This window comes from Rosa rugosa, chromosome 1 (genome assembly GCF_958449725.1).
Source record: "Rosa rugosa chromosome 1, drRosRugo1.1, whole genome shotgun sequence".
NCBI classification, from domain to species: domain Eukaryota; kingdom Viridiplantae; phylum Streptophyta; class Magnoliopsida; order Rosales; family Rosaceae; genus Rosa; species Rosa rugosa.
Window position 1 is genome coordinate 35,185,087 of NC_084820.1, and position 144,179 is coordinate 35,329,265.

The following is a 144,179-nucleotide window of genomic DNA, read 5'->3' on the forward strand; positions in this document are numbered from 1 at the left end:
GTGAGTTGATTCAAGGGTTAGATAATACTACTACTTAAGAGAACTACGCTGAGTGTTTTCGAAAATTAGTAGTATTAGGCTTGGTAAGGACTTTTCCGATCCAAGCCTACATTAGAACGAATCAGATAAATGGATTGATCCGCTGAGGCTTTTCATTTGGGCTCTTATCTATGCATTCAAGATGGGCACAGTTTTGTAGCATGTTGAAATGAATTTCTGAGTGGTATTGGTCTAGGTTAGGGAAGTCGATCATTGTATATAGTTTTATTTGTTTTGTTTTTATTTTCAGTAGATTAGGAACCAAATCTCAAAACCCCCATTTTATTCTTTTATTTGTTAATTGACCTTTTTGTGTAGGTGTACCCTACAATCCCCGGACTGAACGATCCCTGCTTATCCTATACTGACAACTACATTTTGCAGGGTTAAATTGTGAGGCTATTTTAGCCGCATCAGATCCTTCAGAGGAATCCACATCACCTACACCAACTCCATCTCCACCACTTTCACCATCACCTTTGATTTCGCCTAACTTACCATCACCACAAATTACTTCCCCTCTTTCACCTTCACCACCACTTACACCACCACCTGAAGAAGTTCAAGAAGAGAGAATGGCATCCATTAGGGAACTATCCACAGCAACAGTCGAGGGAGGACCCCCTACAGGCATTGTGTACCCTGCCCCTGCAGCAGGAAGACAAGCAGAGTTTGAACTGAAGAGTGGACTATTGCACCAACTCCCTATTTTCCATGGACTTCCTATGGAGGACGCCCACAAGCACCTTAGGGCATTCCAGGTTGTGTGTTCTAACATGAAACCACAAGGAGCAGATGAGAACATTCTGAGGATGAAGGCATTTCCATTTTCCTTAGCTGACAGAGCCAAAGATTGGCTATATGAGATTCCTGCTGGATGTATCACCTCTTGGGAAACAATGAGGAAGGCCTTCTTGGAAAAATACTTCCCAGCTTCAAAGGTCATCACACTTAGGAAGAAGCTTAGTGGAATTGAACAAGCTCCAGATGAATCCTATTCTGCCTATTATGAGAGGTTCAACTCCTTACTTGCTCAATGTCCTCAACATCAGATGAAGGATGAGACCCTACTGACTTGCTTCTATGAGGGACTCTTACCCTTAGAGAGGCAAATGCTTGATGCTGCAGCTGGAGGAGCTTTTGTGGACAAGTCACCTGCTGCTGGGAAAGAACTTATTGAAAATCGTGCCCTCAACACTCAACAGTATGAGGGTGTGAGACAGACCACTCGTAGGGTCAATGAGGTGAGCACCAGTCCTGCCATTGCGGATCAATTGAGCAAACTCACCCTTCTTGTGAACAAGGTAGCGACTACTCAAGGCCATGGAGGATCTTCTGCTTGTGGGGTATGCTTTACCCAAGGACATCCTACGGATCAATGTCCTCAACTAAGTGACAATGGTGGTTGGGAGTCTGTGAATGCCATAGGAGGCTATCAAGGGAACCAAGGGGGTCCCCAACGTCCAAGGTATGATCCATATTCGAATACCTATAACCCTGGATGGAGGGATCACCCCAACTTCAAGTGGACCAACAATGAGAATGTTCAGAATCCTCTTGGTGTGAGTTTCCAACGTCCTCAAGGACCTTCATTTCAAGGACCTTCTTTTCAAAGGCCTTACATGCCTCCTCAACACAACTCAGGGAATTCAAATTCCCACTATGATAAGACAATTGAGGCATTGACTAATTCCACTCAGGCATTGACTAGTGCCACACAGACTTTGATGCAAGGACAACAGACCCACACCAAGGACATTGCTGAACTCAAAAAGCAGATGGGACAAGTGGTGGACTTCATGACCAAGTTTCATGAAACTGGTAGGCTTCCGAGCAACACAATTCCAAACCCAAAAGGAGGCTCTGAAGGCCCACCCAACTGAGGACGAGAGGAAACCAAGTCTAGGCTGAAAGACTATAAACATTAAGCGCTGCTTGGGAGGCAACCCAATTCAGAAGTAGCTGTGGAGGAGCCTTCAACGCAGATTTTCGTCTTCTTCCCTACTTCTTTATTTTTGTAGCTTTTTGTTTGTCTTTGAACTTTATTTTCGTAAATTTCATCCCTATATGCTTAAATGTTTCATTGCATGCTTATGATTAATTACATTGAGGACAATGCAATATTTAAGTGTGGGGGAAGGGATTTATATTTTGTCTTTTATTATTTTGAGTCATATATATTGAAAAATACAAAAAAATCGAAAAATGTCAGAAAATAAAAAATTTCGTTGCTTTTGTTTTTGTTTTGAGTCTTAGGATGCCCTTTCAACTGTCTAGGATGATTCTATATCTCTGAAATCATGACTAAAAGAGGATCACGAAATTGAGATGACTTAAAATGGTATTCTTTGGTTAATTGAGATATATGAAAAATATATGCCTTGTAGTGGATATGGATCTCGTAACTTGGTACAGAATATAAGCATGTTAAGATGAGTTTTGATTCATATAAACCCATGTGAGATAATTGAACCATGTTCCTTTTTCTTGGAGTGAAATGAAAAATATATTCTTAATTTCTTGGCGATGTTTTGATGATCTCATTATTCTTTCATCTTGATTGACTACTTGCCATAGATTAAGTTTAATGGACTAGAGAATGCTAGAATTCGCTCTTGTGCTTGTTGAGACGTTATATCAATACATGGCCCTGATTCTGGAAAGGATAGAGGCACCCTAGGAATTACCACCATTGCCAAATGAGCTTGTGTCCCCATTTGTGCCCGTCGTGGGACTCCCTTAGATAAGCCCCTTTGAGCCTACATTAAGCCTTTTCATTCATCACCCTTAAAATCCTTAACCTAAGCCTTAGTATAGCTATAACCCTACCCTTTGTCCTAAGGACTTAGTGGAGCTAAATTGAGACTTTACTTGAAGATTTTTGGCGTCAATATTGAAGGATAAGAAGAGGTGAAAGTTCAAGTGTGGGGGTAAACTTGTCAATGAATGAAAAATGTATGAAAAAGCCGTGAAAAATGAAAAGAAAGAAAAAATATATACGGCTAAAAAGAAATAAAAAGAAAAGAGAATATGTTTATGGACTTTAGTCCCCCATACTTAGTGATCTTGGAGTTTGCTTTGAATTGAAGGCCCACTACAGAAAAATTTGGCCTTTGTCCATTTCACTAGAGTTCAAGGGAAGTTTACAATGAAGATTGGGCCCAACATGAAGACATTTGGCCCTTTTATGTGACCTATATGGGGAAGTGACGTTTATGAAGACTTTACTTGGTGGATTTTTCGAGATCTCTACATTCATATGAGCTCTACTAGGTTTTTAGGACACTTTGTTAAATTCCTTACCCTTCGTTTCTTTAAACCTTGAGCCATGGCCCCATTACAACCTTTGAGAAGACCTTCTTGATCCTTAAGATGGGACAGCCCTTGATGTGGAGATGAGTTGCAAGAGTTGAACCTATGGCAGTCCATTCGTGCAAGTAGTTGATATCCTTCATGAGATCTTTAAAGAAAATTATACTTGTGCTTTCGTTTCTTGCATTATGTGATATACTTGCTATCTTTCACATATACTTGAGTGTATAAGCTTTTAAGCATTGCCATGATCTGAGAGAAGAAAGAGTGAATATACCTTGTGAGGAATTGAATCAAACTTGTTTGAAGCATGCTTAACAGAAACCATCACCATTGTTCCAACCAAGTCCTACTTGTGTATATGTGAATTATGTGTTTTAATTAACTCTCGAATGCCTAAACATTTATTCTTGGTAAAGTGCTAATCTTGGTGTTGTGAAAGTAAGAGATTGCTGAGACAAATAGTTGAAGGGCAATAGAGTCTTTGTTTGTTTGAGTCTTTAATTTTCGTTGAGTCTTAGTGTGTGTCTTTGTTTGATTTTGCTAAGGGACTAGCAAAAGCTAAGTGTGGGGGAATTTGATAGGAGCATTTTAATGCGACGTTTTAACTGCATTTCCTTACATTTCTTGCGCCATTTCCTTAGTAAAACTCTGTTTAGGAAAGTTTCCATTCTTTGATTGGGAAAGTTCCTATTTGTAGAAAGTTTCCATTTTTCTTAGTTTCTATTTTCCATTTTTAGAAAGTTTCTATTCTTATAGTTTTCATTTCTCATTTCTGGCAAGTTTCTATTTTTCATTTTTAGTAACTTTCTATTTTTCATTTTTGGTAAGTTGCTATTTTTCAAATTAGGAAAGTTTCTATTTCTCATACTAGTTTCTATTTTCAGGACCTCCGAGCTAGAAAGTGGAAATGAACTCACAAATGGAAAGAGGAGCCTGCGAACATCAAGATAAACAAATATGAGAGAAAACGGTCCACACATTTGAGCAGAAATGAAGAAACAAGCTTTCCTAGTGCAACCAGGAAACCCTGCGAAATGGAGGAGAGCTTACCAATGAAGTTTCCAACGCAACTATGAAAAGAAATGAAGAACATAAAGTGTTGTGACGTTGGAAGATGACATGGCATAGAAGTGACGCATGGAGGCCCAAAAACTCTCAAGACTTGTTGGATTTTTGGCTAATTGGATAAAAGCCCACCAAAGCCCATGGAACTAGGGTTTGTGACGCAAACCCTAGCCCTAAAGATGTTTTGCCGTGAATTTGCAAGAGAGAAACAAGGAAGAGGCGTCCAAAAATCAGAAATTAAAAAGAGATTTTCTAGGGAGATTATCTAGGGCTATTTTTATGGAAAGAAAATACTTGGAGATAAACCCTAGATGCTTTGCCGTGAAAAAGGAAGAGATAAACAAGGGAGAACGTGAAATTCCTAGGGTTTTGGACGGCAAAGATATTCCCTAGAGAGTTTTAAGGAAAGAGAAAAAGGTGGAGACCAAGAAAAGCTCAAATGAAGACTAGATACATTCCTACATTCCCTAAAGAGTTTTGGCCGAATTTAAAGACAGAAAATCAGAAATTATCTCAAGAATTTCGGCAAGAAAATCAAGGGAAATATTCTAGGAAATTATGTGATTGGTTGAGACACCTCATAGGGCTTATGTGGCAAGAAGTCATTGGAGGAAATTATGTGGAAGTGCAAGCAATTGCCGTGAGCTTTTCTAGGGTTTTGGACGGCATGGAGACCTAGGGGCCGTCCCCTATATATTCCTCTCTTCTCTCAACGTCAAGGGTTCCCATTTTTGCGTTTTACAACTTTAGAAAAAATCAGAAAACTCTCTCTAGCTTAGCCGTGTTCTTCTCCATCCTCTAGGGCAACCACGAAGTTCAAGCAAGGCCAAGGAAGAAGAGGACAAGCCGTGCACATCATCCATCACCATCCTTGAAGATTGCTTTCGAAATTCAAGAGACCATTCATCCCATCTCCATCTCTTGGTGTAATCCGATTCTCCTTGTAACCTTTGCTTTGTAATTTTCGTTGGTTATGCCCTAGTTGACACATGTGTTTGAACAAGTTTAGAATTCTGAAATTCTATGATTAATTGTTAATTTTCAGATTCATGTTTTGCGATTTATGGTTGCTTATGTGTGAGTGTTTGATTAAATTTGCATGATAGATAACTTTTGTATTTTAATCTTATGTGGTTGCAAACACCTAGGGTTTTTATATAATTGGTGCTACGAATTTAAGAACATGAATCAACTTTTTGGTTTTGTGTTCTTGAATCAATAAGTAGTAAAGGTTTTGTACAAAAACCGAATTTAATCAAAGAAGATTGCAATTAGGTGGACTTTTTCATACTAAGTTGCACATTTGAATTGATAGCCTTTCTAGATGCTTAATGCGTTAGACATGTATGATTGACTAGCTTTCTAGGGCTTGAATGCATGTTTGATAGGATTAGTCTATGTGCTTTCACTTAGATTAATTAGCGTTGAAAGTAAAACATGGGAAATTGTTTGCTTTGAACGTTTCACATGATCAATTCCTCTTGCATGACTATGATGAACAATGATGAACTTGAATTAATTTTAATCATATGTTTCGATTTTGATCTTTGTTCTTGCATTCCATTTATAATTTTATGTTTTTGCATTTTAATTGTTTTATTAACTTAGTTTTATTTTCAGAAAAACCAAAATCAAAAACCCCCTTTTAATTCGTAAATAATGTGCATATGTGTGAATATTATACTTTGTTTTAATTTTAATTGTTTAATTGTTTGACAATGACAGGTGTACCCTCAATCCCCGGAATAGAACGATCCCTACTTACTTATACTACTAATGACATTTCAGGGTTAAATTATGCGCTTGCTTTGAGCGCATCAGTCCTTTGGAACTTATAACTTGGTTCATGAGCAAGGTGAGCTTATTCAGTTGATCCTCAATGGCATTATTCCTGCCCACTTCATGTACCTTTCGAATGGAGTGCCCTATACCCTCGTATTGTTGACTGTTGAGGGCACGATTCTCAATAAGTTCCTTTCCCTCTGCAGGCGACTTGTCCACAAAAGCTCCTCCAGCTGCAGCATCAAGCATTTGCCTCTCTAAGGGTAAGAGTCCCTCATAGAAGCATGTCAGTAGGGTCTCATCCTTCATCTGATGTTGAGGACATTGAGCAAGTAAGGAGTTGAACCTCTCATAATAGGCAGAATAGGATTCATCTGGAGCTTGTTCAATTCCACTAAGCTTCTTCCTGAGTGTGATGACCTTGGAAGCTGGGAAGTATCTTTCCAAGAAGGCCTTCCTCATAGTGTCCCAAGAGGTGATACGTCCAGCAGGAATCTCATATAGCCAATCTTTGGCTCTGTCAGCTAAGGAAAATGGAAATGCCTTCATCCTTAGAATGTTCTCATCTGCTCCTTGTGGTTGCATATTAGAACACACAACCTGAAATGCCCTAAGGTGCTTGTTGGCGTCCTCCATAGGAAGCCCATGAAACTTAGGGAGTTGGTGCAATAATCCACTCTTCAGCTCAAACTCTGCATTTCTTCCTGCAGCAGGGGCAGGGTACACAATACCTATAGGGGGTCCTCCCTCAACTGTTGCTGTAGACAGTTCCCTAATGGATGCCATTCTCTCTTCTTGAACTTCTTCAGGTGGTGGTGTAAGTGGTGGTGAAGGTGAAATCAAAGGTGATGGTGAAAGTGGTGGAGATGGAGTTGGTGTAGGTGATGTGGATTCCTCTGAAGGATCTAAGATTCTTTTCCCTTGCTCGTTAAATGTATATGGTTTGAATTGCAAGGGAGAAGGTCTTCTGTGCTCAAGTTGTGGAGGATTCTTCAAACGAGCAAGTCTTTCTTCAATCTCTCGTATGGTAGGGAGTTTAGAGGATTCGGACATTCATGGAATTCCTGAACAACATTAAGATGTACAAAAGTGAGTAACTTACGAAAACAAACAAAATACAAGTTAATATTTCCATACAAAAACGTCACTATTCACAATGCAACAAAAGAGACTTGCATTTTGTACAAGTAAGAGAAGTAAAAACAAAACACTTTACATGTGAAGGATATGTACAAGTATTTTATTACTATTTTTTTTTTTTTTTTTAAACTTATAAACATCGTTAATAACTCAATTGATTCCAAGTTGTAAGTCGAGCCCAATAGAAACCACTACTATTGGTGAGCTACGATATAGGGATAGTCGCCTAGACATAAGTCTCTTTCCGTGGTTTCAGAGGGCCAGATAGCCAGATTAAGAGGTAAGTGAGAGGGAGGACTCATTTTGGTGATACTACGGAGGCTACTCCCTCATTGAGGTTTACGCACAGTCTATAGTATCTCTGAGATCCAATTTGAACCCATCACCTAGGGTCTCAACCTAAGACACCATCTGTAATGCCCCTTACTCAGTTTGGAAAGTACTCATGTGTTAGACTGTTCTCCTAATGCTAATAAAGGCCGCCCTCAACCTCATAAGACCTTAGAAAGGTACCAATGAAGGGTTAAGGCCAATATTAACAAAAGGGCCCTTGTCTACTCATACGATTTTACACACTTATAACAATCAAATAATTAACAACATTTATAAATCAATTTTTTACTTTTTCTTTCTTTCCCTTTACAAGTATATTAGACAAATTACACACAAAACTTTCACACAAAACACATGTACAAAACGTCACTATTCACAAGTATTTTTTATTTTTTTCATTTTTTTTTTTTTTTTCATTTTTTTTTTTTTTTTTTCTTTCTTTTATTTACAATTATTTTCAACACTTAGGTACGGGAACAGGGAATCTCGTTGTGCAATGGGGCTGAAACAGCTACCCTTCCAAGATTATGTTTAATCCAATATACCTTAAGTGCCACAACAATTTCTTACATTTTCTTTTTGCTATAAATACTATTGATATCGAATTTAATTCCAAGCGGTAAATCAAGTGGACGTGCGGCCCAAGTATAATCGTCTAGACACAAAGTCCCTCCTACATCCGTTGGGCAACCTTACTGAAATGGCCAGGTAGGGGAGGGCGAACACAAGAGGTAGGATCCATTTTGGCATAGGCTACTCCCTCATTGAGGTTTACGCCCATTTGTAGCACTTCTGAATCCAGAACCCGTCATGAACGTTGTCCCCAGCCTAGACACCATCTCACATAGGATATTCTTACTAGGATGTAAAAGGTCCTAAGTGTGTTAGACAGTTCAATGAATGTTAATAAAGGCCGCCCTCAACCTTAAGGGACCTGAACTAGGTACCAATAAGGGGTTTAGGCCAATATTAATAAACACGACTTCACCTATTCCTTCTTTAATTTACAACTAACAATTAAACTCGTGTTCAACAATAAAAATAACAACCTAAGTAATTAATTAACTAATTTTCGACAATTAAAATAATTAACAAGTAATAAATATTTTTTTTTTTTTTTTTTCGGTCACAATATAAACAAAACATTTAACAATATAACAAATGATTTTTCAATCCCTGGCAACGGCGACAAAAATTGATGCGCTAAAAGCAAGCGCATAATTTAACCCTGAAATGTCATTAGTAGTATAGAATAAATAGGGATCGTTCTATTCCGGGGATTGAGGGTACACCTGTCATTGTCAAACAATTAAACAATTAAAATCAAAATAAAGTATAATATTCACACATATGCACATTATTTACGAATTAAAAGGGGGTTTTTGATTTTTGGTTTTTCTGAAATTAAAACTAAGTTAATAAAACAATTAAAATGCAAAAACATAAAATTATAAATGGAATGCAAGAACAAAGATCAAAGTCGAAACATATGATTAAAGTTGATTCAAGTTCATCATTGTTCATCATAGTCATGCAAGAGGAATTGATCATGTGAAACGTTCAAAGCAAACAATTTCCCATATTTTACTTTCAACGCTAATTAATCTAAGTGAAAGCACATAGACTAATCCTATCAAACATGCATTCAAGCCCTAGAAAGCTAGTCAATCATACATGTCTAATGCATTAAGCATCTAGAAAGGCTATCAATTCAAATGTGCAACTTAGTATGAAAAAGTCCACCTAATTGCAATCTTCTTTGATTAAATTCGGTTTTTGTACAAAACCTTTACTACTTATTGATTCAAGAACACAAAACCAAAAAGTTGATTCATGTTCTTAAATTCGTAGCACCAATTATATAAAAACCCTACGTGTTTGCAACCACATAAGATTAACATACAAAAGATTTCTATCATGCAAATTTAATCAAACACTCACACATAAGCAACCATAAATCGCAAGACATGAATCTGAAAATTAGTAATTAACCATAAAATTTCAGAATTCGAAAATTGTTCAAACACATGTGTCAACTAGGGCATAACCAACGAAAATTACAAAGCAAAGGTTACAAGGAGAATCGGATTACACCAAGAGATGGAGATGGGATGAATGGTCTCTTGAATTTCGAAAGCAATCTTCAAGGATGGTGATGGATGATGTGCACGGCTTGTCCTCTTCTTCCTTGGCCTTGCTTGAACTTCGTGGTTGCCCTAGAGGATGGAGAAGAACACGGCTAAGCTAGAGAGAGTTTTCTGATTTTTTCTAAAGTTGTAAAACACAATGGAAGGGAACCCTTGACGTTGAGAAGAGGGGAGACTGTATAGGGAACGGCAACTTGGTCTCCAAGGCCGTGCAAAACCCTAGAGAAATGATAGGAGCATAAAATGCGACGTTAATAATGTTTAAACCCTATATTTTGCTAAGTTATTTCCTTTATCTTGATCAATTTACTTAGTTAGTGTTTTTACAGGTAAAATGGAGTCTCAAAGTCCAAAAATGGCTAAGGAAGGCACAAGTGGCGCAGAAATGGAAAGAAATGAAGAAATGGAAGTTTTCCCAGTTTGACTAGGAAAAGGAATCCCAGTTGAAGTAGGAGTCTGAAGCTGACTTGGACTAGGAGTTCTACTTGGACAAGGAAACCCAATTCTACTCAGATAAGGAAATCTAGTATGATAAGGAGTCCCTGCTGGATAAGGATTACTCAAGAAGGTTCCGGAAGAGTGTAGAAGTATCTCGGAAAAGAAAGCAGTATTCAACTAGGAAACCTACTTGCATATGGAGTTCTACTCATACTAGGAGAGCCTTGGAACGTTCATGAAGTATCTAGAAGTCTCAAGAAGATCATATGCCGTGCACATGGAAGAGAAAGCAACAAGGAATTCGGATTTCAAAGCAATATGGAGTTTGGATTTCTAGTTGAGTATGGATTGGAATTGCCGTGAGATTCTTGAAGGTTCTAGGGAGTTCTTGACGTTTCATTCTCCAAAAAGGCGTGGAAGACATGTGAAAGGCATGTGATGTGAAGGGAAATCGAATTAGACTTAAGTTGTGCTTTAAAAGTCAAATCCATTACAGATTCGGATTACTGCCTGTGCAGATCAGTCAACTTCAACGGAGCATAGAAAATCTCTCAGAGCTCAGAAAATTATGCTCTTTATATGTTTGGAAAGCTACAGATGTCTAGTTTCCAGAAAATTTTACAGCTCGTCGATATCTATGTTCTAGAGGAAGTTATGGCCGTTTTAGTGGACTGAGGTCAATCCTGCCGGAAATCTGCTTTGTGCCAAACAAGTCCTAGATCAACACAAACTTGGAGAAGTCAAGTAGAAACGAATTGGGAGTGCCTTGGGACGTTCTACTATATATACCTTGTGTATTAGACGTTCATGGGTAACAATATTCTCCACAATTTCGTATTCTCACTTGTTCTCTTTAGTTTTTCAGGTTTTGCAATCTTCAAGGAGAAAGGCCGTGACCATCCACCTTCCTAGCCGTGATCTTCACTTGTGCATCATCTTGGATCTGCTTTGGACCTTGGGACGTGATCAAGGGTTGTCCACACCATAATCTCATCATGAATTTTCACGGTTTTTGCTTTCTTGTAGTTAGAGTTTCTGCTTTGGAAAATCTGTTGTGTAAGCCGAAACTATGATGTGACAAAACTGTTTTCGAAGTATAATTTTGATGTTCTTTTCATGATTGATGTGTTTGTGTGTCCTTTGTCTTGATTAATTGCCGAATATATGGATTGTTGATCTGGTTTTATGCTTCAGTACATGTTAACGATTCTCTAAGTCTGACAAACAATTAGGAAGAATTGCATGTAACTTGCTAGTAATTAGGTTATGCTTTGTAACTCTAATTCGAATAAGTAGTAAAGGCTTGCTTTGAGTCGAAATCAGATTATGCATGTGATGATGAGTTTTGACTTGCTTTGAGTGCTTGGATTTGCATGTCTATTGATTCTTTCTTGTACTTAATGATTTGAAAACGGGATTTTTCATTATTGATATCGAACTTTTCAAAATAAAATTGATTTGGTGCTTTGCTATTTCGATTTGACTTAAGAAAGAAAGTTAAAAGGGGACAATGGTTGCTTTGATCTTTGTGTTTTTGGTTGATAGCTTTCCATGGTAACTAATAAAGATTAAGGGATGCATGAATATGTTGTTCTTGATTGGTTCTTGATAAGTTGTTCTTCGAAAATTCTTCTTTTCCCACCTTTGTATAGAAACGATTTTTACTTTTTATTTGCTTTCGAAAATTTATGTTTTTCAATCTTTAAAAACCCCCCCATCTTTATGTTATGTGTTTTTGTATATTTGTAAATAATTAAAATTAACTTAGAGTTTTTAGGTAGCATGTTCATATAAATAATAAATAAAATAAAAAATGTTTTTAAATTCGTGAATAGTGTCTCCGTGAATAGTAAATATGTGTTAGTGTTTTCTAGGAATTAATTTAGTGGTTTTTAGGAAATTGTCTTGTGTTTTTTTAGGGAATTGCTAAAAAATAGGGATTTCTTTGGTGTTTTTTAGGAATTGTGTTTCTTAGGGATTTTTGGTGGTGTTCTTTAGGGATAATTTGTTTCCTTGTTGTATATGGATTCCCTATGTGATATAGATTTGTAAATTGTGTATAAATAGGAGTGGGATTCCAAAACCTTTTCTAACTTAGTTTTCTCTCTTAATTTCGTCCTTGCCTATATAAACTTGTATATTTTGATTGTTTCTCTCATTCCTTTGCTCTCTAATTTCGTGAATGTATGTATGCTTTCTCTCTAACTCTTGTTGTTCTAATTCTAAGCATGCTTGTAACTTGTAAATTCTAATTTTTGTAAAACTTGTAAAGTGTTCTTTTAATTTCGTGACTTGTATATTCTTTTCTTTAATTTGTTCTCACATGTTAGCACCCTCAATCCCCGGTTTTGAACGATACCCTATTTGCTCTATACTAACGATGATATTTTTCAGGGTTTAAATTGGCGATGCTTTTGCACGTATCAATTTTTGGCGCCGTTGCCGGGGATTGAAAAGTCTTCATGTGATGAAAACGCCACTAAGGTATGATTTTGGTAAGGGATTATGAACTATTATGGAATAGGTGAAGTCTCTTTTGTTAACATTAGCCTTAACCCCTTATTAGTACCTGATTCAGGTCTCTTAAGGTTGAGGGCGGCTTTTGTTGCCACTTGAAAAATGTCTTGCACTTAGGTTTTCTCTTATCTAAGTAAGTATAGCCTATGTGAGATGGTGACTAGGAAGGGGACAACGTTCATGACGGGTTTTGAAATCAGAAAGGCAATCAAACGAGCGTAAACCACTATGTGGGAGTAGCTTGTGCCAAAATGGTTTCTACCTCTCGTGCTCGTCCTCCCCCGCACTGGCCATTTCAGTAAGGTTGCCCAAAGGATTTGAGAAGAAATATGTGTGGAGGCAAGGACTTGGGCCGCACGTCCAAAACAATAGTTCATGATGTCTTGTTGAATTCATATACTTAGACAATTTTCGAAATAGTTGGGTTTGGTAAGAAGTTGTGAGTCATAATGGACTAGGTGAAATATTCTCTTGTTAATACTTGTCAAAGTTTTCTTTATCAAGTAGGCGCGCCTTATTAGCATAGGGTGTCTAGGTTGATTGGATACGAGAAGTGCTAGCAAAGGGTCTCGTCCCCTGCTAATCAAGTGAGCTGAGCTCCGCCAAAATCGTTCCTCTACTACCTGGCTCTGTGTGAAAAGAGTTCCCAAAAGATAAAGGGAAGGGAGACTTGTATTAAAACTAGAATCTTTGGGCCGTGTGTCTAAACCTTGATTCACGACTCCTTATTGAAGTTAACTACTTAAAGATTGTAAAAATTGTAAAAGTTGTAAAATGTACATAAAATTTCGTTGGTTTTGTATATATTCATACTTGTGTTGTTTTGTTGTGTCTATACATTGGAATAAATGGAGGTACAAGTCTAGGCTGAAAGACTTTAAACATTAAGCGCTGCATGGGAGGCAACCCATTTCATCCGTAGCTGTGGAGGAGCCATCAACGCAGATTTGCTTTCTTGAACTCTTCCCTTCTCTTTTATTTTTGTCAACTTTGCTTTTCTTTTAGGATTTGTTGCGTTAACTATTCTTCTATGCTTGATTGATGCTTTGCATGCTTTATAATTGTTTATACATTGAGGACAATGCATGATTTAAGTGTGGGGGAAGGGTTTAACGTTTCACTTTATTTTTAGATAGCTAGTTTTTGTGGTCTAAAAAAAAATATACAAAAATAAAAAAAATTTAGAAAAATAAATAATAAAGAAATATTTTCGTCACTTTAATAATAATATAAAAATACGTCACTGTTCACAAAAAAAAAAAAAAAAAACTAAATTGTTTCTTTTTGTTTTTGTTTTGTGATTGAGTCTTAGGATGCCCTTTTTAATTGTCTAGGATGTGCTTATATCTCTGAAATTAAGGCTAAAAGAGGATCACAAGATTGAGATAATGTTTGATGATATTCTTTGGTTAATTATGATTTATGAAAAAGCATATGAATGTGTAGTAGATATGGTGCATGCGTAACTTTGGTACAGAATATGAACATGTGGAAGATAAGTTATGATTCAAAATAACCCTAAGTGAGAATTTGAGCCATGTGCCCTTTCTTTGTGAGTGATTAACGAAAAAATGAATTATACTCTTATTTTCTTGGCGATGATTTGTTGATCTCATTATTCTTTCATCTTGATTGACTACATGCCATAGATTAAGTTTAATGGACTAGAGAATGCTAGAATTCACTGTTATGCTTGTTGAGACGTTTATGATCAATATATGGCCCTGATTCTGGAAAGGATAAAGGTACTTACTTAGGATTTTCACCACCATTGCCAAATATAGCCTGTGTCCCTATTTGTGCCCGTCGTGGGACCCCCCTAATTTAACCATTTTGAGCCTACATTAAGCCTTTTCTTTCATCACCCTCAAAATTCCTTAACCCTTAACCTTAGTATAGTTATATCCATACCCTTTGTTCTAAAGACTTAGTGGAGCATATTTTCGAGACTTTGCTTGGAGTTTTGGCGTCAAGGATGAATTTTGAAGGCATGAAGAAGTTCAAGTGTGGGGGTAGACTTGTCCATAAGAAAAATTGTATGTAATTGCCGAAAGAAAGAAAAAAAAGAAAAAAAAATAAAAAAATCGAAAGAAAAAGAATATGTTTCGGCAATTAAATGAAAAAAAAATGTGTATTATTGTTTAAGTTCTATGGATTTTAGTCCCCTATACTTAGTGGATTTGGAGTTTGCTTTGAATTGAAGGCCCATTGTTGAAGAATTTGGTCTTTGTCCAATTCACACTTGTTCAAAAGAAGGTTAGAATGAAGTTTGGGCCCAATATGATGACACTTGGCCCTTTTATAAGCCTTGGAGGATACATGACGTTTTGCTATACATGGTGGATTTCGAAGAAGATAGTCTCTCTACATCAGCAAGTGCTCTGCTAGGTTTTTAGGACACTTTGTGATTTTCCTATCCCTTCGTTTCTTTTAAACCTTAAGCCTTGGCCCCATTACAACCTTAATTGTAAGACCTCTTTGATCCTTAAGATGGGACAGCCTTTGATGTGGAGATGAGTTATAACAGTTGAACTTATGGCTTGGGTTCATTCGTGCATGTAGTTGATATCTTTCATGAGATCTTTAAAAGAAATATATATATGCTTTCGTTTCTTATGTATGTGATCTACTTCGTAATCTTTCACATACCATTGAGTGATAAGCTTTTAAGCATGAGCCTTGAATCTGAGAGAAGAAAGAGTGATATATCCATGTGAGTTTTGAGTCATGACTTGTTCGAAATGTGTTGAGCTAAACCATCACCACTGTTTACTCCCAAGTCTTACATGCTTATATGTGGATTATGTTTTGTAATTAGCTCTTGAATATCTTGAAGATGTGATGCTTGGTTAAGTGCTAATCTTGGTGACTTGAAAGTATGAGATTGCTGAGACAATATGTTAAAGGGTTTAGAAGTCATTTTGTGAGTCAACGTTGGAGTCATTGTGTTTGTGACGTTTTTGTTTTTGGTCTTTGTTTTTCGTTTTTGAGTCTTGAGTCTTTGTTTTCCATACTTAGTTTATTTTCGTTAGTTTCTTTGTTTTGTTTCTTAGTCTTTTGGTTTGTTATGTTGATTTTGCTAAGGGACTAGCAAAAGCTAAGTGTGGGGGAATTTGATAGGAGCATAAAATGCGACGTTAATAATGTTTAAACCCTATATTTTGCTAAGTTATTTCCTTTATCTTGATCAATTTACTTAGTTAGTGTTTTTACAGGTAAAATGGAGTCTCAAAGTCCAAAAATGGCTAAGGAAGGCACAAGTGGCGCAGAAATGGAAAGAAATGAAGAAATGGAAGTTTTCCCAGTTTGACTAGGAAAAGGAATCCCAGTTGAAGTAGGAGTCTGAAGCTGACTTGGACTAGGAGTTCTACTTGGACAAGGAAACCCAATTCTACTCAGATAAGGAAATCTAGTATGATAAGGAGTCCCTGCTGGATAAGGATTACTCAAGAAGGTTCCGGAAGAGTGTAGAAGTATCTCGGAAAAGAAAGCAGTATTCAACTAGGAAACCTACTTGCATATGGAGTTCTACTCATACTAGGAGAGCCTTGGAACGTTCATGAAGTATCTAGAAGTCTCAAGAAGATCATATGCCGTGCACATGGAAGAGAAAGCAACAAGGAATTCGGATTTCAAAGCAATATGGAGTTTGGATTTCTAGTTGAGTATGGATTGGAATTGCCGTGAGATTCTTGAAGGTTCTAGGGAGTTCTTGACGTTTCATTCTCCAAAAAGGCGTGGAAGACATGTGAAAGGCATGTGATGTGAAGGGAAATCGAATTAGACTTAAGTTGTGCTTTAAAAGTCAAATCCATTACAGATTCGGATTACTGCCTGTGCAGATCAGTCAACTTCAACGGAGCATAGAAAATCTCTCAGAGCTCAGAAAATTATGCTCTTTATATGTTTGGAAAGCTACAGATGTCTAGTTTCCAGAAAATTTTACAGCTCGTCGATATCTATGTTCTAGAGGAAGTTATGGCCGTTTTAGTGGACTGAGGTCAATCCTGCCGGAAATCTGCTTTGTGCCAAACAAGTCCTAGATCAACACAAACTTGGAGAAGTCAAGTAGAAACGAATTGGGAGTGCCTTGGGACGTTCTACTATATATACCTTGTGTATTAGACGTTCATGGGTAACAATATTCTCCACAATTTCGTATTCTCACTTGTTCTCTTTAGTTTTTCAGGTTTTGCAATCTTCAAGGAGAAAGGCCGTGACCATCCACCTTCCTAGCCGTGATCTTCACTTGTGCATCATCTTGGATCTGCTTTGGACCTTGGGACGTGATCAAGGGTTGTCCACACCATAATCTCATCATGAATTTTCACGGTTTTTGCTTTCTTGTAGTTAGAGTTTCTGCTTTGGAAAATCTGTTGTGTAAGCCGAAACTATGATGTGACAAAACTGTTTTCGAAGTATAATTTTGATGTTCTTTTCATGATTGATGTGTTTGTGTGTCCTTTGTCTTGATTAATTGCCGAATATATGGATTGTTGATCTGGTTTTATGCTTCAGTACATGTTAACGATTCTCTAAGTCTGACAAACAATTAGGAAGAATTGCATGTAACTTGCTAGTAATTAGGTTATGCTTTGTAACTCTAATTCGAATAAGTAGTAAAGGCTTGCTTTGAGTCGAAATCAGATTATGCATGTGATGATGAGTTTTGACTTGCTTTGAGTGCTTGGATTTGCATGTCTATTGATTCTTTCTTGTACTTAATGATTTGAAAACGGGATTTTTCATTATTGATATCGAACTTTTCAAAATAAAATTGATTTGGTGCTTTGCTATTTCGATTTGACTTAAGAAAGAAAGTTAAAAGGGGACAATGGTTGCTTTGATCTTTGTGTTTTTGGTTGATAGCTTTCCATGGTAACTAATAAAGATTAAGGGATGCATGAATATGTTGTTCTTGATTGGTTCTTGATAAGTTGTTCTTCGAAAATTCTTCTTTTCCCACCTTTGTATAGAAACGATTTTTACTTTTTATTTGCTTTCGAAAATTTATGTTTTTCAATCTTTAAAAACCCCCCCATCTTTATGTTATGTGTTTTTGTATATTTGTAAATAATTAAAATTAACTTAGAGTTTTTAGGTAGCATGTTCATATAAATAATAAATAAAATAAAAAATGTTTTTAAATTCGTGAATAGTGTCTCCGTGAATAGTAAATATGTGTTAGTGTTTTCTAGGAATTAATTTAGTGGTTTTTAGGAAATTGTCTTGTGTTTTTTTAGGGAATTGCTAAAAAATAGGGATTTCTTTGGTGTTTTTTAGGAATTGTGTTTCTTAGGGATTTTTGGTGGTGTTCTTTAGGGATAATTTGTTTCCTTGTTGTATATGGATTCCCTATGTGATATAGATTTGTAAATTGTGTATAAATAGGAGTGGGATTCCAAAACCTTTTCTAACTTAGTTTTCTCTCTTAATTTCGTCCTTGCCTATATAAACTTGTATATTTTGATTGTTTCTCTCATTCCTTTGCTCTCTAATTTCGTGAATGTATGTATGCTTTCTCTCTAACTCTTGTTGTTCTAATTCTAAGCATGCTTGTAACTTGTAAATTCTAATTTTTGTAAAACTTGTAAAGTGTTCTTTTAATTTCGTGACTTGTATATTCTTTTCTTTAATTTGTTCTCACATGTTAGCACCCTCAATCCCCGGTTTTGAACGATACCCTATTTGCTCTATACTAACGATGATATTTTTCAGGGTTTAAATTGGCGATGCTTTTGCACGTATCAAGAAACTCACGGCAACAATGTCTAACTCCACATAATTTCCTCCAATAGAATCTTGCCAAGTAGGCCCTATGACATGTATCAACCAATCACATAATTTTCTAGAATATTTCCCTTGATTTTCTTGCCGAAATACCATGATAATATTCTGATTTTATCTCTTGAAATTCGGCAACAACTCCTTTAGAGAATATAGGAATGTATCTAGACTTCCTTTGAGAGCTCTTTGTGTTCAACACATATTCTCTTCCCTTAAAAGTCTCCCAATAAAATCTCCACGAAATCTTCTTATTATTTTCTGATTTTCACGGCAAGACTCCTTCTTTCTCTCTTGCTTTGGACGGCAAACCTTTCTAGGGTTTCTTCCATGCGTCACAAACCCTAATTGCTTGGGCCTTGATGGGCCTTGATCCATTTTGCCGAAAATTCAAAGTATTCTTGGGCTTCGTTGCTTCATCTTCAAGCCTTCTTATTTTCCAACGCAAAACACTTCATTTCTTTCATTTCTTTTCATAGTTGCGTTGGAAACTTCATTGGTAAGCTCTCCTCCAGTTCGCAGGATTTCCTGGTTGCACTAGGAAAGCTTGTTTCTTCATTTCTGCTCAAATGTGTGGTTCAATGTTCTTCATTTTTGTTCCCCTTGACGTTCGCAAGCTCCTCTTTCCACTCGTGTGCTCATTTCCACTTTTTAGCTCGGAGGTCCTGAAAATAGAAACTAGTATGAGAAATAGAAACTTTCCTAATTTGAAAAATAGAAACTTACTAAAAAATGAAAAATAGAAAGTTACTAAAAATGAAAAATAGAAACTTGCCAGAAATGAGAAATGAAAACTACAAGAATAGAAACTTTCTAAAAATGGAAAATAGAAACTAAGAAATATGGAAACTTTCTACAAATAGGAACTTTCCCAATCAAAGAATGGAAACTTTCCTAAACAGAGTTTTACTAAGGAAATGACGCAAGAAATGTAAGGAAATGCAGTTAAAACGTCGCATTAAAATGCTCCTATCACTAGTTAATGCCTGAGTGGAATTAGTCAATGCCTCTATCGTCTTATCATAGTGAGAATTTGAATTCCCTTGGTTCTGTTGAGGAGGCATGTAAGGCCTTTGAAAAGAAGGTCCTTGAAATTAAGATCCTTGAGGACGTTGGAAACTCCCACCAAGAGGGTTCTGAACATTCTCATTGTTGGTCCACTTGAAGTTGGGGTGGTCCCTCCATCCAGGGTTATAGGTATTCGAATATGGATCATACCTTGGACGTGGGGGACCCCCTTGGTTCCCTTGATATCCTCCTATGGCATTCACAGACTCCCAACCACCATTCTCACTTAGTTGAGGACATTGATCCGTAGGATGTCCTTGGGTAAAGCATACCCCACAAGTAGAAGATCCTCCTTGGACTTGAGTAGTCGCCACTTTGTTCACAAGAAGGGTGAGTTTGTTCAATTGATCCGCAATGGCAGGACTAGTGCTCACCTCATTGACCCTACGAGTGGTCTGTCTTACACCCTCATATTGTTGATTGTTTAGGGCACGATTCTCAATAAGTTCCCTTCCAGCTGCAGGTGACTTGTCCACAAAAGCTCCTCCAGCTGCAGCATCAAGCATTTGCCTTTCTAAGGGTAAGAGTCCTTCGTAAAAGCAAGTAAGTAGGGTCTCATCCTTCATCTGATGTTGAGGGCATTGTGCAAGTAAGGAATTGAACCTCTCATAGTAGGCTCCATAGGACTCATCATGGGTTTGCTCAATTCCACTGAGCTTCTTCCTGAGTGTGATGACCTTTGAAGCTGGGAAGTATTTTTCCAAGAAGGCCATCTTCATTGTGTCCCACGAAGTAATACGTCCAGCAGGGATCTCATATAGCCAATCTTTGGCTCTGTCAGCTAAGGAGAACGAAAATGCCTTCATTTTAAAAATGTTCTCATCTGCTCCCTGTGGTTGCATGTTTGCACACACAGCCTGGAATGCTCTGAGATGCTTGTTGGCGTCCTCCATATTAAGGCCATGGAAACGAGGGAGCTGGTGCAAGAATCCACTCTTCAGCTCAAACTCTGCATGTTTTCCTGCAGCAGGGGTGATGCGCTCAAAGCAAGCGCATAATTTAACCCTGAAATGTCATTAGTAGCATAGAATAAATAGGGATCGTTCTATTCCGGGGATTGAGGGTACACCTGTCATTGTCAAACAATTAAACAATTAAAATTAAAACAAAGTATAATATTTACACACATGCACATTATTTACGAATAAAAAGGGGGTTTTTGATTTTGGTTTTTTTTCTGAAAATTAAACTAAGTTAACAAAATAATTAAAATGCTAAAACATAAAAAATATAAATGGAATGCAAGAACAAAGATCAAATCGAAACCCATGATTAAAGTTGATTCAAGTTCATCATTGTTCATCATAGTCATGCAAGAGGAATTGATCATGCAAATTTAATCAAACACTCACACATAAGCAACCATAATTCGCAAAGTATGAATCTGAAAATTAACTATTAATCATAAAATTTCAGAAAACAATACTTGTTCAAACATATGTGTCAACTAAGGCATAACCAACGAAAGTACAAACAAAGTTACAAGGAAGAATCGAATTACACCAAGAGATGGAGATGGTGATGAACGAAAAGGTGATGTGATCTCTTGAATTTCGAAAGCAATCTTCAAGGTGGAGGATGGATGGTGTTCACGGCTTGTCTTCTTCTTCCTTGGCCTTGCTTGCACTTCGTGGTTGCCTTAGAGGATGGAGAAGAGCACGGCTAGGCTAGAGAGCTTTTCTGAATTTTTTCTAAAGTTGTAAAACACAAAGGAAGGGAACTTTTTACGTTGAGAAGAGGGGAGACTATATAGGGGACGGCTTCTTGGTCTCCAAGGCCGTGTAAAACCCTAAGAAACCTCACGGCATGTGATGCTTGCTCCACATAATTTCCTCCAATGCTTGCTTGCCACATAAGCCCTATGAGGTGGTTCAACCAATCACAAAATTCCAATATTAATTCCCTAAATAATCTTGGTCAAAATCCTTGAGATAATTTCTGATTTTTCTTTCTTTTATTTCGGCCAAAACTCCCTTAGAGATTCTAGGAATGTATCTAGACGCCATGTAGCCCTTTTCTTGGTCTCCACACATATTTTCTTTCCTTAAAACTCTCTAGAGAATAACATCTTGCCGAAATCTCTAGGGTTTCTTCTTTAATTCACGGCTCATTCCTTCTTTTCCTCTTGGCTTGGACGGCAAAAGATATTCTAGGGTTTATCTCTTGATGTATTTCCATAAAAATAGCCCTAGAAAATCTCCCTAGAAAATCTCCTTTTAATTTCTGATTTTTTGGACGCCACTTCCTTGTTTCTCTCTTCATTTTGGACGGCAAAACTCCTCTAGGGTTTCTCACATGCGTCACAAACCCTAATCCCTTGGACCTTGATGGGCCATGATCCATTTTGCCGAAAATCCACTTCATTTTTGAGAGTTCTTGGGCCACGTTGCTTCATCTTCAAGTCTTCATATGTTCCAACGCAAAACACTTCATTTCTTTCATTTCTTTTCATAGTTGCGTTGGAAACTTCATTGGTAAGCTCTCCTCCAGTTCGCAGGGTTTCCTGGTTGCACTAGGAAAGCTTGTTTCTTCATTTCTGCTCAAATGTGTGGTCCAATGTTCTTCATTTTTGTTCCCCTTGACGTTCGCAAGCTCCTCTTTCCATTCGTGTGTTCATTTCCACTTTTTAGCTCGGAGGTCCTGAAAATAGAAACTAGTAAGAAAAATAGAAACTTTCCTAATTTGAAAAATAGAAACTTACTAAAAATGAAAAATAGAAAGTTACTAAAAATGAAAAATAGAAACTTTCCTAAACTGAAAATGGAAACTTGCCAGAAATGAGAAATGAAAACTACGAAAATAGAAACTTTACACAAATAGGAACTTTCCCAATCAAAGAATGGAAACTTTCCTAAACAAGGATTTTTCAAGGAAATGGCGCAGAAAATGTAGGGAAAAACAAGTAAAACGTCGCATTAAAATGCTCCTATCAAATTCCCCCACACTTAGCTTTTGCTAGTCCCTTAGCAAAATCACAACACAGACACACACTAAGACTCAACGAAAATTAAAGACTCAAACAAACAAAGACTCTATTGCCCTTCAACTTTTTGTCTCAGCAATCTCTTACTTTCACAACACCAAGATTAGCACTCAACCAAGAATCAATGTGAAGCATTCGAGAGTTAATTAAAACATGTAATCCACACATACACAAGTAGGACTTGGTTGTAACAATGGTGATGGTTTCTGTTAAGCATGCTTCAAACAAGTTTGATTCAAATCTCACAAGTATATCCCTCTTTCTTCTCTCAGATCATGGCAATGCTTAAAAGCTTATACACTCAAGTATATGTGAAAGATAGCAAGTATATCACATAATGCAAGAAACGAAAGCACAAGTATAATTTTTCTTTTAAAGATCTCATGAAGGATATCAACTACTTGCACGAATGGACTGCCATAGGTTCAACTCTTGTAACTCATCTCCACATCAAGGGCTGTCCCATCTTAAGGATCAAGAAGGTCCTCTCTCTCAAGGGTTGTAATGGGGCTCAGGCTCAAGGTTTAAAGAACCGAAAGGTAAGGATTTATCAAAGTGTCCTAAAAACCTAGTAGAGCTCATATAAATGTAGAGATCTCGAAAATTCCACCAAGGCATTTCAAAAAACGTCACTTCCCCATATAGGTCACATAAAAGGGCCAAATGTCTTCATGTTGGGCCCAATCTTCAATGTAAACTTCCCTTGACTCTAGTGAAATGGACAAAGGCCAAATTTTTCTGTAGTGGGCCTTCAATTTAAAGCGAAACTCCAAAATCACTAAGTATAGGGGACTTAATCCATAAACACTTCTTTCTTTTTATTTCTTTTTAGCCGTACACATTTTTCTTTTCTTTTTCGGCTTTCACATATTTTTTTCTTTATGGACAAGTCTACCCCCACACTTGAACTTTCACCTCTTCTCAATCTTCATCCTTAGCACCAAACCCATGTAATATGTCTCAAAAGATAGCTCTACTAAGTTCTTAGAACAAAGGGTAGAGTTGTAACTATACTAAGCTTCATGGTTAAGGATTTAAAGGTGATGAATGAAAAGGCTTAATGTAGGCTCAAAGGGGCTTATCTAGGGGGGTCCCACGACGGGCACAAATGGGGACACAAGTTTATATGGCAATGGTGGTAATTCCTAGAGAACCTCTATCCCTTCCAGAATCAGGGCCATGTATTGATATTACGTTTCAACAAGCACAAGAGCGAATTCTAGCATTCTCTAGTCCATTAAACTTAATCTATGGCAAGCAGTCAATCAAGATGAAAGAATAATGAGATCATCAAAACATCGCCAAGAAATTAAGAATATATTTTCATTTCACTCCAAGAAAAAGGAACATGGCTCAATTATCTCACATGGGTTTTATGAATCAAAACTCATCTTAACATGCTCATATTCTGTACCAAAGTCACGAGATCCATATCCACTACAAGGCACATCTTTTTCATATATCTCAATTAACCAAAGAATACCATTTTAAGTCATCTCAATTTCGTGATCCTCTTTTAGTCATGATTTCAGAGATATAGAATCATCCTAGACAGTTGAAAGGGCATCCTAAGACTCAAAACAAAAACAAAAGCAACGAAATTTTTATTTTTATGACATTTTTCGATTTTTTTTTTGTATTTTCCAATATATATGACTCAAAATAAAAGACAAAAATGTAAATCCCTTCCCCCACACTTAAATATTGCATTGTCCTCAATGTAAGCAATTATAAGCATGCAATGAAACACTTGAGCATATAGAGATGGATGATACGAAAATAAAGTTCAAAGACAAACAAAAAGCATAAAATAAAGAAGTAGGGAGGAAAAAGAGCAAATCTGCGTTGAAGGCTCCTCCACAGCTACTTCTGAATTGGGTTGCCTCCCAAGCAGCGCTTAATGTTTATAGTCTTTCAGCCTAGACTTGTACCTCCATTTAATCCTCAAGAGGTGGAACGTTTTGGAGGGGTACTTCCTCCACTTCGTGTTCCACAAAGGCCTCATAGTAAGGCTTCAAGCGATGGCCATTCACTTTGAACTCGTTACCTGTTTGTTCACTCTTTATCTGCACAGCTCCATGAGAAAACACATTAGTGATAACAAAAGGTCCAATCCAACGAGAACGAAGTTTACCTGGGAAGAGTTTTAGACGAGAATGGAAGAGAAGAACTTTTTGACCCACAACAAAAGTCTTTCTTCGAATCATTTTATCATGGAATGCCTTAGTCTTTTCTTTATAGATGTTGGCACTTTCGAAAGCATCATTCCTAATCTCCTCTAACTCTTGCAATTGCAGCTTCCTATGAAGCCCAGCTTCATCAATATCCATGTTAAACTGCTTCACAGCCCACCAAGCTTTGTGCTCTAACTCCACAGGTAAATGGCAAGGTTTGCCATAGACAATGCGATATGGGGACATACCTATGGGAGTCTTGTAGGCAGTTCTGTAGGCCCACAAAGCATCCTCCAAGCGTAGGGACCAATCCTTCCTATTGGGGTTCACAGTCTTTTCCAAGATCCCCTTGATCTGACGATTTGAGACCTCAGCCTGCCCACTAGTTTGGGGGTGATAAGGTGTAGAAACCTTATGTGTAACATCATATTTCTTCAACAAGGCCTCAATCGTCCGATTGCAAAAATGGGATCCACCATCACTAATGAGAACTCTAGGCATTCCAAACCTGCTAAAGATGTTAGACTTGATAAAATCTGCAACAACCTTAGAGTCATTAGTTCTAGTGGCCTTTGCTTCCACCCATTTGGAAACATAGTCCACTGCAAGTAAGATATATAGAAACCCAAAAGATGAAGGGAAAGGTCCCATGAAATCTATGCCCCAGACATCAAATATTTCAACAGTTATGATATTGGACAATGGCATTTGATCTCTAGAACTTAGATTTCCGGTTCGTTGGCATCTATCACAAGTTAAACAATATGCATGTGCATCCTTAAATAACGTTGGCCAAAAGAACCCAGACTCTAACACCTTAAAAGCAGTCTTTTTAGACCCAAAGTGACCCCCACATGCTTTAGAATGGCAAAACGAAAGTATGGCATTATGTTCATGTTCAGGCACACATCTCCTAATCAGTTGATCAGAGCAATATTTCCACAAATAAGGTTCATCCCAAACATATTGCTTAACAGTTTTCTTAAGCCTATCTCTATGAGCACGTGACATGGTATCAGGAATCTTCCTAGAAACAATATAGTTCACAATATCAGCATACCATGGTTCACTTACCTGAAGTCCAAAAAGCTGCTCATCTGGAAACGTCTCCACCAGAGGGAGAGGGTCTTCTGCATGTACCAAACGACTCAAGTGGTCAGCTACCACGTTTTCACTACCCTTCTTGTCCTTGATGTCAACGTCAAACTCTTGCAAGAGTAGGACCCATCTGATAAGCCTTGGTTTCGCCTCCTTCTTGGTCATCAAGTACTTCAAAGCTGCATGGTCAGTATAAATAATTACCTTGGTACCAAGTAAGTAGGAACGAAACTTTTCAAGGGCAAAAACAACTGCAAGGAGCTCTTTCTCTGTGGTGGAATAATTCATTTGTGCATCATTCAGAGTCCTTGAGGCGTAGTAGATGGCATAGGGTCGTTTGTCCTTCCTTTGCCCCAAAACAGCTCCAACTGCATAGTCAGAGGCATCACACATCAACTCAAAGGGCAAGGACCAATCTGGAGGTAACATGATGGGGGCTGACGTCAACAACTCCTTAAGCTTGTCAAAAGCAGCTTGACATTCCTTGTCAAAGTGAAAGGGCACATCCTTCTGGAGCAGTTGACATAGAGGTCTCGAAATCTTGGAGAAGTCCTTGATAAACCTCCTATAAAAACCTGCATGGCCAAGGAAAGAACGAATCTCTCTCACAGAAGTGGGAGAGGGTAAGTAACGCACAATATCAACCTTGGCCTTATCGACCTCTATTCCCCTAGCAGAGACAATATGTCCTAAAACTATGCCTTGTTTAACCATAAAATGGCATTTCTCCCAATTAAGTACAAGGTTAGTTTCCATGCAACGTTTTAGAATTATTTCCAGATTATTAAGACAATCATCAAAATTCTTTCCAAAAACTGAAAAGTCATCCATGAATACCTCTATGATTTTCTCAATATAATCTGAAAAAATACTTACCATACACCTCTGAAAGGTACCTGGAGCGTTGCAAAGGCCAAAGGGCATGCGTCTATAGGCAAACGTCCCAAAGGGGCAAGTGAAGGTTGTCTTCTCTTGATCTTCATTGGCTATGGCAATCTGATTGTAGCCTGAGTAGCCATCCAAGAAGCAGTAGTAGTCATGTCCAGCTAGGCGCTCAAGCATCTGATCAATGAATGGAAGAGGAAAGTGATCTTTCCTTGTTGTTGCGTTGAGCTTCCTATAATCAATGCACACTCGGTGACCTGTGACTGTCCTTTGGGGCACCAGTTCGTTCTCAGCATTCTTCACCACAGTTACCCCAGATTTCTTGGGCACAACCTGAACTGGAGAGACCCACTTGGAGTCTGAAATGGGGTAGATCACCCCACAATCTAGGAGTTTGATAACCTCCTTCTTCACAACTTCCATCATTGGAGGGTTGAGACGACGTTGAGCCTCTCTAGTGGGTTTAGACCCCTCCTCTAGAAGTATCCTATGGACGCAAGTTGTAGGGCTAATTCCCTTGATGTCCGCCAATGTCCATCCTATGGCGGTCTTGTGTTGCTTCAGCATCTCCACCAACTTCTCTTCTTGTGGAGTCGTAAGCGCAGAGGACACTATCACTGGTAAGGTCTCCTTGTCTCCTAAGTAGACATACTTCAAATGGTCTGGAAGAGGTTTAAGCTCAAGTTCTGGGGCCTGGACCACTGAAGGTAAAGTCTTGTTAGTAGATAACTGAATGGACAAAGGAGAATTAGACTTACCTATATAAGGGGATGCTTCAAGGAAGGAGACGTTTTCAATTATCTTTCCTTCACAAGTGTCCTTCAATTCTTCCTTTGAGATAATGGCACCACCTTTTGTGTACCCTACTCCTTGTTCGAGGGTTGTGGCTAGGGTATCCTCATTCATGGCCTCAAACATTTTCTGGGCAAGGTCATCCAAAATATCAATAGAATAACAGTCATTTATATCAAGAGGATACCTCATGGCTTCAAAAATGTTGAAGCCAATAACGTCACCATCAAACTCCATGGTGAGAGAACCTGCATACACATCTATCTTTGTCCTAGCTGTCCTTAAGAAAGGACGTCCCAAAAGCAAAGGAGTGGAACTCACAGGGGAATCCTCCATTTCTAACACATAAAAATCAGCTGGGAAGATAAGATGGTTAACCTGCACAAGCACATCCTCCAACAAACCTCTAGGGTATGCATTGGATCTGTCAGCTAACTGAATGATAACATTATCAGATTTAAGTTCCCCTAGACCTAGGGTTTCATAAACAGAGTAGGGCATAACATTAACAGATGCACCTAGATCTAGCATGGCATTCTTAAATCTGGAGTTACCAATAGTACATGGAATAGTAAAGCTTCCAGGATCCTTACACTTTGGAGGAATCTTCCTCTGAATCAAGGCAGAAACGTTCTCACTTACCTTTACCACCTCCTTTTCACGGTTCACTCTCCTAGTAGTGCAAAGCTCTTTAAGGAACTTGGCATACTTAGGGACTTGCTTGATGGCCTCTAGGAGGGGTAAGTTTACTTGTACCTTCTTGAAAGTTTCCAAGATAGCTTGGTCACTTTCATCCTTCTTGGATTTAGCAAATCTGCGTGGAAAGGGCATGCAAGAAGAAGAAGGGTTAGTGATAACCGAATTGGATAAGTTAGAATTAATACCTTGAATATCCGGGTTGGCCTTTTGTGGTGAGGACGCCTTGAGTTCTTCCTTGGACGTTGCAGGGTCCTTTTCAATACCCAACTTTGTGGGTTCATGGCCTTCCTCAATCTCTATGCTTACTTGGGCCTTTTTGGGTTGCTTGGGTTGATCCAGAAATGGCCTTCCACTCCTTGTAGTCACAACTGATGCATTCTCCACATTACCCTTAGGATTAGGTATTGTGACACTAGGGAGCTTCCCATTCTCATGAATCTTGCTCATGAAATCCACAACTTGGCCCATCTGCTTCTTGAGTTCTGCAATGTCCTTAGTATGGGTCTGTTGTCCTTGGATCAAAGCCTGAGTAGAGTTTGTCAAGGCTTGTGTAGAAGCAGTCAAGGCTTCCAACGTCTTATCATAATGGGAATTCCCAGAGTTCTGTTGAGGAGGAGGCATGTAAGGAGCTTGAGGACGTTGAAAGGTAGGCCCTTGAGGACGTTGAAAGTTACCACCAAGAGGATTCTGAACATTGTCATTGTTGGTCCACTTGAAGTTGGGATGGTCCCTCCATCCTGGGTTATAAGTATTGGAATAAGGGTCATGTCTAGGACGTTGAGGTCCTCCCTGATATCCTCCTTGATATCCTCCAATAGCATTAGCAGATTCCCATCCTCCATGTTCATTGAGTTGAGGGCATTGATCAGTAACATGCCCTTGCATAGAGCATACCCCACAAGCTATGGATGCACTAGGTCCCTTGGAACTTATGACTTGGTTCATGAGCAAGGTGAGCTTATTCAGTTGATCCTCAATGGCATTGTTCCTACCCACTTCATGTACCTTTCGAATGGAGTGCCCTACACCCTCGTATTGTTGACTGTTGAGGGCACGATTCTCAATAAGTTCCTTTCCCTCTGCAGGTGACTTGTCCACAAAAGCTCCTCCAGCTGCAGCATCAAGCATTTGCCTCTCTAAGGGTAAGAGTCCCTCATAGAAGCATGTCAGTAGGGTCTCATCCTTCATCTGATGTTGAGGACATTGAGCAAGTAAGGAATTGAACCTCTCATAATAGGCAGAATAGGACTCATCTGGAGCTTGTTCAATTCCACTAAGCTTCTTCCTGAGTGTGATGACCTTGGAAGCTGGGAAGTATCGTTCCAAGAAGGCCTTCCTCATAGTGTCCCAAGAGGTAATACGTCCAGCAGGAATCTCATATAGCCAATCTTTGGCTCTGTCGGCTAAGGAAAATGGAAATGCTTTCATCCTTAGAATGTTCTCATCTGCTCCTTGTGGTTGCATGTTAGAACACACAACCTGAAATGCTCTAAGATGCTTGTTGGCGTCCTCCATAGGGAGCCCATGAAACTTAGGGAGTTGGTGCAATAATCCACTCTTCAGCTCAAACTCTGCATTTCTTCCTGCAGCAGGGGCAGGGTACACAATACCTATAGGGGGTCCTCCCTCAACTGTTGCTGTGGATAGTTCCCTAATGGATGCCATTCTCTCTTCTTGAACTTCTTCAGGTGGTGGTGAAGGTGGTGGTGTAGAGTTAGACGAAATCACAGGTGAAGGTGAACGTGAAGGAGGAGATGGGGTAGGTGTAGGTGATGTAGATTCCTCAGAAGGATAGATTCTCTTCCCTTGCTCGTTAAACTTGTACTCTTTGAATTGGAAGGAAGAAGGTCTTCTGTACTCAAGTGTAGGAGGATTTTTCAAACGAGCGAGCCTTTCTTCAATCTCTCGTATGGTAGGGATTTTAGAAGACTCGGACATTCATGGAATTCCTGAACAACATTAAGATGTACAAAAGTGAGTAACTTACGAAAATAAACAAAAAACAAGTTGATATTTTTATATAAAAACGTCACTATTCACAATGCAACAAAAGAGACTTACAAATTTTGTACAAGTAAGAAAAGTAAGAAAACAGACCAATGTACAATTGAAAGTTATGTACAAGTATTTTATTTTTTAGAACTTATAAACATAGTTAATAACTCAATTGATTCCAAGTTGTAAGTCGAGCCCAATAGAAACCACTACTATTGGTGAGCTACGATATAGGGATAGTCGCCTAGACATAGTCTCTTTCCGTGGTTTCAGAAGGCCAGATAGCCAGATTAAGAGGTAAGTGAGAGGGAGGACTCATTTTGGTGATACTACGGAGGCTACTCCCTCATTGAGGTTTACGCACAGTCTATAGTATCTCTGAGATCCAATTTGAACCCATCACCCAGGGTCTCAACCTAAGACACCATCTGTAATGCCCCTTACTCAGTTTGGAAAGTACTCATGTGTTAGACTGTTCTCCTAATGCTAATAAAGGCCGCCCTCAACCTCATAAGACCTTAGAAAGGTACCAATGAAGGGTTAAGGCCAATATTAACAAAAGGGCCCTTGTCTACTCATACGATTTTACACACTCACAACAATTAAATAATTAACAATATTCATAATTCAATTTTCATTACTTTTCACTTCTTTTTCTTTACAAGTAAAATTAGACAAAACTTTCACACCAAACACAAACAAAACGTCACTATTCACATCTAAAATAACTTCCATTTTTTTTTTTTTTTTTTTTTTTTTTTTTTTAATTTACAATTATTTTCAACACTTAGGTACGGGAACAGGGAATCTCGTTGTGCAATGGGGCTGAAACAGCTACCCTTCCAAGATTATGTTTAATCCAATATACCTTAAGTGTCACAACATTTTCTTTTGTTTTCTTTTTTATAAATATTATTGATATCAAATTTAATTCCAAGCGGTAAATCAAGTGGACGTGCGGCCCAAGTATAATCGTCTAGACACAAAGTCCCTCCTACATCCGTTGGGCAACCTTACTGAAATGGCCAGGTAGGGGAGGGCGAACACAAGAGGTAGGATCCATTTTGGCATAGGCTACTCCCTCATTGAGGTTTACGCCCATTTGTAGCACTTCTGAATCCAGAACCCGTTATGAACGTTGTCCCCTTCCTAGACACCATCTCACATAGGATATTCTTACTAGGATGTAAAAGGTCCTAAGTGTGTTAGACAGTTCAATGAATGTTTATAAAGGCCGCCCTCAACCTTAAGGGACCTGAACTAGGTACCAATAAGGGGTTTAGGCCATTATTAATAAACACGACTTCACCTATTCCTTCTTTAATTTACAACTCACAATTAAACTAGTATTCAACAATATAAATAACAACCTAAATAATTAATTAACTAAGTAATTAACTAACTAAATTTCGTACAAATATAAACAAGTGCTTTTTCCGAAATTTTTTTTTTTTTTTTTTTCTTTTTTTTTTTACGATAACAATATAAACAAAACAATATATTCACAATATGACAAATGATTTTTCAATCCCCGGCAACGGCGCCAAAAATTGATGCGCTCAAAGCAAGCGCATAATTTAACCCTGAAATGTCATTAGTAGCATAGAATAAATAGGGATCGTTCTATTCCGGGGATTGAGGGTACACCTGTCATTGTCAAACAATTAAACAATTAAAATTAAAACAAAGTATAATATTTACACACATGCACATTATTTACGAATAAAAAGGGGGTTTTTGATTTTGGTTTTTTTTCTGAAAATTAAACTAAGTTAACAAAATAATTAAAATGCTAAAACATAAAAAATATAAATGGAATGCAAGAACAAAGATCAAATCGAAACCCATGATTAAAGTTGATTCAAGTTCATCATTGTTCATCATAGTCATGCAAGAGGAATTGATCATGTGAAACGTTCAAAGCAAACAATTTCCCATATTTTACTTTCAACGCTAATTAATCTAAGTGAAAGCACATAGACTAATCCTATCAAACATGCATTCAAGCCCTAGAAAGCTAGTCAATCATACATGTTTATCGCATTAAGCATCTAGAAAGGCTATCAATTCAAATGTGCAACTTAGTATGAAAAAGTCCACCTAATTGCAATCTTCTTTGATTAAATTCGGTTTTTGTACAAAACCTTTACTACTTATTGATTCAAGAACACAAAACCAAAAAGTTGATTCATGTTCTTAAATTCGTAGCACCAATTATATAAAAACCCTAAAAGTTTCGAACCCTTTAAGATTAACATACAAAAGATTTCTATCATGCAAATTTAATCAAACACTCACACATAAGCAACCATAATTCGCAAAGTATGAATCTGAAAATTAACTATTAATCATAAAATTTCAGAAAACAATACTTGTTCAAACATATGTGTCAACTAAGGCATAACCAACGAAAGTACAAACAAAGTTACAAGGAAGAATCGAATTACACCAAGAGATGGAGATGGTGATGAACGAAAAGGTGATGTGATCTCTTGAATTTCGAAAGCAATCTTCAAGGTGGAGGATGGATGGTGTTCACGGCTTGTCTTCTTCTTCCTTGGCCTTGCTTGCACTTCGTGGTTGCCTTAGAGGATGGAGAAGAGCACGGCTAGGCTAGAGAGCTTTTCTGAATTTTTTCTAAAGTTGTAAAACACAAAGGAAGGGAACTTTTTACGTTGAGAAGAGGGGAGACTATATAGGGGACGGCTTCTTGGTCTCCAAGGCCGTGTAAAACCCTAAGAAACCTCACGGCATGTGATGCTTGCTCCACATAATTTCCTCCAATGCTTGCTTGCCACATAAGCCCTATGAGGTGGTTCAACCAATCACAAAATTCCAATATTAATTCCCTAAATAATCTTGGTCAAAATCCTTGAGATAATTTCTGATTTTTCTTTCTTTTATTTCGGCCAAAACTCCCTTAGAGATTCTAGGAATGTATCTAGACGCCATGTAGCCCTTTTCTTGGTCTCCACACATATTTTCTTTCCTTAAAACTCTCTAGAGAATAACATCTTGCCGAAATCTCTAGGGTTTCTTCTTTAATTCACGGCTCATTCCTTCTTTTCCTCTTGGCTTGGACGGCAAAAGATATTCTAGGGTTTATCTCTTGATGTATTTCCATAAAAATAGCCCTAGAAAATCTCCCTAGAAAATCTCCTTTTAATTTCTGATTTTTTGGACGCCACTTCCTTGTTTCTCTCTTCATTTTGGACGGCAAAACTCCTCTAGGGTTTCTCACATGCGTCACAAACCCTAATCCCTTGGACCTTGATGGGCCATGATCCATTTTGCCGAAAATCCACTTCATTTTTGAGAGTTCTTGGGCCACGTTGCTTCATCTTCAAGTCTTCATATGTTCCAACGCAAAACACTTCATTTCTTTCATTTCTTTTCATAGTTGCGTTGGAAACTTCATTGGTAAGCTCTCCTCCAGTTCGCAGGGTTTCCTGGTTGCACTAGGAAAGCTTGTTTCTTCATTTCTGCTCAAATGTGTGGTCCAATGTTCTTCATTTTTGTTCCCCTTGACGTTCGCAAGCTCCTCTTTCCATTCGTGTGTTCATTTCCACTTTTTAGCTCGGAGGTCCTGAAAATAGAAACTAGTAAGAAAAATAGAAACTTTCCTAATTTGAAAAATAGAAACTTACTAAAAATGAAAAATAGAAAGTTACTAAAAATGAAAAATAGAAACTTTCCTAAACTGAAAATGGAAACTTGCCAGAAATGAGAAATGAAAACTACGAAAATAGAAACTTTACACAAATAGGAACTTTCCCAATCAAAGAATGGAAACTTTCCTAAACAAGGATTTTTCAAGGAAATGGCGCAGAAAATGTAGGGAAAAACAAGTAAAACGTCGCATTAAAATGCTCCTATCAAGGGGCAGGGTATACAATTCCCGTAGGGGGTCCTCCTTGGACAGTTGCTGTGGAGAGTTCCCTAATGGATGCCATTCTCTCTTCCTTGACTTCTTCAGGTGGTGGTGAAAGTGGTGGTGAAGGATTGGACGAAACCACAGGTGAAGGTGAACGTGAAGGAGGAGATGGAGTAGGAGTAGGTGGAGTAGATTCCTCAGAAGAATAGACCCTCTTCCCTTGCTCGTTAATTGTGTACTCTTTGAATGTCAAGGAAGATGGTCTTCTGTACTCAAGTGTAGGAGGATTTTTCAAACGAGCGAGCCTTTCTTCAATCTCTTTCTTGCTAGGAAGTTTAGAAGGCTCGGACATACATGGAGATTCTGAACAACATTAAGATGTACAAAAGTTAGTAACTTACAAAAGACAAGAAATACAAGTTAATCTTTGTACAAAAACGTCACTATTCACAAGCAACAAAAGAAACTTACAAATTTTGTACAAGTAAGAGAAGTAAGAAAACAAACCAATTTACATGTGAAGGGTATGTACAAGTATTTTATTTTTACATGGAAACAAAGTTAATAACTCAATTGATTCCGAATTGTAAGTCGAGCCCAATAGAAACCACTACTATTAGTGAGCTACGATATAGGGATAGTCGCTTAGACATAAGTCACTTTCCTTTGTTTCAGAAAACCAGATAGCCAGATTAAGAGGTAAGTGAGAGGGAGGACTCATTTTGGTGATACTACGGAGGCTACTTCCTCATTGAGGTTTACGCCCCTATTGGCTACTTCCACATTGTGGTTTACGCACAGTCTATAGTATCTCTGAGATCCAATTGAACCCATCACCCAGGGTCTCAACCTAAGACACCATCTGTAATGCCCCTTACTCAGCTTGGAAATTACTCATGTGTTAAACTGTTCTCCAAGTGCTAATAAAGGCCGCCCTCAACCTCATAAGATCTTAGAAAGGTACGAATGAAGGGTTAAGGCCAATATTAACAAAAGGGCCCTTGTCTACTCAGACGATTTTACACACTCGCAACAATTAAGTATTTAACAAAATTCATAACTCCAATTTTTATTTTCTTTAATTCTAATTCTTTACAAGTATAATTAGACACAAAACTTTCACACAAAACACATATACAAAACGTCACTATTCACAAATTTTTTTTCCTTTTCCGATTTATTCATTTATTTATTTTTATTTTTATTTATTTATTTTTTTTTTTTACTTTTACAATTCTTTTATTTACAATTACTTTCAACACTTAGGTACGGGAACAGGGAATCTTGTTGTGCAATGGGACTGAAACAGCTACCCTTCCAAGATTATGTTTAATCCAATATACCTTAAGTGTCACAACATTTTCTTTACATTTTCTTTTGTTATAAATACTATTGATATCAAATTTAATTCCAAGCGGTAAATCAAGTGGACATGCGGCCCAAGTATAATCGTCTAGACACAAAGTCCCTCCTACATCCGTTGGGCAACCTTACTGAAATGGCCAGGTAGGGGAGGGCGAACACAAGAGGTAGGGTCCATTTTTTCATAGGCTACTCCCTCATTGAGGTTTACGCCCATTTGTAAGCACTTCTGAATCCAGAACCCGTCATGAACGTTGTCCCCTTCCTAGACACCATCTCACATAGGATATTCTTACTAGGATGTAAAAGGTCCTAAGTGTGTTAGACAGTTCAATGAATGTTAATAGAGGCCGCCCTCAACCTTAAGGGACCTGAACTAGGTACCAATAAGGGGTTTAGGCCAATATTAATAAACACGACTTCACCTATTCCTTCTTTAATTTACAACCCACAATTAAACTCGTGTTCAATAATACAAATAACAACCTAAGTAATTAAACTAAGTAAATTTCGATAATTACAAAATAATTAACAAGTAAATTTTTTTTTTTTTTTTTTTTTTTTTTTCGAACACAATATAAAAAAAACATATTATTCACAAAGTGACAAATGATTTTTCAATCCCCGGCAACGGCGCCAAAAATTGACACGCTAAAAGCAAGCGCATAATTTAACCCTGAAATGTCATTAGTAGTATAAAGTAAATAGGGATCGTTCTATTCCGGGGATTGAGGGTACACCTGTCATTGTCAAACAATTAAACAATTAAAATTAAAACAAAGTATAATATTCACACATATACACATTATTTACGAATTCAAAAGGGGGGTTTTTAGTTTTGGTTTTCGAAAAATAAACTAAGTTAAGAAAACAAATAAAACTAAGTTAACTAAATAATTAAAATGCAAAAACATAAAAACATCAATGGGATGTGAGAACAAGGATTAAAGTCGAAACTCATGATTAAAATTAATTCAAGTTCATCATTGTTCATCATAGTCATGCAAGAGGAGTTGATCATGTGAAACGTTAAAAGCAAACAATTCCCCATATTTTACTTTCAATGCTAATTAACCTAAGTGAAAGCACATAGACTAATCCTATCAAACATGCATTCAAGCCCTAGAAAGCTAGTCAATCATACATGTTTAACGCAATAAGCACCTAGAAAGGCTATCAACTCAAATGTGCAACTTAGTATGAAAAAGTCCACCTAATTGCAATCTTCTTTGATTAAATTCGGTTTTTATACAAAACCTTTACTACTTATTGATTCAAGAACACAAAACCAAAAAGTTGATCCATGTTCTTAAATTCGTAGCAACATTCACATAAAAACCCTAAATGTTTCGAACCATTCAAGATTATCATACAAAAGATTTCTATCATGCAAATTTAATCAAACACTCACAAAAGCAACCATAAATCGCAATATATGAATCTGAAAATTAACAATTAATCATAAAATTTCAGAAACCAACACTTGTTCAAACATGTGTGTCAACTAAGGCAAAACCAACGAAAATACAAAGCAAAGTTACAAGGAGAATCGGATTACACCGTGATGAAGGTGAGATGAATGGAGTGATGATGTGGTCTCTTGAATTTCGAAAGCAATCTTCAAGGTGGAGGATGGATGGTGTTCACGGCTTGTCTTCTTCTTCCTTGGCCTTGCTTGCACTTCGTGGTTGCCCTAGAGGATGGAGAGGAGCACGGCTAGGCTAGAGAGTTTTCTGATTTTTTTTTAAAGTTGTGAATTGTATGGAGAGAGGAACCCTTGACGTTGAGAGGAAGAGAGACTATATAGGGGACGGCAACTTGGTCTCCAAGCCGTGTAAGTCTCTAGGGTTTCTCACGGCAAAGTCTTGATAACTCCACATAATTTCTTCCAATGAAATCTTGCCAAGTAAGCCCTGTGATGTGTCTCAACCAATCACATAATTTTCTAGAATATCTTCCTAAATAAACTTGCCGAAATTCCTTAAGATATTTTCTGATTTTGCACTTCCAATTCGGCCAAACTTCCTTTAGGGTTTCAAGGAATGTATCTAGACTTCTTTTGAGAGATTTTCGAGTTCAACATATATTCTCCTTCCTTTTATTTCTCCCTCAAAAATCTCTACCGAATTTCTCTTTAATATTCTGATTTTCTACGGCAATTCCTTGTTTCTCTCAATGCTTTGGACGGCAAACCCTTCTAGGGTTTCTTCCATGTGTCACAAACCCTAGTTGCTTGGGCCTTGATGGGCCTTGATCCATTTTGCCGAAAATTCAAAGTGTTCTTGGGCTTCGTTGCTTCATCTTCAAGCCTTCTTATTTTCCAACGCAAAACACTTCATTTCTTTCATTTTTTTCATAGTTGCGTTGGAAACTTCATTGGTAAGCTCTCCTCCATTTCGCAGGGTTTCCTGGTTGCACTAGGAAAGCTTGTTTCTTCATTTCTGCTCAAATGTGTGGGCCGTTTTCTCTCATATTTGTTCGTCTTGATGTTCGCAAGCTCCTCTTTCCATTCGTGCGTTCATTTCCACTTTTTAGCTCGGACGTCCTGAAAATAGAAACTAGTATGAAAAATAGAAACTTACCTAATTTGAAAAATAGAAACTTACTAAAAATGAAAAATAGAAAGTTACTAAAAATGAAAAATAGAAACTTGCCAGAAATGAGAAATGAAAACTACAAAAATAGAAACTTCCTAAAAATGGAAAATAGAAACTAAGAAAAATGGAAACTTTCTACAAATAGGAACTTTCCCAATCAAAGAATGGAAACTTTCCTAAACAGAGTTTTACTAAGGAAATGACGCAAGAAATGTAAGGAAATGCAGTTAAAACGTTGCATTAAAATGCTCCTATCAGCGTGGAAAATCAGAATATTAAAGAGAAATTCGGTAGAGATTTTTGAGGGAGAAATAAAAGGAAGGAGAATATATGTTGAACTCGAAAATCTCTCAAAAGAAGTCTAGATACATTCCTTGAAACCCTAAAGGAAGTTTGGCCGAATTGGAAGTGCAAAATCAGAAAATATCTCAAGGAATTTCGGCAAGTTTATTTAGGGAGATATTCTAGAAAATTATGTGATTGGTTGAACCATGTCATAGGGCTTATGTGGCAAGCTTACATTGGAGGAAGATATGTAGATTAAACAAGTCATTGCCGTGAGAAACCCTAGACAATTGCACGGCTTGGAGACCAAGTTTGCCGTCCCCTATATAGTCTCTCTTCTTCTCAACGTCAAGGTTCCTCTTCTTTTACATTAGACACTTGAGAAAAAAATCAGAAAACTCTCTAGCCTAGCCGTGCTCTTCTCCAACCTCTAGGGCAACCACGAAGTGCAAGCAAGGCCAAGGAAGAAGAAGACAAGCCGTGAACACCATCCATCCTCCACCTTGAAGATTGCTTTCAAAATTCAAGAGACCACATCATCACTTCATTCATCTCACCTTCATCACGGTGTAATCCGATTCTCCTTGTAACTTTGTTTTGTATTTTCGTTGGTTTTGCCCTAGTTGACACATATGTTTGAACAAGTGTTGATTTCTGAAATTCTATGATTAATTGTTAATTTTCAGATTCATATATTGCGATTTATGGTTGCTTTTGTGTGAGTGTTTGATTAAATTTGTATGATAGAAATCTTTTGTATGATAATCTTGAATGGTTCGAAACATTTAGGGTTTTTATGTGAATGTTGCTACGAGTTTAAGAACATGAATCAACTTTTTGGTTTTGTGTTCTTGAATCAATAAGTAGTAAAGGTTTTGTACAAAAACCGAATTTAATCAAAGAAAATTGCAATTAGGTGGACTTTTTTCATACTAAATTGCACATTTGAGTTGATAGCCTTTCTAGGTGCTTATTGCGTTAAACATGTATGATTGACTAGCTTTCTAGGGCTTGAATGCATGTTTGATAGGATTAGTCTATGTGCTTTCACTTAGATTAATTAGCATTGAAAGTAAAATATGGGGAATTGTTTGCTTTTAACGTTTCACATGATCAACTCCTCTTGCATGACTATGATGAACAATGATGAACTTGAATTAATTTTAATCATGAGTTTCGACTTTGATCCTTGTCCTCACATCCCATTGATGTTTTTATGTTTTTGCATTTTAATTATTTAGTAACTTAGTATTTATTTTCGGAAAAAGAAAACCAAAAACAAAATCCCCCCATGTTTTTGTAAATAGTGTTTATAGTTGTAAATAATTCTTGTGAATTTTATACTTTGTTTTAATTTTAATTGTTTAATTGTTTGATAATGACAGGTGTACCCTCAATCCCCGGAATAGAACGATCCCTATTTACTTTATACTACTAATGACATTTCAGGGTTAAATTATGCGCTTGCTTTGAGCGCATCATGGTCCCTCTGATGCGCTCAAAGCAAGCGCATAATTTAACCCTGAAATGTCATTAGTAGTATAAGTAAGTAGGGATCGTTCTATTCCGGGGATTGAGGGTACACCTGTCATTGTCAAACAATTAAACAATTAAAATTAAAACAAAGTATAATATTCACACATATACATTATTTACGAAAAAGGGGGTGTTTTTGATTTTGGTTTTCTTCGAAAATAAAACTAAGTTAACAAAACAATTAAAATGCAAAAACATAAAAATACAAATGGAATGCAAGAACAAAGATCAAAGTCGAAACTCATGATTAAAATTAATTCAAGTTCATTATTGTTCATCATAGTCATGCAAGAGGAGTTGATCATGTGAAACGTTAAAAGCAAACAATTCCCCATATTTTACTTTCAAGCTAATTAATCTAAGTGAAAGCACATAAACTAATCCTATCAAACATGCATTCAAGCCCTAGAAAGCTAGTCAATCATACATGTTTAACGCAATAAGCACCTAGAAAGGCTATCAACTCAAGTGTGCAACTTAGTATGAAAAAGTCCACCTAATTGCAATCTTCATTAAACTCGGTTTTTGTACAAAACCTTTACTACTTATTGATTCAAGAACACAAAACCAAAAAGTTGATTCATGTTCTCAAATTCGTAGCAACATTCACATAAAAACCCTCAATGTTTCGAACCATTCAAGATTATCATACAAAAGATTTCTATCATGCAAATTTAATCAAACACTTACACAAAAGCAACCATAAATCGCAATATATGAATCTGAAAATTAACAATTAATCATAAAATTTCAGAAACCAAAACTTGTTCAAACATATGTGTCAACTAAGGCAAAACCAACGAAAATACAAACAAAGTTACAAGGAGAATCGGATTACACCGTGATGAAGGTGAGATGAATGAAGTGATGATGTGGTCTCTTGAATTTCGAAAGCAATCTTCAAGGTGGAGGATGGATGGTGTTCACGGCTTGTCTTCTTCTTCCTTGGCCTTGCTTGCACTTCGTGGTTGCCCTAGAGGATGGAGAGGAGCACGGCTAGGCTAGAGAGTTTTCTGATTTTTTCTAAGTTGTAACTTGTATGGAGAGAGGACCCCTTTGCGTTGAGAAGAGGGGAGAATATATAGGGAACGGCCCCTAGGTCTCCAAGCCGTGCAAACCCTAAGAATCCTCACGGCAACAATGTGGTAACTTCACATAATTTCCTCCAATAGAATCTTGCCAAGTAAGCCCTATGAGGTGATCCAACCAATCACAAAATTCTCCTTTAATTCTCTAAATAATCTTGGCCGAAATCCTTGAGATAATTTCTGATTTTCTGCTTTTAAATTCGGCCAAAACTCTTTAGGGAATGTAGGAATGTATCTAGACTTCTTTTGAGCTTTTCTTGGTCTCCACACATACTTTCTTTCCTTAAAACTCTCTAGAGGATGACATCTTGCCGAAATCTCTAGGGTTTCTTCTTTAATTCACGGCTCATTCCTTCTTTTCCTCTGTGCTTGGACGGCAAAAGATATTCTAGGGTTTATCTCTTGATGTATTTACATAAAAATAGCCCTAGAAAATCTCCCTAGAAAATCTCCTTTTAATTTCTGATTTTTGGACGCCACTTCCTTGTTTCTCTCTTCATTTTGGACGGCAAAACTCCCCTAGGGTTTATTCATGCGTCATAAACCCTAATTCCATGGGCCTTGATGGGCCTTCATCCATTTTGCCGAAATTCAAATCAATCCATAGAGTTCTTGGGCTTTGTTGCTTCATCTTCAAGCCTTCTTATTTTCCAACGCAAAACACTTCATTTCTTTCATTTCTTTTCATAGTTGCGTTGGAAACTTCATTGGTAAGCTCTCCTCCATTTCGCAGGGTTTCCTGGTTGCACTAGGAAATCTTGTTTCTTCATTTCTGCTCAAATGTGTGGACCGTTTTCTCTCATATTTGTTCGTCTTGATGTACACAGGCTCCTCTTTCTATTCGTGCGTTCATTTCCACTTTTTAGCTCGGAAGTCCTGAAAATAGAAACTAGTATGAAAAATAGAAACTTACCTAATTTAAAAAATAGAAACTTACTAAAAATGAAAAATAGAAAGTTACTAAAAATGAAAAATAGAAACTTGCCAGAAATGAGAAATGAGAACTACAAAAATAGAAACTTCCTAAAAATGGAAAATAGAAACTAAGAAAAATGGAAACTTTCTACAAATAGGAACTTTCCCAATCAAAGAATGGAAACTTTCCTAAACAGAGTTTTACTAAGGAAATGACGCAAGAAATGTAAGGAAATGCAGTTAAAACGTCGCATTAAAATGCTCCTATCAAATTCCCCCACACTTAGCTTTTGCTAGTCCCTTAGCAAAATCAAACAAAGACACACACTAAGACTCAACGAAAATTAAAGACTCAAACAAACAAAGACTCTATTGCCCTTCAACTATTCGTCTCAGCAATCTCTTACTTTCACAACACCAAGATTAGCACTTCACCAAGAATCAATGTTTAGGCATTCGAGAGTTAATTAAAACACATAATTCACGTATACACAAGTAGGACTTGGTTGGAACAATGGTGATGGTTTCTGTTAAGCATGCTTCAACAAGTTTGATTCAATTCCTCACAAGGTATATCCACTCTTTCTTCTCTCAGATCATGGCAATGCTTAAAAGCTTATACACTCAAGTATATGTGAAAGATAGCAAGTATATCACATAATGCAAGAAACGAAAGCACAAGTATAATTTTCTTTAAAGATCTCATGAAGGATATCAACTACTTGCACGAATGGACTGCCATAGGTTCAACTCTTGTAACTCATCTCCACATCAAGGGCTGTTCCATCTTAAGGATCCAGAAGGTCTTCTCAAGGGTTATAATGGGGCCAAGGCTCAAGGTTTAAAGAAACGAAAGGTAAGGATTTAGCAAAGTGTCCTAAAAACCTAGTAGAGCTCATGTTGGTGTAGAGAGACTTCTAGAAATCCACCAAGTATGCAAAAACGTCACAATCCCCTGGGGGTGTTATAAAGGGGCCTAATGTCTTCATGTTGGGCCCAATCTTCAATGTAAACTTCCCTTGAACTCTAGTGAAATGGACAAAGGCCAAATTTTTTTGTAGTGGGCCTTTAATTCAAAGCAAACTCCAAGATCACTAAGTATTGGGTACTAAAGTCCACAAACATATTCTCTTTTCTTTTTCTTAGCGGTTTACATATTTTCATTTTTTTTTTCTTTTTCTCGGCTTTTTCATACATTTTTCATTCATGGACAAGTTTACCCCCACACTTGAACCTTCACCTCTTCTTATTCTTCAATATTGACGCCAAAAATCTTCAAGTAAAGTCTCAATTTAGCTCCACTAAGTCCTTAGGACAAATGGTAGGGTTTTAGCTATACTAAGGCTTAGGTTAAAGATTTTAAGGGTGATGAAAGAAAAGGCTTAACGTAGGCTCAAAGAGGTCTATCTAGGGGAGTCCCACGACGGGCACAATTAGGGGCACAGGTTCATTTGGCAATGGTGGTAGTTCCTAGGGTGCCTCTATCCTTTCCAGAATCAGGGCCATGTATTGATATAACGTCTCAACAAGCACAAGAGCGAATTCTAGCATTCTCTAGTCCATTAAACTTAATCTATGGCAAGCAGTCAATCAAGATGAAAGAATAATGAGATCATCAAAACATCGCAAAGAAATTAAGAATATATTTTTCATTCACTCCAAGAAAAGGGACATGGGCACAAGTATCTCACATGGGCTTATTAAATCAAAACTCATCTTAACATGCTCATATTCTGTACCAAGGTCATGCAATCCATATCCACTACAAGGCATATATTTTTCATATATCTCAATTAACCAAAGAATACCATTTTAAGTCATCTCAATTTCGTGATCCTCTTTTAGTCATGACTTCAGAGATATAGAATCATCCTAGACAGTTGAAAGGGCATCCTAAGACTCAAAACAAAAACAAAAGCAACGAAATTTTTTATTTTTATGACATTTTTCGATTTTTTTGTATTTTTCAATATATGACTCAAAAATAAAAGACTCAAAATATAAATCCCTTCCCCCACACTTAAATATTGCATTGTCCTCAATGTAATCAATTATAAGCATGCAATGAAACACTTAAGCATATAGGGATGAAATTTACGAAAATAAAGTTCAAAGAAAAACAAAAGATACAAAATAAAGAAGTAGGGAAGAAATAGAAAATCTGCGTTGAAGACTCCTCCGCAGCTACTTCTGAATTGGGTTGCCTCCCAAGCAGCGCTTAATGTTTATAGTCTATCAGCCTAGACTTGGTTTCCTCTCGTCCTCAGCTGGTTGGGCCTTCAAAGCCTCCTTTTGGGTTTGGAATTGTGTTGCTCGGAAGCCTACCAGTTTCATGAAACTTGGTCATGAAGTCCACCACTTGTCCCATCTGCTTCTTAAGGTCAGCAATGTCCTTGGTGTGGTTCTGTCGTCCTTGTAGCAAAGTCTGTGTGGCACTAGTTAATGCCTGAGTGGAATTAGTCAATGCCTCTATCGTCTTATCATAGTGAGAATTTGAATTCCCTTGGTTCTGTTGAGGAGGCATGTAAGGCCTTTGAAAAGAAGGTCCTTGAAATGAAGATCCTTGAGGACGTTGGAAACTCCTACCAAGAGGGTTCTGAACATTCTCATTGTTGGTCCACTTGAAGTTGGGGTGGTTCCTCCATCCAGGGTTATAGGTATTCGAATATGGATCATACCTTGGACGTGGGGGACCCCCTTGGTTCCCTTGATATCCTCCTATGGCATTCACAGACTCCCAACCACCATTCTCACTTAGTTGAGGACATTGATCCGTAGGATGTCCTTGGGTAAAGCATACCCCACAAGTAGAAGATCCTCCTTGGACTTGAGTAGTCGCCACTTTGTTCACAAGAAGGGTGAGTTTGTTCAATTGATCCGCAATAGCAGGACTAGTGCTCACCTCATTGACCCTACGAGTGGTCTGTCTCACACCCTCATATTGTTGATTGTTTAGGGCACGATTCTCAATAAGTTCCCTTCCAGCAGCAGGTGACTTGTCCACAAAAGCTCCTCCAGCTGCAGCATCAAGCATTTGCCTTTCTAAGGGTAAGAGTCCTTCGTAAAAGCAAGTAAGTAGGGTCTCATCCTTCATCTGATGTTGAGGGCATTGTGCATGTAAGGAATTGAACCTCTCATTGTAGGCTCCATAGGACTCATCATGGGCTTGCTCAATTCCACTGAGCTTCTTCCTGAGTGTGATGACCTTTGAAGCTGGGAAGTATTTTTCCAAGAAGGCCATCTTCATTGTGTCCCACGAAGTAATACGTCCAGCAGGGATCTCATATAGCCAATCTTTGGCTCTGTCAGCTAAGGAGAACGAAAATGCCTTCATTTTAAAAATGTTCTCATCTGCTCCCTGTGGTTGCATGTTTGCACACACAGCCTGGAATGCTCTGAGATGCTTGTTGGCGTCCTCCATATTAAGGCCATGGAAACGAGGGAGCTGGTGCAAGAATCCACTCTTCAGCTCAAACTCTGCATGTTTTCCTGCAGCAGGGGCAGGGTATACAATTCCCGTAGGGGGTCCTCCTTGGACAGTTGCTGTGGAGAGTTCCCTAATGGATGCCATTCTCTCTTCCTTGACTTCTTCAGGTGGTGGTGAAAGTGGTGGTGAAGGATTGGACGAAACCACAGGTGAAGGTGAATGATAGGAGCATTTTAATGCGACGTTTTAACTATTATTTCCCTATATTTTCTGCGTTATTTCCTTAATAAAACTCTGTTTAGGAAAGTTTCCATTCTTCGAGTGGGAAAGTTCCTTATTGTAGAAAGGTTCCATTTTTGTAGTTTCTATTTTCCATTTCTAGCAAGTTTCCATTTTAGTGAGGAAAGTTTCCATTTCTTGTTTTCAGAAAGTTTCTACTTGTATTAATAGTTCCTATTTTCAGGTTCTTGAAAATAAATGAGCTGAAATAAGCTCATAAATGGAAAGAAGGAGATGGCGTGAAAAATTAAAGAGGAAATCAAGCAGGAGGGAATCAAGGAAGAGTTTTTTTAAAAAGGAAAATATATTTTCCTTGGGGATTAAATTTGCCGTGTAATACTTAAGGAGAAAAACAAGGTGACAACATGGGAATTAAAGATGATTGATTGAGGATTTCAAGGAGAGATTTTCTTGGGAGACTTTTATGGAAGGAAATATTGTTGGAGGAATAATTTGGTGTGATTGCCAACGTGAAAATCAGAAATAATCAAGGAGATGACGCCAAGAGAGATTCAAGGGAGAAATAAAAGGAAAGAGAAAAAGGTGGAGACCAAGAAAAGCTGAAAACGTGTCTAGGTGCATCCCTAAATTCCCTAAAGGAATATTAGCCGAAATTCATGAAGAAAATCAGAATAATTCCAAGGAAATTCGGCAATTAAATATTAGGGAGGTATTTTAGAGAATTTTGATTGGTTGGAACACATCACACGGATTCCTTGGCATTCTATGATTGGGTGGACTACATCACAAAGCTTACTTGGCGAATTCTCATTGGTGGAAGCTATGTGGAAATTTCTGATTGCTTTGTGAACCCTAGCCGTGCTCCTATATATACCCACCTCTTTGACGTTGAAAAGGGTTCCACATCCCTTAGAAAAATTCAGAAAAATTATATTGTTGCCGTGAGCTTCTCTCATTTTCTATCCATCCTCTAAAGCAAGCCACGGAGTTCAAGCAAGGCCGAAGGGAGAAGAAGGAGCCGTGACTATTCCTCCACCATCCACCATTGAAGACTTGCTTTCAAGCTTCAAGGATCACAACGAAAATCATCCATCCTCATCTTCCATCCACGGTGTAATTCGACCTCTACTTTGTAACCTTTGTTTGAATTTCGCTGGTTTGCTTTAGTTGACATTCATGATTGAACAAAGTTATTATTCTGGAATTTTTATGATTAATTGAGAATTTTCAGATTCTATTATTGTGATTCGAGAGTTGCTTATGTGGGTTTGTTTAATTAAATTTGCGTTATAGATAACTTTTGTATTTTAATCTTATGTGGTTGCAAACACTTAGGGTTTCGATATAAATGGTGCTAGGTTTAAGAACATGAAATCGACTTTTCGTTTTGTGTAAACTTGAATCAAAGTAGTAAAGGTTTTGGACAAAGATCGAATTTAATTAACGAGGATTGCAATTAGGTGGACTTTTCCATACTAAGTTGTACACTTGAGTTGATAGCCTTTCTCTATGTGTAATGCGTTAAACATGACATGATTGACTAGCTTTCTAGGGTTTGATTGCATGTTTAATAGGATTGATCTAGGTGCTTTCGCTTAGATTAATTAGCATTGAAAAGTAAAAAATGGGAATTCATTTGCTTTCGAATGTTTCACATGATCAACTCCTTTCTCATGACTTAGATGAACAATGTTAGGGTTTGAATCAATTTTAATCATAATTTCGGTTTTGATCTTTGTTCTCTCATTCCATTCGTATTTTTATGTTTTTGCATTTTATTTATTTTGTTAACTTAGTTTTATTTTCGAAAAACCAAAAACAAAATCCCCCCTTTTGTGTAAAATGTTTATAGTTGTGAATATCTTTGTGAATATTATACTTTGTTTTAATTTTAATTGTTTAATTGTTTGACAATGACAGGTGTACCCTCAATCCCCGGAATAGAACGATCCCTATTTGCTTATACTATTAACGATATTTCAGGGTTAAATTATGCGCTTGCAAAAAGCGCGTCAATTTTTGGCGCCGTTGCCGGGGATTGAAAAATCATTTGTCTTATTGTGATTATTTGTTTTGTATATATATTGTGACGGAAAAAAAAAAAAAAAAATACTTGTTAATTTTTTTGTAATTGTCGAAATTTAGTTTAATTACTTAGGTTGTTATTTATATTATTGAACACGAGTTTAATTGTAGGTTGTAAATTAAAGAAGGAATAGGTGAAGTCGTGTTTATTAATATTGGCCTAAACCCCTTATTGGTACCTAGTTCAGGTCCCTTAAGGTTGAGGGCGGCCTTTATTAACATTCATTGAACTGTCTAACACACTTAGGACCTTTTACATCCTAGTAAGAATATCCTATGTGAGATGGTGTCTAGGAAGGGGACAACGTTCATGACGGGTTCTGGATTCAGAAGTGCTTACAAATGGGCGTAAACCTCAATGAGGGAGTAGCCTATGCCAAAATGGATCCTACCTCTTGTGTTCGCCCTCCCCTACCTGGCCATTTCAGTAAGGTTGCCCAAAGGATGTAGGAGGGACTTAGTGTCTAGACGATTATACTTGGGCCGCACGTCCACTTGATTTACCGCTTGGAATTAGATTTGGTATCAATAATATTTATGACAAAAGAAAATGTAAGAATATGTTGTGATACATTAAGGTATATTGGATTAAACATAATCTTGGAAAGGTAGCTGTTACAGCACATTGCACTCCGAGATTCCCTGTTCCCGTACCTAAGTGTTGAAAATAATCATATTAAAAAAAAAAAAAAAAAAATTTAATTAATTAATTAGATGTGAATAGTGACGTTTTGTATTTGTGTTTTGTGTGAAAGTTTTGGTACCTATTTTGTCTAATTATACTTGTAAAAAATAGAATTAAACATAAGAAAAATGGAGTTATAAATTTCGTTAATTACTTAATTGTTGTGAGTGTGTAAAATCGTATGAGTAGACAAGGGCCCTTTTGTTAATATTGGCCTTAACCCTTCATTCGTACCTTTCTAAGGTCTTATGAGGTTGAGGGCGGCCTTTATTAGCACTTGGAGAACAGTTTAACACATGAGTAATTTCCAAGCTGAGTAAGGGGTATTACAGATGGTGTCTTAGGTTGAGATCCTGGGTGATGGGTTCAAATTGGATCTCAGAGATACTATAGACTGTGCGTAAACCACAATGTGGAAGTAGCCAATAGGGGCGTAAACCTCAATGAGGGAGTAGCCTCCGTAGTATCACTAAAATGAGTCCTCCCTCTCACTTACCTCTTAATCTGGCTATCTGGCCTTCTGAAACAAAGGAAAGTGACTCATGTCTAGGCGACTATCCCTATATCGTAGCTCACCAATAGTAGTGGTTTCTATTGGGCTCGACTTACAACTTGGAATTAATTGAGTTATTAACTTTGTTTATGACATTTCCATGACAAAAATAAAATACTTATACATAACCTTCACGTGTAAACTGGTTTGTTTTATACTTCTCTTACTTGTACAAACTTTGTAAGTCTCTTTTGTTGCATTGTGAATAGTGACGTTTTTCTTGTATAAAGTATTAACTTGTGTTTCTTGTATTTTGTAATTTACTAACTTGTGTAAACTTAATGTTGTTCAGGATTTCCATGAATGACCAAGCCTTCTAAAATCCCTAGTGCACGAGAGATTGAAGAAAGACTTGCTCGTTTGAAGAATCCTCCACAACTCGAATACAGAAGACCTTCTCCCTTGCAATTCAAGCCATATACATTCAACGAGCAAGGGAAGAGAATCTTAGATCCTTCAGAGGAATCCACATCACCTACACCAACTCCATCTCCACCACTTTCACCGTCACCTTTGATTTCGCCTAACTTACCATCACCACAAATCACCCCACCTCTTTCACCTTCACCACCACCTACACCACCATTTTCACCACCACCTGAAGAAGTTCAAGAAGAGAGAATGGCATCCATTAGGGAACTATCCACAGCAACAGTCGAGGGAGGACCCCCTATAGGCATTGTGTACCCTGCCCCTACAGCAGGAAGACAAGCAGAGTTTGAACTAAAGAGTGGACTACTGCACCAACTCCCTATGTTCCATGGGTTTCCTATGGAGGACGCCAACAAGCATCTTAGAGCATTTCAGGTTGTGTGTTCTAACATGCAACCACAAGGGGCAGATGAGAACATTCTGAAGATGAAGGCGTTTCCATTCTCCTTAGCTGACAGAGCCAAAGATTGGCTATATGAGATTCCTGCTGGACGTATCACCTCTTGGGACACAATGCGGAAGGCCTTCTTGGAAAAATACTTCCCAGCTTCAAAGGTCATCACACTCAGGAAGAAGCTCAGTGGAATTGAACAAGCCCCAGATGAGTCCTATTCTGCCTATTATGAGAGGTTCAATTCCTTACTTGCCCAATGTCCTCAACATCAGATGAAGGATGAGACCCTACTGACATGCTTTTATGAGGGACTCTTACCCTTAGAGAGGCAAATGCTTGATGCTGCAGCTGGAGGAGCTTTTGTGGACAAGTCACCTGCAGCTGGAAAGGAACTTATTGAGAATCGTGCCCTCAACAATCAACAATATGAGGGTATAGGGCACTCCATTCGAAAGGTGCATGAAGTGGGCAGGAATACTGCCATTGAGGATCAACTGAACAAGCTCACTCTCCTAATGAACCAAGTCGTCACTTCTAAGGAAATAGGTGCACCAATAGCTTGTGGGGTATGCTCTATGCAAGGGCATGTCACAGATCAGTGCCCTCAACTCAATGAGAATGGAGGATGGGAATCCGCAAATGCTATTGGAGGATTTCAAGGTGGATATCACGGAGGACCTCAACGTCCTAAGTATGATCCTTATTCCAATACCTACAACCCTGGATGGAGGGACCATCCCAACTTCAAGTGGACCAACAATGAAAACACTCAGAATCCTCTTGGTGGGAACTTCCAACGTCCTCAAGGGCCTTCATTTCAAGGATCATCTTTTCAAAGGCCTTACATGCCTCCTCCACAGAACTCTGGGAATTCCAATTCTCATTATGATAAGGCGTTGGAAGCCTTGACTAGCTCTACACAAGCCTTGACAAACTCCACTCAGGCTCTGATCCAAGGACAACAGACCCATACTAAGGACATTGCAGAACTCAAGAAGCAGATGGGCCAAGTTGTGGACTTCATGAGCAAGATTCATGAGAATGGGAAGCTCCCTAGTGTCACAATACCTAATCCTAAGGGTAATGTGGAGAATGCATCAGTTGTGACTACAAGGAGTGGAAGGCCATTTGTGGATCAACCCAAGAAGGCCCAAGTGAGCATAGTGATAGGAGCATTTTAATGCGCCATTTTAACTGCATTTCCCTACATTTTTCTGCGCCATTTCCTTGAAAAATCCTTGTTTTGGAAAGTTTCCATTCTTTGATTGGGAAAGTTCCTTATTGTAGAAAGTTTCCATTTTGTAGTTTTCATTTCTCATTTCTGGCAAGTTTCCATTTTCAGTTTAGGAAAGTTTCTATTTTTCATTTTTAGTAAGTTTCTATTTTTCAATTTTAGAAAGTTTCTATTTTTAATACAGTTTCTATTTTCAAGACCTCCGAGCTAAAAAGTGGAAATGAACAACGAATGGAAAGAGGAGCATGCGAACATCAAGACGAACGAATATGAGAGAAAACGGCCCACACATTTGAGCAGAAATGAAGAAATAAGCTTTCCTAGTCCAACCAGGAAATCCTACGAAATGGAGGAAGGCTTCCCTTGCAAGTTTCCAACGCAACTATGAAAAAGAAATGGAAAAACAATATGTTTTGCGTTGGAAAATGAGAAGGCTTGAAGATGAAGCAACGAGGCCCAAGAACTCTATGGATTTTCAGCAATTGGATCAAAGCCCACTAAAAGCCCATGCAATTAGGGTTTGTGACGCATGGAACAAACCCTAGGAGAGTTTGCCGTGAAAATCAAGAGAGAAACAAGGAGTTTGCCGTGAGAAAAATCAGAAAATAAGAAAAGATTTCGATGGAGATTTCTTAGGGAGATTTTAAAGGAAAAAGAATATGTGTTGAACACAAAAAGCTCTCAAAGGAGTCTAGATTCGTCCCCTATATTCTCTAAATATATTGTTGCCGAAATTGGTGAAGGAAATCAGAAAATATCTCTATATATTTTCGGCAAGATTATTTAGGGAATAAACATTGGAATTTTATGATTGGTTGGAACACATCATAGGGCTTATGTGGCAAGCAAGCATTGGAGGAAATTATGTGGCATTTTCAGATTAATTCTATGTGATTTACACGGCTTGGAGACCAAGAAAGCCGTCCCCTATATAATCCCTCTCATTCTCAACGTCTAGCCTGCTCTCTTCCATACAATTTACACTTTAGAAAAAATCAGAAAAGTTCTCTAGAATAGCCGTGAGTTCTTCCATCCTCTAGAGCAAGCCACGAGTTCAAGCAAGGCCAAGGGAGAAGAAGAATTTCCGTGAGCATCATCATCCACCACCATCCTTGAAGCTTGCTTTCGAGATTCAAGAGACCACCACATCAATCGTTCATCACCATCTCCATCTCACGTTGTAATCTGATTCTCCTTTGTAACCTTTGCTTTGATTTCGTTGGTTTTGCTCTAGTTGACATATATGTTTGAATGAATAATTAATTTCTGGAATTTTATGGTTGAATGAGAATTTTCAGATTATATTATTGTTCTTTGAGAGTTGCTTATGTGGGTTTGTTTAATTAAATTTGCATTATAGATAACTTTTGTGTTTTAATCTTATGTGGTTGCAAACACTTAGGGTTTTGATATGAATGGTGCTACAATTTAAGAACATGAATCAACTTTTTGGTTTTGTGTTCTTGAATCGAAAAGTAGTAAAGGTTTTGTACAAAAACCGAATTTAATTAAAGAGAATTGCAATTAGGTGGACTTTTCCATACTAAGTTGCACACTTGAGTTGATAGCCTTTCTAGGTGTTTATTGCGTTGAACGTGTCATGATTGACTAGCTTTCTAGGGCTTGAATGCATGTTTGATAGGATTAGTCTTTGTGCTTTCACTTAGATTAATTAGCATTGAAAAGTAAAATATGGGAAATTGTTTGCTTTTAACTTTTCACATGATCAACTCCTTTCTCATGACTTAGATGAACAATATTAGGGTTTGAATCCATTTTAATCATATGTTTCGGTTTTTGATCTTTGTTCTCTCATTCCATCTTTATTTTTATGTTTTTGCATTTTAATTGTTTTGTTAACTTAGTTTATTTTCGGAAAAACCAAAATCAAAAACCCCCCCTTAATTTCGTAAATAATTTTTATAATTGTGAATATCTTTGTGAATATTATACTTTGTTTTAATTTTAATTGTTTAATTGTTTGACAATGACAGGTGTACCCTCAACCCCCGGAATAGAACGATCCCTATTTGCTTATACTACTAACGATATTTCAGGGTTAAATTATGCGCTTGCTTTGAGCGTGTCAATTTTTGGCGCCGTTGCCGGGGATTGAAAAATCATTTGTTATATTGTTAAATGTTTTGTTTATATTGTGAAAGAAAAAAAAAAAAAAAAAAAAAAATTTACTTGTTAATTATTTTGTAATTCTCGAAATTTAGTTAATTAATTACTTAGGTTGTTATTTATATTGTTGAACACGAGTTTAATTGTGAGTTGTAAATTAAAGAAGGAATAGGTGAAGTCGTGTTTATTAATATTGGCCTAAACCCCTTATTGGTACCTAGTTCAGGTCCCTTAAGGTTGAGGGCGGCCTTTATTAACATTCATTGAACTGTCTTCACACTTAGGACCTTTTATATCCAAGTAAGTATAGCCTATGTGAGATGGTGTCTAGGAAGGGGACAACGTTCATAACGGGTTCTGGATTCAGAAGTGCTACAAATGGGCGTAAACCACTATGTGGGAGTAGCCTATGCCAAAATGGATCCTACCTCTTGTGTTCGTCCTCCCCTACCTGGCCATTTCAGTAAGGTTGCCCAAAGGATGTAGGAGGGACTTAGTGTCTAGACGATTATACTTGGGCCGCACGTCCACTTGATTTACCGCTTGGAATTAGAATTGATATCAATAATATTTATGACAAAAGAAAATGTAAGAAATTGTTGTGACACTTAAGGTATATTGGATTAAACATAATCTCGGAAAGGAAGCTGTTACAGCCCATTGCACTCTGAGATTCCCTGTTCCCGTACCTAAGTGTTGAAAATAATTTTAAAAAAAAATAAAAGAAAAAAAAAAATAAAAATAAAAAAAATTTAATTAGATGTGACTAGTGACGTTTTGTACATGTGTGAAAGTTTTGTTTATTTTTTTGTCTAATTTTTTGTGTAAAGAAATATACTTAAAGAAAATAAAAATTGAGTTATGAATTTTGTTAAATACTTAATTGTTGCGAGTGTGTAAAATCGTCTGAGTAGACAAGGGCCCTTTTGTTAATATTGGCCTTAACCCTTCATTCGTACCTTTCTAAGGTCGTATGAGGTTGAGGGCGGCCTTTAGTAGCACTTGGAGAACAGTTTAACACATGAGTTAATTTCCAAGCTGAGTAAGGGGCATTACAGATGGTGTCTTAGGTTGAGACCCTGGGTGATGGGTATTGGATCTCAGAGATACTATAGACTGTGCGTAAACCACAATGTGGAAGTAGCCAAAAGGGGCGTAAACCTCAATGAGGGAGTAGCCTCCGTAGTATCACCAAAATGAGTCCTCCCTCTCACTTACCTCTTAATCTGGCTATCTGGCCTTCTGAAACAAAGGAAAGTGACTTATGTCTAAGCGACTATCCCCATATCGTAGCTCACCAATAGTAGTGGTTTCTATTGGGCTCGACTTACAATTCGGAATCAATTGAGTTATTAACTTTGTTTATAGCGTTTCCATGTAAAAATAAAATACTTGTACATACCCTTCACATGTAAATTGGTTTGTTTTCTTACTTCTCTTACTTGTACAAACTTTGTAAGTCTCTTTTGTTGCATTGTGAATAGAGACGTTTTTGTAAAAAAAAAAAGAAGTATATTACTTTGTATTTCTTGTCTTTTGTAAGTTACTAACTTTTGTAAATCTTAATGTTGTTCAGACTCTCCATGAATGTCCGAGCCTTCTAAACTCCCTAGCAAGAAAGAGATTGAAGAAAGGCTCGCTCGTTTGAAAAATCCTCCTACACTTGAGTACAGAAGACCTTCTTCCTTGCAATTCAAAGAGTACACAATTAACGAGCAAGCAGGGAAGAGGATCTATTCTTCTGAGGAGTCTACTTCACCTACACCTACTCCATCTCCTCCTTCACGTTCACCATCACCTGTGGTTTCGTCCAACCCTTCACCACCACTTTCACCACCACCTGAAGAAGTCAAGGAAGAGAGAATAGCATCCATTAGGGAACTCTCCACAGCAACTGTCCAAGGAGGACCCCCTACGGGAATTGTATACCCTGCCCCTGCTGCAGGAAAACTTGCAGAGTTTGAGCTAAAGAGTGGATTCTTGCACTAGCTCCCTCGTTTCCATGGCCTTAATATGGAGGACGCCAACAAGCATCTCAGAGCATTCCAGGCTGTGTGTGCAAACATGCAACCACAGGGAGCAGATGAGAACATTTTTAAAATGAAGGCTTTTTCGTTCTCCCTTAGCTGACAGAGCCAAAGATTGGCTATATGAGATCCATGCTGGACGTATTACTTCGTGGGACACAATGAAGAAGGCCTTCTTGGAAAAATACTTCCCAGCTTCAAAGGTCATCACACTCAGGAAGAAGCTCAGTGGAATTGAGCAAGCCCATTGTTCTTCATCTTTGCTCCCCTTGGTGATCGCAAGCTCCTCTTTCCATTTGTGAGTTCATTTCCACTTTCTAGCTCGGAGGTTCTGAAAATAGAAACTAGTAAGAAAAATAGAAACTTTCTAAAATGAAAAATGGCAACTTTCCTAAACTGAAAATGGGAAACTTTCTAAAAATGAAAAATAGAAACTACTGAAAATGGAAACTTTCTACAAATAGGAACTTTCCCAATCAAAGAATGGAAACTTTCCTAAACAGAGTTTTACTAAGGAAATGACGCAAGAAATGTAAGGAAATGCAGTTAAAACGTCGCATTAAAATGCTCCTATCAAATTCCCCCACACTTAGCTTTTGCTAGTCCCTTAGCAAAATCAAACAAAGACACACACTAAGACTCAACGAAAATTAAAGACTCAAACAAACAAAGACTCTATTGCCCTTCAACTATTTGTCTCAGCAATCTCTTACTTTCACAACACCAAGATTAGCACTTTACCAAGAATAAATGTTTAGGCATTCGAGAGTTAATTAAAACACGTAATTCACATATACACAAGTAGGACTTGGTTGGAACAGTGGTGATGGTTTCTGTTAAGCATGCTTCAAACAAGTTTGATTCAATTCCTCACAAGGTATATTCACTCTTTCTTCTCTCAGATCATGGCAATGCTTAAAAGCTTATACACTCAAGTATATGTGAAAGATAGCAAGTATATCACATAATGCAAGAAACGAAAGCACAAGTATAATTTTGTTTAAAGATCTCATTGAAGGATATCAACTACTTGCACGAATGGACTGCCATAGGTTCAACTCTTGTAACTCATCTCCACATCAAGGGTTGTCCCATCTTAAGGATCAAGAAGGTCTTCTCAAGGTTTGTAATGGGGCCATGGCTCAAGGTTTAAAGAAACGAAGGGTAAGGAATTTAACAAAGTGTCCTAAAAACCTAGTAGAGCTCATATGAATGTAGAGATCTCGAAAAATCCACCAAGGCATTTCAAAAACGTCACTTCCCCATATAGGTCACATAAAAGGGCCAAATGTCTTCATGTTGGGCCCAATCTTCAATGTAAACTTCCCTTGACTCTAGTGAAATGGACAAAGGCCAAATTTTTCTGTAGTGGGCCTTCAATTTAAAGTAAACTCCGAAATCACTAAGTATGGGGGACTAAAATCCATAGATATTTCTTTCTTTTCTTATCTAGCCGTGTACATTTTTCTTTTCTTTTCATTTTCTCGGCTTTTTCATACATTTTTCGTTCATGGACAAGTTTACCCCCACACTTGAACCTTCACCTCTTCTTATTCTTCAATATTGACGTCAAATCTTCAAGTAAAATCTCAATTTAGCTCCACTAAGTCCTTAGGACAAAGGGTAGGGTTATAGCTATACTAAGGCTTAGGTTAAAGATTTTAAGGGTGATGAAAGAAAAGGTTTAACGTAGGCTCAAAGGGGTTTATCTAGGGGAGTCCCACGACGGGCACAATTAGGGACACAGGTTCATTTGGCAATGGTGGTAATTCCTAAGGTGCCTCTATCCCTTCCAGAATCAGTGTCACGCCCCTGATTTTTAACAACAATAAAAATCGATATATATAATCCCATAATTATACATGCGTGAATGTTCAGTCATCAATACAAATACCTGGAACATCTTTCCCTTAAAACAAGTACTTACTGATACACTGAACCAACCAAGTTAATATACACTCGCTCCACAGAGTTATATATTACAAAAATTTACGAATTTAAATTGTCATCACAAAATAAAACGTAAATGCTCCTCAGAGCCTACTGCATAGCGGAAGTCATATATTGGCAAAGCCAACAAAAAATTGCTTCCTACCCGTTCTGCTGCCAACAAGCTCCTTCAGCTTCAGCCACGATTTTCCTGACCTGCAGGATTAGCCCCTACACCATTGAATGGTGCACCGGGGTTGCCAAACAACAAACCCGGTAAGCTTCTTCAAGCTCGTATGAGTAACTCATGAACATCAATCAACATCTCACGTCAATCTACTTAAGGAACATGCCACCATGATTTCCTTCTAACATTCCATATCCTTTCCATAGAAAGGACAACATGAGTCACCACTATGACCATGCCCTATTTGCTAACTTAACCATCAAGTAGCAATTCAAGTCTCATCTAGACAATTAAAGAAGAATGCCATCAGAACTCTCCTTTAAGCTGCATACCTATGAGTCTCAAGCAACCTCGACCGTTACTCCCATAAGCTATCATGACTGACAGACTAGAGCTCTATTGAAATCGTAATCACTCGTCCTACCAAGGACGTGATTACCAACTTCCTGCCTTGGTCACCATCTGCGACCTGTCACCATCTGTGACATATGATTTCAGACCCCGTCTGATCATGAAATCAAACATCAAGGTCGCCATCTGCAACCTGTCACCATCTGTGACCTATGACTTTCAGACCCTGTCCGGTCTCAAAGTCGAACGTTAAGTAAGTCACACCTGACCTAAAACGTTACTAACATCTAATCTCGGCTTTCCTTATCCCTGCTCACCATCTGTAACTCTTGGTACAAAGACCAATACATTTAAATGAGTCACGCTTGACTCAAAAATGTAACATCAAACATCAATACATTTCAACAATAGAAAACATCTTTTTCCACAATATTGTTTCCATGAAAAATCATATTCAACAATAATATAAGCATCATCATGCATATTATTCATCAAATACCATCCACATGAATATATATATTTCACGTAAATATATATATACGTAGTCATTCGCTCAGGAATGCCTACTAATACCAACTATAGTTTGCAGTTAAATAATTAACGCCAAAACAATAATGGTACTTCTGTTCATAAAGATCCTTGTGAGATTTACTCACCTTGAATTCCCGCTGCGTCTTCAACCAAGAACAAAACAGTCAATCCGCCAATTAACCGTCCAAATACTTCGTCAAGTACCTAATCACAACGGTATCCACTTAGTAACGATTCACATTTGATTTAAATCCGAAACCCCTGTTTTGGACTAAAATCCCCAAAGTGGCGCCAATCGAGGCAAAACCACATCCGAGACCTCCCAAGGTCACCGGAACACTTCCATGATCGATGTGTCCAAACCACAAGTCGATCGGATACTCAAATCCTCATGGATCGAATAAATTCATCGATATGAAACGATAAAAATCATAACAAATTCATTCGAACTCCAAAACTTGCATATTATATATCGAAACGCTCGTATCAACGAGTAGAAGACATATAATACCAGAAACTGTCTCATACATGGACGGAACACCGCCGGAACGCCGCCACAGACGGAGGCGCACCGCCGCCGACCAAAACTCAATATTTCACAAAACTCCCAACATCAAAAAGCTTCATCTAAGCATGCTTGTGCCAACACATAACTAGCTCGAAGTCAGAAAACAACCATAAGGGATCGAAAACTACCTCACAAGCCGTGAACAGTAATCCCAACTGAGTTGATCGAGTTTTCACGTGTATCCTTCCAAACAACCACCACAGCTCGCACTGCGAACTCCCCAGGCCAAGGTTGAAGCGCCGCCGACGTCGGAGTTGCGTTTTCCGGTCGGGTTGAAAAACCACGAACTGCACCGCCTTGCAGCGCCGCCGTGGAGGAGAATCGTCGATAGAGACCACCACAGAGACGACCGGAGCAAGGAGGCGAACCTGTCTGGAAAGTTTCGTCGCCGGAGACCGCCGTAGTCCGCCGGAAAAGTCGGGTCGGGTCGGCCGGGTCCGGGTCGAGTCAGTCGAAGATTTTCGTTTCTGAAGGAGTCGACCGAGAGAGAAGAGAGAGAGAGGAGAAGGGTTTCCGGAAAAGGAAAGGGAAAAATGAAATAAAATTTCAGATTTTCCATATTTATACTAAAACGGAAACTTCTTCCGATAGCCATAACTTCCTCATACGAACTCCGATTCCCACATTCCGCATGTCCACGAACTCGTATCGACGCGCTCTACAACTTTCGTGAAGGAAGTTTTCCGAGAATCCCAACATATAAAAAGTCAAACTTCACACGACCTCCTAAACTGTGAAATTCAAATATTTATACGTACGAAAACCATTCCACTTCACATACAATCTACGAATAAAGCACAATAATAATTATTCGCACAACTGGCCCATTATTAATTACCAAAATTAAATAACAGAAATCCAGGTCATCACATTCTACCCTCCTTAAAGGAATTTCGTCCCGAAATTCACGCTTGCTCATCAACAAACAACTGTGGGTACTTCGCTCTCATATCCGACTCCAACTCCCAAGAAGCATCACCCTCATCATGGTGACTCCACAATACCTTGACCAAGTCAACTCCCTTCCTTCGAAGTTGCTTTGTTGACCTATCCAGAATACGAACAGGTTCAACAACAAAGGTCGTATCCGCATGCACCTCAATCGGGCCATAATCCATCACATGTGACACATCCTGGACATACTTCTTCAACATAGACACATGGAACACATTATGCACACCAGACATACTAGGAGGTAAGGCAAGCCTATAAGCCAAATCTCCTACCCTTTCCAGAATTTCAAAAGGTCCAACAAACCTTGGTGATAACTTCCCCTTCTTGCCAAATCTCACCACACCCTTCATGGGTGAGACCTTCAAGAACACATGATCACCCTCATTAAATTCAACATGTCTCCTTTTCAAATCTGCATAACTCTTCTGTCTACTCTGTGCTGTTCGAATCCTGTCCCTGATAACTGAAATCTTTTCAGTGGTCTCCTGCACAATCTCAGGACCCAATAACACTTTATCTCCCGCTTCTGCCCAGCAGATCGGAGATCTACATGGCCTACCATACAGGGCCTCATATGGTGCCATGCCAATACTGGAGTGATAACTGTTGTTGTAGGAGAATTCAATCAACGGCAGATGATCCTCCCAACTTCCCTTGAAGTCCAACACACAGGCTCTCAACATATCCTCCAACACCTGATTCACTCGCTCAGTCTGCCCATCAGTCTGAGGGTGAAATACCGTACTCATATCTAAGTCAGTTCCCATGGCCTTTTGGAAACCGCTCCAAAATTTTGAAGTGAACCGAGCATCACGATCAGAAACAATCGACACAGGCACTCCATGAAGTTTCACGATCACCTCGATGTAAAGCTCGCATAACTTGTCAACCGAATACATCATTGACACAGGTAGGAAGTGTGCCGACTTCGTCAAACGGTCCACGATCACCCACACTGCATCGTGATTCCGTTTGGACCTAGGCAGTCCAGTGATAAAATCCATTGAGATCTGCTCCCATTTCCACACTGGAATAGGTAATGGCTTCAACATACCTGCAGGTCTCTGATGCTCAGCCTTCACACGTTGGCAAGTAAGACACTTGGAAACATACTCTGCCACGTCCTTCTTCATCCCATTCCACCAGAATTGCCTTCGCAAATCCCGATACATCTTAGTATTTCCAGGGTGTACAGTGTATCGAGATCGATGTGCTTCCCGAAGGATCTCCCCCTTGAGTTCATCACAATCCGGAACACACAACCTCGATCTCAACCTCAAACCACCATCGGATCCAACTGCCCACTCAGAAGGACAATCATCAATCAAATCTGCAACTAACTCTGCCAGCCTTGCACGTGAGAACACATCCTGCGCTTGACCCTGAATAATCCTGGAAATCAGGGTAGGCTGTACCGTGATACTTCCAAGGAAACTCCCATTCACAACTCTTGGTTGTACAAGGTCAAATTCAGATGCAGTCTCCAACATAAGCCACTCCTGGACCATAACAGAAGCAACAATACCTCTGGGCTTCCTACTCAAAGCATCCGCCACCACATTGGCCTTTCCTGGATGATACTCCAAGGTGAAATCATAGTCCTTTATGAGCTCCATCCACCTTCTCTGTCTCATGTTCAACTCCTTCTGAGAGAACAGATACTTCAAACTCTTATGATCCGAAAAGAGTTCGAACTTCTCTCCATACAAGTAATGCCTCCAAATTTTCAAGGCAAACACAACTGCAGCCAACTCCAAATCATGAGTGGGATAATTACGCTCATGCACCTTCAACTGTTTAGAGCCATAAGCGACAACACCGCCATGCTGCATCAACACACACCCCAAACCCTGATGAGATGCATCACTATAGATGACTAAACCACCACCGCTTGTGGGAATAGTCAACACTGGGGCTGTGGTCAATCTTCTCTTCAACTCATTGAATGCTCGCTCACATTTCTCAGTCCACACAAACTGAACATCCTTCCTGGTCAACTTGGTCAAAGCTGAAGCAAAACTAGCAAATCCTTCAATGAATCTTGATGCGGCTAAAATAGCCTCACAATTTAACCCTGCAAAATGTAGTTGTCAGTATAGGATAAGCAGGGATCGTTCAGTCCGGGGATTGTAGGGTACACCTACACAAAAAGGTCAATTAACAAATAAAAGAATAAAATGGGGGTTTTGAGATTTGGTTCCTAATCTACTTAAAATAAAAACAAAACAAATAAAACTATATTCAATGATCGACTTCCCTAACCTAGACCAATACCACTCGGAAATTACTAAGTGTAAAAACAGAAAATCCATTTCAACATGCTACAAAACTGTGCCCATCTTGAATGCATAGATAAGAGCTCAAATGAAAAGCCTCAGCGGATCAATCCATTTATCTGATTCGTTCTAATGTAGGCTTGGATCGGAAAAGTCCTTACCAAGCCTAATACTACTAATTTTCGAAAACACTCAGCGTACTCATACGTGCAAATTAACCATTACACATAGAATTTAACACGTAATTTCCAGAATCGTCTAACCATTGAACATGATTTTTACCACTTTTTAGAACTAATTGCTACTTGTTTAACTCAGCGCCTTAACAAATAACAATTACCCTTGGCAAATTAAGCAAACACACAAGAACTCTCACCATTATTCTAGCATGCAAACTTATGAACCTAACTCTGAAAATTACCTAAACACATAAAAGGGCACAAGATTGTAAAATGCATCATAAAAGAATTCTCGAAAATTAACTCAATAATAAACTGAAAATCTCAAAAATATTAATAAAAATATTCTGAAAATTTCATGTCTCCAATTACACAACTCGCAAATCCGAACACACAAAACCGAAACAAAAATTGTGAGTAGAGTCATAGTTACACTTTGAAGCTTTCCTCAGCGGCTTGGCAACAAGGTGATGAACTCGTCTCTGCTATGGTGGTGGAGCGTCCTTGACTCAGCGCCTAAGAACTTCGTAGATTGATGGATGGATGGTGGTCACGGTCTTGTAGGTGATGGAAGTTTAAGGAGTGAATTGGGCAGAGTCTTGGAATAGTTTTTGGCCAGGAAGTGATAGGCCCGGAAGTGATCTTGGCTAGGAAGTGATAGGCCGGGAAGTGATACCAATTCTATTCTGGACGTTGTCTATTTATAGGGGAGCATTGGTTGGCTTTTGTCGATCATACCCTTCATCATTGGACGGATGGGATTGCATCATAATTCCTTTAATTTTCCAACTGAAAACGTCTCCTTTATGGCCTTAACTTCTCTCATAATGGGGTCTTTTAACAGCTGAAACGTCTTTCTCCTTTATTTATTTTCCAATTGAAACATCTTTTTCCTTTATTCCCCAACTGAAAAACGTCTTTCTCCTTTATTCTCCAACTGAAAACGTCTTTCTCCTTTATTTCCCTTCTTCATTGCTTGGTCAAATGTCTTAAATGCTTTATTTTATGACTCCATCGTTGTTGTTTCCAAGAGTTCCACCAGCCAAGGTTTCCTACAACAAGCAGGAGAATATCAAAATTTTCTAGAGAAAATAAAGGGAATTAAAATGTAAAGACCACAAAAACGAGGAATCCTGATCCAGCTAGTATTTTTCATGAATTTATCTTTTTCCGCTTATTTCACGCCAAACACTCTACAATACTCTTAAAATGACTCGATGACTCAAAACACAAAACTTAAGGGAGAAACAAGGCTAAAATGGGGCATATACTCAATAATATCGTCGCACTTTATGCTCCTATCAAATACCCCACACTTAGCTTTTGCTAGTCCCTTAGCAAAACAAAACTACAAAACAAAACAAATACTCCACAAAAAGCAAGTAAATGACTCTACTACCCCCCCTAACTGTTATCTCAGAGACTCCAAACTCATGGCTTTCACGTTAAACACTTAATCAAAATCGCATAGATAATTCCAAGGTTAATAAACATGTGACACTCATATGACTAAGTAAGATGTGGAGAACTTAAGTTATACAGTGAATGATAGCATGTTTCGAACAAGTCCAATCCAAACTCACAAGGCATACTCTCAATTTTTCTCTCAGAAATGGCTATGCTTAAAAGCTTCACACTCAAGTATATGCAAGAGAACAAATTGTAAGGCAACAAACAGCTTGCATATTTCATCAATAAAAGCATTTTGTGAAGAATTTTTTAAATACCTCATGAAATGACTAAGTGCACAAATGGACCTAAACCATAAGCTCGACTGCATAACTGACTCCACTAACCAAAGACTGCCCATCTCAAGGATCAAGTCAGCACTTAAAACAGGTTGTAATAAGGCTAAGCTAGGGTTTTCGAAATGAAGATTAAGGATACAAAAATCCTAAGGACCTAGCAGAGCATATATGGACCACCTTATGTCACCATTTTTGTATGGGCCAATTATCATTATTTTGGACCCAACCTTCACTCTAACCAACATGGAAACGGACAAAGGCCTAATTTTCAACTTTGAGCCTTCTACAAATTTGAAAGTCCAAAACCACACTTAAACAATTTCCCAAGAGTTTTCTTTTCAATTTTTCTTTTCTTTTGCCGTTTTTTCTTTCTTTCTTTTTTTCCATTTTCTTTCATTTTTTACGGCTATTTTTTTTTCTTTCTTTCTCTTGGTTTTTCCCCACCCCACACTTGCCTTTCATCGTCACCCCTACACACTATGTCATGCTCTACTAAGTCCCTAAGACAAGGGTAGAGATATCCTGTACTAAGCTCATGGTAGGGTAGTGAGGGTGATGAAACAAATGCTTTAAACGTAGGCTCAAAGGGGTTCACTCTAAGGAGTCCCACGACGGGCACAATTGGGGACATATGCTTGTTTGGCTATGGTGGTTACCCTAATGCCTTCTATCCTATCCAGGATCAGGGCATATTATGGCATACAAGTTTTGACAGTCACACAAGTCGAGTTCTAGTATTCTCTAGTCCATTAAAATCTATGGCACATGATCATTGGATTTTCAAAGAATGATGAGGTTTTGCAAATACAGCCATGAAATTCTGGAATTATCAATTAAGCACTCGAAAAGAAAGTAGTTTAGCTCAAAAGCTCACTTAGGGTCAAATGAATTAGACTTAATCCTAGCATGCTTAATGAACCAAGTTACAATCCTATCTCAAATCTTCATACAAGTATCACACTGTCGATTAACCACAGAATTCAATTAAGTCCTATTTCGATTGTGAAAACCTTCAGCCATGAATTCAGAGACATGTTCATCCTAGACGTTAGGAGCATCCTAAGACTCAAACAAACAAAAAGACTATAAAACCAACATTTTAGAAAAAAAAAAAAAAAAAAAAACTAAAATAAAGGTGTAAACCCACCCCAGACTTAGAATCTACATTGTCCTCAATGTAGGCAAGAAATATGGTATATAGACCCTAAATATGGGGGGCTACGAAAATAAGGGAGAAGGGTAAAATAAGCAAACAAACAAAGACACAAGTACAATTCAACCTAAGCAAGTGAAGGGATAGAAATGTCAAACTCTCGTTGATGGCTCCTCCACAGCTTCGGTTGAAATGGGTTGCCTCCCATGCAGCGCTTAATATTTATAGTCCTTCAGCCTGGACTCTTCTCCTTGTTCACACGTGCTCATTCATTGGGTCAAGTGTTAGTAGCATATACAAGATTCGGATACAAACAGTATGCCTTAACTTTCTAAGATACATTTACATTTACATACTTAGATACTGGAACAGAGGATCCAATATACCTTAAGCATGCCACACAACAATAATTATTATTATTTTTATTTTATTATTTTTTTTTTTTTGAGTTTGTTATAAACATAGTTAATATCTCAATTGATCCCAAGTTGTAAGTCGAGCCCAATAGAAACCACTACTATTGGTGAGATACGATATAGGGATAGTCGCCTAGACATAAGTCTCTTTCCTTTGTTTCAGAAGGCTGGATGGCCAGATTAAGAGGTAAGTGAGAGGGAGGACTCATTTAGGTGATACTACGGAGGCTACTCCCTCATTGAGGTTTAGGCCCCTATCGGCTACTCCCACATAGTGGTTTACGCTCATTCTATAGTATCTCTGAGATCCAATTGAACCAATCACCCAGGGTCCCAACCTAAGACACCATCCGCATGCGCCCCTTACTCAGCTGGGAAATTAACTTATGTGTTAGACCGTTCTCCAAGTGCTAATAAAGGCCGCCCTCAACCTCAAGAGACCTTAGCAAGGTACTAATGAAGGGTTTAGGCCAATATTAACAAAAGGGCCCTTGTCTACTCATACGAGATTGTACACACTTACAACAATTAAGTATTTAACTAAATTCATGACTACCTAAGTATATTAATCTAACTGAAACACATACAATTTACAACATGCTAAAAAAAAATAACTTCTACAAATTGTACAAAAATTATAAAATACATGCTTAATTTTGTAACACTCATAAAACTTAAACTAAATCACAATTATAGCTTGGCCTAACATAAATCGCAATTTGTCACCATTCCACAAGTATAGTACAAAAATTGAGCATGCATTCTATATACAACAAAATTGATGACACTTTAAGGGCAAGGGATTTTAACAATCCCCGGCAACGGCGCCAAAAATTGATGCGGCTAAAATAGCCTCACAATTTAACCCTGCAAAATGTAGTTGTCAGTATAGGATAAGCAGGGATCGTTCAGTCCGGGGATTGTAGGGTACACCTACACAAAAAGGTCAATTAACAAATAAAAGAATAAAATGGGGGTTTTGAGATTTGGTTCCTAATCTACTTAAAATAAAAACAAAACAAATAAAACTATATTCAATGATCGACTTCCCTAACCTAGACCAATACCACTCGGAAATTACTAAGTGTAAAAACAGAAAATCCATTTCAACATGCTACAAAACTGTGCCCATCTTGAATGCATAGATAAGAGCTCAAATGAAAAGCCTCAGCGGATCAATCCATTTATCTGATTCGTTCTAATGTAGGCTTGGATCGGAAAAGTCCTTACCAAGCCTAATACTACTAATTTTCGAAAACACTCAGCGTACTCATACGTGCAAATTAACCATTACACATAGAATTTAACACGTAATTTCCAGAATCGTCTAACCATTGAACATGATTTTTACCACTTTTTAGAACTAATTGCTACTTGTTTAACTCAGCGCCTTAACAAATAACAATTACCCTTGGCAAATTAAGCAAACACACAAGAACTCTCACCATTATTCTAGCATGCAAACTTATGAACCTAACTCTGAAAATTACCTAAACACATAAAAGGGCACAAGATTGTAAAATGCATCATAAAAGAATTCTCGAAAATTAACTCAATAATAAACTGAAAATCTCAAAAATATTAATAAAAATATTCTGAAAATTTCATGTCTCCAATTACACAACTCGCAAATCCGAACACACAAAACCGAAACAAAAATTGTGAGTAGAGTCATAGTTACACTTTGAAGCTTTCCTCAGCGGCTTGGCAACAAGGTGATGAACTCGTCTCTGCTATGGTGGTGGAGCGTCCTTGACTCAGCGCCTAAGAACTTCGTAGATTGATGGATGGATGGTGGTCACGGTCTTGTAGGTGATGGAAGTTTAAGGAGTGAATTGGGCAGAGTCTTGGAATAGTTTTTGGCCAGGAAGTGATAGGCCCGGAAGTGATCTTGGCTAGGAAGTGATAGGCCGGGAAGTGATACCAATTCTATTCTGGACGTTGTCTATTTATAGGGGAGCATTGGTTGGCTTTTGTCGATCATACCCTTCATCATTGGACGGATGGGATTGCATCATAATTCCTTTAATTTTCCAACTGAAAACGTCTCCTTTATGGCCTTAACTTCTCTCATAATGGGGTCTTTTAACAGCTGAAACGTCTTTCTCCTTTATTTATTTTCCAATTGAAACATCTTTTTCCTTTATTCCCCAACTGAAAAACGTCTTTCTCCTTTATTCTCCAACTGAAAACGTCTTTCTCCTTTATTTCCCTTCTTCATTGCTTGGTCAAATGTCTTAAATGCTTTATTTTATGACTCCATCGTTGTTGTTTCCAAGAGTTCCACCAGCCAAGGTTTCCTACAACAAGCAGGAGAATATCAAAATTTTCTAGAGAAAATAAAGGGAATTAAAATGTAAAGACCACAAAAACGAGGAATCCTGATCCAGCTAGTATTTTTCATGAATTTATCTTTTTCCGCTTATTTCACGCCAAACACTCTACAATACTCTTAAAATGACTCGATGACTCAAAACACAAAACTTAAGGGAGAAACAAGGCTAAAATGGGGCATATACTCAATAATATCGTCGCACTTTATGCTCCTATCAAATCTCCGATAATAACCTGCCAAACCCAGAAAACTACGTACCTCAGTAACTGTAGTGGGTTGGCCCCAGTTCATCACTGCTTCCACCTTAGAAGGATCCACAGAGACTCCATCCTTCGAAACTACATGACCAAGGAACTTAACTTCTCTTTGCCAAAATTCGCACTTCTCGAATTTCGCAAACAACTCCTTTTCTCTCAAAATCTGTAGTACAATCCGCAGATGCCTATCATGATCTTCCAACGTCTTGGAATAAACCAAAATATCATCCACGAACACTACCACGAACTTATCCAAGTACGGACTGAACATACGGTTCATCAAGTCCATAAATGCAGCAGGTGCATTGGTTAGACCAAAAGGCATGACAACAAACTCAAAGTGTCCATACCTGGTCCTAAAAGCAGTCTTAGGAATATCCTCTTCCTTCACCCTCAACTGGTGATATCCAGATCTCAAATCAATCTTCGAGAATACAGTAGCTTTCTTAAGCTGGTCAAACAAGTCATCAATCCTAGGTAAAGGGTACCTATTCTTAATCGTCACCTTGTTCAACTGCCGATAATCCACACACAACCTTAGTGAACCATCCTTCTTCTTCGCAAACACCACAGGTGCACCCCAAGGAGAAGTACTAGGTCTAATGAACCCCTGCTCAAGTAAACCATCAATTTGCTCCTTCAACTCTCTAAGTTCAGCTGGTGCCATCCGAAATGGTGCCATAGATACAGGTGCAGTACCTGGTATCACATCGATAGCAAAGTCCACTACCCTCCTTGGAGGTAACCCTGGTATATCCTGAAATACATCACTGTACTCGGAAACCACAGAAATCTCTGTCATAACCGCAGCACAACTCACTGACTCCACGTGAGCTAAGAATCCTGCCCTCATAGCAGTATCTGACCTAAGACACCGATAACGAAACACTGGCTGTCCAGGTATATGAAATGACACTACCATTTCAAAGCAATCAATCATAGCATGATTTGGCCTCAGCCAATCAATACCCAAAATGACATCATACTTATGATCTGCTAACACAATCAAGGTCGCGGTAAACTCCTTACCACCAATCACAATTGGACATGCATCACAAAACATATCAAGCTCAAGGGAAACACCAAGTGGGGAAATAACACACAAGGGTCTAGCAAGAGGCCTAGGAGTCAAACCTAACATATCAACCACAGAACTAGATATGAAAGAGTGGGACGCTCCCGTATCAAATAACACCCTAGCAAAGAAATCAAATAAGGATAAGGTACCTTCCACTCCGGCATTCTGCTGACCAATAGCAAACACTCTAGCCTGCCCCTGAGGCAGTTGCCTTTGCTGATTCCCTTGTCCCCTACCCTGCTGGGTACAATCCCTTGAGAAGTGCCCCATCTGGCCACATGTGAAGCATGCCAAGTTCTTAGGTTTCGTGCAAACTCGAGCAACATGGCCCATCTCATTGCAATTGAAACACTTCGGGTTCGCCACCGGCCTATTAGGTGCAACCCTAGCAGGTGCAGCTGCAGCCCTAGCTGGCGCCTGCTGATTAGTCCTCTGTCTCTTCCAGAATCCACTTCGATTTCCAGATGCTTTACTGCTCCCCGCAATTGCCTTTCCCTTTCTTTGAAAATCCCTCTCAGCCGATTCCTGTTCCTGGAAAGTCAGGTTCTCCTGCTCAATGGCCATAGCCTTAGCGAAAATGAGTTCCACCGTCTTCAATTCCAGAACAGCGACATCGCGCCGGATTGAAGCATTCAGTCCCCACTGAAACTTCATAGCTAAGCTCTCAGCATCCATCTGCCTTACAAAGCGGTACAACCTTGAGAACTCAGCCTCATACTCCCTCACACTCTTAGTCCCTTGGACTAACGAGACAAAATCTCTTTCCAATTGCTCCCTCACAGAAGGCGGAAAGTACTTCCTCCTGAACAGTTCCACAAAACCGTCCCAGGTCATGGTGGACACATCCATCACCCTCTGTGTGCCGTTCCACCACACCCGTGCATCGCCTTGGAGCATAAATGTGGCAATCTTCCTCTTCTCAATGTCGTCGCAGACGACCATCTCGAAGTAGGTCTTCATGTTCTCGATCCATTGATCTGCCAACATGTGATCCGTACCTCCCTGAAATGGGACTCCTCCCAACCTCGATATCTCCTTTGCCAACTTTGACAAACGAATGGGATCTACAACATTTGCGGCCTCCACAACAGGTGGAACAGGCAGCTCAACATTCGATGCCTCAACGTCATTATCGAATACCTCTTCAACAGGAGGAGGAATCCTGCCCCTACCTCGGGCTCTACCCCTGCCTCTGGGTCTACCTCGACCCCTAGCTCTGCCTCCTTGAGAATCCATCACCTAAGGAGCATAGCAACATGTGGTTAATACCTGTATAACCCTCAAACACAAGTATAAGTCAACGCTATGACTCAATCAACCACGATACTACGTCAGAGGATACAATTCCATCCCCTACGTCAATCTTGAGTTAAAACTAAAGGTCATCATTCCTCAAAAGTCTTTAACTCATAGAAGCTACATCTAGCTCCTAACCTTCATCCACTGAGCCAACACTACCCTGACGACTCACATCCTAACGCTCACTACATACCCAATGACTATATCAATACGAAGAGCATCCGATGGGGATCCGCTGCAGACGGGCCATCACTCGAGGAGTATTGACTGTCACCAAATATGTACCTTACGCTCTGATACCAATCTGTCACGCCCCTGATTTTTAACAACAATAAAAATCGATATATATAATCCCATAATTATACATGCGTGAATGTTCAGTCATCAATACAAATACCTGGAACATCTTTCCCTTAAAACAAGTACTTACTGATACACTGAACCAACCAAGTTAATATACACTCGCTCCACAGAGTTATATATTACAAAAATTTACGAATTTAAATTGTCATCACAAAATAAAACGTAAATGCTCCTCAGAGCCTACTGCATAGCGGAAGTCATATATTGGCAAAGCCAACAAAAAATTGCTTCCTACCCGTTCTGCTGCCAACAAGCTCCTTCAGCTTCAGCCACGATTTTCCTGACCTGCAGGATTAGCCCCTACACCATTGAATGGTGCACCGGGGTTGCCAAACAACAAACCCGGTAAGCTTCTTCAAGCTCGTATGAGTAACTCATGAACATCAATCAACATCTCACGTCAATCTACTTAAGGAACATGCCACCATGATTTCCTTCTAACATTCCATATCCTTTCCATAGAAAGGACAACATGAGTCACCACTATGACCATGCCCTATTTGCTAACTTAACCATCAAGTAGCAATTCAAGTCTCATCTAGACAATTAAAGAAGAATGCCATCAGAACTCTCCTTTAAGCTGCATACCTATGAGTCTCAAGCAACCTCGACCGTTACTCCCATAAGCTATCATGACTGACAGACTAGAGCTCTATTGAAATCGTAATCACTCGTCCTACCAAGGACGTGATTACCAACTTCCTGCCTTGGTCACCATCTGCGACCTGTCACCATCTGTGACATATGATTTCAGACCCCGTCTGATCATGAAATCAAACATCAAGGTCGCCATCTGCAACCTGTCACCATCTGTGACCTATGACTTTCAGACCCTGTCCGGTCTCAAAGTCGAACGTTAAGTAAGTCACACCTGACCTAAAACGTTACTAACATCTAATCTCGGCTTTCCTTATCCCTGCTCACCATCTGTAACTCTTGGTACAAAGACCAATACATTTAAATGAGTCACGCTTGACTCAAAAATGTAACATCAAACATCAATACATTTCAACAATAGAAAACATCTTTTTCCACAATATTGTTTCCATGAAAAATCATATTCAACAATAATATAAGCATCATCATGCATATTATTCATCAAATACCATCCACATGAATATATATATTTCACGTAAATATATATATACGTAGTCATTCGCTCAGGAATGCCTACTAATACCAACTATAGTTTGCAGTTAAATAATTAACGCCAAAACAATAATGGTACTTCTGTTCATAAAGATCCTTGTGAGATTTACTCACCTTGAATTCCCGCTGCGTCTTCAACCAAGAACAAAACAGTCAATCCGCCAATTAACCGTCCAAATACTTCGTCAAGTACCTAATCACAACGGTATCCACTTAGTAACGATTCACATTTGATTTAAATCCGAAACCCCTGTTTTGGACTAAAATCCCCAAAGTGGCGCCAATCGAGGCAAAACCACATCCGAGACCTCCCAAGGTCACCGGAACACTTCCATGATCGATGTGTCCAAACCACAAGTCGATCGGATACTCAAATCCTCACGGATCGAATAAATTCATCGATATGAAACGATAAAAATCATAACAAATTCATTCGAACTCCAAAACTTGCATATTATATATCGAAACGCTCGTATCAACGAGTAGAAGACATATAATACCAGAAACTGTCTCATACATGGACGGAACACCGCCGGAACGCCGCCACAGACGGAGGCGCACCGCCGCCGACCAAAACTCAATATTTCACAAAACTCCCAACATCAAAAAGCTTCATCTAAGCATGCTTGTGCCAACACATAACTAGCTCGAAGTCAGAAAACAACCATAAGGGATCGAAAACTACCTCACAAGCCGTGAACAGTAATCCCAACTGAGTTGATCGAGTTTTCACGTGTATCCTTCCAAACAACCACCACAGCTCGCACAAGGAGGCTGCTGCGAACTCCCCAAGCCAAGGTTGAAGCGCCGCCGACGTCGGAGTTGCGTTTTCCGGTCGGGTTGAAAAACCACGAACTGCACCGCCTTGCAGCGCCGCCGTGGAGGAGAATCGTCGATAGAGACCACCACAGAGACGACCGGAGCAAGGAGGCGAACCTGTCTGGAAAGTTTCGTCGCCGGAGACCGCCGCAGTCCGCCGGAAAAGTCGGGTCGGGTCGGCCGGGTCCGGGTCGGGTCAGTCGAAGATTTTCGTTTCTGAAGGAGTCGACCGAGAGAGAAGAGAGAGAGAGGAGAAGGGTTTCCGGAAAAGGAAAGGGAAAAATGAAATAAAATTTCAGATTTTCCATATTTATACTAAAACGGAAACTTCTTCCGATAGCCATAACTTCCTCATACGAACTCCGATTCCCACATTCCGCATGTCCACGAACTCGTATCGACGCGCTCTACAACTTTCGTGAAGGAAGATTTCCGAGAATCCCAACATATAAAAAGTCAAACTTCACACGACCTCCTAAACTGTGAAATTCAAATATTTATACGTACGAAAACCATTCCACTTCACATACAATCTACGAATAAAGCACAATAATAATTATTCGCACAACTGGCCCATTATTAATTACCAAAATTAAATAACAGAAATCCAGGTCATCACAGTTTTAATTTTAATTGTTTAATTGTTTGATAATGACAGGTGTACCCTCAATCCCCGGAATAGAACGATCCCTATTTACTTTATACTACTAATGACATTTCAGGGTTAAATTATGCGCTTGCTTTTAGCGCATCAATTTTTGGCGCCGTTGCCGGGGATTGAAAAATCATTTGTCACTTTGTGAATATATTGTGTTGTTTATATTGTGACCGAAAAAAAAAAAAAAAAAATTACTTGTTAATTATTTTGTAATTGTCGAAAATTAGTTAATTAATTACTTAGGTTGTTATTTTTATTGTTGAACACGAGTTTAATTGTTAGTTGTAATAGGTGAAGTCGTGTTTATTAATATTGGCCTAAACCCCTTATTGGTACCTAGTTCAGGTCCCTTAAGGTTGAGGGCGGCCTTTATTAACATTCATTGAACTGTCTTCACACTTAGGACCTTTTACATCCAAGTAAGTATAGCCTACGTGGGGTGGTGTCTAGGAAGGGGACAACGTTCATAACGGGTTCTGGATTCAGAAGTGCTTACAAATGGGCGTAAACCACTATGTGGGAGTAGCCTATGCCAAAATGGATCCTACCTCTTGTGTTCGTCCTCCCCTACCTGGCCATTTCAGTAAGGTTGCCCAAAGGATGTAGGAGGGACTTAGTGTCTGGACGATTATACTTGGGCCGCACGTCCACTTGATTTACCGCTTGGAATTAAATTTGTTGATATTAGCCTTAACCCCTTATTAGTGTCTGATTCAGGTCTCTTAAGGTTGAGGGCGGCTTTTATTAACACTTGAAAAAAATGTCTTGCACTTATAACTTTTCTTATCTAAGTAAGTATAGCCTATGTGGGATGGTGTCTAGGAAGGGGACAACGTTCATGACAGGTTTTTTTTTCCAGAAGTGCATTCAAATGATCCAAAACCACTATGTGGGAGTAGCTCATGCCAAAATGGATTCTACCTCTCGTGATCGTCCTCCCCCACCTGGCCATTTCAGTAAGGTTGCCCAAAGGATTTGAAAGGAAATTTGTGTGTAGGCAAGGACTTGGGCCGCACGTCCAAAAGAATAGTTCATGATGTCTTGTTGAAGTCATATACTTAGACAATTTTCTAAAATAGTTGGGTTTGGTAAGAAGTTGTGAGTCATAATGACTAGGTGAAATATCCTCTTGTTAATACTTGTCAAAGTTTTCTTTATCAAGTAGGCGCACCTTATTAGCACAGGGTGTCTAGGTTGATTGGATACGAGAAGTGCTAGCAAAGGGTCTCGTCCCCTGCTAATCAAGTGAGCTGAGCTCCGCCAAAATCGTTCCTCTACCACCTGGCTCTGTGTGAAAAGAGTTACCAAAAGATAAAGGGAAGGGAGACTTGTATTAAAATTAGAATCTTTGGGCCGTGTGTCTATACCTTGATTCACGACTCCTTATTCCAGTTAACTACTTAAAGATTGTAAAAATTGTCAAACTTGTAAATATATACATAAAATTTCGTTGGTCTTGTATATAATCATACTTGTGCTGTTTGGTTGTGTGTGTACATTGGAATAAATGGAGGTACAAGTCTAGGCTGAAAGACTTTAAACATTAAGCGCTGCATGGGAGGCAACCCATTTCAACCGTAGCTGTGGAGGAGCCATCAACGCAGATTTGCTTTCTTGAACTCTTTCCTTCTCTTTTATTTTCGTAAATTTTGTTTTGTTTTTAGGTTCTTGCGTTATCTCTTATGCCATGTGTGATTGATGCTTTGCATGCTTTATAATTGTTTATACATTGAGGACAATGCATGATTTAAGTGTGGGGGAAGGGTTTAACGTTTCACTTTGTTTTTAGATAGCTAGTTTTGTGGTCTTAACGTTTCACTTCAAGCCTTCTCATTTTCCAACGCAAAACACATTGTTTTTCCATTTCTTTTTCATAGTTGCGTTGGAAACTTAGGGAAGTCTTCCTCCATTTCGTAGGATTTCCTGGTTGGACTAGGAAAGCTTCTTTTCTTCATTTCTGCTCATTTTTGTGGTCCATTGTTTCTCATTTTTGCTCCCCTTGACTTTCGCAAGCTCCTCTTTCCATTTGTGAGTTCATTTCCACTTTTTAGCTCGGAGGTCCTGAAAATAGAAACTAATAAGAAAAATAGAAACTTTCCTAAAATGAAAAATGGCAACTTTCCTAAACTGAAAATGGGAAACCTTCTAAAAATGAAAAATAGAAACTACCGAAAAATGGAAACTTACTAAAAATGATAAATAGAAACTAAAAAAATAGAAACTTTCTACAAATAGGAACTTTCCCAATCAAAGAATGGAAACTTTCCTAAACAGAGTTTTAATGAGGAAATAACGCAAGAAATGTAGGGAAAAGCAAGTAAAACGTCGCATTAAAATGCTCCTATCAGATTCCCCCACACTTAGCTTTTGCTAGTCCCTTAGCAAAATCACACTAAGACACATACTAAGACTCAACGAAAATTTAAAGACTCTACAAAAAATAATGACTCTATTGCCCTTCAACTTTTTGTCTCAGCAATCTCTTACTTTCACAACACCAAGATTAGCACTCAACCAAGAATTAATGTTCAAGCATTCAAGAGTTAATTAAAACATATAATCCGCACATACATAAGTAGGACTTGGTTGTAACAATGGTGATGGGGTTAAGCTCAGCATGCTTCAGACAAGTATGATTCAAATCTCACAGGTATATCCACTCTTTCTTCTCTCAGATCATGGCAATGCTTAAAAGCTTATAAACACTCAAGTATATGTGAGAGAACATATTTTAAGGCAATCAAATAGCTCACATATATAAGAAACGAAAAGCACTTTGTGAATATAATTTTCTTTCAAAAGATCTCATGAAGGATACCAACTACTTGCACGAATGGACTGCCATAGGTTCAACTCTTGTAACTCATCTCCACATCAAGGGCTGTCCCATCTTGAGGATCAAGAAGGTCTTCTAAAGGGTTGTAATGGGGCCAAGGCTCAAGGTTTAAAGAAACGAAAGGTAAGGATTTATCAAAGTGTCCTAAAAACCTAGCAGAGCTCATATAAATGTAGAGACCTCGAAATATTCCACCAAGGCATTGCAAAAACGTCACTTTCCCCTAGAGGTAACATAAAAGGGCCTAATGTCTTCATGTTGGGCCCAATCTTCATTGTAAACTTCCCTTGAACTCTAGTGAAATGGACAAAGGCCAAATTTTTCTGTAGTGGGCCTTCAATTCAAAGCAGACTCCAAAATCACTAAGTATGGGGGACTAAAATCCATATACATATATTTTTCTTTCTTTTCTTTCTTTTTAGCCTTACACATTTTTCTTTTCTTTTCATTTTTTCGGCTTTTTCATATTTTTTTCTTTATGGACAAGTCTACCCCCACACTTGAACTTTCACCTCTTCTCAATTTTCATCCTCAACGCCAAAACCATGTAGTATGTCTCAAAAGATAGCTCCACTAAGTTCTTAGAACAAAGGGTAAGGTTGTAACTATACTAAGCTTCATGGTTAGGGATTTTAAGGGTGATGAAAGAAAAGGCTTAACGTGGGCTCAAAGGGGCTTATCTAGGGGGGTCCCACGACGGGCACAAATAGGGACACAAGTTTATATGGCAATGGTGGAAATTCCTAGGGTGCCTCTATCCCTTCCAGAATCAGGGCCATGTATTGATATACGTCTCAACAAGCACAAGAGCGAATTCTAGCATTCTCTAGTCCATTAAACTTAATCTATGGCAAGCAGTCAATCAAGATGAAAGAATAATGAGATCATCAAAACATCGCCAAGAAATTAAGAATATATTTTTCATTTCACTCCAAGAAAAAGGGACATGGTTCAAATATCTCACATAGGCTTTATGAATCAAAACTCATCTTAACATGCTCATATTCTGTACCAAGGTCACGAGATCCATATCCACTACACATGCATACATTTTTCATATATCTCAATTAACCAAAGAATACCATGTTAAAATCATCTCAATATTGTGATCCTCTTTTAGCCATAATTTCAGAGATATAGAATCATCCTAGACAGTTGAAAGGGCATCCTATGACTCAAAACAAAAACAAAAGCAACGAAATTTTTTTTATTTTTTATTTTATGACATTTTTCGATTTTTTTGTATTTTTCAATATATGACTCAAAGTAAAAGACTCAAAAATATAAATCCCTTCCCCCACACTTAAATATTGCATTGTCCTCAATGTAATCAATCATAAGCATGCATTGAAACACTTAAGCAATAAGAGATGGAATTTACGAAAATAAAGTTCAAAGAAAAACAAAAGTTACAAAATAAAGTAGGGAAGAAGAAGAAAATCTGCGTTGAAGACTCCTCCACAGCTACTTCTGAATTGGGTTGCCTCCCAAGCAGCGCTTAATGTTTATAGTCTTTCAGCCTAGACTTGGTTTCCTCTCGTCCTTAGCTGGTTGGGCCTTCAAAGCCTCCTTTTGGGTTTGGAATTGTGTTGCTCGGAAGCCTACCAGTTTCATGAAACTTGGTCATGAAGTCCACCACTTGTCCCATCTGCTTCTTAAGGTCAGCAATGTCCTTGGTGTGGTTCTGTTGTCCTTGTAGCAAAGTCTGTGTGGCACTAGTCAATGCCTGAGTGGAATTAGTCAATGCCTCAATCGTCTTATCATAGTGGGAATTTGAATTCCCTACGTTCTGTTGAGGAGGCATGTAAGGCCTTTGATAGGGAGGTCCTTGAGGACGTTGGAAATTGCCACCAAGAGGGTTCTGAACATTTTCATTGTTGGTCCACTTGAAGTTGGGGTGGTCCCTCCATCCAGGGTTATAGGTATTCGAATATGGATCATACCTTGGACGTGGGGGACCTCCTTGATTTCCTTGATATCCTCCTATGGCATTCACAGACTCCCAACCACCATTCTCACTTAGTTGAGGACATTGATCCGTAGGATGTCCTTGGGTAAAGCATACCCCACAAGCAGAAGGTCCTCCTTGGACTTGAGTAGTCGCCACTTTGTTCACAAGAAGGGTGAGTTTGTTCAATTGATCCGCAATGGCAGGATTAGTGCTCACCTCATTGACCCTACGAGTGGTCTGTCTCACACCCTCATACTGTTGAGTGTTTAGGGCACGATTTTCAATAAGTTCCCTCCCAGCTGCAGGTGACTTGTCCACAAAAGCTCCTCCAGCTGCAGCATCAAGCATTTGCCTTTCTAAGGGTAAGAGTCCTTCGTAAAAGCAAGTAAGTAGGGTCTCATCCTTCATCTGATGTTGAGGGCATTGTGCAAGTAAGGCATTGAACCTCTCATAGTAGGCTCCATAGGACTCATCATGGGCTTGCTCAATGACACGCTTTTTGCAAGCGCATAATTTAACCCTGAAATATCGTTAGTAGTATAAGCAAATAGGGATCGTTCTATTCCGGGGATTGAGGGTACACCTGTCATTGTCAAACAATTAAACAATTAAAATTAAAACAAAGTATAATATTCACAAAGATATTCACAAGTATAAACATTATTTACGAAAAAGGGGGATTTTGTTTTTGGTTTTTTTTTTTCGAAAATAAAACTAAGTTAACAAAACAATTAAAATGCAAAAACATAAAAATACAAATGGAATGAGAGAACAAATATCAAAACCGAAATTATGATTAAAATTGATTGAAACCCTAACATTGTTCATCTAAGTCATGAGAAAGGAGTTGATCATGTGAAACATTCGAAAGCAAATGAATTCCCATTTTTTACTTTTCAATGCTAATTAATCTAAGCGAAAGCACCTAGATTAATCCTATCAAACATGCAATCAAACCCTAGAAAGCTAGTCAATCATGTCATGTTTAATGCATTACACATAAAGAAAGGCTATCAACTCAAGTGTACAACTTAGTATGGAAAAGTCCACCTGTGATGCCCCGGAATTTCGTATTTACTTTCCGAGGATTTTCCGGAATTTAAATTGTGGGTATCGGACGGTTTCGTGGCTCGTGGAAGGAGCGGAAGTGTTTCGGACGAATTTTATTCGTAAAGTGTGGAATTAGGGGGGTTTCAAGGTTGACTTTTGATACGTTGAGATTCTTGATAGGAGCATTTTAATGTGGTATTTTAATAGTTAATTCCTCACATTTTGCTTAGTTAATTCCTTAACGAATCGATTTTTAACTTAATTTCTATTTTTTTAGGTACATTGGAGTAGATGATGATGAAATGAGCATTAGGTCCATAATTACCTATAAATGATGGAGAAAAATGGAAATGTACTAAAAGGTCAATTTTACACATTTTCCTACTCCGGCTAGGAGAAACCAAGCCAAGCAAGGAAGAAGGAGCGGCCGCCTGACCAACTGAACTCGAAATGAGCTGAAACTTTCCAGATCCATTCTAGACATCCTAAGGATCGTTTCTTATGAAGAGTGCCAGAGCTAGAATTGAGTGGAAGGCCTTCAAACAGTCAGCCCAATTTCCTGCAGAAGCAAAACTGGAAAACTGGACCCGTAAGGAGTCCAGCAGAGATTCTGGCCCAAAGGTATGGAAATAAATTCTGAAATTTTACCAAAATGATCTACACTCATGGTAGATCATTTCATATGAAGAAGTCAAGAGCCAAAACTGAATTCCTGTTGGAGAAATAATTGAAGGAATAAAGGGGCAGAAACTGACCTAAAACCAGCTCAATATTCACATGTTCATGTTTCCTACCCACATGAAGAAAGCTAGATGCTTTTCTCTTTTTCCTTGGATATATTTTTCTGCTCCAATAGATCATCATCACTTCCATACTTCTGCACCTTCATGCCTTGCTTTCATTTCATCATTACTCCATCTTTTCCATATTTTACAAACCACTTTCATTATTTTTCTTCCTTTTATCATTTCACTCTTCTTTTTCTTCCCTATATAAACACCTTCTCCTCTCACTCTAAACACATTCCTTCATCCATTCCATCTTCTTTGTCTCTCCATTTCCTTTCCATTTTCCTTTCCATCCTCTAGTTTCAAGTTTAGTCATCTCCATGAGTTCAAGCAAGGCCAAAGAAGAAGAAGAGAAGCCGTGAGCACTTCCATCCATAGCCATCCTTGAAGCTTGCTTTCGAGTTTCAAGAATCCACAACGTGAATCATCCATCTCATCTTCATCCACGGTGTAATCCAATTCTCCTTTGTAACCTTTGCTTAGAATTTCGTTGGTTATGAACTAGTTGACATATATGTTTGAACAAAGTATTATTTCTGGAATTTTTATGATTAATTGAGAATTTTCAGATTCATATATTGCGATTCATTGTTGCTTTTGTGTGAAGTGTTTGATTAAATTTGCATGATAGATATCTTTTGTATTTTAATCTTAAATGGTTCGAAACTTTTAGGGTTTTTATATGATTGGTGCTACGAATTTAAGAACATGAATCAACTTTTTGGTTTTGTGTTCTTAAATCGAAAAGTAGTAAAGGTTTTGTGCAAAAATCGGATTTAATCAAAGAGAATTGCAATTAGGTGGACTTTTTCATACTAAGTTGCACACTTGAGTTGATAGCCTTTCTAGATGCTTATTGCGTTGAACATGTTATGATTGACTAGCTTTCTAGGGCTTGAATGCATGTTTGATAGGATTAGTCTTTGTGCTTTCACTTAGATTAATTAGCATTGAAAAGTAAAATATGGGAAATTGTTTGCTTTTAACGTTTCACATGATCAACTCCTCTTGCATGACTTTGATGAACAATGTTAGAGTTTGAATCGATTTTAATCATGATTTTCGGTTTTGATCTTTGTTTTCTCATTCCATTCGTTTACTTATGTTTTATTTGTTTTCTTAACTTAGTTTATTTTTCGAAAACCAAAACCAAAAAAAACTCCCCTTTGAATTCGTAAATAGTGATGTATATGTGTGAATATTATAATTTGTTTTAATTTTAATTGTTTAATTGTTTGACAATGACAGGTGTACCCTCAATCCCCGGAATAGAACGATCCCTATTTGCTTATACTACTAACGATGTTTTCAGGGTTAAATTATGCGCTTGCTTTGAGCGTATCAATTCTCCGAAAACTTCCTTCACGAAAGTAGTAGAGCACGTCGATACGAGTTCGTGGACATGCGGAACGCGAGAATCGGAGTTCGTATGAAGAAGTTATGGGCTTCGGAAAAACTTTCCATTTTGGTATAAAAGGACAAAAAAATCCGGAAATTGCAAAAGAGCCCAGATTTCCCGAAATGGAAACCCGAGCTCGGTCACTTCTCTCCCGAGCCTGCGTCGCACCCTCCACTTCGCCGGCTTCGTTCTTCCTCCTCCGGCCACCATAGGACTCGATCCAACGCGGGTTGCGTTCGCCTTGCTGCCCTCTACAGGTCTGTGGAAGCAATCGAGGGTGGGTCGAGCTGCAGCTCGTGCTACAACGTCGAGAAAAACCCGAGTAGAGGTCAGAATCGCCTCTATTCGCCGATCCTCGTTCTCCCAGCTCCGGCCACCTTTGGCGGTGGTTCCAAAAGGGATTCTGCACTTCAAGGGACGTAGATCATTTCCCCCAAGGTGGCTTGCATCGATTTCATTTGTGGAGATCGAATTGGAGCGAATTCAAAACTAGGGTTCATCGGATCCGTCGGCTTCTAAGGTAAAATTCGATCGATTGGTTCATATTTGGACGTTGTTGTAGTTATGAAAGTTGAAATTGGGGTTGAGATGAAGAACTTTGGTGTTGGGAGTTTTGTCAAATTCCGAGTTTGGTTTGGCGGCGGTGCCGCCACTGTGGTGGTGTTTTCCGGCGGTTTCCGGCCACCTCAGGGATAGTTTCTGTTCCTGAGTTCGATCTACTCGTCGATACGAGCATTTCGATATATTGTTTGTAATTTTTGGAGATCGTATGAGCATGTTGTGATTTTTACGGTTTCGGACCGTTCGATGTTTCGATCCGTGAGGATTCGAGCTTCCGATCGACTTGTGGTTTTGGCATATCGATCGTAGAAGTATTCCGGAGACTTTGGGAGGTCTCGGATGTGGTTTCGCCTTGATTGGCGCCACTTTGGGGATTTTAGTTCAAAACAGGGGTTTCGGACTTAAATCAAATGTGAATTGTTACTAAGTGGAAACCGTTTGTGATTAGGTACTTGACGAAGTATTTGGACGGTTATTTGGCGGATTGGCCGCTTTGTTCCTTGTTGAAGACGCAGCGGGAATTTGAGGTGAGTAATCTCACAAGGTTCATTATGAACGGAATTACCATTATTGTTTTGGCGTTAATTATTTAACTGCAAACTATAGTTGGTATTAGTAGGCATTCCTGAGCGAATGACTACGTATATATATATTTACGTGAAATATATATATATTCTTGTGGATGATGTGTGATTGATACGCTTATTGCAAGCGCATAATTTAACCCTAAAAATATCGTTAGTAGTATAAGCAAATAGGGATCGTTCTATTCCGGGGATTGAGGGTACACCTGTCATTGTCAAACAATTAAACAATTAAAATTAAAACAAAGTATAATATTCACAAAGATATTCACAAGTATAAACAATTATTTACGAAAAAGGGGAATTTTTGTTTTTGGTTTTTCGAAAATAAAACTAAGTTAACAAAACAATTAAAATGCAAAAACATAAAAATAAAGATGGAATGAGAGAACAAAGATCAAAAACCGAAACATATGATTAAAATCGATTCAAACCCTAATATTGTTCATCTAAGTCATGAGAAAGGAGTTGATCATGTGAAACGTTAAAAGCAAACAATTTCCCATATTTTACTTTTCAATGCTAATTAATCTAAGTGAAAGCACAAAGACTAATCCTATCAAACATGCATTCAAGCCCTAGAAAGCTAGTCAATCATGACATGTTCAACGCAATAAGCACCTAGAAAGGCTATCAACTCAAGTGTGCAACTTAGTATGGAAAAGTCCACCTAATTGCAATTCTCTTTAATTAAATTCGGTTTTTGTACAAAACCTTTACTACTTTTCGATTCAAGAACACAAAACCAAAAAGTTGATTCATGTTCTTAAATTGTAGCACCATTCATATCGAAACCCTAAGTGTTTGCAACCACATAAGATTAAAATACAAAAGTTATCTATAATGCAAATTTAATTAAACAAACCCACATAAGCAACTCTCGAAGAACAATAATATAATCTGAAAATTCTCATTCAACCATAAAATTCCAGAAATTAATTATTCATTCAAACATATATGTCAACTAGAGCAAAACCAACGAAATCAAAGCAAAGGTTACAAAGGAGAATCAGATTACAACGTGAGATGGAGATGGTGATGAACGATTGATGTGGTGGTCTCTTGAATCTCGAAAGCAAGCTTCAAGGATGGTGGTGGATGATGATGCTCACGGCAATTCTTCTTCTCCCATGGCCTTGCTTGAACTCGTGGCTTGCTCTAGAGGATGGAAGAACTCACGGCTATTCTAGAGAACTTTTCTGATTTTTTCTAAAGTGTAAATTGTATGGAAGAGGGGCCCCTCAACGTTGTGAATAAAGGAGTTTATATAGGAGCACGGCAAACTTGGTTCCCAAGCACGTATTTTCTGATTTATTTTCCAAGGAATTAAGTTAATAATTCCACATAGCTTCCACCAATGAGAAATTGCCAAATAAGCCCTAGTGTGTCATCCAACCAATCACAAAACTCCATGGAGATTCCCTAATATATTCTTGCCGAATTCCCTTGATTATTTTCTGATTTTCTTCTTGCAATTTCGGCCAAAATATACTTAGGGTTTCTAGGAATGAATCTAGACGCCTTTTGGTGCTTTTCTTGATGTCCACACTTTTTCTTTCCATAAAACTCTCCCTAGAATATCTTTTTGCCGAATTCTCTAGGGTTTCTTCATGAATATCACGGCAACTTCCTCCTTTTCCTCTTGGCTTGGACGGCAAGAGTCTCCTAGGGTTTATCTTTCCATTAAAATTACCCTAGAAAATCTCTTGCGTAATCTTCTTTTAATTTCTGATTTTCACGCCATCTCCCTTGTTTCTCTCTTTGGTTTTCACGGCAAAACATCTCTAGGGTTAGGGTTTTGCGTCACAAACCCTAATGTCATGGGCTATGATGGGCCTTGGTCCAATTTGCCGAAAATCCATAGAGTTCTTGGGCTTCGTTGCTTCATCTTCAAGCCTTCTTATTTTCCAACGCAAAACACTTCATTTCTTTCATTTCTTTTCATAGTTGCGTTGGAAACTTCATTGGTAAGCTCTCCTCCATTTCGCAGGGTTTCCTGGTTGCACTAGGAAAGCTTGTTTCTTCATTTCTGCTCAAATGTGTGGCCCGTTTTCTCCCATATTTGTTCGTCTTGATGTTCGCAAGCTCCTCTTTCCATTCGTGCGTTCATTTCCACTTTTTTAGCTCGGAAGTCCTGAAAATAGAAACTAGTATGAAAAATAGAAACTTACTAAAAATGAAAAATAGAAAGTTACTAAAAATGAAAAATAGAAACTTGCCAGAAATGAGAAATGAAAACTACAAAAATAGAAACTTCCTAAAAATGGAAAATAGAAACTAAGAAAAATGGAAACTTTCTACAAATAGGAACTTTCCCAATCAAAGAATGGAAACTTTCCTAAACAGAGTTTTACTAAGGAAATGACGCAAGAAATGTAAGGAAATGCAGTTAAAACGTCGCATTAAAATGCTCCTATCAGTGATGAATAATATGCATGATGGGTTCTTATTATTGTTGAATGCGACTTTTCATTGAAACAATATTGTGGAAAAAGATGTTTTCTATTGTTTGAAAAGTATTGAGTTTGATGTTACATTTTGGAGTCAAGCGTGACTCATTTTAAATGTATTGGTCCTTGTACCAAGAGTCACAGATGGTGAGCAGGGATGGGGAAAGCCGGAACTAGATGGTCGTAACGTTTTAGGTCAGGTATGACTTGCTTAACGTTGACTTGAGACCAGATGGGGTCTGAAAAGCATGGGTCGCAGATGGTGACCAACGGTTGGTTCTAAGACCAGACGGGGTATGAAGACCAAGAGTCACAGAAGGTGATAGGTTGCAGATGGTGACCAATGATTATCTGTGTTGATGTGTTGTGAGTCTAGGTTAGACTGATTTGTTGTTGGTGCCTCATGGGGTTAGTGGGGAGCTATCTGATGCTCATGAGTACGTGTTTTTAAAAGAGAGTTTCGGGGATTCTTTCTTTTAAATGTCCTGGGAGGACTTGTGAATCATATTCTATATGTCACAGATGGTGACAGGTCGCAGATGGTGACCAATGGTTGATTCCGAGATTTGATGGGGTCTGAAGATCATATGTCACAGATGGTGACAGGTCGCTGATGGTGACCAAGGCAAGAGATAAGGAATCGCGCAGTTAGCCGGGCGAGTGGTTACGATAAGCTAGAGCGCTAGTATGTCTGCCATGGTACCTCATGGATCTAAGTAGATTACTTATGACTCCTGGGTACGTATTTTGTCCAGGTTGGACTAAGAATCATATGCTATTTGTTAGGTTAACGATAGGTATGATTGATGTGCTTATGTGTTTCATCCAGTCTGGATCGATTAATCATATTTGAATTGTTAGGTTAACGATTTATATGATTTTGTCACGGTGTGACTTTTGTGATTTCCTTTTTGGGAAAAGAGCATTGTTTTGGGAAGCATGGTATGTTTCCTTATTCTCGAGTCGAAAGATGTTCCTCGTGTTTTTGGAGTGAGTTGTGCGGGCTTTTATCCCGTAATTTGGTGTGAGTTGTTTTGGGTTACTCATACGGGCTTGCAAAAGCTTACCGGGTTTGTTGTGTGACAACCCGGTGCACTATTCAAACGGTGTAGGGGTTAATCTTGCAGGTCAGGGAAATCGTGGCTGAAGCTGAGGTAGCTTGTTGGCAGCTGAACTGGTAGGAAGCAAATTTGATTGGCTTTGCCATTGTTATGACTTCCGCTTTGTAGTGAACTCTGAGGAGTATTTATGTTTTATTTTGTGATGGCAATTTAATTCGTAAACTTATGTAATATATAACTCATGTTAAGCGAGTGTATATTAACTTGGAATGGTTCAGGGCTGATGTATGTACTTGTTTTAAGGGAAAGATGTTCCAGGTATTTGTATTGATGACTGAACGTTCACGCATATATAATTATGGGGTTATATATATCGATTTTTATTTGCGTAAAAATCAGGGACGTGACACCACCTAATTGCAATCCTCGTTAATTAAATTTGATCTTTGCTCAAAACCTTTACTACTTTGATTCAAGTTTACACAAAACGAAAAGTCGATTTCATGTTCTTAAACCTAGCACCAATTATATCGAAACCCTAAGTGTTTGCAACCACATAAGATTAAAATACAAAAGTTATCTATAACGCAAATTTAATTAAACAAACCCACATAAGCAACTCTCGAATTACAATAATAGAATCTGAAAATTCTCATTTAATCATAAAAATTCAAGAAATAATAACTTTGTTCAATCATGAATGTCAACTAAAGCAAACCAACGAAATTCAAACCAAGGTTACAAAGTAGAGGTCGAATTACACCGTGGATGGAAGATGAGGATGGATGATTTTCGTTGTGATCCTTGAAGTTTGAAAGCAAGTCTTCAATGGTGGATGGTGGAGGAATAGTCACGGCTCCTTCTTCTCCCTTCGGCCTTGCTTGAACTCCGTTGCTTGCTTTAGAGGATGGAGAGAATGAGAGAAGCTCACGGCAACAATATAATTTTTCTTAATTTTTCTAAGGGATGTGGAAACTTTTTCAACGTCAAAGAGGTGGGTATATATAGGAGCACGGCTAGGGTTCACAAAGCAATCAGAAATTTCCACATAGCTTCCACCAATGAGAATTCGCCAAGTAAGCTTTGTGATGTAGTCCAACCAATCATAGAATGCCAAGTAATCCGTGTGATGTGTTCCAACCAATCAAAATTCTCTAAAATACCTCCCTAATATTTAATTGCCGAATTTCCTTGGAATTATTCTGATTTTCTTCATGAATTTCGGCCAATATTCCTTTAGGGAATTTAGGGATGCACCTAGACACGTTTTCAGCTTTTCTTGGTCTCCACCTTTTTCTCTTTCCTTTTATTTCTCCCTTGAATCTCTCTTGGCGTCATCTCCTTGATTATTTCTGATTTTCACGTTGGCAATCACACCAAATTATTTCTCCAACAATATTTCCTTCCCATAAAAGTCTCCCAAGAAAATCTCTCCTTGAATCCTCAATCAATCATCTTTAATTCCCATGTTGTCACCTTGTTTTTCTCCTTAAGTATTACACGGCAAATTTAATCCCCAAGGAAAATATATTTTCCTTTTTAAAAACTCTTCCTTGATTTCCTCTTGCTTTGGACGGCAAAACTCTTAAGTCTCCACATTTTTCTCTTGACGTCACAAAACCCTAGTTTACATGGGCTTTATCCACTTTTGCCGAAAGTCCATCTTGCTTGATAATTCTTGGGCCTTCTTGCGTCCTCTTCAAGCCTTGATGTCTCCAACGTCATGTCCATCATAATTTCGATCACACATCTCAATGGGCTTCAGAGTTTTGCTTCACACATTTTCCTCTTTCGAACAGGATTTCCTGGTTGGACCAGGAAAGCTTCATTTCTTCATTTCTGCTCAATTGTGTGGTCCTTTGCATCTCATTTTTGCTCCCCTTGGTGTTCGCAAGCTCCTCTTTCCATTTGTGAGTTCATTTCCACTTTTTAGCTCCGAGGTCCTGAAAATAGAAACTATCAATAAAAATAGAAACTTTCCTAAAATGAAAAATGGCAACTTTCCTAAATTGAAAATGGGAAACTTTCTAAAAATGAAAAATAAAAACTACCAAAAATGGAAACTTTCTACAAATAGGAACTTTCCCAATCGAAGAATGGAAACTTCCCTAAACAGAGTTTTATTAAGGGAATAATGCAAGAAATGTAAGGAAATGAAGTTAAAACGTCGCATTAAAATGCTCCTATCACTCAATTCCACTGAGCTTCTTCCTGACTGTTATTACCTTTGAAGCTGGGAAGTATTTTTCCAAGAAGGCCTTCATCATTGTGTCCCACGAAGTAATACGTCCAGCAGGGATCTCATATAGCCAATCTTTGGCTCTGTCAGCTAAGGAGAACGAAAATGCCTTCATTTTAAAAATGTTCTCATCTGCTCCCTGTGGTTGCATGTTTGCACACACAGCCTGGAATGCTCTGAGATGCTTGTTGGTGTCCTTCATATTAAGGCCATGGAAACGAGGGAGCTGGTGCAAGAATCCACTCTTCAGCTCAAACTCTGCATGTTTTCCTGCAGCAGGGGCAGTGTATACAATTCCCTTAGGGGGTCCTCCTTGGACAATTGCTGTGGAGAGTTCCCTAATGGATGCCATTCTCTCTTCCTTGACTTCTTCAGGTGGTGGTGAAAGTGGTGGTGAAGGGTTGGACGAAACCACAGGTGATGGTGAACGTGAAGGAGGAGATGGAATAGGAGTAGGTGGAGTAGACTCCTCAGAAGAGTAGATCCTCTTCCCTTGCTCGTTAAATGTGTACTCTTTGAATTGCAAGGAAGAAGGTCTTCTGTACTCAAGTATAGGAGGATTTGCCAAGCGAGCGAGCCTTTCTTCAATCTCTTTCTTGCTAGGGAGTTTAGAAGGCTCGGACATTCATGGAGATTTTGAACAACATTAAGATGTACAAAAGTTAGTAATTTACAAAAGACAAGAAATACAAGTTAATAATTTATACAAAAACGTCACTATTCACAAGCAACAAAAGAGACTTCCAATTTTTGTACAAGTAAGAGAAGTATAAAACAAACCAATTTACATGTGAAGGGTATGTACAAGTATTTTATTTTTACATGGAAATGTTATAAACATAGTTAATATCTCAATTGATTCCAAGTTGTAAGTCGAGCCCAATAGAAACCACTACTATTGGTGAGCTACGATATAGGGATAGTCACTTAGACATAAGTCACTTTCCTCTGTTTCAGAAGGCCAGATAGCCAGATTAAGAGGTAAGTGAGAGGGAGGACTCATTTTGGTGACACTACGGAGGCTACTCCCTCATTGAGGTTTACGCCCCTATTGGCTACTTCCACATTGTGGTTTACGCACAGTCTATAGTATCTCTGAGATCCAATTTGAACCCATCACCCAGGGTCTCAACCTAAGACACCATCTGTAATGCCCCTTACTCAGCTTGGAAATTAACTCATGTGTTAAACTGTTCTCCAAGTGCTAATAAAGGCCGCCCTCAACCTCATAAGACCTTAGAAAGGTACGAATGAAGGGTTAAGGCCAATATTAACAAAAGGGCCCTTGTCTACTCATACGATTTTACACACTCACAATAATTAAGTAATTAACAAAATTCATAACTCCATTTTTATTTTCTTTAATTCTATTTCTTTACAAATATAATTTAGACAAAACTTTCACACAAAACACAAGTACAAAACGTCACTATTCACATCTAATTAATTATTTAATCTTTTTTTTTTTTTAAATATATATATATATATATATATATATATATATTTTTTTTTTTTTCTTTTCTCTTTTTCTCCTTTTATTTTACAAATATTTTCAACACTTTGGTACGGGAACAGGGAATCTCGGAGTGCAATGGGCTGTAACAGCTACATTTCCAAGATTATGTTTAATCCAATATACCTTAATGTATCACAACACTTTATTACATTTTCTTTTGTCATAAATATTATTGATATCAAATCGAATTCCAAGCGGTAAATCAAGTGGACGTGCGGCCCAAGTATAATCGTCTAGACACTAAGTCCCTCCTACATCCTTTGGGCAACCTTACTGAAATAGCCAGGTAGGGGAGGGCGAACACAAGAGGTAGGATCCATTTTTGCATAGGCTACTCCCACATTGTGGTTTACGCCCATTTGTAAGCACTTCTGAATCCATAACCCGTTATGAACGTTGTCCCCTTCCTAGACACCATCTCACATAGGCTATACTTACTTAGATATAAAAGGTCCTAAGTGTGAAGACAGTTCAATGAATGTTAATAAAGGCCGCCCTCAACCTTAAGGGACCTGAACTAGGTACCAATAAGGGGTTTAGGCCAATATTAATAAACACGACTTCACCTATTCCTTCTTTAATTTACAACTAACAATTAAACTCGTGTTCAATAATATAAATAACAACCTAAGTAATTAAACTAAGTAAATTTCGACAATTACAAAATAATTAACAAGTAAATTTTTTTTTTTTTTTTTTTTTTTTTTTCGGTCACAATATAAACAAAACACAATATTCACAAAGTGACAAATGATTTTTCAATCCCCGGCAGCGGCGCCAAAAATTGATGCGCTCAAAGCAAGCGCATAATTTAACCCTGAAATATCATTAGTAGTATAAGCAAATAGGGATCGTTCTATTCCGGGGATTGAGGGTACACCTGTCATTGTCAAACAATTAAACAATTAAAATTAAAACAAAGTATAGTATTCACACATATATACACTATTTATGAAAAAGGGGGGATATTTTTGATTTTGGCTTTCTGAAAATAAAACTAAGTTAACAAAACAATTAAAATGCAAAAACATAAAAATACAAATGGAATGAGAAAACAAAGATCAAAACCAAAACATATGATTAAAATCGACTCAAGTTCTAACATTGTTCATCAAAGTCATGCAAGAGGAGTTGATCATGTAAATTGTTAGAAAGCAAACAATTCCCATTTTTTACTTTTCAATGCTAAATTAATCTAAGTGAAAGCACAAAGACTAATCCTATGAAACATGCATTCAAGCCCTAGAAAGCTAGTCAATCACACATGTTTAACTCAATAAACACCTAGAAAGGCTATCAACTCAAGTGTGCAACTTAGTATGAAAAAGTCCACCTAATTGCAATTCTCTTTGATTAAATCCGATTTTTGCACAAAACCTTTACTACTTTTCGATTTAAGAACACAAAACCAAAACGTTGATTCATGTTCTTAAATTCGTAGCACCAATTATATAAAAACCCTAAAAGTTTCGAACCAATTAGAATTAACATACAAAAGATATTTATCATGCAAATTTAATCAAACACTCACACAAAGCAACAATGAATCGCAATAAAAGAATCTGAAAATTCTTCAATTAATCATAAAATTTCAGAATCAATAACTTTGTTTAAACATATATGTCAACTTGTTCATAACCAACGAAATTCAAAGCAAAGGTTACAAAGGAGAATCGGATTACACCGTGGATGAAGATGAGATGGATGATTCACGTTGTGATTTCTTGAAACTCGAAAGCAAGCTTCAAGGATGGATATGGATGGTGATGTTCACGGCTTCTCTTCTTCTTCCTTAACGTTTCACTTTGTTTTTAGATAGCTAGTTTTGTGGTCTTAAAAAAAAAAAAAAAATTATTTCTTTTTATGTTTGCTTTTGTTTTTGTTTTGAGTCTTAGGATGCCCTTTTTAACTGTCTAGGATGAGCTTATATCTCTGAAATTAAGGCTAAAAGAGGATCACAAGATTGAGATAATGTTTGATGATATTCTTTGGTTAATTATGACTTATAAAAAGCATATGAATGTGTAGTAGATATGGTGTATGCGTAACTTTGGTACAGAATATGAACATGTGGAAGATAAGTTGTGATTCATAATAACCCTTGTGAGAATTTGAGCGATGTGCCCTTTCTTTGTGAGTGATTAATGAAAAATGAATTATACTCTTATTTTCTTGGCGATGATTTTGTTGATCTCTTTATTCTTTCATCTTGATTGATTACATGCCATAGATTAAGTTTAATGGACTAGAGAATGCTAGAATTCACTGTTATGCTTGTTGACACGTTTATGATCAATATATGTCCCTGATTCTGGAAAGGATAAAGGTACTTACTTAGGATTTTACCACCATTGCCAAATATATCTTGTGTCCCTATTTGTGCCCGTCGTGGGACCCCCCTAGTTTAACCATTTTGAGCCTACATTGAACCTTTTCTTTCATCACCCTCAAAATTCCTTAACCCTTAACCCTAGTATAGTTACATCCTTACTCTTTGTTCTAAAGACTTAGTGGAGCATATTTTCGAGACTTTGCTTGGAGTTTTGGAGTCAATGATGAATTTTGAAGACATGAAGAAGTTCAAGTGTGGGGGTAGACTTGTCCATATGAAAGAAATTGTATGTAATTGCCGAAAGAAAGAAGAAAAAAAAAGAATTGAAATGGTAAAAAAAAAAAAACAAGAATATGTTTTCGGCAATTAGATGAAAAAAATGTGTGTTATTGTTTTAAGTTTATGGATTTTAGTCCCCTATACTTAGTGGATTTGGAGTTTGCTTTAATTTGAAGGCCCATTGTTAAGAAATTTGGTCTTTGTCCAATTCACACTTGTTCAAAAGAAGGTTAGAATGAAGTTTGGGCCCAACATGATGACACTTGCCCTTTTATAAGCTCATATGGAGGACATGACGTTTACAATACATGGTGGATTCAAAAGTGGTCTCTCTACATCTGCAAGTGCTCTGCTAGGTTTTAGGATACTTTGTGATTTTCTTATCCCTTCGTTTCTTTAAACCTTAAGCCTTGGCCCCATTACAACCCTTAATTGTAAGATCTCTTTGATCCTTAAGATGGGACAACCTTTGATATGTGGAGATGAGTTATAACTGTTGAACTTATGGCTTGGGTTCATTCGTGCATGTGGTTGATATCTTTCATGAGATCTTTGAAAAAATATATATGTGCTTTCGTTTCTTATGTATGTGATCTACTTCATAATCTTTCACATATACTTGAGTGATAAGCTTTTAAGCATGAGCCTTGAATCTGAGAGAAGAAAGAGTGATATATTCATGTGAGGTTGAATCATGACTTATTTGAAATGTGTTGAGCTAAACCATCACCACTGTTTACCCCCAAGTCTTACATGCATATATGTGGATTATATTTTGTAATTAGCTCTCGAATATCTTGAAGATGTGATGCTTGGTTAAGTGCTAATCTTGGTGACTTGAAAGTATGAGATTTCTGAGACAATATGTTAAAGGGCTTAGAAGTCATTTTGTGAGTCAATGTTGGAGTCATTGTGTTTGTCAACGTTTTTGTTTTTGTTTTTGTCTAAGTGTTGTTGACGTTTTTCTTTTGTCCTTGAGTCTTTTTGTTTTCATTCTCTATACTTAGTTTATTTTCGTTAGTCTTTGTTTTGTGTCTGATAGGAGCATAAAGTGCGACGATATTATTGAGTATATGCCCAATTTTAGCCTTGTTTCTCCCTTAAGTTTCGTGTTTTGAGTGATCGAGTCATTTTAAGAGTCTTGTAGAGTGTTTGGCTTGAAATAAGCGGAAAAAGATAAATTCATGAAAAATCCTAGTTGGATCGGATTCCTCACTGTCGACTGTTTTTGCGGTCTTTACATTTTAATTCCCTTTATTTTCTCTAGAAAATTCTGATATTCTCCTGCTTGTTGTAGGAAACCTTGGCTGGTGGAACTCTTGGAAACAACAACGATGGAGTCATAAAATAAAGCGTTTAAAGACATTTGACCAAGCAAAGAAGAAGGGAAATAAAGGAGAAAGACGTTTTCAGTTGGATAATAAAGGAGAAAGACGTTTTTCAGTTGGGGAATAAAGGAAAAAGATGTTTCAACTGGAAAATAAATAAAGGAGAAAGACGTTTCAACTTGTTAAAAGACCCCATAATGAGATGAATTAATGCCATAAAAGGAACGTTTCAGTTGGAAAATTAAGTGAATTATGATGCAATCCCATCCGTCCAATGATGAAGGGTATGATCGACAAAAGCCAACCAATGCTCCCCTATAAATAAGCAACATCCAGAACAGAATTATCATCACTTCCTGGCCTATCACTTCCTGGCCAAAAACTTTTCCGAGACTCTGCCCAATTCACTCCTTACACTTCCATCACTCACAAGACCGTGACCACCATCCATCCATCATTCTACGAAGTTCTTAGGCGCTGAGTCAAGGACGCTCCACCACCATAGCAGAGACGAGTTCATCACCTTGTTGCCAAGCCGCTGAGGAAAGCTTCAAAGTGTAACTATGACTCTACTTACAATTTTTATTTTGGTTTTGTGTGTTTGGATTTGTGAGTTGTGTAATTGGAGACATGAAATTTTCAGAATATTTTTATTAATATTTTTGAGATATTCAGTTTATTATTGAGTTAATTTCGAGAATTCTTTTATGATGCATGTTACAATCTTGTGCCATTTTATGTGTTTAGGTAATTTTCAGAGTTAGGTTCATAAGTTTGCATGCAAGAATAATGGTGAGAGTTCTTGTGTGTTTGCTTAATTTGCCAAGAGTAATTATTATTTGTTAAGGCGCTGAGTTAAACAAGTAGCAATTAGTTCTAAAAAGTGGTAAAAATCATGATTTAATGATTAAACGATTCTGGAAATTACTTGTTAAATTCTATGTGTAATGGTTAATTTGCACGTGTGAGTTGATTCGAGGGTTAGATAATACTACTAGTTAAGAGAATTACGCTGAGTGTGTTCGAAAATTAGTAGTATTAGGCTTGGTAAGGACTTTTCCGATCCAAGCCTACATTAGAACGAATCAGATAAATGGATTGATCCGCTAAGGCTTTTCATTTGGGCTCTTATCTATGCATTCAAGATGGGAACAGTTTTGTAGCATGTTGAAATGAATTTCTGAGTGGTATTGGTCTAGGTTAGGGAAGTCGATCATTGTATATAGTTTTATTTGTTTTGTTTTTATTTTAAGTAGATTAGGAACCAAATCTCAAAACCCCCATTTTATTCTTTTATTTGTTAATTGACCTTTTGTGTAGGTGTACCCTACAATCCCCGGACTGAACGATCCCTGCTTATCCTATACTGACAACTACATTTTGCAGGGTTAAATTGTGAGGCTATTTTAGCACCATCAATTTTTGACGCCGTTGCCGGGGATTGTTAAAATCCCTAACACTTAAAGTGTCATCGATTTTGTTGTATATAGAACGCATGCTCAATTTTTGTACTACACTTGTGGAATGGTAACAAATTGCGATTTATGTTAGGCCAAGCTATAATTGTGATCTAGTTTAAGTTTTATGAGTGTTACGAAATTAAGCATGTCTTTTATAATTGTTGTACAATTTGTAGAAGTTTTTTTTTTTTTTTAAGCATGTTGTAAATTGTATGTGTTTCACTTAGATTAATATACTTAGGTAGTCATGAATTTAGTTAAATACTTAATTGTTGTCAGTGTGTAAAATCGTATGAGTAGACAAGGGCCCTTTTGTTAATATTGGACTAAACCCTTCATTAGTACCTTGCTAAGGTCTCTTGAGGTTGAGGGTGGCCTTTATTAGCACTTGGAGAACGGTCTAACACATAAGTTAATTTCCCAGCTGAGTAAGGGGCGCATACGGATGGTGTCTTAGGTTGGGCCCCTGGGTGATGGGTTCAATTGGATCTCAGAGATACTATAGAATGTGCGTAAACCACTATGTGGGAGTAGCCGATAGGGGCCTAAACCTCAATGAGGGAGTAGCCTCCGTAGTATCACCAAAATGAGTCCTCCCTCTCACTTAACTCTTAATCTGGCCATTCGGCCTTCTGAAACAAAGGAAAGAGACTTATGTCTAGGCGACTATCCCTATATCGTATCTCACCAATAGTAGTGGTTTCTATTGGGCTCGACTTACAACTTGGAATCAATTGAGATATTAACTAAGTTTATAAAAAAAAAATGTTGTGTGACATACTTAAGGTATATTGGATTAAACATGACCTTGTCGAGGGTAGCTGTTCTATAGTCCCATTGCACAAACGAGGTCCTCTGTTCCAGTACCTAAGTATGTAAATGTAAAAGTAACTTAGAAAGTAGGAAAGACATAATGTTTGTATTTCAAACCTTGTATATGTTACTAACACTTGATTTGGTCTTAAAGGTCCATGAATGTCCACTGTCTCTGATAAGACTAAGGAGCTCTTTGAGAAATTGGAACGTGCTAAGCAAAGGGCAGAACTCACTTTTTCAGACCGCCCTCCTCTAGAAAGGAGGGATTCTCAGGACTCTAGCTATTCAGGTTATAACTCCTCAACTAGATCAACCGAGGAGATCAACAAACCTGACCATTTTGAAGAAGGAGAAGAACAAGTCTTTGAAGACGAAGAAGAGGAGGTCACTGAAGAGGACGTTGCAGACACAGAAGAGGAAGAAGAGGAAGAGCACGCCCGTGTTGAGCAAGTACAAGCACCAATGGCTGAGACTATTAGGCAACTGTCTAATCCTACAGGTGGGGGTGCTGCGCCCTTATGCATTGCCTATCTGATACGTGCAAAAGCATCGTCAATTTAAACCCTGAAAAATATCATCATTAGTATAGAGTAAATAGGGTATCGTTCAAAACCGGGGATTGAGGGTGCTACATATGAGAAACATATAAAGAAAAGAATTTACAAGTTTTCGAAGTATTTACAAGTTCACACGAAATTAACAAGCTTACAAGAAAGAATTATGAAACAACAAAGAGTTAGAGAGCACACATACATGTTCACACGAAATTAGAGAGCAAGAATTATGAGAGAAACAAATATACAAGTCTACATATATATAGGATCCGAAAATTAGAGAGAACTAAGTTAGAAAAGGTTTTGGAAATCCCACTCCTATTTATACACAATTACAAATCCATATCACATAGGGAATCCATATACAACAAGGATACAAATTATTGACCAAGTCAAACAAGAAATCCTAAGTCAAAACTGTGATGCCCCGGAAATTCGTATTTATTTTCCGAGGATTTTCCGGAATTTAGATTGTGGTTATTGGACGGTTTCGTGGCTCGTGGATGGAGCGGAAGTGTTTCGGGCGAATAATTATTCGAAAAGTATGACTTTAGGGGGGTTGCTAAGGTTGACTTTTGATACGTTGGGATTCTCCGAAAACTTCCTTCACGAAAGTTGTAGAGCGCGTCGATACGAGTTCGTGGACATGTGGAACGTGAGAATCGGAGTTCGTATGAGAAAGTTATGGCCATTGGAAGGAATTTCCATCTTGGTATAAATAGAAGTTTCCAAAGTGGAAACTTACTATTTTCATTTGTTTCCTTTTCCGGAAACCATCTCTTCTCTCTCTCTCTTCTCTCTCGGCTGCACCTTCAGAGTCGAAGTATTTCGACTGACCCGACCCGAACCCGGTCGATCCGACCCGACTTTTCCGGCAAGCTCCGGCCATCTCCGGCGACGAGACTTTCCAGATCAGTTCTCCTCCTCCGTGCGCTCCTCCCTGTGGTGTTCTCTAGCGCCGATTCTCGGTGGTGACGGCGATAGAAGGCGGTGCAGATTGGAGTTTTCGGACCCGGTCGGAAATCCTTGTTCCGACGTCGGCAAGGCTTCGAGTTTTCTTGGTTGAGCTCAGAGCAGCCTCGCCGATCGATCCTTGGTGTTTGTTTGGATCGATTCACGTGAAACTTCGATCAACTCAGTTGGGATTACTGTTCACGGCTTGTGAGGTAGTTTTCGATCCCTTAAGCTTGTTTTCTGACTTCGAGCTAGTTATGAGAATCCACAAGCATGCTTAGATGAAGCTTTTTGATGTTGGGAGTTTTGTGAAATAATGAGTTTTGGCCGGTGGCGGTGCTCCACCGTCTGTGGTGGCGTTCTGGCGGTGTTCCGGCCACTTAAGGAACTGTTTGTGGTATTATATATGTTCTACTCGTTGATACGAGCGTTTCGATATATAATATGCAAATTTTGGAGTTCGTATGGAATTGTTATGATTTTTGCAGTTTCATACCGATCGATTTATTCGATCCGTGAGGATTCGAGCGTCCGGTCGACATGTGGTTTGGTCACATCGATCATGGACGTATTCCGGAGACTTTGGGAGGTCTCGGATGTGGTTTTGCCTCGATTGGCACCACTTTGGGGATTTTAGTTCAAAACAGGGGTTTCGGACTTAAATCGTTTGTGAATCGTTACTGATTTGAGGTCATTGGTGATTAGGTGCTTCTAAAGGTGAATTGGACGAGTTGTTGATGATAGTTTTGGTTCGGTTCTGTATAGAAGACGCAGCGGGAGTTTCGAGGTGAGTAATCTCACAAGGTTCATTTTGGAACGGAACACCTTATCGTTTTGTGAGTTATTGATTTAACTGCAAATTATATGTTTTAGTGGGTTGTGGATTTATGAAAACAATAGGCATGAATGATGCGTTTTATTGTTTTGGGTTGTGGCTTTTGGAAAACAAATGACTTGGAATTGTTGATTCGATTTGTTTTGAAAAGCGTTGAGATTTGTGTATGAAAACAATATGCATGAAATGATGCTTTTTATTGTTTTGTGGCTTTTCGGAAAACAATGATTTTGGAAATGTCGATTTCGATTGTTTTGAAAAGTGTAAGATATGTGTAATGCTTTTGAGTCTTGTGCGACTGTTTTAATGATTTGCTCCAAGGGACAGTGCGGCCCGAGGATCGAAGGTCTATGACCTTGGGCAGAATATCAGGTAATCACGTCTTTGGCCGGACGAGTGGTTACGTTCAGTTAGAGCTCTAGTCTGTCTGCCATCTAGGTAATTCATGGGGTAACGGGAATTGGTTATTGATAACTCATGACATTACGTGTTTTTAGGGAATAAAGTGTGAGTTGCTTCCTTATTAACGGTTTTTAAGGGGACAAGGTGCAAGTTGTTTTCCTTATTAACGACTTGGTACGTTTTGGTACGATTGATAGAAATCAAGGTGTGAGTTGCTTTCTATGTTATTTTGATAGAAATCAAGGTGTGAGTTGCTTTCTATGTTATTTTGATAGAAATCAAGGTGTGAGTTGCTTTCTATGTTATTTTGATAGAATTCAAGTGTGAGTTGTTTTGAGAACAATGTTTAAACTGAGATTGTTTGTTTTAATGTAATCTCCTGAACTAAATTCCTATGCAGGGATTACTATGATTTTATCGATTGTTTTAATGTAATCTCCTGAACTAAGTTATATGCAGGGATTACTATGATTTTATCGATTGCTTTAATGTAATCTCCTCAATTAAGTTATATGCAGGGATTACTGCTTTTTGGATTGTTGTTTTGATGTGATCTCCTGAACTAAGTTTAAATGCAGGGATTATTGATTTTACTTAACTTGATTTTTAAGTGTGGTTGTGGTTGTGATTTGGTGTGAGTTGTTTCGAGTTACTCATACGGGCTTGCAAAAGCTTACCGGGTTTGTTGTGTGACAACCCGGTGCACCATTTCAACGGTGTAGGGGTTAATCCTGCAGGTTAGGATAATCGTGCTAAAGCTGAGGTAGCGCCTTTGCAGCTTTACGGTAGGAAGCAAATTTTGTGACTTTATCGTTATTTGGACTTCCGTTGTAGTGAGCTCTGAGGAGCATTTACGTTTATCTTGTTGTTGACAATTTAATTCGTAAGCTTGTGTAATATATAACTCTTTAGAGTGAGTGTATATTAACTTTGAGGGTTCAGGGCATCAATATGTGTGTAAGATTAAGGGAAAAAGATTTCAGGTATTTTGTATTGATGACTGGGCGTTCACGCATATATAATTATGGGGTTATATATATCGATTTTCATGTGTGTAAAATCAGGGGCGTGACAGTTTGGTATCAGAGCGTAAGGTGCATATTTAGTGACAATCAATACTCCTCGAGTGATGGCCCGTCTGCAGCGGATCCCCATCTAATGCTCTTCGGTATTGATATAGTCATTGGGTATGCAGTGAGAGTTGGAATGTGAGTCTTCAGGGTAGTGTTGGCTCAGTGAACAAAGTGTAGGAGCTTAGAGTAGCTTCTAGGAGTTAGAATCTTTTGAGGATTGAGGACCTTTAGATTTAACTCTGGTTTGACATGAGGGATGGGATTGTTCCTCTGACGTGGTGTTGTGGTTGATTTAGTCATAGCGTTGACTTATACTTGCGTTTGGAGGTTTTGCAAGTATTAACCAAGTGTGCTATGCTCCTTGGGTGATGGATTACCAGGAGGCAGAGCTAGGGGTCAAGGTAGATCCAGAGGTAGGGGCAGGATTCTTCCTCATGTTGAGGAGATGTTTGAGAATGATGTCGAGGCATCGAATGTGGAGCTCCCTGTTCCACCTGTTGTGGAATCTGTTAATATTGTAGATTCCGCTCGTTTGTCGAAGTGGGCAAAGGAGATATTGAGGTTGGGAGGAGTCCCATTTCAGGGAGGTAACGGATCACAGATGGTGATCGATATTTAGTCACTGATGGTGACAGATCCAGGTAGGTGATTTAGACTGGGTCATAGATGGTGATTGGGATTAGGTCACAGATGGTGATCGTAATCGGTGCAACATTTTGAGTCTAGTATGCTTGTCTTAATGTGACTTCCTGAACTAAATTGCACGCAGGAGTTACTATGAATTGTTTTGCTTGTTTTGCTGTGACTTCCTGAACTAAATTGCACGCAGGAGTTACTATGAATTGTTTTGCTTGTTTTGCTGTGGCTTCCTGAACTAAATTGCACGCAGGAGTTACTATGAATTGTTTTGCTTGTTTTGCTGTGGCTTCCTGAACTAAATTGCACGCAGGAGTTACTATGAATTGTTTTGCTTGTTTTGCTGTGACTTCCTGAACTAAATTGCACGCAGGAGTTACTATGAATTGTTTTGCTTGTTTTGCTGTGGCTTCCTGAACTAAATTGCACGCAGGAGTTACTATGAATTGTTTTGCTTGTTTTGCTGTGGCTTCCTGAACTAAATTGCACGCAGGAGTTACTATGAATTGTTTTGCTTGTTTTGCTGTGACTTCCTGAACTAAATTGCACGCAGGGGTTACTATGATTTGTTTTGATTGATCTTTAAGGTCATAGTGATCACGATTCTACTCTGTGTGAGGATAGGAAGGTGATTTATTGTTTTCACCTTTGATGTCATGTTGATGACAAAGGCTCTTAGTGGGGAGGGAATGAGCGTGGTTTGGGATTCTCCGTAGGGCGTTAGAATGGCATCAAACATTGCTTGAGGAAGTCTTGTTTGATTTAATTTGTGTAATGGAACGCTAGTTGAGAATCTAAGCATGAGGCTGTAGTCACCAGTCGACTTATGTAGGCACGATATGGAAGATTATGGAATTGATGGCCGTAGGTGTGAGCTATGTGTATATCGTGTCAAGGTTGAGGTGACTGATCACAGATGGTGATATATTGAGTCACATATGGTGACTGATCACAGATGGTGATATATTGAGTCACATATGGTGACTGATCACAGATGGTGATATATTGAGTCACAGATGGTGACTGATCACAGATGGTGATATATTGATCACAGATGGTGATATATTGAGTCACATATGGTGACTGATCACGGATGGTGATATATTGAGTCACAGATGGTGACTGATCACGGATGGTGATATATTGAGTCACATATGGTGACTGATCACGGATGGTGATATATTGAGTCACAGATGGTGACTGATCACGGATGGTGATATATTGAGTCACAGATGGTGACTGATCACGGATGGTGATATATTGAGTCACAGATGGTGACTGATCACAGATGGTGATATATTGAGTCACAGATGGTGACTGATCACCGATGGTGATATATTGAGTCACAGATGGTGACTGATCACCGATGGTGATATATTGAGTCACATATGGTGACTGATCACGGATGGTGATATATTGAGTCACAGATGGTGACTGATCACGGATTGTGATATATTGAGTCACAGATGGTGACTGATCACGGATTGTGATATATTGAGTCACAGATGGTGACTGATCACAGATGGTGATATATTGAGTCACAGATGGTGACTGATCACAGATGGTGATATATTGAGTCACAGATAGTGACTGATCACAGATGGTGATGTATTGAGTCACAGATAGTGACTGATCACAGATGGTGATGTATTGAGTCACAGATAGTGACTGATCACAGATGGTGATGTATTGAGTCACAGACAGTGACTGATCACAGATGGTGATGTATTGAGTCACAGACAGTGACTGATCACAGATGGTGATGTATTGAGTCACAGACGGTGACTGATCACAGATGGTGATGTATTGAGTCATAGACGGTGACTGATCTCAGATGGTGATCGAGATTGAATCACAGATGGTCACAAATGGTGACAAAGGCACGTTATCGGTAATCACGTCCTTGGCCGGACGAGTGGTTACAATGTCAGTCAGAGTTCTTGTCTGTCTGCCATGATAGTTATGGGAGTAACGGTCTAGGTTGCTGGAGACTCATAGGTATGTAGTTTATAGGAGAATTCCGAGAGTATTCTTCCTTTATTGTCTGGATGAGACTTGAATTGCTACTTGATGGTTAAGTTAGCAAATAGAACATTGTCACCGCGGTGACTTATGTTGTCCTTTCGGTGGAAAGGATATGGAGAGTTAGAAGGTACCTTATCTATTTCTACTTGGGTTGCTAGAATGATGTGTGATAGTTGTGTACTTCTTTCCTTGTGTTGGGTTTTCCCTGTTGTCTAAAGTTAGACTTTGAGTGTGGTTTGTGGTGTGAGGCGTCCTTCATTGTTGTAGTAGTAGAGGTCACTTTGATTGTGATTACAATGACAGATGATGATGTGTGTGCGGGTTAGGCGAGGCCAGACCTTAGCTTGATTTTGTGTTCCCAGGTTGGGTAGACACTTATTAAGTTGTAATGCATAGTTCGAGGTGAGTTGAAATGAAGGTTTCATTTTCAATTCTTGTAATGCAAGGTTTGCATTATTGATGATATGATGCAGATACTGTTGTGATAACAGGATTCTGGACTCTTGTGTGGTCTGTGTGTAGCGCTGCAGTCACAGAGTCTTTGGTGGATAGTGTACGAGGATGAGATCCATGAAATGATTGGGTTACCACCGAGCGGTGTGGTAAAGATTCCTAGAATTGTGATACTAGGTAGGGTACCTGTATCCGTTATTGATCTAGGTATGTTGTACGAGGAGACAAGAACAGGTTGTTGAGGAATGAGAATTGGATGTGGGAATGATTTATCCGTACTTGTTGGAGTGGTACGTTTAAATTTCGGGACGAAATTTCTTTAAGGGGGGTAGAATGTGATGCCCCGGAAATTCGTATTTATTTTCCGAGGATTTTCCGGAATTTAGATTGTGGTTATTGGACGGTTTCGTGGCTCGTGGATGGAGCGGAAGTGTTTCGGGCGAATAATTATTCGAAAAGTATGACTTTAGGGGGGTTGCTAAGGTTGACTTTTGATACGTTGGGATTCTCCGAAAACTTCCTTCACGAAAGTTGTAGAGCGCGTCGATACGAGTTCGTGGACATGTGGAACGTGAGAATCGGAGTTCGTATGAGAAAGTTATGGCCATTGGAAGGAATTTCCATCTTGGTATAAATAGAAGTTTCCAAAGTGGAAACTTACTATTTTCATTTGTTTCCTTTTCCGGAAACCATCTCTTCTCTCTCTCTCTTCTCTCTCGGCTGCACCTTCAGAGTCGAAGTATTTCGACTGACCCGACCCGAACCCGGTCGATCCGACCCGACTTTTCCGGCAAGCTCCGGCCATCTCCGGCGACGAGACTTTCCAGATCAGTTCTCCTCCTCCGTGCGCTCCTCCCTGTGGTGTTCTCTAGCGCCGATTCTCGGTGGTGACGGCGATAGAAGGCGGTGCAGATTGGAGTTTTCGGACCCGGTCGGAAATCCTTGTTCCGACGTCGGCAAGGCTTCGAGTTTTCTTGGTTGAGCTCAGAGCAGCCTCGCCGATCGATCCTTGGTGTTTGTTTGGATCGATTCACGTGAAACTTCGATCAACTCAGTTGGGATTACTGTTCACGGCTTGTGAGGTAGTTTTCGATCCCTTAAGCTTGTTTTCTGACTTCGAGCTAGTTATGAGAATCCACAAGCATGCTTAGATGAAGCTTTTTGATGTTGGGAGTTTTGTGAAATAATGAGTTTTGGCCGGTGGCGGTGCTCCACCGTCTGTGGTGGCGTTCTGGCGGTGTTCCGGCCACTTAAGGAACTGTTTGTGGTATTATATATGTTCTACTCGTTGATACGAGCGTTTCGATATATAATATGCAAATTTTGGAGTTCGTATGGAATTGTTATGATTTTTGCAGTTTCATACCGATCGATTTATTCGATCCGTGAGGATTCGAGCGTCCGGTCGACATGTGGTTTGGTCACATCGATCATGGACGTATTCCGGAGACTTTGGGAGGTCTCGGATGTGGTTTTGCCTCGATTGGCACCACTTTGGGGATTTTAGTTCAAAACAGGGGTTTCGGACTTAAATCGTTTGTGAATCGTTACTGATTTGAGGTCATTGGTGATTAGGTGCTTCTAAAGGTGAATTGGACGAGTTGTTGATGATAGTTTTGGTTCGGTTCTGTATAGAAGACGCAGCGGGAGTTTCGAGGTGAGTAATCTCACAAGGTTCATTTTGGAACGGAACACCTTATCGTTTTGTGAGTTATTGATTTAACTGCAAATTATATGTTTTAGTGGGTTGTGGATTTATGAAAACAATAGGCATGAATGATGCGTTTTATTGTTTTGGGTTGTGGCTTTTGGAAAACAAATGACTTGGAATTGTTGATTCGATTTGTTTTGAAAAGCGTTGAGATTTGTGTATGAAAACAATATGCATGAAATGATGCTTTTTATTGTTTTGTGGCTTTTCGGAAAACAATGATTTTGGAAATGTCGATTTCGATTGTTTTGAAAAGTGTAAGATATGTGTAATGCTTTTGAGTCTTGTGCGACTGTTTTAATGATTTGCTCCAAGGGACAGTGCGGCCCGAGGATCGAAGGTCTATGACCTTGGGCAGAATATCAGGTAATCACGTCTTTGGCCGGACGAGTGGTTACGTTCAGTTAGAGCTCTAGTCTGTCTGCCATCTAGGTAATTCATGGGGTAACGGGAATTGGTTATTGATAACTCATGACATTACGTGTTTTTAGGGAATAAAGTGTGAGTTGCTTCCTTATTAACGGTTTTTAAGGGGACAAGGTGCAAGTTGTTTTCCTTATTAACGACTTGGTACGTTTTGGTACGATTGATAGAAATCAAGGTGTGAGTTGCTTTCTATGTTATTTTGATAGAAATCAAGGTGTGAGTTGCTTTCTATGTTATTTTGATAGAAATCAAGGTGTGAGTTGCTTTCTATGTTATTTTGATAGAATTCAAGTGTGAGTTGTTTTGAGAACAATGTTTAAACTGAGATTGTTTGTTTTAATGTAATCTCCTGAACTAAATTCCTATGCAGGGATTACTATGATTTTATCGATTGTTTTAATGTAATCTCCTGAACTAAGTTATATGCAGGGATTACTATGATTTTATCGATTGCTTTAATGTAATCTCCTCAATTAAGTTATATGCAGGGATTACTGCTTTTTGGATTGTTGTTTTGATGTGATCTCCTGAACTAAGTTTAAATGCAGGGATTATTGATTTTACTTAACTTGATTTTTAAGTGTGGTTGTGGTTGTGATTTGGTGTGAGTTGTTTCGAGTTACTCATACGGGCTTGCAAAAGCTTACCGGGTTTGTTGTGTGACAACCCGGTGCACCATTTCAACGGTGTAGGGGTTAATCCTGCAGGTTAGGATAATCGTGCTAAAGCTGAGGTAGCGCCTTTGCAGCTTTACGGTAGGAAGCAAATTTTGTGACTTTATCGTTATTTGGACTTCCGTTGTAGTGAGCTCTGAGGAGCATTTACGTTTATCTTGTTGTTGACAATTTAATTCGTAAGCTTGTGTAATATATAACTCTTTGGAGTGAGTGTATATTAACTTTGAGGGTTCAGGGCATCAATATGTGTGTAAGATTAAGGGAAAAAGATTTCAGGTATTTTGTATTGATGACTGGGCGTTCACGCATATATAATTATGGGGTTATATATATCGATTTTCATGTGTGTAAAATCAGGGGCGTGACAAAAACTAACTCTAACTACTTTTCCTAAAAAACACCAAAGCATCCCTAAAATTTAGGAATACCTAAAAAACACAAAACAAAATCCTAAAAAACACCAAATTAATTCCTAGAAAACACTAACACATATTTACTATTCACGGAGACACTATTCACGAAATTTTAAAAACATTTTTTTATTTATTTTATTTTATTATCTAAGTTAACATGCTACCTAAAAACTCTAAGTTAATTTTAATTATTTCACAAATATACAAAAACACATAACATAAAGATGGGCGGGGGGGATTTAAAGATTGAAAACATAAATTTTAGAAAACAAATAAAAAGTAAAAATCGTTTCTATACAAAGGTGGGAAAAGAAGAATTTTTGGAAAACAATTCATCAAGAACAATTCAAGAACAACATATTCATGCATCCCTTAATCTTGTTTATTATCAAGAACGCCATCAACCAAGACACAAAGATCAAAGCAACCAATGTCCCTTTTAACTTTCTTTCTTAAGTCAAATCGAAATAGCAAAGCACCAAATCAATTTTATTTTGAAAAGTCGATATCACACATACGTTGAAAATCCGTTTTCAAATCATTAAGTTCAAGAAAGAATTGATAAACATGCAAATCCAAGCACGTCACAACTTATCATCACATGCATAATCTGATTTCGACTCAAAGCAAGCCTTTACTACTTATTCGAATTAGGGTTACAAAGCATAAACCTAATTACTAGCAAATTACATGCAAGTCTTCCTATGTTTCGAACCACAAGAATGTTCCATGTAATGAAGCACAAAATCAGATTATCATTCCATATATTCGGCAATTAACAAAGATCAAGAACACATAAACACATTAAACATGAAAAAGCACATCAAAATTGAATCCAAAAATTGGTTTGTCACATCATAGTTTCGGTTTAAACAACAGAAATTCCAAAGCAGAAATTCTAACTACAAGAAAGCCACAACCGTGAAAATACATGAAAAGATGATGGTATGAACAACCCTTGATCACGTCCCAAGGTCCAAAGCAAATCCAAGATGATGCACAAGTGATGATCACGGCTAGGAAGGTGGATGGTCACGGCTATGCTCCTTGAAGATTGCGAAAACCTGAAAACTAGAGAGAACAAGTGAGAGTACGAAATTGTGGAGAATAATGTGTCAACCTTGAGACGTCAAATACACTAGGTATATATAGTAGAACGTCTCAAGGCACTCCCAATTCGTTTCTACTTGGTTTCTCCAAAGTTGTGTTGATCTAGGACTTGTTTGGCACAAAGCAGATTTTCGGCAGACTTGACCTCAGTGCACTAAAACAGCCATAACTTTCTCTAGCAAACTGATATCGATGAGCTGTAAAAATTTATGTAAACTATACATCTGTAGCTTTCCAACCATATAAAGATCATAATTTTCTGAGCTCTGAGCGATTAATGGCACTCCGTTGAAGTTAACTAATCTGCACAGGCAGTAATCCGAATCTGTAATGGTTTTGACTTTTAAAGCACAACTTTAGTCCAACTTGGTTTTCCTTCACATCACATGCCTCTCACATGTCTTCCATGCATTGTTGAAGAATGAATGTCAAGAACTCCCTAGAACCTTCAAGAATCTCACGGCAATTCCAATCCATACTCAACTAGAAATCCAAACTCCACATTGCTTTGAAATCCGAATTCCTTGTTGCTTTCTCTTCCATGTGCACGGCATATGATCATTCTTGAGACTTCTAGATACTTCATGAACGTTCCAAGGCTCTCCTAGTATGAGTGGAACTCCATATCCAAGTAGGTTTCCTAGTTGGATACTGCTTCCTTTTCCGAGATGCTTCTACACTCTTCCGGAACCTTTTTGAGTAATCCTTATCCAACAGGGACTCCTTGTCATACTAGTATTCCTTATCTGAGTAGAATTGGGTTTCCTTGTCCAAGTAGAACTCCTAGTCCAAGTCAGCTTCAGACTCCTACTCCAACTGGGATTCCTTCTCCTAGTCAAACTGGGAAAACTTCCATTTCTTCATTTCTTTCCATTTCTGCGCCACTTGTGCCTTCCTTAGCCATTTTTGGACTTTGAGACTCCATTTTACCTGTAAAAACACTAACTAAGTTAAATTGATCAAGATAAAGGAAATAACTTAGCAAAATATAGGGTTTAAACATTATAAACGTCACATTTTATGCTCCTATCACTATCCAGATGATGATTTTGAGTTAAAGAGTGGGTTTCTGCATCACCTACCCAAGTTTCATGGGATGAGTAGTGAAGACACCAACAAGCATCTCAAGGAGTTCGAGTTTGTCAGTGGGAGTATGTGCCCTAAAGGAGCTGATATCAATATCTTGAAGATGAAGGCATTCCCCTTTACTTTGGAGGACAAGGCCAAGACTTGGCTATTTGAGCTGCCTGCTGGGACTATCAACACTTGGGATAGGATGAAGGGCGAGTTCCTTACGAAGTACTTTCCTGCCTCAAAGGTCACTGTTTTGAGGAAGCAGATTAGTGGAATCACGCAAGGACATGAGGAGAATTTCTGCAATTATTGGGACAGGTTTAAGAGCCTTGTAGCATCATGCCCTAACCATGGGATGAGTGAGGGGTCCCTCCTTACCTATTTTTATGAAGGACTCATCGCTAATGAGCGTGGTCTGTTAGATGCTGCTGCTGGAGGGTCCTTTATGGATAAGACACCTGCTGATGCAAGGGAGCTACTTACTAATCGTGCACTAAACTATCAGCAATATGAGGGGGTGCTTTCCTCTCAACGGAGGGTACATGAGGTGTCCACTAACTCTGCTCTTGAAGACAAGGTCAACAAGATGTCTACTCTGCTGTCTCAAGTCTTAAACGGTAATGTGATAGGAGCATTTTAATGCGACGTTTTAACTGCATTTCTCTACATTTTTCTGCGCCATTTCCTTGAAAAATCCTTGTTTTGGAAAGTTTCCATTCTTTGATTGGGAAAGTTCCTTATTGTAGAAAGTTTCCATTTTTGTAGTTTTCATTTCTCATTTCTGGCAAGTTTCCATTTTCAGTTTAGGAAAGTTTGATAGGAGCATTTTAATGCGACGTTTTAACTGCATTTCTCTACATTTTTCTGCGCCATTTCCTTGAAAAATCCTTGTTTTGGAAAGTTTCCATTCTTTGATTGGGAAAGTTCCTATTTGTATAAAGTTTCTATTTTTGTAGTTTTCATTTCTCATTTCTGGCAAGTTTCCATTTTCAGTTTAGGAAAGTTTCTATTTTTCATTTTTTAGTAACTTTCTATTTTTCATTTTTAGTAAGTTTCTATTTTTCAAATTAGGTAAGTTTCTATTTTTCATACTAGTTTCTATTTTCAGGACCTCCGAGCTAAAAAGTGGAAATGAACTCATAAATGGAAAGAGGAGCTTGCGAACATCAAGGGGAACAAAAATGAAGGACATTGGACCACAGAAATGAGCAGAAATGAAGAAAAGAAGTTTTCCTAGTCCAACCAGGAAACCCTGCGAAATGGAGGAAGGCTTCCCTAGCAAGTTTCCAACGCAACCATGAAAAAGAAATGGAAAAATAATGTGTTTTGCATTGAAAAATGAGAAGGCTTGAAGATGAAGCAACGTGGCCCAAGAACTCTATGGATTTTCGGCAAAATGGATCATGGCCCATCAAGGCCCAAGGGATTAGGGTTTGTGACGCATGGAATAAACCCTAGGATGTTGTTGCCGTGAAATCCCAAGAGATAAACAAGGGAAAGTGGCGTGAGAATCAAGAAGAACCTAGAAGATTTCGGTTGAGATTTTCTAGGGCTATTTTTATGGGAAGAAATATACTTGGAGACTTACCCTAGAAGGTTTTTCCGTGAAGAATGAAGAGAGAAACAAGGGAGGCAACGTAAACCCTAGCTTTGGACGGCAAAGAGATATTCTCTAGAGAGTTTTAAGGAAAGCCAAAGTGTGGAGATCAAGAAACGGCCAAAAAGGAGTCTAGATTCATCCAATATTTTCTCTAAAGATATTGTTGCCGAAATTGGTGAAGAAAATCAGAAAATATCTCTATATTTCGGCAATAATATATTCAGGGAATTAATATTGGAATTTTGTGATTGGTTGGAACACATCATAGGGCTTATGTGGCAAGCAAGCATTGGAGGAAAATTATGGAGAATTAACAAGTAATTGCCGTGAGACTTTTGAGGAGTGCACGGCTTGGAGACCAAGTTTGCCGTGCTCCTATATATACTCCCCTCTTCTCAACATCAAGGGTCCCATTCTTTACGTTAGACACTTGAGAAAAAAATCAGAAAACTCTCTCTAGCCTAGCCGTGCTCCTCTCCATCCTCTAGGGCAACCACGAAGTGCAAGCAAGGCCAAGGAAGAAGAAGACAAGCCGTGAACACCATCCATCCTCCACCTTGAAGATTGCTTTCGAAATTCAAGAGACCACATCATCACTTCATTCATCTCACCTTCATCACGGTGTAATCCGATTCTCCTTGTAACTTTGCTTTGTATTTTCGTTGGTTTTGCCCTAGTTGACACACATGTTTGAACAAGTGTTGATTTCTGAAATTTTATGATTAATTGTTAATTTTCAGATTCATAGATTGCGATTTATGGTTGCTTTTGTGTGAGTGTTTGATTAAATTTGCATGATAGAAATCTTTTATATGGTAATCTTCAATGGTTCGAAACATTTAGGGTTTTTATGTGAATGTTGCTACGAATTTGAGAACATGGATCAACTTTTTGGTTTTGTGTTCTTGAATCAATAAGTAGTAAAGGTTTTGTACAAAAACCGAATTTAATCAAAGAAGATTGCAATTAGGTGGACTTTTTCATACTAAGTTGCACATTTGAGTTGATAGCCTTTCTAGGTGCTTATTGCGTTAAACATGTATTATTGACTAGCTTTCTAGGGCTTGAATGCATGTTTGATAGGATTAGTCTATGTGCTTTCACTTAGATTAATTAGCATTTAAAGTAAAATATGGGGAATTGTTTGCTTTTAACATTTCACATGATCAACTCCTCTTGCATGACTATGATGAACAATGATGAACTTGAATCAATTTTAATCATGAGTTTCGACTTTGATCCTTGTTCTCACATCCCATTGATGTTTTTTATGTTTTTGCGTTTTAATTATTTAGTTAACTTAGTATTTATTTTCGGAAGAAGAAAACCAAAAACAAAATCCCCCCTTAATTTCGTAAATAGTGTTTATAGTTGTAAATAATTCTTGTGAATTTTATACTTTGTTTTAATTTTAATTGTTTAATTGTTTGATAATGACAGGTGTACCCTCAATCCCCGGAATAGAACGATCCCTATTTACTTTATACTACTAATGACATTTCAGGGTTAAATTATGCGCTTGCTTTTAGCGCATCAATTTTTGGCGCCGTTGCCGGGGATTGAAAATTCATTTGTCACTTTGTGAATATATTGTGTTGTTTATATTGTGACCGAAAAAAAAAAAAAAAAATTACTTGTTAATTATTTTGTAATTGTCGCAAATTAGTTAATTAATTACTTAGGTTGTTATTTTTATTGTTGAACACGAGTTTAATTGTTAGTTGTAAATTAAAGAAGGAATAGGTGAAGTCGTGTTTATTAATATTGGCCTAAACCCCTTATTGGTACCTAGTTCAGGTCCCTTAAGGTTGAGGGCGGCCTTTATTAACATTCATTGAACTGTCTTCACACTTAGGACCTTTTACATCCAAGTAAGTATAGCCTACGTGGGGTGGTGTCTAGGAAGGGGACAACGTTCATAACGGGTTCTGGATTCAGAAGTGCTTACAAATGGGCGTAAACCACTATGTGGGAGTAGCCTATCCAAAATGGATCCTACCTCTTGTGTTCGTCCTCCCCTACCTGGCCATTTCAGTAAGGTTGCCCAAAGGATGTAGGAGGGACCTTGTGTCTAGACGATTATACTTGGGCCGCACGTCCACTTGGTTTACCGCTCGGAATTAAATTTGATATCAATAATATTTATAACAAAAGAAAATGTAATTAATTGTTGTGATACATTTAAGGTATATTGGATTAAACATAATCTTGGGAAGGGAGCTGTTACAGCCCATTGCACTCCGAGATTCCCTGTTCCCATACCTAAATGTCGAAATTATTTGTAAATAAAAGAGAAAAAGAAAAGAAAACGAAAAAAAAAAAAAAAAAAATTATTTAATTAATTAGATGTGAATAGTGACGTTTTGTACTTGTGTTTTGTGTGAAAGTTTTGTCTAATTATACATGTAAAGAAATAGAATTAAAGTTAATACAAATGGAGTTATGAATTTTGTTAAATACTTAATTGTTGTGAGTGTGTAAAATCGTCTGAGTAGACAAGGGCCCTTTTGTTAATATTGGCCTTAACCCTTCATTCGTACCTTTCTAAGGTCGTATGAGGTTGAGGGCGGCCTTTATTAGCACTTGGAGAACAGTTTAACACATGAGTTACTTTTCAAGCTGAGTAAGGGGTATTACAGATGGTGTCTTAGGTTGAGACCCTGGGTGACGGGTTCAAATTGGATCTCAGAGATACTATAGACTGTGCGTAAACCACAATGTGGAAGTAGCCAATAGGGGCGTAAACCTCAATGAGGGAGTAGCCTCCGTAGTATCACCAAAATGAGTCCTCCCTCTCACTTACCTCTTAATCTGGCTATCTGGCCTTCTGAAACAAATGAAAGTGATTTATGTCTAAGCGACTATCCCTATATCGTAGCTCACCAATAGTAGTGGTTTCTATTGGGCTCGACTTACAACTTGGAATCAATTGAGATATTAACTATGTTTATAACATTTCCATGTAAAAATAAAGTACTTGTACATACCCTTCACATGTAAATTGGGTTTGTTTTCTTACTTCTCTTACTTGTACAAACTTTGTAAGTCTCTTTTGTTGAATTGTGAATAGTGACGTTTTTGTATAAAATATTGACTTGTATTTCTTGTATTTTGTAATTTACTAACTTGTATAAATCTTAATGTTGTTCAGGATCTCCATGAATGTCCGAGTCTTCTAAAATCCCTACCAAACAAGAGATTGAAGAAAGACTTGCTCGTTTGAAGAATCCTCCACAACTTGAGTACAGAAGACCTTCTACCTTGCAATTCAAAGAGTACACATTTAACGAGCAAGGGAAGAGGATCTACTCTTCTGAGGAGTCTACTCCACCTACTCCTATTCCATCTCCTCCTTCACGTTCACCTTCACCTGTGGTTTCGTCCAACTCTACATGATACGCTAATTGCAAGCGCATAATTTAACCCTGAAATGTCGTTAGTAGTATAAAGTAAATAGGGATCGTTCTATTCCGGGGATTGAGGGTACACCTGTCATTGTCAAACAATTAAACAATTAAAATTAAAACAAAGTATAATATTCACACATATACATTATTTACGAAAAAGGGGGTGTTTTTGATTTTGGTTTTCTTCGAAAATAAAACTAAGTTAACAAAACAATTAAAATGCAAAAACATAAAAATAAAGATGGAATGAGAGAACAAAGATCAAAAACCGAAACATATGATTAAAATTGATTCAAACCCTAATATTGTTCATCTAAGTCATGAGAAAGGAGTTGATCATGTGAAACGTTAGAAAGCAAACAATTTCCCATATTTTACTTTTCAATGCTAATTAATCTAACTGAAAGCACAACGACTAATCCTATCAAACATGCATTCAAGCCCTAGAAAGCTAGTCAATCATGACATGTTCAACGCATAAAGCACATAGAAAGGCTATCAACTCAAGTGTACAACTTAGTATGGAAAAGTCCACCTAATTGCAATCCTCGTTAATTAAATTCGATTTTTGTACAAAACCTTTACTACTTTTCGATTCAAGAACACAAAACCAAAAAGTTGATTCATGTTCTTAAATTGTAGCACCATTCATATCGAAACCCTAAGTGTTTGCAACCACATAAGATTAAAATACAAAAGTTATCTATAACGCAAATTTAATTAAACAAACCCACATAAGCAACTTTCGAAGAACAATATATGAATCTGAAAATTTCTCAATTAATCATAAAATTCCAGAAATTAATAATTGTTCAAACACATATGTCAACTAGTTCATAACCAACGAAATTCAAAGCAAAGGTTACAAAGAAGAGGTCGAATTACAACGTGAGATGAAGATGGTGATGAACGAATGATGTGGTAGTCTCTTGAATCTCGAAAGCAAGCTTCAAGGATGGTGGTGGATGATGATGCTCACGGCAATTCTTCTTCTCCCTTGGCCTTGCTTGAATTCCGTGGAGATGACTAGAGGATGGAAGAACTCACGGCTATTCTAGAGAACTTTTCTGATTTTTTCTAAAGTGTAAATTGTATGGAAGAGAGGGGCCAGCAAAACGTCACAATGGAGAGGGAATATATAGGGGACGGCAAACTTGGTCTCCAAGCCGTGTATTTCTTCTTTATTTTCCATGGAATTAATCTGAAAATGCCACATAGTTTCCTCCAATGATAGCTTGCCAAATAAGCCCTATGATGTGGTCCAACCAATCATATAATTCCAATTTAATTCCCTAAATAATCTTGCCGAAATTCCATGGATATATTCTGATTTTATACTTTAAATTCGGCCAAAACTCCTTTAGGGAATATAGGGATGAACCTAGACACGTTTTGAACCTTTTCTTGATGTCCACACTTCTTCTTTCCTTAAAACTCTCCCTATTTCTTCTCCCAACGTTTTCTTCTTGATTTTTCTTGATTCTCACGTTGTTCTCTCTCTCTTTGCACGGCAAAGACTCTTAAGTCTCCCAAAAATATTTTCTTTCCATAAAAATTTGCCCTAGAAAATCTCAACCGAAATCTTCTTTTATTTTTCTGATTTTTCACGCCATTCCTTGTTTCTCTCTTGATATTCACGGCAAACTCTCCTAGGGTTTGTGACATGCGTCACAAACCCTAATTGCATGGGCTTTGTGGGCCTTGTATCCATTTTGCCGAAAATCCAATAAGTCTTGAGGGTTTTTGGGCCTTGTTGCTTCAACTTCAAGCCTTTATACATTCCAACGCCATAACACTTCATTCTTCCATTTCTCTTTCATGGTAACGTTGGAAACTTCAGTGGTAAGCTTTCCTCCCTTTCGCAGGGTTTCCTGGTTGAAGCAGGAAAACTTCTTTTCTTCATTTCTGCTCATTTCTGTGGTCCATTGTTCCTCATTTTTGCTCCCCTTAACGTTTGCAAGCTCCTCTTTCCATTTGTGAGTTCATTTCCACTTTTTAGCTCGGAGGTCCTGAAAATAGAAACTAGTAAGAAAAATAGAAACTTTCCTAAAATGAAAAATGGCAACTTTCCTAAACTGAAAATGGGAAACTTTCTAAAAATGAAAAATAGAAACTACCAAAATAGAAACTTTCTACAAATAGGAACTTTCCCAATCAAAGAATGGAAACTTTCCTAAACAGAGTTTTATTAAGGAAATAACGCAGAAAATGTAGGGAAATACAGTTAAAACGTCGCATTAAAATGCTCCTATCAAATTCCCCCACACTTACCTTTTGCTAGTCCCTTAGCAAAATCACACTAAGACACACACACAGACTCAACGAAAATTTAAAGACTCAAACACATACAATGACTCTATTGCCCTTCAACTTTTTGTCTCAGCAATCTCTTACTTTCACAACACCAAGATTAGCACTCAACCAAGAATCAATGTGAAGCATTCGAGAGTTAATTAAAGCATGTAATCCACACATACACAAGTAGGACTTGGTTGTAACAATGGTGATGGGTTTAAGCTTAGCATGCTTCAGACAAGTATGATTCAAATCTCACAAGTATATCCCTCTTTCTTCTCTCAGATTATGGCAATGCTTAAAAGCTTATTCACTCATGTATATGTGAAAGATAAACAAAGTGTATCACATATAAAGAAACGAAAGCACATAAATATTCTTTTAAAGATCTCATGAAGGATATCAACTACTTGCACGAATGGACTGCCATAGGTTCAACTCTTGTAACTCATCTCCACATCAAGGGCTGTCCCATCTTAAGGATCAAGAAGGTCCTCTCTCTCAAGGGTTGTAATGGGGCTCAGGCTCAAGGTTTAAAGAAACGAAAGGTAAGGATTTATCAAAGTGTCCTAAAAACCTAGTAGAGCTCATATGAATGTAGAGATCTCGAAAATTCCACCAAGGCATTTCAAAAACGTCACTTCCCCATATAGGTCACATAAAAGGGCCAAATGTCTTCATGTTGGGCCCAATCTTCAATGTAAACTTCCCTTGACTCTAGTGAAATGGACAAAGGCCAAATTTTTCTGTAGTGGGCCTTCAATTTAAAGCAGAACTCCAAAATCACTAAGTATAGGGGACTTAATCCATAAACATTTCTTTCTTTTCATTTCTTTTTAGCCGTATATATTTTTTTCTTTCTTTTCATTTTTCACGGCTTTCTCATATTTTTTTCTTTTCATGGACAAGTCTACCCCCACACTTGAACTTTCACCTCTTCTCAATCTTCATCTTTAACACCAAACCCATGTAATATGTCTCAAAAGTTAGCTCCACTAAGTTCTTAGAACAAAGGGTAGGGTTGTAACTATACTAAGCTTCATGGTTAAGGATTTTAAGGGTGATGAACGAAAAGGCTTAATGTAGGCTCAAAGGGGCTTATCTAGGGGGGTCCCACGACGGGCACAAATGGGGACACAAGTTTATTTGGCAATGGTGGTAATTCCTAGAGAACCTCTATCCCTTCCAGAATCAGGGCCATGTATTGATATTACGTCTTAACAAGCACAAGAGCGAATTCTAGCATTCTCTAGTCCATTAAACTTAATCTATGGCAAGCAGTCAATCAAGATGAAAGAATAATGAGATCATCAAAACATTGCCAAGAAATTAAGAATATATTTTCATTTCACTCCAAGAAAAAGGGACATGGCTCAAATATCTCACATGGGCTTTATGAATCACAACTCATCTTAACATGCTCATATTCTGTACCAAGGTCATGCAATCCATATCCACTACAAGGCACATATTTTTCACACATCTCAATTAACCAAAGAATACCATGTTAAAATCATCTCAATGTTGTGATCCTCTTTTAGCCATAATTTCAGAGATATAGAATCATCCTAGACAGTTGAAAGGCATCCTAAGACTCAAAACAAAAACAAAAGCAACGAATTTTTTTTTTATTTTTCTGACACTTTTCGATTTTTTTTTTTTGTATTTTTTTTCAATATATATGACTCAATTAAAAGACTCAAAAATGTAAATCCCTTCCCCCACACTTAAATATTACATTGTCCTCAATGTAATCAATTAAAAGCATGCAATGAAACACTTAAGCATATAGAGATGGAATTTACGAAAATAACTACTAAAACAAAGAGAAAATGGAGAAGTGAAAGGGGAAGAGAAAGCAAATCTGCGTTGATGACTCCTCCACAGCTACTTCTGAATTGGGTTGCCTCCCAAGCAGCGCTTAATGTTTATAGTCTTTCAGCCTAGACTTGTACCTCCATTTAATGATGCGCTTAGAGCAAGCGCATAATTTAACCCTGAAATATCGTTAGTAGTATAAGCAAATAGGGATCGTTCTATTCCGGGGATTGAGGGTACACCTGTCATTGTCAAACAATTAAACAATTAAAATTAAAACAAAGTATAATATTCACACATATGCACATTATTTACGAATTCAAAGGGGGTTTTTGATTTTGATTTTTCCGAAAATAAAACTAAGTTAACAAAATAATTAAAATGCTAAAACATAAAAATACAAATGGAATGCAAGAACAAAGATCAAAATCGAAACATATGATTAGAATTAATTCAAGTTCATCATTGTTCATCATAGTCATGCAAGAGGAGTTGATTATGTGAAACGTTAAAAGCAAACAATTCCCCATATTTTACTTTCAATGCTAATTAATCTAAGTGAAAGCACATAGACTAATCCTATCAAACATGCATTCAAGCCCTAGAAAGCTAGTCAATCATACATGTTTAACGCAATAAGCATCTAGAAAGGCTATCAACTCAAATGTGCAACTTAGTATGAAAAAGTCCACCTAATTGCAATCTTCTTTGATTAAACTCGGTTTTTGTACAAAACCTTTACTACTTATTGATTCAAGAACACAAAACCAAAAAGTTGATTCATGTTCTTAAATTCGTAGCAACATTCACATAAAAACCCTAAATGTTTCGAACCATTCAAGATTATCATACAAAAGATTTCTACCATGCAAATTTAATCAAACACTCACACAAAAGCAACCATGAATCGCAATATATGAATCTGAAAATTAACAATTAATCATAAAATTTCAGAAACCAAAACTTGTTCAAACATATGTGTCAACTAAGGCAAAACCAACGAAAATACAAACAAAGTTACAAGGAGAATCGGATTACACCGTGATGAAGGTGAGATGAATGAAGTGATGATGTGGTCTCTTGAATTTCGAAAGCAATCTTCAAGGTGGAGGATGGATGGTGTTCACGGCTTGTCTTCTTCTTCCTTGGCCTTGCTTGCACTTCGTGGTTGCCCTAGAGGGTGGAGAAGAGCACGGCTAGGCTAGGGAGTTTTCTGAATTTTTCTAAAGTTGTAAATTGTATGGAAGAGAGGAACCTTTGACGTTGAGAGAAGAGAGGAATATATAGGGGACGGCTTCTTGGTCTCCAAGGCCGTGTAAAACCCTAGAGAAACTCACGGCAATTCTTGTTAACTCCACATAATTCCCTCCAATGAAATCTTGCCAAGTAAGCCCTATGATGTGTCTCAACCAATCACATAATTTCCTAGAATATTTCCCTTGATTTTCTTGCCGAAATACCATGACAATAATCTGATTTTATCTCTTGTATTTCGGCCAAAACTCCTTTAGAGATTCTAGGAATGAATCTAGTCACCTTTTGGGAGCTTTTTGTGTTCAACACATCTTCTCTTTCCTTTTATTTCTCCCTCAAAAATCTTCATCGAAATCTCTTTTTATTTTCTGATTTTTCCCACGGCAAAACCCTAGTTTCTCTCTTCATTTTGGACGGCAACTCCTCTAGGGTTTCTCTTGACTTGGACGGCAATCTTCTAGGGTTTGTCTCCAAGTAAATCTCTTTCCATAAAAATAGCCCTAGAAAATCTCAACCGAAATCTTCTAGGTTGTTCTTGATTCTCACGCCATCTCCTTGTTTCTCTCTTCGGTTTTCACGGCAAAACATCTCTAGGGTTAGGGTTTTGCGTCACAAACCCTAATGTCATGGGCTTAGATGGGCCTTGGTCCATTTTGCCGAAAACCCATTTCATTCTTGAGAGTTCTTGGGCCACGTTGCTTCATCTTCAAGTCTTCATATTTTCAAACGCAAAACACTTCATTTCTTTCATTTCTTTTCATAGTTGCGTTGGAAACTTCATTGGTAAGCTCTCCTCCAGTTCGCAGGGTTTCCTGGTTGCACTAGGAAAGCTTGTTTCTTCATTTCTACTCAAATGTGTGGTCCAATGTTCTTCATTTTTGTTCCCCTTTGACGTTCGCAAGTTCTTCTTTCCATTCGTGTGTTCATTTCCACTTTTTAGCTCGGAGGTCCTGAAAATAGAAACTAGTAAGAAAAATAGAAACTTTCCTAATTTGAAAAATAGAAACTTACTAAAAATGAAAAATAGAAAGTTACTAAAAATGAGAAATAGAAACTTGCCAGAAATGAGAAATGAAAACTATAAGAATAGAAACTTTCTAAAAATGGAAAATAGAAACTAAGAAAAATGGAAACTTTCTACAAATAGGAACTTTCCCAATCAAAGAATGGAAACTTTCCTAAACAGAGTTTTACTAAGGAAATGGCGCAAGAAATGTAAGGAAATGCAGTTAAAACGTCGCATTAAAATGCTCCTATCAAATTCCCCCACACTTAGCTTTTGCTAGTCCCTTAGCAAAATCAAACAAAGACACACACTAAGACTCAACGAAAATTAAAGACTCAAACAAACAAAGACTCTATTGCCCTTCAACTATTTGTCTCAGCAATCTCTTACTTTCACAACACCAAGATTAGCACTTTACCAAGAATAAATGTTTAGGCATTCGAGAGTTAATTAAAACACATAATTCACATATACACAAGTAGGACTTGGTTGGAACAATGGTGATGGTTTCTGTTAAGCATGCTTCAAACAAGTTTGATTCAATTCCTCACAAGGTATATTCACTCTTTCTTCTCTCAGATCATGGCAATGCTTAAAAGCTTATACACTCAAGTATATGTGAAAGATAGCAAGTATATCACATAATGCAAGAAACGAAAGCACAAGTATAATTTTCTTTAAAGATCTCATGAAGGATATCAACTACTTGCACGAATGGACTGCCATAGGTTCAACTCTTGTAACTCATCTCCACATCAAGGGTTGTCCCATCTTAAGGATCAAGAAGGTCTTCTCAAGGTTTTTAATGGGGCCATGGCTCAAGGTTTAAAGAAACGAAGGGTAAGGAATTTAACAAAGTGTCCTAAAAACCTAGTAGAGCTCATATGAATGTAGAGATCTCGAAAAATCCACCAAGGCATTTCAAAAACGTCACTTCCCCATATAGGTCACATAAAAGGGCCAAATGTCTTCATGTTGGGCCCAATCTTCATTGTAAACTTCCCTTGAACTCTAGTGAAATGGACAAAGGCCAAATTTTTCTGTAGTGGGCCTTCAATTCAAAGCAAACTCCAAGATCACTAAGTATGGGGGACTAAAGTCCATAAACATATTCTCTTTTCTTTTTATTTCTTTTTAGCCGTATATATTTTTTCTTTCTTTTCATTTTTCACGGCTTTTTCATACATTTTTCATTCATGGACAAGTTTACCCCCACACTTGAACTTTCACGTCTTCTTATCCTTCAATATTGACGCCAAAAATCTTCAAGTAAAGTCTCAATTTAGCTCCACTAAGTCCTTAGGACAAAGGGTAGGGTTATAGCTATACTAAGGCTTAGGTTAAAGATTTTAAGGGTGATGAAAGAAAAGGCTTAACGTAGGCTCAAAGGGGGTTTATCTAGGGGAGTCCCACGACGGGCACAATTAGGGACACAGGTTCATTTGGCAATGGTGGTAATTCCTAGGGTGCCTCTATCCTTTCCAGAATCAGGGCCATGTATTGATATAACGTCTCAACAAGCACAAGAGCGAATTCTAGCATTCTCTAGTCCATCAAACTTAATCTATGGCAAGTAGTCAATCAAGATGAAAGAATAATGAGATCATCAAAACATCACCAAGAAATTAAGAATATATTTTTCATTTCACTCCAAGAAAAAGGAACATGGTTCAATTATCTCACATGGGTTTATATGAATCAAAACTCATCTTAACATGCTTATATTCTGTACCAAAGTTTCGAAATCCATATCCACTACAAGGCATATATTTTTCATATATCTCAATTAACCAAAGAATACCATTTTAAGTCATCTCAATTTTTGTGATCCTCTTTTAGTCATGATTTCAGAGATATAGAATCATCCTAGACAGTTGAAAGGGCATCCTAAGACTCAAAACAAAAACAAAAGCAACGAAATTTTTATTTTTGATAGGAGCATTTTAATGCGACGTTTTACTTGTTTTTCCCTACATTTTCTGCGCCATTTCCTTGAAAAATCCTTGTTTAGGAAAGTTTCCATTCTTTGATTGGGAAAGTTCCTATTTGTGTAAAGTTTCTATTTTCGTAGTTTTCATTTCTCATTTCTGGCAAGTTTCCATTTTCAGTTTAGGAAAGTTTCTATTTTTCATTTTTAGTAACTTTCTATTTTTCATTTTTAGTAAGTTTCTATTTTTCAAATTAGGAAAGTTTCTATTTTTCTTACTAGTTTCTATTTTCAGGACCTCCGAGCTAAAAAGTGGAAATGAACACACGAATGGAAAGAGGAGCTTGCGAACGTCAAGGGGAACAAAAATGAAGAACATTGGACCACACATTTGAGCAGAAATGAAGAAACAAGCTTTCCTAGTGCAACCAGGAAACCCTGCGAACTGGAGGAGAGCTTACCAATGAAGTTTCCAACGCAACTATGAAAAGAAATGAAAGAAATGAAGTGTTTTGCGTTGGAACATATGAAGACTTGAAGATGAAGCAACGTGGCCCAAGAACTCTCAAGAATGAAGTGGATTTTCGGCAAAATGGATCATGGCCCATCAAGGTCCAAGGGATTAGGGTTTGTGACGCATGTGAGAAACCCTAGAGGAGTTTTGCCGTCCAAAATGAAGAGAGAAACAAGGAAGTGGCGTCCAAAAATCAGAAATTAAAAGGAGATTTTCTAGGGAGATTTTCTAGGGCTATTTTTATGGAAATACATCAAGAGATAAACCCTAGAATATCTTTTGCCGTCCAAGCCAAGAGGAAAAGAAGGAATGAGCCGTGAATTAAAGAAGAAACCCTAGAGATTTCGGCAAGATGTTATTCTCTAGAGAGTTTTAAGGAAAGAAAATATGTGTGGAGACCAAGAAAAGGGCTACATGGCGTCTAGATACATTCCTAGAATCTCTAAGGGAGTTTTGGCCGAAATAAAAGAAAGAAAAATCAGAAATTATCTCAAGGATTTTGACCAAGATTATTTAGGGAATTAATATTGGAATTTTGTGATTGGTTGAACCACCTCATAGGGCTTATGTGGCAAGCAAGCATTGGAGGAAATTATGTGGAGCAAGCATCACATGCCGTGAGGTTTCTTAGGGTTTTACACGGCCTTGGAGACCAAGAAGCCGTCCCCTATATAGTCTCCCCTCTTCTCAACGTCAAGGGGCTCCTTCCCACTTTTGCGTTTTACAACTTTAGAAAAAATCAGAAAACTCTCTCTAGCTTAGCCGTGTTCTTCTCCATCCTCTAGGGCAACCACGAAGTTCAAGCAAGGCCAAGGAAGAAGAGGACAAGCCGTGCACATCATCCATCACCATCCTTGAAGATTGCTTTCGAAATTCAAGAGACCATTCATCCCATCTCCATCTCTTGGTGTAATCTGATTCTCCTTGTAACCTTTGCTTTGTAATTTTCGTTGGTTATGCCCTAGTTGACACATGTGTTTGAACAAGTTTCGAATTCTGAAATTCTATGATTAATTGTTAATTTTCAGATTCATGTTTTGCGATTTATGGTTGCTTATGTGTGAGTGTTTGATTAAATTTGCATGATAGATAACTTTTGTATTTTAATCTTATGTGGTTGCAAACACCTAGGGTTTTTATATAATTGGTGCTACGAATTTAAGAACATGAATCAACTTTTTGGTTTTGTGTTCTTGAATCAATAAGTAGTAAAGGTTTTGCACAAAAACCGAATTTAATCAAAGAAGATTGCAATTAGGTGGACTTTTTCATACTAAGTTGCACATTTGAATTGATAGCCTTTCTAGATGCTTAATGCGTTAGACATGTATGATTGACTAGCTTTCTAGGGCTTGAATGCATGTTTGATAGGATTAGTCTATGTGCTTTCACTTAGATTAATTAGCGTTGAAAGTAAAATATGGGAAAATTGTTTGCTTTGAACGTTTCACATGATCAATTCCTCTTGCATGACTATGATGAACAATGATGAACTTGAATCAACTTTAATCATGGGTTTCGAATTTGATCTTTGTTCTTGCATTCCATTTATATTTTTATGTTTTAGCATTTTAATTATTTTCTTTACTTAGTTTAATTTTAGAAAATCAAAATCAAAAAAAACCCCCTTTTAATTCGTAAATAATGTGCATATGTGTGAATATTATACTTTGTTTTAATTTTAATTGTTTAATTGTTTGACAATGACAGGTGTACCCTCAATCCCCGGAATAGAACGATCCCTACTTACTTATACTACTAATGACATTTCAGGGTTAAATTATGCGCTTGCTTTGAGCGCATCAATTTTTATGACATTTTTTCGATTTTTTTGTATTTTCCAATATATATATGACTCAAAACAAAAATGTAAATCCCTGCCCCCACACTTAAATATTGCATTGTCCTCAATGTAATCAATCATAAGCATGCAATGAAACACTTAAGCATATAGGGATGAAATTTACGAAAAGAAAGTTCAAAGAAAAACAAAAAGCATATAATAAAGAAGTAGGGAGGAAAAAGAGCAAATCTGCGTTGAAGGCTCCTCCACAGCTACTTCTGAATTGGGTTGCCTCCCAAGCAGCGCTTAATGTTTATAGTCTTTCAGCCTAGACTTGTACCTCCATTTAATCCTCAAGAGGTGGAACGTTTTGGAGGGGTACTTCCTCCACTTCGTGTTCCACAAACGCCTCATAGTAAGGCTTCAAGCGATGGCCATTCACTTTGAACTCGTTACCTGTTTGTTCACTTGATAGGAGCATTTTAATGCTACGTTTTAACTGCTATTTTCCTACATTTCCTGCGTTATTTCCTTAATAAAACTCTGTTTAGGAAAGTTTTCATTCTTTGATTGGGAAAGTTCCTAATTGTAGAAAGTTTCCGTTTTGTAGTTTCTATTTTCCATTTTTAGAAAGTTTCCATTTTAGTTTAGGAAAGTTTCCATTTCTTATTTTAGAAAGCTTCTATTTTCAGGTCTTTGGAATAAATAAGCTGAATTGAGTTCATAAATGGAAAGAGAAGCTTCATGAAGATGACATGGCAAGGAAATGACGTGGAAAATCAGAAAATATAATGCCAAGAGGAAATCAAGGAAGAGTTTTTAAAAAGGAAAATATATTTTCCTTGGGGATTAAATTTGCCGTGTAATACTTAAGGAAAAATGATGCGGCTAAAATAGCCTCACAATTTAACCCTGCAAAATGTAGTTGTCAGTATAGGATAAGCAGGGATCGTTCAGTCCGGGGATTGTAGGGTACACCTACACAAAAAGGTCAATTAACAAATAAAAGAATAAAATGGGGGTTTGGAATTTGGTTCCTAATCTACTTAAAATAAAAACAAAACAAATAAAACTATATACAATGATCGACTTCCCTAACCTAGACCAATACCACTCAGAAATTCATTTCAACATGCTACAAAAATGTGCCCATCTTAAACGCTTAGATAAGAGCCCAAATGAAAAGCCTCAGCGGATCAATCCATTTATCTGATTCGTTCTAATGTAGGCTTGGATCGGAAAAGTCCTTACCAAGCCTAATACTACTAATTTTTGAAAACACTCAGCGTAGTCCTCTTAAGTAGTAGTATTATCTAACCCTCGAATCAACTCACACGTGCAAATTAACCATTACACATAGAATTTAACACGTAATTTCCAGAATCGTTTAATCATTAAAGCATGATTTTTACCACCTTTTAGAACTAATTGCTACTTGTTTAACTCAGCGCCTTAACAAATTACAATTACCCTTGGCAAATTAAGCAAACACACTAGAACTCTCACCGTGATTCTAGCATGCAAACTTATGAACCTAACTCTGAAAATTACCTAAACACATAAAAGGGCACAAGATTGTAACATGCATCATAAAAGAATTCTCGAAATTAACTCAATAATAAATTGAAAATCTCAAAAATATTAATAAAAATATTCTGAAAATTTCATGTCTCCAATTACACAACTCGCAAATCCGAACACACAAAACCGAAACAAAAATTGTGAGTAGAGTCATAGTTACACTTTGAAGCTTTCCTCAGCGGCTTGGCAACAAGGTGATGAACTCGTCTCTGCTATGGTGGTGGAGCGTCCTTGACTCAGCGCCTAAGAACTTCGTAGATTGATGGATGGATGGTGGTCACGGTCTTGTAGGTGTTGGAGATTTGAGGAGTGAATTGGGCAGAGTCTCGGAAAAGTTTTTGGCCAGGAAGTGATAGACAAGGAACTGATCTTGGTCAGGAAGTGATGGAAATTCTGTTCTGGACGTTTCCTATTTATAGGGGAGCATTGGTTGGCTTTTGTCGATCATACCCTTCACCATTGGACGGATGGGATTGCATCATAATTCCTTTAATTTTCCAACTGAAAACGTCTCCTTTATTTATTTTCCAGCTGAAACGTCTTTCTCCTTTATTTCCCTTCTTCATTGCTTGGTCAAACGTCTTAAATTTCCTACAAAAAGGTGGAGAATATCAGATTTTTTTAAGAGAAAATAAAGGGAATTAATGTAAAGACCGCAAAAAACGTCGACGGTAAGGAATCCTGATCCCGTTAGGATTTTTTTCATAAATTTCGCATTTTTCCGCCTATTTTACGCCAAACACTGTACAAGACTCTTAAACTGACTCGATGACTCAAAACACGAAACTTAAGGGAGAAACAAGTCTAAAACGGGGCATATACTCAATAATATCGTCGCACTTTATGCTCCTATCAAATACCCCACACTTAGCTTTTGCTAGTCCCTTAGCAAAACAGAAATACAAAACAAAATAGAGACTCGACTAAAAGCAAGTAAATGACTCTACTACCCCTAACTGTTGTCTCAGAGACTCCAAACTCATGGCTTTCACGTTAAACACTTAATCAAAATCGCATAGATAATTCCATGGTTAATAAACATGTAACGCTCATATGACTAAGTAAGATGTGGAGAACTTAAGTTATACAGTGAATGATAGCATGTTTCGAACAAGTCCAATCCAAACTCACAAGGCATACTCTCGATTTTTCTCTCAGAAATGGCTATGCTTAAAAGCTTCACACTCAAGTATATGCAAGAGAACAAATTGTAAGGCAACAAACAGCTTGCATATTTCATCAATAAACGCATTTTGTGAATAATTATTAAAGACCTCAAGAAATGACTAAGTGCACAAATGGACCTAAACCATAAGCTCGACTGCGTACCTGACTCCACTAACCAAAGACTGCCCATCTCAAGGATCAAGTCAGCACTTAAAATAGGTTGTAATGGGGCTAAGCTAGGGTTTTCGAAATGAAGATTAAGGATACAAAAATCCTAAGGACCTAGCAGAGCATATATGGACCACTTTATGTCATCATTTTTGTAGACCAAATATCATTGTTTTGGGCCAAACCTTCACTCTAACCAACATGGGAATGGACAAAGGCATAATTTTCAACTTTGAGCCTTCTACAAATTTGAAAGTCCAAAACCACACTTCAACAATTTCCCAAGAGCTTTCTTTTCAATTTTTCTTCTCTTTTGCCACTTTTCTTTCTTTCTTTCTTTTTCATTTTCATTTTCTTTCAATTTTTTTTTATGGCAAATTTTTTTTTCTCTTCTTTTTTTTTCTTGGATTTTCCCCACCCCACACTTGTCTTTCATCGTCACCCCTACACATTATGTCATGCTCTACTAAGTCCCTAGGACAAGGGTAGAGATATCCTGTACTAAGCTCATGGTAGGGTAGTGAGGGTGATGAAACAAAGGTTTTCAACGTAGGCTCAAAGGGGTTCATTCTAAGGAGTCCCACGACGGGCACAATTGGGGACACATGCTTGTTTGGCTATGGTGGTTACCCTAATGCCTTCTATCCTATCCAGGATCAGTGCATATTATGGCATACAAGTTTTGACAGTCACAACAGCCGAGTTCTAGTACTCTCTAGTCCATTAAAATCTATGGCACATGATCATTGGATTTTCAAAGAATGATGAGGTTTTGCAAATACAGCCACGAAATTCTAGAATTATCAATTAAGCACTCGAAAAGAAAGTATTTTAGCTCAAAAGCTCACTTAGGGTCAAATGAATCAGACTTAATCCTAGCATGCTTAATGAACCAAGTTACAATCCTATCTCAAATCTTCATACAAGTATCACAACGTCGATTAACCACAGAATTCAATTAAGTCCTATTTCGATTGTGAAAACCTTCAGCCATGAATTCAGAGACATGTTCATCCTAGACGTTAGGAGCATCCTAAGACTCAAACAAACAAAAAGACTATAAAACCAACAAAATAATTATTATTATTTTTATTTTTTTTTAAACTGAAAAAATTCTGAAAATAAAGGTGTAAACCCACCCCATACTTAGAATCTACATTGTCCTCAATGTAGGCAAAAAAAAAAAAATAATAATAATAATAATAAAATATGGTATATAGACCCTAAATATGGGAAGGGTAAAATAAACAAACAAACAAACAAAGACACAAGTACAATTCAACCTAAGCAAGTGAAGTGATAGAAATGTCAAACTCTCGTTGATGGCTCCTCCACAGCTTCTGTTGAAATGGGTTGCCTCCCATGCAGCGCTTAATATTTATAGTCCTTCAGCCGGGACTCTTCTCCTTGTTCACACGTCATGGGGTGCCTCCTGGAGGGGTATCTCTTCCAATGTGTGCCCCACGAAGGACTCATAGTAGGGCTTGAGACGATGCCCATTTACCTTGAACTCCTTCCCCGTCTGCTCACTCTTGATCTCTACAGCACCATGAGCAAACACATTTGTAACTATAAATGGGCCAACCCAACGAGAACGAAGTTTACCTGGGAATAGCTTAAGTCTGGAATGGAATAACAGAACTTTCTGGCCCACTTGGAAGCTTTTTCCGCGGATCATTTTGTCATGGTAGGCCTTTGTCTTCTCCTTGTAGCTCCATGAAGCATCGTAGGCCTCATTCCTTATCTCCTCAAGCTCATTTAGCTGTAGCTTCCTATGTAGGCCCGCTTCATCATAATCCATGTTGAACTTCTGGACAGCCCACCAAGCCTTGTGCTCTAGCTCCACTGGAAGGTGGCATGCCTTTCCGTAGGCCAACCTAAAGGGAGACATCCCAATAGGCGTCTTGTAGGCTGTTCTGTAGGCCCACAATGCATCATCTAATCTCTGGCTCCAATCCTTCCTTGTTGGGCCCACTGTCTTTTCGAGTATCCTCTTGATCTCCCTGTTGGACACCTCTGCTTGGCCACTGGTCTGAGGGTGGTAGGGCGTGGACACCTTATGGGTTACCCCATACTTCTTCAGCAAAGCCTCGATTGTCCGGTTGCAAAAATGAGAACCTCCATCACTGATCAGCACACGTGGCACACCAAACCTGGAAAATATGTTAGTTTTCAAGAAACCTGCAACCACTTTTGAATCGTTAGTCCTGGTGGCTTTTGCTTCCACCCACTTTGATACATAGTCCACAGCCAATAGTATATATAAACAGCCATTAGACGAAGGAAATGGGCCCATAAAGTCAATGCCCCAAACATCGAAAATTTCTACAGTTATTATTGGGCTCATGGGCATTTGATCTTTTGGGCCAAGATTACCAGTCCGTTGGCATCTATCACAAGAAATACAAAACAAGTTTGCATCCTTGAAGATAGTGGGCCAATAAAATCCACAGTCTAAGACCTTCAAGGCCGTTCTACGAGGCCCAAAGTGGCCTCCACAAGCCTCACTATGGCAAAATGACAGAATTGACCTATGCTCAGACTCTGGGACACATCTCCTAATGACTTGGTCACTACAATGTTTCCATAAATAGGGCTCATCCCAAATAAAGTGCCTAGCCATTTTCTTCAATTTATCCTTACTAGCTTTGGAAAGTGTGTCAGGAAATGTCCTAGTGACTAAATAGTTAACTATATCCGCATACCAGGGCACACTAACCTCTATCCCAAAGAGCTGCTCATCTGGGAAAGTTTCCTGTAGGGGCTGGATGTCCTCCTCATGTACTATCCTGCTCAAATGGTCCGCCACCACATTCTCGCTTCCCTTCTTGTCCTTGATCTCTAGGTCAAACTCCTGCAGCAGCAAGATCCATCTAATCAATCTGGGCTTGGCCTCCTTCTTGATCATCAGATATCTCAAGGCTGCATGGTCAGAGTAAACAATTACTTTAGAGTGCAATAAATAAGAACGAAACTTATCTAAAGCAAAGACTACAGCCAAGAGTTCTTTTTCAGTGGTGGAGTAGTTGAGCTGGGCGTCGTTGAGGGTCCGAGAAGCATAGTAAATAGCATAGGGCTTCTTATCCTTCCTCTGGCCCAACACAGCTCCAACAGCATAGTCTGATGCATCACACATAAGCTCGAAGGGTAGACTCCAATCCGGTGGGCACATGATGGGGGCCGTGGTCAACAACTCCTTGAGCTTTTCAAACGCCTTCTTGCAATCCTCATTGAACACAAAGGGCACGTCCTTTTGCAATAGGGCACACATAGGTCTCGCCACCTTGGAGAAGTCTTTGATGAACCGCCTGTAAAATCCTGCATGGCCAAGAAAAGAGCGTACCTCCCTCACAGTTGTGGGGGAGGGTAAGTGACGTACAAGATCAACCTTAGCCTTATCTACCTCAATGCCCCTAGCAGATATTATGTGTCCTAACACTATCCCTTGTGTCACCATGAAGTGACACTTCTCCCAATTCAGCACAAGGTTAGTTTCTACACACCTCTCAAGTATCAATCCTAGATTCTCTAAACAAGTATCAAAATCTTTACCGAAGACACTAAAGTCGTCCATAAAGACTTCAATAATATTTTCAATGTATTCTGAGAAAATGGAAAGCATACATCTTTGGAAAGTACCTGGTGCGTTCCATAAGCCGAAGGGCATGCGCCTATAAGCAAAGGTCCCAAAGGGGCACGTGAAGGTCGTCTTCTCCTGATCCTCGTGGGCTATGCAGATCTGGTTGTACCCACTATATCCGTCCAAGAAGCAATAGTAGGAATGGCCCGCTAAGCGCTCCAACATCTGGTCAATAAAAGGCAAGGGCATATGATCCTTCCTCGTTGTGGCATTCAGCTTCCGGTAGTCGATACATACCCTATGACCAGTCACTAATCTCTGGGGCACTAGCTCATTATCCTCGTTCTGTACCACTGTCACCCCAGACTTCTTGGGCACCACTTGCACTGGAGAGACCCACTTACTATCAGAAATGGGGTAGATCACCCCACAATCTAGCAACTTGATCACCTCGTCTTGGACCACCTTCATCATGGGCGGATGTAGACGCCTTTGGGCTTCTCTTGTGGGCTTGGCGCCATCTTCTAACAGGATCCGGTGGACACACGTGGTTGGGCTGATCCCCTTGATATCTGCTAGAGTCCAACCAATGGCAGTCTTGTGCTTCTTCAACACGTCCACCAACTTCCTTTCTTGCTCTACCTCCAGCGTTGACGATATGATCACTGGGAGGGTCTCCTTTTCTCCTAGGTACGCGTACTTCAAATGCTCAGGGAGTACCTTCAATTCCAACTTGGGTGCCTGAACAATAGAGCGTAGCATTTTATTAGTAGAAACCGGAATTGACAAATAGGAAATTGACCTCTTTATAGGCTGAGCCTCCAGTGAGGCCACAGTCTTGATCACTCTAGGCTCCTCAACGTCCCACTCAACCTTGGGGATAGGTTCCCCATTTGCATCATATCCGACAACCTCCTCTAGGGTCAGAGCCAATTCATCCTCAACCATTACTTCAGAGAAAACCTGCGCGAGTGAATCAACTACATCAATAGCAAAGCAAGGTTTCAAGTCAGAAACAGGGTACCTCATGGCTTCAAGAATGTTGAAGCGTATAACATCACCATCAAACTCCATGGTGAGAGTCCCTTTGTACACGTCGATCTTCGTTCTTGCAGTCCTCATAAAGGGACGCCCTAAAAGTAATGGAGTGGTATTTAGGGGTGATTCCTCCATGTCCAATACGTAGAAATCCGCAGGGAATATCAGATGGTTTACCTGCACAAGAACATCCTCAACATACCCTTGAGGGTATTTGTTAGACCTATCAGCAAGTTGAATGACAACATTATCCCTTTTAAGAGGGCCTAGACCTAGGGACACATACAAATTATAAGGCATAACATTTATGGATGCCCCTAAGTCTAACATCACATTTTCAAACCTGGTGTCACCAATGATACAGGGAACAGAAAAACTCCCTGGGTCCTTCAACTTTGGGGGTAGTTTCCTCTGGATAACGGCTGATACCGTCTCGCTCATTTTCACCACCTCCTTCAATCTTGTCTGCCTCCTTGTGGTGCAAAGCTCCTTCAAGAACTTGGCGTATTTAGGCACTTGTTTGATGCACTCAATCAGGGGCATATTCACTTGAACCTTCTTGAAGATTTCCAAGATCTCTTGATCAGATTTATCTTTCTTCGTCTTGGCAAACCTGCTTGGGAAAGGTATAGAAACAACTGGGTTAGTCTTAATTAAACCACTAGAGTTAGGAATTGTACCTTTGGGTGCCTCAGCTTGGGGCACGTTAACTTCCATCCTTGATGTAGCTAGGTCCTTCTCAACATCCTCCTTAGACACCTCCACAACGTCTTCTTCTTCATTATGGGCCGCTTGGGTCTTCTTGTGGGCTCTGGGAGGGTCAACTAGTACACGTCCACTCCTAGTGATGATGGCTTGGGCGTGCTCATTCCTTGGGTTAGGCACTGTGTTGCTTGGTAGCTTCCCTGTTTCAGCAATTCGACCCATGAAATCCACCACTTGGCCCATTTGATTCTTGAGCTCTGCAATATCCTTTGAATGGGTCGCCTGTCCTACAACCAAAGCTTGAGTAGCCGTGTTAAGTTGTTGTTGCCCCGCAGCAAGGGACTTCAACAGTTCATCATAATTAGGGGCACTCAAAGTATTAGAAACAGGAGGTGGAGGGACAGAATTGGGAATACCAAAAGTTTGAGGTACCTGAGGCCTCAAAAACAAACCTGGTGGGCGCTGAGAATTCTGACCTGGGCCTTGAGGTGGTCTCAAGGTGTTATCATTGTTGGCCCAACGAAAGTTGGGGTGATCTCTGAGCCCAGGATTGTACGTATTGGAGTAAGGGTTGTACCTCGGGCCGCCTTGACCTCCATGATACCCTAGGGCGTTAACAGATTCCCATCCTTCTGGAGAGGCAAGCTGGGGACATTTATCAGTGGGGTGCCCTTGAGTCGAGCACATCCCACACACTTGAGCCATTGCTCCTCCTCCATTACCGTTTAAGACTTGAGACAGCAGAGTAGACATCTTGTTGACCTTGTCTTCAAGAGCAGAGTTAGTGGACACCTCATGTACCCTCCGTTGAGTGGAAAGCACCCCCTCATATTGCTGATAGTTTAGTGCACGATTAGTAAGTAGCTCCCTTGCATCAGCAGGTGTCTTATCCATAAAGGACCCTCCAGCAGCAGCATCTAACAGACCACGCTCATTAGCGGTGAGTCCTTCATAAAAATAGGTAAGGAGGGACCCCTCACTCATCCCATGGTTAGGGCATGATGCTACAAGGCTCTTAAACCTGTCCCAATAATTGCAGAAATTCTCCTCATGTCCTTGCGTGATTCCACTAATCTGCTTCCTCAAAACAGTGACCTTTGAGGCAGGAAAGTACTTCGTAAGGAACTCGCCCTTCATCCTATCCCAAGTGTTGATAGTCCCAGCAGGCAGCTCAAATAGCCAAGTCTTGGCCTTGTCCTCCAAAGTAAAGGGGAATGCCTTCATCTTCAAGATATTGATATCAGCTCCTTTAGGGCACATACTCCCACAGACAAACTCGAACTCCTTGAGATGCTTATTGGTGTCTTCACTACTCATCCCATGAAACTTGGGTAGGTGATGCAGAAACCCACTCTTTAACTCAAAATCATCATTAAGCCCCTCTCCTGGTTCTGGATAGGCAATGCATAAGGGCGCAGCACCCCCACCTGTAGGATTAGACAGTTGCCTAATAGTCTCAGCCATTGGTGCTTGTACTTGCTCAACACGGGCGTGGTCTTCCTCTTCTTCCTCTTCTGTGTCTGCAACGTCCTCTTCAGTGACCTCCTCTTCTTCCTCTTCAAAGACTTGTTCTTCTCCTTCTTCAGAATGGTCAGGTTTGTTGATCTCCTCGGTTGATCTAGTTGAGGAGTTATAACCTGAATAGTTAGAGTCCTGAGAATCCCTCCTTTCTAGAAGAGGGCGGTCTGAAAAAGTGAGTTCTGCCCTTTGCTTAGCACGTTCCAATTTCTCAAAGAGCTCCTTAGTCTTATCAGAGACAGTGGACATTCATGGACCTTTAAGACCAAATCAAGTGTTAGTAACATATACAAGGTTCGAAATACAAACATTATGTCTTTCCTACTTTCTAAGTTACTTTTACATTTACATACTTAGGTACTGGAACAGAGGACCTCGTTTGTGCAATGGGACTATAGAACAGCTACCCTCGACAAGGTCATGTTTAATCCAATATACCTTAAGCATGTCACATAACATTTTTTATTTTTTTTTATCTTTTTTTTTTTTTTAAGTTTAAGTTTGTTATAAACTTAGTTAATATCTCAATTGATTTCAAGTTGTAAGTCGAGCCCAATAGAAACCACTACTATTGGTGAGATACGATATAGGGATAGTCGCCTAGACATAAGTCTCTTTCCGTGGTTTCAGAAGGCCAGATAGCCAGATTAAGAGGTAAGTGAGAGGGAGGACTCATTTTGGTGATACTACGGAGGCTACTCCCTCATTGAGGTTTACGCCCCTATTGGCTACTTCCACATTGTGGTTTACGCACAGTCTATAGTATCTCTGAGATCCAATTTGAACCCATCACCCAGGGTCTCAACCTAAGACACCATCTGTAATGCCCCTTACTCAGTTTGGAAACTAACTCATGTGTTAGACTGTTCTCCAAATGCTAATAAAGGCCGCCCTCAACCTCAAGAGACCTTAGAAAGGTACTAATGAAGGGTTTAGGCCAATATTAACAAAAGGGCCCTTGTCTACTCATACGATTTTACACACTTACAACAATTAAGTATTTAACTAAATTCATGACAACATACAATTTACAACAATTAAGTATATTAATCTAAGTGAAACACATACAATTTACAACATGCTTTAAAAAAAACTCATTCTACAATTTACAATATGCTTAAAAACTTCTACAAATTGTACAACAATTATAAAAGACATGCTTAATTTCGTAACACTCATAAAACTTAAACTAAATCACAATTATAGCTTGGCCAAACATAAATCGCAATTTGTCACCATTCCACAAGTGTAGTACAAAAATTTAGCATGCATTCTATATACAACAAAATCGATGACACTTTATATGTTAGGGATTTTAACAATCCCCGGCAACGGCGCCAAAAATTGATGCGGCTAAAATAGCCTCACAATTTAACCCTGCAAAATGTAGTTGTCAGTATAGGATAAGCAGGGATCGTTCAGTCCGGGGATTGTAGGGTACACCTACACAAAAAGGTCAATTAACAAATAAAAGAATAAAATGGGGGTTTGGAATTTGGTTCCTAATCTACTTAAAATAAAAACAAAACAAATAAAACTATATACAATGATCGACTTCCCTAACCTAGACCAATACCACTCAGAAATTCATTTCAACATGCTACAAAAATGTGCCCATCTTAAACGCTTAGATAAGAGCCCAAATGAAAAGCCTCAGCGGATCAATCCATTTATCTGATTCGTTCTAATGTAGGCTTGGATCGGAAAAGTCCTTACCAAGCCTAATACTACTAATTTTTGAAAACACTCAGCGTAGTCCTCTTAAGTAGTAGTATTATCTAACCCTCGAATCAACTCACACGTGCAAATTAACCATTACACATAGAATTTAACACGTAATTTCCAGAATCGTTTAATCATTAAAGCATGATTTTTACCACCTTTTAGAACTAATTGCTACTTGTTTAACTCAGCGCCTTAACAAATTACAATTACCCTTGGCAAATTAAGCAAACACACTAGAACTCTCACCGTGATTCTAGCATGCAAACTTATGAACCTAACTCTGAAAATTACCTAAACACATAAAAGGGCACAAGATTGTAACATGCATCATAAAAGAATTCTCGAAATTAACTCAATAATAAATTGAAAATCTCAAAAATATTAATAAAAATATTCTGAAAATTTCATGTCTCCAATTACACAACTCGCAAATCCGAACACACAAAACCGAAACAAAAATTGTGAGTAGAGTCATAGTTACACTTTGAAGCTTTCCTCAGCGGCTTGGCAACAAGGTGATGAACTCGTCTCTGCTATGGTGGTGGAGCGTCCTTGACTCAGCGCCTAAGAACTTCGTAGATTGATGGATGGATGGTGGTCACGGTCTTGTAGGTGTTGGAGATTTGAGGAGTGAATTGGGCAGAGTCTCGGAAAAGTTTTTGGCCAGGAAGTGATAGACAAGGAACTGATCTTGGTCAGGAAGTGATGGAAATTCTGTTCTGGACGTTTCCTATTTATAGGGGAGCATTGGTTGGCTTTTGTCGATCATACCCTTCACCATTGGACGGATGGGATTGCATCATAATTCCTTTAATTTTCCAACTGAAAACGTCTCCTTTATTTATTTTCCAGCTGAAACGTCTTTCTCCTTTATTTCCCTTCTTCATTGCTTGGTCAAACGTCTTAAATTTCCTACAAAAAGGTGGAGAATATCAGATTTTTTTAAGAGAAAATAAAGGGAATTAATGTAAAGACCGCAAAAAACGTCGACGGTAAGGAATCCTGATCCCGTTAGGATTTTTTTCATAAATTTCGCATTTTTCCGCCTATTTTACGCCAAACACTGTACAAGACTCTTAAACTGACTCGATGACTCAAAACACGAAACTTAAGGGAGAAACAAGTCTAAAACGGGGCATATACTCAATAATATCGTCGCACTTTATGCTCCTATCAAAAAACAAGGTGACAACATGGGAATTAAAGATGATTGATTGAGGATTTCAAGGAGAGATTTTCTTGGGAGACAAAAATGGGAAGGAAATATTGTTGGAGGAATAATTTGGTGTGATTGCCAACGTGAAAATCAGAAATAATCAAGGAGATGATGCCAAGAGAGATTCAAGGGAGAAATAAAAGGAAAGAGAAAAAGGTGGAGACCAAGAAAAGCTGAAAACGTGTCTAGGTGCATCCCTAAATTCCCTAAAGGAATATTAGCCGAAATTCATGAAGAAAATCAGAATAATTTCAAGGAAATTCGGCAATTAAATATTAGGGAGGTATTTTAGAGAATTTTGATTGGTTGGACTACATCACAAAGCTTACTTGGCGAATTCTCATTGGTGGAAGCTATGTGGAAATTTGTGATTGCTTTGTGAACCCTAGCCGTGCTCCTATATATACCCACCTCTTTGACGTTGAAAAGAGTTCCATATCCCTTAGAAAAATTCAGAAAAATTATATTGTTGCCGTGAGCTTCTCCCATTTTCTCTCCATCCTCTAAAGCAAGCCACGGAGTTCAAGCAAGGCCGAAGGGAGAAGAAGGAGCCGTGACTATTCCTCCACCATCCACCATTGAAGACTTGCTTTCAAGCTTCAAGGATCACAACGAAAATCATTCATCCTCATCTTCCATCCACGGTGTAATTCGACCTCTACTTTGTAACCTTTGTTTGAATTTCGTTGGTTTGTTTTAGTTGACATTCATGATTGAACAAAGTTATTAATTTCTGGAATTTTATATGATTGAATGAAATTTTCAGATTCATATTATTGTTCTTCGAGAGTTGCTTATGTGGGTTTGTTTAATTAAATTTGCGTTATAGATAACTTTTGTATTTTAATCTTATGTGGTTGCAAACACTTAGGGTTTCGATATAATTGGTGCTAGGTTTAAGAACATGAAATCGACTTTTCGTTTTGTGTAAACTTGAATCAAAGTAGTAAAGGTTTTGTACAAAGATCGAATTTAATTAACGAGGATTGCAATTAGGTGGACTTTTCCATACTAAGTTGTACACTTGAGTTGATAGCCTTTCTCTATGTGTAATGTGTTAAACATGACATGATTGACTAGCTTTCTAGGGTTTGATTGCATGTTTGATAGGATTAATCTAGGTGCTTTCGCTTAGGTTAATTAGCATTGAAAAGTAAAAAATGGGAATTCATTTGCTTTCGAATGTTTCACATGATCAACTCCTTTCTCATGACTTAGATGAACAATATTAGGGTTTGAATCAATTTTAATCATAAGTTTCGGTTTTGATCTTTGTTCTCTCATTCCATTCGTATTTTTATGTTTTTGCATTTTAATTGTTTTGTTAACCTAGTTTTATTTTCGAAAAACCAAAAACAAAATCCCCCCTTTTCGTGTAAAATGTTTATAGTTGTGAATATATTTGTGAAAATTATACTTTGTTTTAATTTTAATTGTTTAATTGTTTGACAATGACAGGTGTACCCTCAATCCCCGGAATAGAACGATCCCTATTTGCTTATACTACTAACGATATTTCAGGGTTAAATTGCGCGCTTGCTTTTAGTGTGTCAATTTTTGGCGCCGTTGCCGGGGATTGAAAAATCACTTGTTAATTTTGTGAATATTTGTTTTGTATATTGTGATCGTAAAAAAAAAAAAAAAAAAATTACTTGTTAATTGTTTGTAATTCTAGAAATTAATTAATTACTTAGGTTGTTTTTTATATTGTTGAACACGAGTTTAATTGTGAGTTGTAAATTAAAGAAGGAATAGGTGAAGTCGTGTTTATTAATATTGGCCTAAACCCCTTATTGATACCTAATTCGGGTCCTTTAAGGTTGAGGGCGGCCTTTATTAACATTCATTGAACTGGCTTCACACTTAGGACCTTTTACATCCTAGTAAGAATATCCTATGTGAGATGGTGTCTAGAAAGGGGACAACGTTCATAACGGGTTTTGGATCCAGAAGTGCTTACAAATGGGCGTAAACCTCAATGAGGGAGTAGCCTATGCCAAAATGGATCCTACCTCTTGTGTTCGCCCTCCCCTACCTGGCCATCTCAGTAAGGTTGCCCAACGGATGTAGGAGGGACTTTGTGTCTAGGCGACTATACTTGGGCCGCACGTCCACTTGATTTACCGCTTGGAATTAGATTTGATATCAATAATATTTATGACAAAAGAAAATGTAACAAAATGTTGTGATGCACTAAGGTAAAAAAAAAAACATTTGTGTAAATATTTTTCATGTTTTTTTTTTTACTCACTTGTGTACCTAACTTGTGTCTTGTGTACAATGTACTTGTTAATTGTTTGTAGTTTGTAATTCATAGTTAAACTTGTTTGTATATTTTGTATTTCTTAGTTAATTATAGTCACTAACTTTATTTAATGGAGGTACCTGTAATACCCCGGAAAATCCAAATTAAATTCCGTGGATTTTTAGAAATGATTTCACGATAGTGGGAGCGAGTACGAGGCTCGGAGAAGTTGTGGAATTAGTTCGAACGATTTTATTTTCGAAAACGAACGTTTTTAGGGGGTCAACAAAGTTGACTTTTTATACGTTCAAAATTTGGGAAAACTTCCTTCATGAAAGTTGTAGAGCTCGTCGATACGAGTTCGTGGACATGTGGAACGCAATATTCGGAGTTCGTATGATTAAGTTATGAATTTTTGAAAATTGGGAATTTTCTATAAATAGGAAAATTCTGATTTTATTTTTCATTCAAGGACAAAAAATTCCTTTTTTTGCGGAATAGTCCCCCCCCCCTCTCTCTCTCTCTCGCGCAAAGCCCTCCCCACGCTTGCCGACCCGCCGACCCGACCCGACGCCAGCGGCGCCGGCGCTCGTCCTCCGGCCACGACCCGGCCCTCCCCGAGGTCGCCTCGAGCCGCCCAGCCGCTCCCTGCCACCGCCTTGCCCCGCCGCTGCCCCCAGATGGAGATCGAAGCCCCCCCCGAAGCTAGAACCCGACCCGACCGGAAAACCACTTTTCCGGCGTTGCACGGGCCGATCCTCCCCATTTTCGTGATCTCCTCCTCCCCCTGATTATCCCCATGTAAGCCTTTCATCACGATTTTGTGTATAGAACGCTAGATCATGGTTTGACTTTTTCGACGTCCCTGATTTAATCTGAATCTGATCAGACGCACGAGATTAATCCAACTTCAACGCTTGATCTAGGACGATCTAGGCCAAACCAGACTTAGCTCCAGGTATGGAAGTCGATCACCCTTTCATTTTGAACCAGTTTGTAGTTGGTCACTTTGCCATCTGAGGTGGTTGACCGGCGTTGACCGCCGCGTTGACCGCCCACTGACCACCGCTTGTGGCGGCGCATCAGACCATATTTCGAGTTTTCATTATCTAGGCGATGATCTATGCATCCATACGAGCGTTTTGATATATAACATGGTCATGTTAGAAAAAGTTGATAAATAGTGGATTTTCGTTTTGACGTTACTATTTAACGTTTTTACGTTTATCTTCGGTTTACGATCTGTGAAGATCTGACCATCGGTTTTGCTTCAATTTTGGATATGTTGATCGTATGACTGTCCCGGTGACTTTGTGAGGTCACGGGCGAAGATCCGACCGTTGGATCTTCGTATAATTGAGAAATAGTGATTCGGAAGGCGATTCGTGAGAATCTGACCGTCGGATTTTCATATAATTTTGTGGAGATGTTAGTAAAGGCGATTCAGGAAGATCTGACCGTTGGATCTTCGTGATAATTTTGGAGGATGATCCTAAAGGCGATCCGTGAGGATCCGACCGTTGGATCATCATTAAATTCAGATCCGACCGTTGGATCATCGTTTAATTTGAATCTGAGCGTTGGATCGTCGTTTAATTACATATTTGAGTTGTTGGCTAAGTCAAGATCATTATTGGACTAGGTGATTGACGGTTTGAGTTGGTGGACGATTGTGGATCGTATTTTGAGCTGAATTGAAGACGCAGCGGGATTATCGAGGTGAGTAAACCTCACGTGGTTCATATTACGAACCCAATACAATTAATTGCTTTATTTTGTTGCAATCATATGAACTATTGTTGGTGTTACTAGACATTCCTGTGTGAATGTCTGTATATATATTATTACGTGAAATAATATGTATTGTTGGAGTTGTGTTGAGTTATTGTTGAGAAACAATATATTGTGAGAGATATTGAGTTTATTGTTGAGAAACAATATATTGTGAGAGGTGTTGAGTTTTATTGTTGAGGAACAATAAATTGTTGTGATCTGTGGAGATCACTAGGTCACGAGGTGACCATGGCATCTATTAGTGAATCACGCTCTCGTACCGGGCTGGTGGTTATTAATAGTATTAAATCGTAATCACGTCTGTGGCCGGACGAGTGGTTACGTTCAGTTAGAGCTCTAGTCTGTCTGCCAAATGTGGAGTGACCTTATGAGTGAAATTGAGAGTAACTCATAAGTGTCAATATATATATGGTAACCTTATGAGGGAAATTGAGAGTAACTCATAAGGGTCTATATATATATATGAGTCTGTCTACCAAATGTTGGGAAATCTTATGAGCGAATTTGAGAGTAACTCATAAGTGTCTATATATATATATGAGAGTGAGGGATCTTATGAGCTAAATTGAGAGTAACTCATAAGTGTCTACATATATATATGAGAGTGAGTGATCTTATGAGCTAAATTGAGAGTAACTCATAAGTGTCTATATATATATATGAGAGTGAGAAAGTAACGTGGGTTTGTGGTAGTCTTGAAATCTAATAAATCAACAGTTCTTTCTTGTTTACTCATACTGGCTGTAAAAAGCTTACCGGGTTTTGTGTTGTTGCAACTCCCGGTACACTATTCAAATTGTGTAGCGGGTAATCCTACAGGACAGGAGAACCAGGACGGTGATCGTGCGGTTAGAGCAATTGTTAGAGTTTTACAACAATTGTAAGTTGTGAGGTGTGTTATGCTCATTTGAGCTTTATAATATATTGTGAGAGTGAATTGTAATAATGAACTCGAAGTTTCGAGATTTGGTTTTTTTGTAATTGTAATTATTCAGGTTTCGGATTTGAATTTATCATTCAAAATCCGGGGCGTGACAGTTTGGTATCAGAGCGTAAGGTGCATATTTGGTGATGTGTCAATACCTTCCGAGTGATGGCCCGTCTGCAGCGGATCCCCATCGTGTGCTCTTTGGTATTGGCTAAGTCATTGGGTATGCGTGAGTGTTGGGAGTTGTTTAGGCCGCTAGGTCGTTTAGGGAACGTGAATACATTCCCTATAGTATTGACTTGGTTAATATGAATTTGTATTTGACTTATACTGTGTTTTAAGTGTTATACATGTATTAGCCAAGCATACTATACTCCTTAGGTGATGGAGATTCGAAGGGGTTGTACTTAGAACCTTACAGTTGTCTTGTAGGTTCGTATTGGAATAAGTTCAGTGGCCGCGAGTTACAATCCTTGAGGAATAGGAACCTCTTGATTCAACTCTGTTAAGTCAACGAGGATTGTTGTATGGAAGTGAGGTTCTTTTGGATGTTGAAGTGTTTGGTTGAAGGCATGATGTGGACCTATGCACGTACCTAGTGTGGATACGAGTATTAATGGATAGAAAGTTGCCTTCTTAAGTTGGACGTACATATGTTTTTGGATGAGATGTACATGTCAAATAATAGATATCTTGTTTTGTAATGAGATGTCCTTGTGGAGTTTGTTAGTAGGGTTGAGGTTAGGGAAGAAATTATTGTGGTTACTTCTTCCTTGTGCTTGTAAGTTGTTAAGCAGGGTTTAAGGTGCGAGACAAGAATTTTATTTTGTGCTCGATGGTTAGAGATGAGAGACCATTGTTTTGGGTTGTCGTTGAGTACTATAATTCCTTCAGAATCAGGATTGTTGGTAGAATTGGAATTAGTAGTAGTTTTGGTGATTCTGAATTTGAATTGAGTTCGCGAGATGTGTCTTATATACGTGGTTGATGTTACTTGCATCATTTTGGAACGATACGTTACGATTCACAAGGAAAACTGGATTTGAAATTTATTCATTTGAACACCATGGGTTGATGACCTGACCGTGACTTGTGAATATAGTTTTGTTCAAGTGAATGAAATTGAATTTTGTGGCCTTTGTGTGGTGAACTAGTTTTCTTAAGTTTTGGATCGTAGTATGGAGATGGGCTGCAGTGAATTTGAAGTTGTTGTGTGTTTTAAGTTTAAGTAGGCGGGACACTTAAAGTTTTGCAATGGAGTTGATTTTGGTGTAATTAATTGGGAGAGTTAGAATCAGTTCTTGTGAATGATGTTGGATGAGAGTGTGTGCCTTTGGTGATTGATTTTAGGTGTTATAGTTAAACGCAATTTCGGATATTGATTTTAGTGATTTTGTTAGGTATCCATAGTGGTTCAAGTGAATTACTATGTGATATGGAGTTTGATTTGATTTCTGAATCGCTAAATGTTAGGGATTGAATTGTGGTGAGTTTTTGTTGAAACAATTGATAGATGGAATTATCGAGATTCTATAAGAGTTGTAAGAGTAACTCTAAAAACGTGGGTTTTTCCTAGCTAACTCAGGATGTGTTTAGCTTTATAAATCCCTAATCCTATCGATGAAATTGTTGTGTTTGGTTTGACTCAGAGGATACTAGCTAGACCTCGATGCGACTTAATTGATTGTTGGATTCTTTTTGAGTGATTGTTTTTATTGCATCATTATGAAAGATGTGTGCAGTAGAGTTGTTTATGGTTTTGAAAACAGTATTGGGTGACCAAGGTTCGATCCTTGGTGTTGTTGTTGGTTAAACAAACAGGAAAGAAAACATGCACACCATCTTATTGAGTTTATATTACAAAAAAAAAAAAAAAAAAAAAAAAAAAAAAAAAAAAAAGCGAGGACTATGCTATACTAAGCCTAGTCAGCAGCTCCGGATGGGTTGAGGCTGAGCTCAAGAGAAACGTTTGAGCCACTGTGGTAACCGCCTGAGCCACCAGAATAGTAACCAAAAGCGCTACCTTCCTCGGAAGTAGCCTTCAGGTTACCAAAGACGTCCTCGCCGTGCACGGGGAACAGAGGAAGAGTTTGAACCTCCTGGTGATCTCCTCCTCGTTGTTGCAGGGATGTTTGTCCTCCTGTTGTGCCAAAAGAGTTGTACTAGTATTAGTGTTGAAGTGTGAGGAAGAATATGAAACAAAAATTTAAGTAAATAAATCCTTCATTACCAGTAGAATAGGTGGAACCAAAGTTGAGATCAATGGATCTACCATCATCAGTAGAACTAGTGGACCCAAAATTGATGTCAATGGATCCACCAGCTGGCCCAAAATTGATGTCGATGGATCCACCAGCACCAGTAGAACCAGTGGACCCAAAATTGAGATCAATGGATCTACCAGTACCAAGAGAACTAGTTCTCATGGGCACTGGAGCAGCCTGATTACACCTATTCATCTGCTTCTCTCGAGCCCTGACGTTCTGGAACCAAAAGTAAATGTTCTTACCCTCAACATACCCATACTGGTTCAGCTGGAGACAGATCTCGTG